At 41.1% G+C, this 144,179-nt stretch overlaps 1 protein-coding gene and 1 pseudogene across 1 annotated transcript; one reads left to right on the forward strand and one right to left on the reverse strand.

Moving 5' to 3' along the window:
* Positions 1-13,384: 13,384 nt before the first annotated feature.
* LOC119815115 lies at positions 13,385-13,781 on the reverse strand (annotated as a pseudogene).
* Positions 13,782-34,157: 20,376 nt separating this feature from the next.
* Positions 34,158-108,381, forward strand: Pik3c3 (phosphatidylinositol 3-kinase catalytic subunit type 3). The gene is made up of 25 exons (XM_038331808.1): positions 34,158-34,318; positions 36,086-36,274; positions 38,753-38,896; positions 41,934-42,063; positions 53,229-53,315; positions 55,662-55,757; positions 58,415-58,486; positions 58,951-59,055; positions 59,686-59,778; positions 64,014-64,199; positions 64,551-64,705; positions 65,088-65,178; positions 67,435-67,502; positions 73,328-73,433; positions 74,830-74,946; positions 77,415-77,546; positions 79,123-79,251; positions 79,817-79,886; positions 82,441-82,505; positions 84,053-84,137; positions 85,116-85,190; positions 94,019-94,187; positions 96,573-96,663; positions 102,835-102,960; positions 107,958-108,381. The coding sequence occupies exons 1-25, from the start codon at positions 34,251-34,253 to the stop codon at positions 107,970-107,972; spliced, it is 2,664 nt and encodes an 887-aa protein (XP_038187736.1). The 5' UTR covers positions 34,158-34,250; the 3' UTR covers positions 107,973-108,381.
* The last annotated feature ends 35,798 nt before the right edge of the window (positions 108,382-144,179 follow it).

Here is a 144,179-nt window from a genome sequence, read left to right on the forward strand (position 1 = left end):
TTTTATGCATAAAATATCCCGTAAGCGACAACACAGTTTCTAGAACAGTATGGCAGTTTAAACTAGTTGAGATTCCTCCTCAACATGCAGAGACTACACAACAGAAATTCTGAATGCTTACAGGAAGCCTTCAGATGTAGTCACTGACACTATCTACGGAGACACAGACCCACTCTCCTGAGTTAGTTGACATAATTCACTCTCCAAGATACACTTTCAAATTATAGACTGAATGACTCATCACTGAGAATAACGAACAGCTATAAAACAAAACCCCAAGAGTTGGTTAAGAAACCCCAATTACCTTAATGTACTTAAAAATGGAAAACTTGAAATATTTCTGAAATAAATTGAAAAATTGCTAAGTCAGTGGGAACAGCACAATAAATGTGGAGAAAATAAGGAGAGAGAGAGAGACAGACAGAGAGAGAGAGAGAGAGAGAGAGAGAGAACTTAAAAGACACAAAGGTCTTGAGGAAAGTGATCTTAACAAATTAGCATTGAAAAATAACTACTTTTTTTAAAGAAGAATGTAACTGTAAGAACATCAACCTCTTTCAATCTTGGTTTTTCTATCATTAAGGTAAAAGTTATGTACCGGCGGGTACCGGCGGTACCTGCGGTCGGAGGGGTTAGGAAATAACCAAAATAGTCCTTTTATAATAAATCAGTTTTAATAAAAGGGGAAATAAGGGAACTTACAGAACCAAGGGTCCAGCGGAGCAGAAGGTAACGCGGGGGATAGCAAACGGGGCTCCTTCCAGCGACCCAATCCTATTTAAGGGTATCCTACTCCCCTGGGGCAGCCACGCCTCTGAACGCAGGGATTGGGCCAGCTGCCCCAACAAAGTTATCTGTCAAAGCCTGGTGATGCAAATCTATTGTATGAGAAGCTGAGGCAGGAGGACCTCGGAATTCAAGGCCTGCATGGGCTACAGATCATAATCCAGGTCTGCCTGGGAGTTTGAGAGACCTTCTCTCAAAATACAAGGGAAAAGAAAAAAGAGTTGGGGGTCTAACTCCGTGAAGGGCTTCATCCTAGGATGCACAAGACCAGTCCGAGCTCATGCCTCACTATCACAAATTCATTAATTATAAGAAGGAAGTTGGGACTCTGGTTGTACTTGTTATCCAAACATCAATAACTGAGTTCAAAATCTCATTACTCGTGTAAAAAGTCATGGCTATAAGGCCCTATAATCCCAGAACTGAGGAGGCAGAAGAATCCCTGAAGCTTTCTGGCTATCTAGTCTAGCTGAATAAGTGAGCCCAAAATTCAGTAAGAAAGCCTGTCTCACACAACAAGATGGAGATCGGATTGAGGAACATATCCAATGATGACTCCATGTGTATGCATGGACCTTGTAAACATACCAATATTACACGAACATGTACAGTCATATATACCACATACAAAAATAAATAAATGTTAAATATCATATTTACTGAACATCCTTCACCCAAAAGTCTGAAATTCAAAAATCAGAAACTTTCTGAGCATCAACATGATGCCACACGTAGACAGTTCTACCCATGATCTCAGTTGACAATGGCAATTAGAATGAAAACACACTACAAATATAAGGCATCACCTGAAGCCTATGTATAGAGGTGGGTTCTGTACTCAAGCATAGATACCATGCCCAAGAAACCTGATATATATGCACAAATACTCCAAAATTAAAGAGAAAACTGAAAGCTCAAACACCTCTACTCCCAAGCTCCATGTCTGAAAGTTTCTCATGAAAATTAGAATAACAGGCACAAAGTAACTGCTTGTTGCAGCTGGAGTGAAGGCGGCCATGGGGGCAGCAGAAGCTACAATGGCAACAGCAGGAAAAGATGGCCCCTTAGAGAGTCATATTTAACAAATTTAAATAAGAATTAGAAATTTTGTGCTATAAGGAAAACCCCACACTACTCAGCAATGTATTGTTTTAAACGTGGTAGCATGGAGGGAGGCAAACGTTCACGTTTCAAAGTCTTGCTGGTGATCAGGCACATGAGAATTGAATACAAAGATTATGTTACCTATCTACCGGAATGGTGGAAATGAAGAAGTCAACAAAAGCAATGCTAGCGTGGTTGTTAGAAACAAGGGTCATGTGAAGATCTTTGGGGAGCAGTTTTTAATATCAGCGAAAGAAGACGGATGCCATAGTTGCTTTCCAGATACATGTTGTCAGCAGAAATACTGCCACCTGTAAACATGAGGACACACATGCAATAGTGCTTATAAAAGGAAACATCTTAAATCTCTCTCTAAAAAACAGATACGTGAAAGAATGTGTTCACATGGATTATAATAGAACAGCCAAATGAACAACACAAAACTACATGAATCTAATTGAGTAAATCTTAAAACAATAATGTTCAAATAAGAAAGTGTAGTGCTTTGTTGTAGTGGTGCTGCAAAAACTCAAAAATACAGAAAAATACATATTAAAATTGAGATGATAGTTTGCTCAGGAACAGAATCAGGCAGAAGTACACAGATCCTGATACCTGATCCGCTTCAAACAAAGTTGAGGCAATTATGGCAGAGAAACATACAGCCAGGGTCTCTTAAACCCACAGCTTCGGACACAGGAAACCCCAAGAAACACATCTGGTAGCGAAGACTCTAAAGTTTAGAGTCATCATCTGCTCAAAGATTTGCCTGAGGCGCCAAAACACCAAGCTCCCTTCACCACAGTGATTCTGAAAGACTATGTTTGGCAAATCTATAGTGCTAGCACATGCCAAGTAACTAGTCTCCATGATGTAGGAAGAAGTCATCTCAAGGAAGGAATATTACAAAGTGGCCAGCACCAAGACCGTGTGGCACTGGCATTAGAATGACCATGCATGTCAAAGCAATAGTCTGGGATTCTAGAAATCCACGTTGGTTCTTATGGTTACCTGATTCCCAACCAAGGTGCCAGCACATTCTGAGAAGAGTAATATTTTCAACAAATGATACTGGGACACCTTGATATTATCAGGCAAAGAAACGATGTTGAATTGATATCTCACCCAAAGGAAAGTGTAACTCAAAATAGACTGCAGACCAGAGTTGGAGCTAGAAATGAATCTCCTAGAGAATGAATTTATTCTGGGAGTAAAATTTTTGTAGCCTTGAACCAGGCAACATTTTCTTAGACACGCCACTAGTGTCAGAGAAAAGGGAGAAATAAAATAAATTTCATCAAAATTTAAAACCTGTGTTCCAACAGACACCATCAAGAAAGGGAAATGGCAACACTTGGAATCAGAGAAAAAACATTTGCAAATCATGTCTTTTGATTCAAGAATACATCAATGGTGGTTAAACTCTGCATTTAAAAACCATTTTGAAAATCAGGGAAGTGAGTAGACATTTCTTTATATAAAAATATAGTGTGATTCATATACAAGTAGCAAAGGAACATATAAAAGGACACTCAATTTTATTAGTCTCCATGGAAATGAAAAACTAATGTCCCAGCTACTACTATGTCTACAAAGAAAACACCAAATTGTGTCAAATGGGGCAGTCTGGAACCTCATATGGGGTCCAGGAACACAAAGCAGTACAGCTTTTTTTTGAAATATCAATAAGTGATTCTCAAAAAGTGAAGCATCCTTCACCATGTGTTCTAGTCTCCTCCCTATTGCTGTGAGAAGCACTCTGATGACAACAAAAGTCACGTAAGAAAGGGAAGGTTAAGAAGTCGGGAGGCAGATGCAGGTGGATGTCTGTGAGTTCAAGGCCAACCTGGTCTACAAGAGCTAGTTCCAGGATAGGCTCCAAAGCTACAGAGAAACCCTGTCTCAAGAAAAAAAAAATGGAAAAAGGAAAAAAAGGGAATTAGCTGGGCAATGGTGGCACATGCCCCTAGTCGCAGTACTTGGAAAGTGGAGGCAGGTGGATCTCTGTGAGTTCAAGGCCACAGAATGAGTACCAGGACAGGTTCTAAAGCTACATGGTTAAACCCTGTCTCAAAAAAAGAAAAAGAAAGAAAGAAAGAAGGAAAGAAAAAAAGAAAGAAGAGAGAAAGAGAGAGAGAGAGAAAGAAAGAAAGAAAAAAGAAAGAAGGAAGGAAGGAAGAAAGAAAGAGGGAGGGAGGGAAGGAAGGAGAGAAGAGAGAGAGAGATACGAAGAAAAAAGAAAGAAAGAAAAGAAAGAAGAAAGAAATGAATTAACGAAGAAGTAAGAAGCAAAAGCGAAAACAGACGGGGAGTGGAGTTTCTCTCATCGCATTCTGTCACTCTCTCTCTCCCTTCCTCTAACTTCCTCTTCCGTCCCCTCAGAAAGAGAGAGAGAGAGAGAGAGAGAGAGAGAGAGAGAGAGAGAGAGAGAGAAAGCATTTGTTTGGATTACAGTTCCAAGTTGCAGTCCATTACTGAGAGGAAATCAAGGCAGGAACTCAAGAGAGAAAAAAATGCAGGGATCCTTGCTTGCTTGCCAGCTCTCTTAGTGCTCAGTGAGCTTTCCTTATTCTAACACAATCAAAAACTCAAATAATAAAGCAGTGTCCTGCTCTGGGTTTTCCTGCATCAATCAACAATCAAGATAATAATCCCTTACAGACATATTTGCAGGACAGTCAGCTAAACAATTCTTCCACTGAGATTCTCTTCTCAGATTGTGGCCAATTGCGAATTAAAAAACTAATTGTCACCTGAGGATTGTGTAAAGGCCTGTAGTCCACATTGGTATCTGAGGGCTGCATTGCCTGGGAGGGGGCATGACATCTGAGTGGCATGCATTACCACCTGGGGCCATGATGACAGACAGGCTGGATTGCTGCTAAGGACCATATCTGGATCAGCGTCCTAGCACCCCCAATATTCACCTCATTTTATGAATTGTTGGAACTTGTGAAGGGAACAAATCTAAAGATCCCAAACAGGACAAGAGGATATCAAGAGGAGCCCCAGTGAGAGCCTGTTATTGGTGGCGTAACAGAGACAGAGTTCTCGACCCAGACTAATGGCTCGTGGCAATGAACACTTGCAAGTTAAAGATGAATGGACTAAAAGGTAGACTGTGTGACTCAATGGGCCACACTGCAGCTTCTATGACAAAATTCTCCTTTTTTTTTATTTGTTTGATTTATCTTGGTTTGGTTTTGGTTTTCCTTTTAAGTTTTGTTTCGGGAGATGGTCGCAAAAGGGCAGAGGGCAAATATGAGGGGATCAGGAGATGAGTGGGACCAGAATGTATGATGTGTAATCCACAAAGAATCAACAAAAGTTAAAAAGAATTAAAAAAAAAAACTAATCATCACATGGCATGTAAATGGTATAGTCATTTGGAAAAACAGATACGCAGTTCCCCAAAAGTTAAGTATACATTTATCATATTGCTCAGCAATTCCAGTCCTGGGAATATTCCCCAAAGAACTAGAAACACACATGCGCACTAAATCTTGCGTGCCATTGATCATAGCAGCCTGCTTTATAGCCAGTGATCAGACAACTCAAATGCCAACTGTGTTGAGTGAATAAACAAATGTAATAGGCTCAAGTGGGGATTTCATCACCAAAAGCGATTAAATACTGATACATATGGCTTTAATCAAACTGAAAATACTGTATTTATCATAGGAAGTTTGACATGAAGAATTGTTTTGAATTCGAATTCCCTTCCCACCTGAGTTGGTTAGTTTTGTCAATCCAACACTAACTAGAACTGTCTAGGAGGAAGAAACCACAACTAATTAACTCCTCCATCAGATTGTGCTGTCCACAAGACTATAGGGGCATTTTCTTGATTGGTGACTGATGTGGGAGGGGCCATCCCACTGCAGGTGGGGCCACCCTGAGCTGGTGGTCCTGAGTGCTATAAGAAACTAGGCTGAGCAAGACATGGGAAGCAAGTCAGTAAGTGGCACTCCTCCATCGCCTCTGCTCCTAGTTTCCTATCCTGAGTTCTCTTGATGATAGACTGTAATCTGCAACCCAACCCTTTGCTCTCTAATTTCAGTCATAGTGTTGTTTATCACAGCAATAGGAAGCAAGTTAGAACACCATCCAAATTTATCACTTGAAATCCTACCCCACAGTGTGATGGGTTTCTGTGGTCAGATCCCTGCAAGGTGACTGGTTCATGCTCATGAGTGAGATCAGTGCCCTTCAAAAAAGAGGACCTCAAGACTTCTGTCATTTTCACCCTGTAGAGCCACAGCATCAAACCTTGCCATTTGGTTACTTTTTTGTTGTTGTTGTTTTGCTTTGTTTTTTGTTTTGTTTTGTTTTGTTTGTTTTGTTTTCGAGACAGGGTTTCTCTGTAGGTTTAGAGTCTGTCCTGGAACTAGCTCTTGTAGACCACGCTAGCCTCGAACTCAGAGATCTGCCTGCCTCTGCCTCTGCCTGCCTCTGCCTCCCGGGTGCTGTAATTAAAGGCATGTGCCACCACCACCCAGAAAACCTTGCCATTTGAGAGAGAGGAGGCTCAGGGACCAAATTAGCTAGTGCCAGTACCTTGATCTTGGGCTTCTCTGCCTCTAGAGCAATGAGACAGTTGACTTCTCTTGTTTATAAGGTACATACGCTGTTTGCATTCTGTAGCAGCCCATAAGAACTAAGTCAGTCCATATCACGTGATTCAAAGAGTATTAAAAATCCAAAATAGATAAATCTATTTTGTAAGTAGATTTATGATTTTCAGATAACAAGGGAAGGAACAGATGAGTAACTGATACTTGGTACAGGTTTCTTTTTGAAGTAATCAAAATGCAATAATATTAAATACTACAACTCACAATAGCCATGGCATTCATACTTCCATACTGACATTTAAAGTTTTAAGGAAGAAAATTCGGGTGGCCATGTTTAGATTTTACAAAGAATAACTTAAATGCCATCATTGCTAGGACCAGGAGACTTTTCTTGGAAAACTTTAAGGAAAACACAGGCTGTTGTTTCAGGAAGTCTTCAGAGGAGGATGTGATGTAGGCAGTCTTGATGGCTTTAGACATTTTTCATCAGAGGGCTTACAATCCAGTGATGTATTTTATGACATTTCTCCCAGTTTTATTTAATAATGAACCCAAGAGTTCTATTACCAAATATTGATTTTTTTCTTCCATTCTCCTCCTAGGTTTTATGTCTAAATACAAAATATATACTCTTTCTCATGTGATTTGAGGAAAATCCTTCATGTAAATCAAAATGTGGTGATGTTATGGCCTGTCATTATAATGGAAGGAGCGAGATGCTACAAACAACAGGGAACTATTTATAGCTAAGCCTACCTGCCTTTTTCTCAGTCTTGCTTGTTAGAAACAACTTCAAAATGCACTCTTCCATGACTTTTGAGGCAAAAAAATGTGTGTATAATCACCTTCCCTTCTGAACTGGGGTCATCGTGAGGAAAAGCCACTAGCTGCTTGGGCTGCTAAGCCTTGTCCAAGGCTGCCCTGGGTTTGGGTGGCATCTGCTCACAAACTTGGCCATCCTAGGTGATAGCCTTGCAGGTGTTCTACGAGAGCCTTTCCATTCTCTTTAGGCCTTCCTCACGCATTAACTGAAAATAGTATTTTATGTCCATTTCCTCTAAAGGAGAAAAGAAAGGTTTTTTTGGAGAAATAAAATGAAGATAAAAAGTCATCGCTCTGTATTGCCATAACTCCCTCCATATCTGGGAGATGAAAGGTTCTTGAGTCCAGTTATTATTCCTCTTCTAATAGCTCCCGATTGAAGAATGGAAAAAATTCCATCATTTCTGTCCAAAGGCGTGACAGAGGAGTAGAACTGTGTACTGGCATGGACCACATGGTGACCATGGGTGTGTGATAAAGTTCCAGCATTTCAACACAGCAGACCACACTTCTCCAGCACCCTTTATTTTCATTTTTAATGATTCTCAATATCAATGCCTTTCCCTTTGGAAAAATTTGTGTGGGATTTGGTAAAGGATAAAAATGTGTACAATGTTAGCTTCTCTAAACAAAATAATTCTTTGGGAAAAAATCTGGTGGAACCAGGAATTCCATTGTGCCCTCCTAATTACACCAAGGTCAGAAAAAAAATTTTTTTTGTTTTTTGTTTTTTTTTTTTTTTAGCAAGGTCAGGAATTTAATAGATTTACTAGACACACCTGATCCCAAGGATGAAATGCCTACAATCCAGATCCAAAGCCTGAGGCCATGAAAGGCAAGAGTTCAGTTAATAAATGCAGAGAAATCAGAATGGTACAGTATAATGGGGAAAGAGTAAGACATCAGGAACTTCCCTTTTGGGAGAATTATGAGAGGAACAAGCCCACGTAGTAAGACTAAGAAACTGTAGTATTCCCAAGGTCAGACACTTGGATAAGGGTTTTCATTTTCCTGGGGACTCTGAGGAAAGTTCCTGCTTGATAAAGCAACCATTCTTTTTATCTCTAGTAAGAGGAACTGGTGCCTAGCGTCAAGGTCAGTGCTACTAGCTACTTCAACTCCTGGTCTCAAGTCAAACCCCAGATCAGAAGTCCCTTGACTCCTGTTTAATCCTCTGTGCAACTATACTGTATAAAAGGTGTAATCTTTTCTCAATTAAAGGCAACTGGCAGCCGTCCTGATTTACCCTTGGATAGTGTGACTCCTTCCCCCTCCCCACTGACTCCACACATCCTCTTTGGAACCTCAACTCCCCGCTGCTGAAGCAGGTCCCCAGCAGGGTACCAAGATTGAATATAGACATGTAGCTCTTCATAGTATAGATTTGTAGCTCTCATAACAGCCCTCTGACACGAGCCAAGCACCTTCTCCCACCTCCTCCCATCTCTCCCATGTGTTTTCACAAAGGATGACAAGGGTAGCAAAGGAGATGTTAACAGGTGTTGTGGTGGCCAGGAGCTAGAAAGAGAGTCCTTATCTCAGTCTAAGCAGTATAGGAGATAAAAGAGTGTGTTACTGGTTTCTTAGGATTTCTTAGAAATACAATTTAAATAACGTATTACCTTCTTCTGAGTGTATTTTTTGACAAACAGGATGATTCTTTTGTTCATGTCATACTTTCTGTTTTTGAACTGAAGTTGTTGGGAAAGGTTGGGCTTCTATCTTCTCTTCTAAGTAAAGAAAATATTAACCCACTGAGACAAACTTCCCCCAGTCTGGTTGTAATTTGTTGTTTTTCTTTGTTTATTTTCCCCAACAGTTCAATGATGAAGCATATCAAATAGTACTTTAGTATTGTCTGCAGCAGCGATCCACAGCCAAGAACCAGGCCAACTTCCAGGTATCCAATGGGACAGGGGGGAGGAAGGAATATATGAACATGGGAGGCCAAGATCATGATGGAGAAATCTACAAGACAGCTGAACCAAACTTGTGGAAACTCATGGACTCCAGACCAACAGCTGTGGAGCCTCCATCAGACTGAACTAGGCCCTCTGTATGTGGAAGACAGTGGTAAAACTTGGCCTACCTGAGCAGCCCCTGGCCAATAGGACTAGGATCTATCCCTGGTGCATGAGTTAGCTTATTGGAGCCCATTCCCTATGGTGGGATGCCATGCTTAACCTTAACAAAGTGGGGAGGGGCTTGGGCTTGCCCCAACTTAATGGACCAGACTTTTTTGCCTTCACACGGGAGCCCTAACCCATTGGGAGGAGTGGTTGGGGGTTAGACTAAGGAGGAAATCTGGGGTTGGGGGAATAGAGGTTGCAGGGAGAACTGTGGATGGAATGTAAAATGTTAAATAAATTTTAAAAAAGAAAAATTAAGTAGTCAAAAGCAAGTATCAACTGTTTGCTTTTCGTAAACAAACAAACCAAAAAAGACTACACATCCAGACACAATACTGGTCTATAGAGTCATTCAGACACAAGATAGACAAAATGTGTGTATTGGTAGGGAGACCATTAAAAAATGATTATATTGAACTTAAAATATATGAACCTTGGAACACATAAAATTGGTCAGCTAGTGGTTTTGTTTGTTTGGTTTTGGTTTTGGTTTTCCCAATAACAAGAGAAAATCAAAATAAAACAAATGAACAACAAATTATTCCACACAGTAACATCATGACCATTCTGGAAGATAAAGAAGAAATCTGGGGCCATCCTCAACGCATAAAAATAGATCTGGTGACTCCCATAGAAAATATCTCTTCTGGCGTCAAACTATCATTTTATACAATTCACTGAGTAATATTTTTATGCATCTAAGAGTTTTTCCTAATATATACAATTAAAAGAGAATTTTAAAATTTCAAAAAAAATTTTCTGCATCTACATGGCAAGAATTAATCGGATGGTAGAGTGCTGTTTGGCTCATATTTGGGGATATTCAGAACTGGCATTGGTCCTTAGAGCTAGTCCCAGAGTGATTATGGGGATCCCTGAAGACCCCAGTGAAACAAGAAATAGATTCCTTAGATGACTGATATGTGTTGCTATGACACAGCCTGTTGATCTTGATTAATGTGAGCGCAAATTATGGCACTTTGTGAAAAGGGTGTTTCATTTGAACAGTGTCAAGAATGGCTATTGCTTAGGAGGAAAACAGGGGAAACATTCAAGCTAGAATATGAAAATTGAGCAAAAGGAGAAACGTTTATCCTTATGAGCGAAAGTAGAGAAGTGCTAAAGTAGAGAAAGAAGAATGTGTTTAGCCACGCAGCACAAAGGTTCAGACCACAGCCATTGGACCAGAATGCCTTGTGCAGGATTTATTAATGACAAGAATGAGGCAACTGCTTATGCTAACTCAAGACAACAAGGGGAGATGTTTAAAACAACATGGAAGAAGTGGAGGTGCTTTAATACTCAAGATTGCTGAGGCTCAGAAAACACTGTGACCCAGAACTGGGGAAGGAAGTGGAGGTACAGCAAGGACTTGTTTGTGTATTTATCTTGACTTCTTTTGAGACACGCATTTCATTCCACAGAAAGGCATCTTCATCTATTTACTTTTTTCTTCAGTTCCAGCCACAGATTGGTCAATTTACATTCCAGCCCTTCATCCCAAAGAGATAGCTTCTCTTCTGGTCAGGCTTCTCCAATGCAATTAACCACAGTCCAGGAAGGTGGCTCACAGGGTACACACACATCTAAAGGGAGAGCACTCGGGAAAGCAAGGGTCCCCTAGAATGTAGATTGCCTGGTAGGCATGATGGGCTCCCAGCAGTTGTGCATTCGTAGATTGTAGATGAGTTAGAATATGATGTATTACACAAAAAGGAAAAGGTAAATACAATGACACACACACCTCTGTAGTGAAATTTATATTGACAATACTGAGCACAACAGGCCAAGGTCAACATAAGTCAGAGACAGATGATGTCAGCAGATCACCGGCAGTGAATGAGTATCCTCGTAAAAATGACATGAAAAAGTAAAGGAAACAGGAAGCAGGAAGGAAAATTCAGTTGCATCAATGGACAGTAATGGTTTCTTCCTTTTGCTGTTGCTGTTATTGCTACTATTTTCAGACTAAAAATGGTGTGGGGTGCTTATTTTTTTAACCAATACTATCCTAGGGCTCAGAATTCTCCTGCTTCAGCTTCCCAAGCGCTAGGGCTACAACACACACAACCCTAATAGACTGCTCAACTCTGTAAAATGGGTATTCAACCAACCTTCCAACTGGTTACAGTCATGTGGAATGTGCAAACAGATTATTTTAATAGTGCTATTAAAATCAGTTTCTCACATGCTAAGAATAAATACAGGTCAGCTTCATAAAAATCATAAATAAATTATTGAGACATATTAGGTAAAGAATGGAAAGTTTCCTTATCTTTAAATTTTTACAGAAGATTTTTCTGTTTCAACTTTCAAGTTATGAATAATGTATTCCCTCACTCTTTAAAGTCAGAATTTCCATTTGTTTTGTTGAAAGAGTCACCTCAGCCCCTAACATCCTTATACCCAAAGAGTCTGGAATGTTTGGGTTAAGGCTTCACCCCAGCCCCTGGCATCCATATACCCAAAGAGTCTGGAATGTTTGGATGGAAAGTTGCATTTAGGCCCCTCCCTGAGAGTTGCCTCAGTCCAGACTCCACCTTCAAGAAAGCCCACCAAATGATGACCCATCCCCAGAGATACTCAAGACCACTACCACAGGCTATTTAAACTGCCCCACCCCCAAGAGACCAAACACATAGTTTTCCCTGTCTCCCTTCCCCATCTCCATCCCTGGGGATCTGGAAGGCCACCCTGGAGCACTGGCATCCATTAAACCTGGACTTTTCCAAATTCTGTTTGATTTTATCTGATTTGGATTATTATGTCAGCAGAGAGGTTTATTGGGATGTACAAACTGTTCACCATTCACCTTGAATTTAGTGCTGCAGAGACTGAGAGTTTAAGGAGGTTTCTAGCCTGGGGAGTGAGAAGACTATTCAGCTCTCTCTGACTTCTGCGAAGACCTGGGCCAACTAACTCACACTGATGTTGGCTTATAAAATGTATTTCATAAAGCCGGGCGGTGGTGGCGCACACCTTTAATCCCAGCACTCGGGAGGCAGAGGCAGGTGGATCTCTGTGAGTTCGAGACCAGCCTGGTCTACAAGAGCTAGTTCCAGGACAGGCTCCAAAGCCACAGAGAAACCCTGTCTCGAAAAACCAAAAAAAAAAAAATGTATTTCATAAACAGGGTTTCAGGAAAGCACACCTTAGAATGCACTGTAACCCAGAAGCTAGTCGCTCTTTTAGTTCTAGTACCAATAGTCATGAGAGGAGGCGATGCTGCAGACCTACTTACGTGGGATAGGTTCAGATTTTTAATCTACATTCCTTACATCTTTCACCTACTTTAAGGACATACCAGGCCCTATCTCTCTGAATAACTAACTCTTTACTCTCTTCTCTTTAGGAAATTGTAAAGCTTTAGAAATTATCCCAGATCTCTGATACTCAAATCTTTTCAATACATTTCTTTTCGGTCAAGTAAGGCGTACTCTGTTGACCTGCCCTCAGATACAGACTCTTCTCGCTGCTTCTGAATCCATGTATTAAGCTTTCATGCCTGTTATCATGTCTTTTATTTCTAATATTTTGTTACGTTTATTTCTTTTCAATGTTTCCTTCTTTGCTGGGGTTTTCCATGTTTTTATTTATGTCAAGAGAACTCATAATCAAAGCATTTGGTGGCAGCTGCTTTGAAGTCTCTGTCAAGCTTTTATTGGTGGCAATGTTCTTCTCTGTTTTCTTTCCTCATTTAGGTTGTAGATTTCCTAGTTCTTGGTGTGAAAAGTTATGTTTAATGTGTCCTTGGTTCTGAAGACAAAGGGCTGCAACATCCTTGACCCTCAGTCTTTTTAAACAAGGAGTCCAAGTTTATGTGTAATGGAGAAATGGGGGCTGCATATGTATGCCCCACCTGATGGGCTCCTTCTCCTATCTCCCTACTTTTTCTTTCTTTTAAGCTTTTACTTTATATGTCCTCTAGGAAACTGTCTGCATGACACGGTAGATCAAGTCACCGCAGATCTACTCCTTTGGCTCTTTGCCAACGCTGACATTGGCTGGCCTTTGAGGGCCCCCTGACCTTCTTCATCCTGTTCTTGCATTCCTTTTGCTGTTTTCAAGGAGTCTTTTTCTTCTCATAAAGGCCACATCTTGCCAGTCTGTGTTTGGGCTCACTCTTCTTTGCACAATCTAGAGACTCATAGGTCATGCCAAAGCCAGTTGTTTTGCCACCACCAAAGTGGGTTCTGAATCCAAATACAAAGATGCTAACTGGTGTGGTTTTGTATATTTTTGCTAGCTTTTCCCGAATTTCTGTCTTTGGTACAATTGCCTTCCCAGGGTGACGGACATCAAGGGCCATTTATTTCCTTTGAAGAAGATGATTAGTCATGAACTTCCTGGTCTGTATTGTTACTGTGTCATTCTTGATGGCTACTGTGCCCAAGCTGCAAAGGAGGAAAAGAGCCCATCTTCCTACTTATTTTCTTAGGTTAGATCTCTTGTCCTTTGTCTTTGTTTCAAAAGATTGTTTCCAAACATATTCACACTAGTATTTTTGTCTGTTTGGTAAAGGTGAAAAAATAGGCAGCTTTCACATCCTGGACTTTTCAGTACACTGTGAAAACATGTAAGTACATGTGTTTTCACATTGAAAGTAGGGACTCAATGTTCCTAGCTCATATTTGCACCCTTAATCTCACATTTTATGTCTCACGGTTCTGTAGAGACCATGCTTTAGCTTTAAGAGCATCCATAGTTATTCCACTTAGTGGTGAATGTTTCTTGACTGATATGTCTGATTTTCCCATTGAAATGTGAATATGCAATTTTAATTTGAAATAGTAATGATACCTTAAAAACAGTGGTTCTCAACCTGTGGGTCATGACCCCTTTGGTGTTGCATATCAGATATTTGCATTATGATTCATAAGAACAGCAAAATTACTGTTATGAAGTAGCAATGAAATATTTTATGACTGAGGGTCTCCACAACATAGGAACTATATCAAAGAGTCACAGCACTATGAAGGTTGAGAACCACTGCTTTAAAATGTATTCTCCAATATGTAGTTGTTTGGGGATGGATGATCTTGTTGGTAACACTGTATTTTTATAGTACCATGAGAAAATACATACCACATAGATTCTTTAATGTTCTATGGGAAAACATTGTTGGACACAGTTTGATAAGAACACTCTTAGGGAACATGCAAATCAGTGAACCTTTTAAGTATATTTTGTGTGTTAGAACTGTATGATTTTTAAAAGGCAAAATTGTTTACATTCTAAGACATATTAACCATTCATCAATAAAAAGGGGTGCTTGAAACACCACAGAAATGAAATTCATTGTTTACACTTAAATGATTCGAAAATTAGAAGAAAGTTGATATACATAAGCCTTTATTTCCAAATTCCAGAGCAGAAAATATTTGAATAATAGAGTCTAAATATTAAATTGCCTTTTTTTCCTTTTAGGAAACACTATAACTATGACTGTAGCAGCAATTCCCTTCTGTAACCGAAATGATCTGGGCAGAGCCTGGGGTGGTTTCGAGTTTGAGTTGAGAGTATTGTATTAACACATTCCAAGCTTACTTTCTTAACTTATGACTCTGGGGCTGAAATAATGATCTATTTTTCTTCCCTTTAAAATAAATCTTTTCCCGCTTCTAACTACCAGGGGATTATTACGAAAACATTCAGAACTAACTTCACAGAACTAACACAGCCTAAAAAACCACGCATCAGCATTGTGAAAAAGACTGTATTCCCAAAGAGGTAAAAAACTCCAAACACTGTCAGCAACACAGAACTCTTTACTGTTGATTCTGGGAAGCATTAAGTTTGGAGTTCTTGCTGCTCATTTAGCAAGAATAAACTTACAAGAAAGAGGCAGGATGAACAGAAAAGGAATATAAACAGGAAAGACTCCCCTGTGCCCTGTGTTATTCTTTATCGAGCAGCCTGCCTGATTCTGAAAAGTTTGAGAGATGAAGGTAAGATGGGATGGAGGAGGTGGGGAGCAGAATGAGGTCTAGAGCAGAGACTTTAACACTGCCCAATGCCCTTTCTCCTCCACAGTGCCTTGTTCTTCCAGAGATGACCATAAATAACAGACAGCTTTAGAAAAGTGATGACCACCATTCACACACATGTCTAATCCACAAACACAAGGCAGAGAGAAAACTAACTGGGAATGGCATTGGGTTTTAAAAGCTCAAAGTCAAACCTCCTCTCTCCCACACCAAGTGGAACATTCTCCAATGAGGCCATACCTCTTCATCCTTCCTAAACAATTCCAACAAATGAGTACTAAGCATTAAATATATGAGTCTATGGGGGACATTCTCATTTAAATCAGCACAGGTAAGCCCCAGTCCACTCTGGAGAATGCCATCCCTGGAGCAGTAGGCCTGAACTGTCTAACGGTGGCACCTGGGGAAGCAGACAGAGGAAGTTAATAAGCAGCGTTCTCCCATGGCCTCTGCTTCAGTTCCTGTGTTGGCTTCATTTGATGATGATGTTAATCTATAAGCTGAGATAAACCCTTTACTTCCCAAGTTAGCTTTGGACCGAGTGTTATCACGGCACCAAAAATCAAACTACAACACAACCTAGCATCAGAAAGTGGGTATTGCTGGGATAAGTCAGAACATATGGCTCTTATGCCTTGGACTATAATGTGCGAACAAACCAGTATAGCATTCCTCCATGGTTTCTGCTTAAGGCTATGCCTTGAGTTCTTGCCTAGACTTTCCATGAAGACAGTCTGGGACCTGTAAGATGAAGTAAACCCTTGTGGTAGTTTTGGCTGTGGTGTTTACCACAGTAACTAAGGCATAAACTAGAACAATACCAAAATGAATATACAGTGCCCAACATGTATATTGCCAGTAATGTCAAACAAGACAAGTCTCTGTCTTCTTGCTTCAGATATTATATGCTAAACAAATGACTTCCCTATAGTCTTTTTTTTACCCATTTGTGACTTTTTTTTTTTGGATTTTCCCTGTTTGAAATGCCTGCCAAGTGCAGCACTTCAATGTAGTAGGTGTTTATAAGTATAAGAAGGTTGACATATGTCTTACTGAGGAAATGCTTGTGCTAGATGGCCTCCCTTCAGGCAAGAATTATAGTGCTGTTTTCTAATAGTTCAGCACTTCTTAATTGAAAACATGTATCAAACAAGTTGCCTTTAAACACAAACATGCAGATAGTGAAATTATACATTGGTTAGTGAAGACAGTGTGACCAGTGACTGGTGGAAATCTGACTCTGTATGTGCCACCGTAGTAATGCTTCTGTGTTTGATAGCTTGTTATTTATAATATTTTGTAACTCATCACTTCAGCAAATAATCAGAGTCATTTGTAAAAAGCTATGATAAGTGTAGGAAGCAATACACTGACTACAGAAGCTCTCCCTTACTATGCTGACAGGCAGATGAGAAAGGGGAAGAAAGGGTGGATGGATCATAGCTGCTAAGGATGGGTAGACATTAACTTAGGTACCTGAAAAAAACAAATGCTCTGGGTGGGGGTTGTGTTCTGGATAGAGAAAACAATGTGAATTCCTTGAGAGAAGATGGTATGATGGACTCATGACATAAAGAGGGACAATTAGTCATTTGGGATAGGTCTACAAAATACCACTTAATACCTTAAGGTCCAAGATCAAGGCCAACAAGGTTAATTCCATCAGAGAACTAAGATAAAGAATCTATTTTCCTTTGATTTGGTTTCTGGTCATTTGCCTATGACCTGTGTGTTTCTTGGCTTATGTGGTATCACTTATATGTGATAGTCTCTCTGTGGTTGACTGAGTTCAAATTCCCCCTCTTTTCTAAGGACAGCAGTCACACTGGAATTGACAGTCTGCACTTCTGTATGCTTCTTAACAATGCAAGACTGCTAATACCTTTTGTTCAAATAAGGTTACATTATGAGATGACTGGGAGCTGAGAGTTTAAAATCAAAATTTTGGAGAAAAACACAAATCAAGCCACACAAAAGAGGAAGGACAACTAATAGTGGTTGAAAGATTTGGAGCTGGGGCCTGTGTAAGAACTCTGACAAGTGTAGACTTGACTCTAAAGGCAGCATAAGGGGAAATGTGATTTAGTGGAGAACTATACTCTGCCTAGTGATACTCTCTGAGATTATATGATATTAGTTTCCTATTGATTTTTGACCTATTTTAATGTTTTACAGCTACAATTTGCAATGCCAAACAATTCTTATAAATAGATGCAATTGACTTACCAATATCACTCTTGAATTTGTATTTACACTTTGCATAAAGTTAGGACAGTTGTTGGATTCCAGTACTTTCAATGCTCAATGACCAGAAGATAATTAATACACATTCATTTCTATATATAAATAAAAGTTATTGTTTTTACCTTTTGTTGGAAAACCATCTTGCAGAGCAATGTGAAGCCTTCCATGAGTAAAAAACCAGCAAATGAAAATGTGTGTGAGTGAGTCAGGTTATACACTAGATCCTTTATTCAGAGGAAAGATGGTTCACACCACAGCAGGGGCCGTACAGATATGGGTGGCCTGCGATACTACCTGGGGCCAGGGCGTCATCCAAGCCCAGACTGCTGCCAAGGGTCATGTCTGAGTCTGTAGCACTGTTACAGTCAGGGTCCAGATTGACTCACGGGGCTCAGGTTACCCCCAAGGGCCATGAAGAAGCCTGGAGTGAACCAGCCACCTGAGTTCAGGTTGGTATTGGAGAACCAGGATGCGGCCATGTCTGAGTGGCCTGTGCTGCCACTCAATGACATGATGATGTCTGGGCCAGAGCTACAGCTGAGGGCCATATCAGGGTCTGTGAACCCACTGCATCCAGAGTCTGTACTGATGTCATGCTTCTGTTGCGACCAAAGGCCATACAGATATTAATGATCAAGGGCCAATTTAGTGTCTCAGGGTCGTGCTGCCCATGGGGGCAGTGGTGATGTCTAGTCCCAGCTGCTACTAAAGGCCATGTTGAGGTCCATGGTTCTACCACAACTGGGGGAATGACGTGAGGTCTGGGTCCTGCATTGCTAGTTATGGTCATATAGAGGTCCAGGGTTGGAATGGCAACCTGAGGCCTTGGTGGTGTCCGGCAACCACACAGCTGTCAGAACCATTCCTACTGGGTGGCCGTTCTTTCCACTTAGAGCTAGGATGTCATGGGGCCTAAGCTGCTTCCTAGGGCCATGTTTCAATCCCTAGTACTGCTGCAGCTGGGGTCTGTGTTGGTATCTGTGGTCAGTGTCATCTCAGAAGGCCTAAAGAATCATGTGAGATGAAATCAGAGGACTATACTGAGCCACTCATGCCCTTGAATGCCCTGGGAAATCTGCCCCTGCCTTTCATTTGGCCACTATAGCAAGAGAGCTGCCCCAGCACTGGGTAGAGAGGGGCATCCTTCCCACAGGCAAGGATAAACCTATCCTGAGGACATGCATGTAGGGGAGCTGACTTGCCACTTCACCAGAGGCTAGTGGCCCCAGTGGCTCGATCTGACCTGCCTGGCTAACACCCAGGCCCACAACTTGTACTTGGGTTGACTAACCCTAGTATTTATCCCATCTAGGTCCTATTGGAGTTTGTGAAGGTACTGGTCCTAAAGAGGATAACCGCAAGTTCCCCAAGACACAGAACACCCCAGAAGAGCTCCAGTGAGGACCCAGTGAGGATGGTATACCAAAATCCAGAGGCCTTGAACCAGAACAATGACTCAGTGCAATGAACAGTTGCCAGTCAAGCTGATGGGACAAAGGGTATACTATATGATACACTGAAGCCTCCAGTTCCATCAGGATGGATGAAGAGGTGATGGAGGGTTAGGAGAGAAGAAGCAGACATTTTTCTATTTCAGATGTGGGGGGTTTGTTCTGTTTTAATTTATCAGGGGTTTTTGTTGTTGTTGTTGTTCTTGCTTTTGTTTGCTTGCTTGATTACTTTGTTTTGTTTTGTTTCGGGGGGTACAAGGGGATGGAGGAGTGTGGGGGACCAGGAGGTAAACAGAATTGGGGTGCATGATATGAAACCCCTAAGGATTCAATAAAGAAGTTTTTTAAAAGAAGAAAAATGGTTTCTTTCTAGTCCATAAGGATGAAGTTTACAAGTCTCATGTTTTTGAAAATGAGAGATGGTTGAGAAAATTAGACACTATGATGAGGTAAATCTCCAAGAGTCATTTTTGTTAATATGGCATAGACAACTTTGTTGTTAATAAACTCTTTTAGTTTATGATTTGATGAAAGAGAGACCCTCTGTCATCCCACTAATTGTCTGAACTGTTTGTCCTCCCCAAATTATCTAGACACTGAGGTGAATATTGTTTTGAAGGCTGACCAAGACCCTTTGTTTATAAAATTAGTTCTGATTTAAAAATTCTCCCACCCTGTTGGGTGCTGGTGGTATACACCTTTAAACTCAGCACTCAGAAGGCAGAGGCAGACAGATCTCTGTGAGTTTGAGACCAGCCTGGTCTACAGAGTGAGTTTCAGGACAGGCCCCAAAGCTACAGAGAAACCCTGTAAAAAATAAAAAAATAAAAAATTTCCCCACCCATAACTTGTCTATTCTTCACTCTAGAAGTCTAATATAAAGCAACTCTGCCACAATTTTAGTCTGGAGTGTTCTTGCTATTCAATAATTTGAATAAAATTAATTTATTTAGTTATTAGATTCTGAAGTAGATTTCAAGTGCCTTCAGAGAGCTCTGGAAAGATATCTTGGGTTTAGTAAACAAATTCAGAGGCATTATTTCCTTTCCCCCTGTGCTACAATGACTGCTCTATTCTCCCCCCCTTTCTCATGAGAGTAATGGATTTAAGAGAGTGTAGTTGTCTGTCCCAGTATGGGCTTGACTAACCTATGCACTGAGGATGACTTCAAACTCACAGAAATACCCCTGCCTCAGTCTCCAGGTACTGGAATTAGAAGTGTGCACTCTCACATCGGGTAGTTCTCTTTAGATATATGTAGTTTTCTTCATCTTGTGGGTTTTTTTTTTCACTTGTGATTTTTACAACTGCTGGATAATTTCTGTTGTGACCCTCTACAAGAGGGTATCTCCCTGCTCAATAGCTCTGTGATAATAACAAAAGCTTCTTAGCATGTTTAATTATTTATAATTTAAGCTAAAAGTAGTTACAGCTATATAAATAAATGGAAAGAAACTGTCTGGAGGTGACATTAAGCCCAGACTGTTTTGTTCTTTGACAGCACTTGGTTGTGTAGGTGCTTCATGTGACCTGACTATGTTTTGAATGCATCTCTGAACTCATAATAGCAGCCAACTCCAGAATTTCTGGAAATTCTTTTCACTGCACAAATTAAAAGTTTTCCTGTGGAAGGAACCCCTTCTGAAGAATAATCCTTTTCACCTTGAATGAACAGTCAAATAACAACTTGAAAACTTTCCTATGGAGCTGGAAACATGGGAGGTTAACTCTTTTCTTATTTGTAGATCTCAGGCTCTAACATACATGGCCATGTGGGCATTAATACAAAGAACAAAGAAACAATAGTGGGTCTGAAGAGACTGGGTTTGGAAGAAGCAGTAAAGATGACAGTGGATCAAAGTACAAAGTACCAGGGGCCAAAGAGTACAGCAGGGAAATGGGTTCAAAGATGGTGGGAAGAGTCAACAAAAATTAAATGTGAAAATTCCATATGGAAACCTGCACTTTGGCTTTTAGAGATAAAACAAAGAAAAACCAGCCTACAATTCAAAATCCCAGAGAACCTAGACAGCAAAAAAGGACCTTAAGAGAGACATACATGATTAGAATCTAATCTACAATGGAAGTAGAGAAAGACAGGATCTCCTTAAAATTGGGAGCATGGGGATCATGGGAGAGGGTAGAAGGGGAGGGGAGAAGAAGGGAGGGGAGTGGAGAAAATATATAGCTCAATAAAAACATTTTTTAAAAAAGGAAACTTGCACTTTGTAAAACAACTAAGAACAAAGTCTTGGCAACTGCACCTGGAGGATTGGTGTTTTTCTCTAAAGACATTTAATAAAATCTTGCACAAAGACCAAAAAAGGTAAAAATAAAATGCCTTTATAAGTGAATTTTTTTCTGTTGTTTATAGATCTCTTTTCATCATCAGAAACAATCTCAGCAGAACAAGAAAGAGACCTTCCCCTTTTCCATTTTATTTGAACCAAGGATTTGCATGTTCTACAGATGAGATGATTACATCCATGAAAAGCAAATGTGTATTTCAGGTGAGTATTATACATAAGTCATAAGCTTTACCTATTCAGCGCCTGTGTGGAACACTTAGAATTCATGAGGTACACTGCTGTGTCTGTTGGTACTTCTTATTTTATTATTTGCTATTGTTACACATGCATTTGCTTTTCCAGCACACGCCCTTCAGCATAAGATATGAGCCTTGCCTTCTGGTGTTCACTAAATATCCAAAAATAGTGGCAGACATTAACACACGAAAGAAAAATGATTGATGCTAAATTGCTTATCTTTTGAGTAATGGCTTCTTGGTGGGTGACAGTGAGAATTTACAAATCCCTGTGTTTATTAATTGTTAATATTTTAAATAGTGGGCTGAATAGTAAACCAAATAACCTTAGGGCATCCCATTGGAGAAAACTGAATTAAAGTCTTGTTTTTTTCATAAGAAATACAATAAATTCAACATTTTAAAAACAATACTTTTAATTTCTATTCTTCCTTATATGAGAAGGCTGAAGTGGCCAAAAGATAGCAAGTTTGCAAGTTCAATAGGTTAAGAGGTTGAGCCCATAATTGGAGAAAGGTTTGCAAAGCAGTGAAAGAATGCACACCTACAGAATAATCCTCTGAAACACCAAATTTTATGCAGAAGGAGGCTGGCAGGGCCATTTATGTGATTTGAATCCCAGAGTGAATTCATGAAATCATCCTGTCTTTCTTCCCCTATCCTCCCAACACCCCATCAATCAGAGGGTGTATCTGCACAGAGATAGTCTTCAAAGTTGAAAAGTTGAGCTGCTTCTAAGGTGTAAATCTCTATTTCAAAAGAGAGAGACACTATTGTAATAATAATTATAGAGGAAGACATCATGAATCCAAGAAGAAGTCTAATGGGGAGGAGTTGGAGGAAGAAGGAGGAGTGGAAATAATGTAAATAGCATACAGCTTACTAGTGCATAAAATTCTCCAAAATAATTTATTAAAAATAATTAAATGGCACATCAAATAGTATGAGATAAACAATGTCTACAGGCTATGGTGTTAGAGGTTTTTGTGTGTAAGAGACTGAGAGAAAGAGAGAGAGAGAGAGAGAGAGAGAGAGAGAGAGAGAGAGAGAGAGAGCAAGAGAGAGAGGCAGGAAGGCAGGGAGGGAGGAAGACAGAGAGAGTGGCAGAGAGATAGAGAGACAGAGACCTTACTGGGGCAAGGTCATTCTCTGACATTAAGCAATCTTTCTTCTTATAGAGGAGTCCTAGGATGCAGTTCATCTTTTTTGTCCCAGGTTTTGGCACCTTGAAGGATGGCATTTTCCTGTACTTGGATTGATAACTTCTTCGTGTAAACTATCCGTCTTCAATGTCTGCAATCCCATGGAAGAACAAGAAGTAATGTATGCCAATCTTACCCCCAGCCCTTTTCTTATTGTTAATTCTGCATGTGTACACATGTGCGTACACGTGCACACGCGCACGTGCACACACACACACACACACACACACACACGCACGTGCGCACGCGCACACACACACACACCTGCCATTAGCACTCTAGTATTTTTCAAAATACGGTTAACCAACTCCAGATATTACAGTGTAGATTACAAAGAAAACTGAGGCCTAAGTGAATGAGTCCCAAATAAATGGGTCCTAAACAAATAAGAGCAGGTTTCTGGTCCTCAGGGGGAATAAGTTAGGAAAGGATGTGTCAACTCTGGTCATAGACTTGGAAAGCCATATATAACTCTGTGGACTGCAGCTTATTACCTACTTTCTTTATACAGAAACAGTGAAGAGTGTAGTTGGTGAGTGTGTCATATAAAATAAAAGCCGTTCCAGTTGGTTATGGTCACCTTTCTTTTGATTTTAAAAGGAATTAAGATATTTTCCCAATCCCCACAAAAATATAGGTCTAAGGCTATGTTCCTGCTGTGGCAGTGGAGAAGGTGGTGCCAACTTGAATGAGGATGAAGGAGATGCAGTTTTAAGGAAGAGTGAAGACCAGAATTATATCTCATCTACCTCTTGGCTTATCTCTGAATTATCAAAAGAAAAGAAACACCAGGCAGTGTATGAAAGGGTAGTTTCTATCCGGAGACAGACATGCTATGGAAAAGGAAAGATGAGGAGCTACTCAGAAATGAGGCAACGCCTCTACTTCTGATCTCACAACACAATTTTAGAAGGCTCCCCAAAGGGATGGGAGGGAAGAGATTAGCAAAGAGTCAGATCGAGGCCGGTACAACCAAGTTCACATGAGAATTCAGGTAATAATGGATGTAAGCACTGAATGAAAGAATCTCTAGAACGAAGGAGAGAGAAAGCACTCCAGAGTCTTCAATTTTAATTATGCATCACGTTGAGAATCATGAAAGCAAATACTCCTACCGTGAAGAAAGGCATGCTTGTCTGTGCTGGAGATGAGATTTGTTCAGGGAAAAAAAGGATTCAAATGAGAAATAAAACACCTGGACTTCCATGTTCTTAGAGACATCAAGTCAAACCAGGGTACAGCTGTGCAAATTTGTTTCTTTTATCATAAAATGAAACCAAAGTGTCTTTGGCTATTCACAGAACCTTGTGAGACACGGAGCCAGGTCTGACTTACTTTTGAAATTGTTACCATTTTTTTCAATGTTTGAGGGTGCTAGTTCAGAATAATATCCTTTCTCGTATATTCGGATCAAACCTTTATCTTTTCCCAATAGTGATATATTTGATTTCTCTTTTTGGTAGCTCTATAATGACAAAGTGTACAGAGAATGTGCACATCTGAACTGTTAGTGCCAGGGAGAATCAGGGCTATGTTCCTGGAAACCTTGGGCACAATACTCATAATTTGATGACTACGTTGTCTGCTAACTCATTGTTCTATTGCTGTGAAGAGACACCATGACTAACACAACACTTACAAAAGAAGGCATTTAATTGAGGGCTTATTTATTGCTTTAGAAAGTTACTCCATTATCATCATGGTGGGGAACACAGCAGCACACAGGCAAACATGGTACTGGAGAAGAAGCTGAGAGCTACATCCTTATCCTCAGGCAGCAGGCAGAGAGAGAGAGAGAGAGAGAGAGAGAGAGAGAGAGAGAGAGAGAGAGAGAGAGAGAGAGAGAGAGAGAGAGAGAGAGTTTTCTTTGGAAACCTTGAAGCCCACATCCAATAACACACTTCCTCCAACAAGGCCAAACCTACTCCAAACAAAGTCATATCCTTCTCCAATAGTGCCGTTCCCTGGTGACAAAGGATTCTAATATATGAGTCAATGGGGGGATCACTATTTTTCAAATCACCACATGGACATTGTCTACATTTCTGCATAAAACCCCTTAATTAATATATCTTATTGACTAATGAACACTGAGCTTATGATCACCAGTACTGTAGCTGCAGTCTAAAGGAAACTTAACCAACTCAGGAGTTTCTGTCTAAAGCACACCATAGCTTTGAGTTATTAAGAACCCCATAGGGAATCTTATGAAATGAAAGCTGAAAAGAGAAGATTCACAGTTTAGCCTCTGCTGAGAATATACAATCTGGCCTTCATGTTTTTCCACTCTACATTAGTGTTTGTTGTAGGATTGCAAATACATTAAATCATGTAGACAAATTTGCAGTTGTCGCATCTTTGAATAATGAAAACCAAAAGTATTTCTCCTTTGAAGAACATTATTTCTACAACAATCAGTGGTTCCTGTTTAAGAACGTATCTTCTTAATGCTCCATCCTTCCCCTAAAACCTGTCCCCTTTTCTCATTGTCTTACTTCAAGAATTAAGTCATTTGTGTAGCCCTCCTTGATCTTCAGTTACAACTGTTCCAAACTTCCAGGTATCATTGAAATCCCTGTGCTTATTAATATGAATATATTTGCATTCTCATCTTATGTAAGTGGCTGGGAGCCAAAATTAATTTATCTTTGTATTTTCCACTGCAGAACAGCATGCATATTTATTATTGCACCTGACATCTATTAACAGTTTCAGCAGATATTTATTGGGCATCTGCCACAAGCCAGACATGCTGTTGGAAAGAAAATAAACTCCAAAATAGAACCTTGCCTTGTCTGAGTGCAATTTCACAGGGTAGGAAATGAAACAACAGCAATAAAAAAGTTACAGTTGCATGTCTATAAGGTGAATATGTTCTTAGAAATGTGGTGCAAGATGAATTTTGTCATTGTGAAAACATTACAAACCAGAGTTACATAGATCTTCAGGGTATAATCTACCGCTTGGAACACTTAAATCTGACCATATATATAGTGTCCACATCTTTTAAAAAGATCTCTCTCTACCTATTTAGCTCTATGTAATCTCTCTTCATATATCTATATATCTATGTCTATTTATATATCTTTAGATATAGATAAAGAGAAATGTTTATGTACTGTTATATAGTATATTACATATTTTGTGTATGTCTATAATATAATTCCTGAGACCACAATGAACTCAACAAAGTGAAATTAAATTAAGTTCATAGAAATGATTCTCCATTGTTAGACATAAAAAACACAAGTTCTATGAGACTGCTTCTGGTACAACACACCATACTTTTTACAATGAAAATTTCTATGAGCATTATTACACTGGGATAATAATGAAAACTATAGCATAGTAAATAAGCCAATTATAGTCTTCTTTTTTCATTATGAAATACTACACACCATGCACGCTGTACTCTCATAGGTCCCCCTCCTTAGCACAGCCATCAAACATGTGCTGTGCTACAGTATTAATAAAAGCTACAGCGTTGCTGTTACTAAGACATTATCTACTCCCTTATACTCGTCCAAGACCTACCTGTGATCTCTCATTGACTGGCATACCTGTATACAGTGTGACCAGAACTAATCTTCATTACTCATTCGTTTCTTATTTTGGTAATCTGTCTACTTACTAAAGTATGTGTATAATACCGGTTATAAATAGATTTGGTTGCCAATTTGGCATACCCAATAAAGACATCATGCTTTTGAAAATCATACCACTCTAGCTTCCGAAAATTTTAGGTATTCATCAAATAAATCGTATATCCAGTACCACAATTACTATTGTTTTGTAAGAATAAGGAGACGAGAGCACTAGCTGCTCTTCCAGAGGCCATGCTTTTGTTCCCACCACCCACATAGGGTGGATCACAACCACTTGTAACTGCAACTTCCAGGGATCTATCATTCCCTTCTAACCATTGCAGCATCTTCTCCCATCCATACAAAGAAATAAAAATAGAGTAAAATCCTTCTGAAAAGAATTAATTCACTAATTTATTGAAATTACTAATAAACACATAAATGCAACTGTGTTTCAAGTGCTATCTCACCTCCTCCTTCTTTATCTTCTGGTGTGATCTGAACAAGGAGGCAATAGGGTGTTCTGATGTCTTAGTTCCAAATTACTGCTAACTACTGGCTTAACCATCACAGCTATGGATGCTGGAGACAGAATATCACCAGGGTCAGGGCGAGGGGTGGGTTGTGTTCAGGCTGAAATCTATCAATTCTCTTCTCATAACAAGAGTACCAAGTTCTTTGGCCTCTTCTGGGTTTTTATGTCTAAGAATTCTTATCTCCCTCATGAACATTCTACTCTCGTGACCCAGTTTGTCCGCCTTTGTGTCAATACTTTTTCAGCATCAGAATTTTGGAAACACAGCGTTACTTACACAAAAACTAGCAAATAGACTTGACACAAAGTCATTTTAACAGAGTTTAGAGTTTAGGATTGGGAGGGGTAGTTATCAACCAAATTTTTATAATATCTTGAAAGTTCCATGAAAAACAAACATGTGGAGGGATTGCTTGTGTTTTGGGATAGGGCTTTGAACTGTGATCTCCTCCTGAGTGCTGGTTTTACAGGATTGTGCCTCGGGTTCAGACAAAAGGAGAGTGTTTGAGTGACACCATGTGCTAGTACTGGGCAACTGATGTAGCACTAAGAGACTTTGGGTGACTCAGTCTACTCATTTAAAAATTCTCACAGAAGTTTCTTTGGTAGGAGATGGGGAGAAGCATGGAAATCATCCCAAGGTCCACAGTAGTTAAAAGGTCTGGTCTTAATGAAGTTTAGAGATTTTTGCTAAACTGAAACAAGCACCTAAAGATGACAGTCTGTGCCAGGACATAAAATATACTTTAATGCTCTATTATGAGTAGTAGGCTCTAATTTATAGTAACATAAAAAATTAAAGTGGCTTAACTTCAAATATAATTATGATTTAGCTCATAAGAAATTTGGACGCCAGAAAGTGTGGTACTATTTGGTGACTCCATTTTGTTGCCAAAGATGCAGGGACCTCATATTCTTCCCTTCTGCCAACTCTAATTTTTACCTTGTATTATCAAATAATATCTGAAAGTCTCCATATGGTCTCCAGACTTGATTTTATTGTGACATCCTTGTATGTGAGAAGGGAGGGTGAGCACAGTTGTTTACAAATTAAATTCAAGCTCTGCTAACAAAGGAAGGGGGTGCTTAAAGCTCAGCACGGGGTGAAAACTTACGTTCACATCATGTTGAGAACTTTGGAGTTGGTTCTCATCAGACATAGAAAATTACATAACAAATGAAAACAGTCAGACCTTACAGAAAAAGCACTGTGACCCACGTTCTGTATCAGCCAGTCCAAGAAACAAAACCTCAGTAACTGCCTAATTGAAATGATCATGACTATCAGCTTTCCTGGCTCCACCTGCTCTCCAGCTTCCAATTTTGGGACAGCCAGAGAAAAACAAGTATGATACCATCCAATCATAAACCATGTCCTTTTCCAGCTGGCCCACAGATTCTCCTTGCCAACAGCGTTAATTCAGGTCATGCTGAAATATTTTCATTTTCTCAGCCTTAATCCTTTACACTTCTCTCATTTCACTTGGTTTTCTAATGAACAAAATATGATGGTGGCTAAATGTTGTGTGATGTCAAGGGAACAAATTGTCTTCATAACCTCTAATAGAGGTTAGCCTTCCCTTGCTGCCACATCCTAAAGATTTTAAGAGGTCTTAATCAAAGAGGTGATATAAAGAAACTAGAAAAGAGTAGACATGAGCCAAGTAGTTAGGGAGCTTATTAGCTAATGTAACTAAAGATTTTAGAAATGCAATCCTGAACCTCACTGTTTAGTGACATGAAATGTATTTCTAATTTATATCACAGTCCATATAGGAGTCTGTTTCCCAAGCATTGATTTAGAGACTGAGGATTTTCCTACACTGTGGCTTGCCCCCTTTCAGAGCTGTACACAAATCTACATGACATCTGTGTCCAACTAGAATTTAAAACAGAGATGGAGTATGACAAATGACACTGAGGTTCGATGACCAAGACTTCAAGAGCTATACTTTTTCCTTTCTTCACTTTTCACTTCCTAGATGGAGTCTCTTGGTTATAGTCTGTCCACCAATAGAATTGAAAATTGTGTTTTTCCAGATGCTTCAAGGAAAATGATGAAACTCAGCACTTACATGGTATTGCCTTTGCCACAGAAAGCCACTGGGATAATTTGGAAAGAAACGGTGTTTCCTGGATGAAAATGAAAAGAACTTGACAGGGTCCAATATCTTGAAGTCAAGGTATGATATGTATGGTGATAATGAGTCATATTATAGTATATGATATGGTCCTAGACTTCTAGTTTATCATCACACATTACTATGTGTGATGACAAGTATGAGAAAACATTTATTTAACTGGAAGGGTTTAAGCAAGCTAAAATATTGAAAGGTACCTAGGGATAGGGAAAAGACAATGTATGATCACAAAATTCCTAGGAGATGATAACTTAATAATTAGGAGGTTTAACCATGTGGTAAGTCTGGAAAAAAAGAAAACAAGCCAAGGGTCAGGACCATGGAAAGAGTCACAGAGCCATTGAGAAAGTGCAGTCATACAGTTTATAGAGTGTAATCAGCAGAACTTGGGGATTTAGGACTCTATGCCTATAATTGCCAGCGCAGTGTAAGTTTTTTCCATGAATTCTGTGCTGCTGGAGACCTGATATAAAAACCTGTGGTCGTACTGCACTTCTCAGAGCTTGGGTTTTATCACTTCATTCTGTTCAAAGAGGAGAGGTGCTGTTAATCATTAGTCACAAATATGCAGTGTCCAGGAATGTATGTAAAACTACTTCTGCCTCTCTAAGTTTGGATGTTAGAGCTGTAGTAAGTTAGAAGGTGTGCCAGGCTGGAGCCAGAAATATAAGGCAAACTGTAATCACAATGAAGCCACGAATCAATGTAGCAGCAAAAGGGTTGTTGGTGATAATATGTTTATTGGAAATGCTTGGTTTAGTGATCAGTGAAAAATGCTCTTTATTTGTCAATTAACTAATTAAGTCAAGAGAAAAGTGAAAATTTAATAACTCTAAAATATAGAATTGGGGCCTGAGAAGATGCCTTAGTGTGTAAAGTGTTTGCTGTGCAAGGGATTCATGCAAAATTGGGCACCTGTCTGTAATCCTAGTGCTGGCGGTGGGGGGAGGGTGGAGGGAGTTGCATCCCAGGGAATCTTCAGCTACTCAACACAATGAGCTCCAGGTTCAGTGAAAAATCCTGTTTTTCAAAAAAAGAAATGCACTTAAGTATGAGTCAATATTTTCAGAATAACCAATTTTTATCCTTTCTCTTTTATAGCTAATGCAAATTATACTCTTGAATGGATTCCCCTGGGCCTTGGGGGCTCCTTCACTGAAATGACTGGTGAATATTTATTAAGCCCCTGCTTTCCCACATTGTCACTTGAAAAAAATTGTCAACATCTTGAATTAGGGTACGACTTCTAGCATTTCTTAGCACTATTGTATGTTCTACTAAGTTATTGAATTTTAAAATACTTAAGGGTATTAGGAAACTTATAAGGGAAATTTTAATTAGAGAAAAAGGATTTGTGAGGCACTCTTAATCTTACAGTATCATAATTTGTTCATGATGGAAGTCCAATAATAGACAGTTGCTTTTAAAGCTCTAATTGCATTTTTCTTAAATTACAAGCTAGAGAGAATAAATTGGATCTTAGAAATGGGAAAAAGCTAAACTGATTATCACTGTGAGTCATGAGCAATTGGAAGAAGAGATCAAAATGAACACATTTCTAAACCATTATTAAAAACTGCTATTAGAATAATTAAACATGAAATTGAAATGAAATGGAAAACAAAAACAAAATAAAAAACTGCACCTCCAAAGGAAAATTAAATGCCAGATCACATAGTCAATGGAACAGGCTATTAAACAAAGAAAGCATCCACAGCTGTAAGCTATTTTTCTACAGACAGGCAATTGTGGCTGCTTTCAGTACAAATTGTGTTGCATTATTATTAGTGTGTGTTATATTCATGAGTGAAAAGGAAAAAAATCATTCTTTTCAGAGTGAAGATGCCTGAGGCTCCCATATTCCCTATGGATGTTTCTTGCCAATTAGATGCTAATACTAAAATCCACCAATAATCTGATTTATGTGTCATCTAGAAAAGACGCTATCAGCTGGAGTTTATGGGACTCTTATCGTGCATACATGGATTACCAAGACACTCCCTAAGGGTGCCTCTGCTTTTCCTGAATTACTAATTCATTTAGTATTGTGCTGTGTTCATGATTTCTTGGGGTTCAATTACTATTTTTTTAATTGTTATAAGCTAGTGGCAGGATAGAGTTAGAGTAAAATATAAAGATACTTTGGAGCCAAGTTAAAGTCAAATAATGCCACGATAGTTGAACTACCAAATATGGCATGTAGTTCTAGATAGAAAAGAACAGATAGAAAAGTGAATTTTTCCCTGCTAATACAGTATAGACCTGCTAAATTTCAAAGAGCTAGTTCAGGAAGAAAGTTTTGGGTGCTATAGAGTTCAAATGAAAAATTCTAATTTGTTAAATTCCTATTCAAAATGTTTGTATTTAAGTCATACAGTTATTTGATAATATATATGTAATATGTATTATATATATACTTAAATTTATAAGTTAAGTTGAATTATTCCCAAATCAATTTACACTCTAGAACCAGACAATTTAATTATTTTCACATGTCAGGATTTCACAGAGTTAGAGGTGGTCCAATGGTTAAAAGCATTTGTTGCTCTTTCTAGAGGACCTGAGTTCAGCTCCCAGATGCGCATGGGGCCCTTCAAAACTCCAGCTGCATGGTCCAGCCTCCATAGGCACCATATACACATGACAGAACCTCACACAGACACATGCACACAGTTTCCAAAAAATTACTAATGTTTCAAAAACCTGATTTAGATCCAGTTTCACAGTGTCTGCCCAAAGTATATAAAAAACAGAGTACTTGCCACAATTTGTTTACTGTTGCAGAGCTCTGATGTTTATAAATTCCTTATTTTATTGTTGAAAGCATAATTTCTCTATGTCCTATTTTTTAAATATTTATTTATTTATTATGTATCCAATATTCTGTCTGTGTGTATGTCTGCAGGCCAGAAGAGGGCACCAGAACTCATTACAGATGGTTGTGAGCCACCATGTGGTTGCTGGGAATTGAACTCAGGACCTTTGGAAGAGCAGGCAATGCTCTTAACCACTGAGCTATCTCTCCAGCCCCTCTATTTGGTGGTAGTTACATGTAGACACAACTCAAATTTGTGTTTGTTTGTTTAAATAGTCAACTACATAGGATAGTCATCATGATCTTTGTTAATATACATGTGGTCTTCATTTCACCAAAGACTAACTTAAATTTTACATTGGGAACGATACCATGCGTTTACCATTTTCACTCTTCTAATCTGAACAGCCTCATTCCACTCGAAATTTCTTTCATCTTTTTTTATCTGACCACTCAAAATTCTAAATAACTTGTATTTGTGATTATTTTGGTGTTACTGTTTTAAAATGTGGTACCTAGAAATAAAGATACATGGCCAGCAAGAAGACTCAGTTGGTAAAGGCATTTTCTACTAGTACTGACAACTTGAGTTCTGATCCCCAGAACCCAGAAGCAGAAGGAGAAAACCAGCTTCCCAAAGAGTGGTCTTCTTGCCTCCATTCCACTTGGTGTGCTTGCACCAGCACTGCTTCTGACACAACACATATGGGTGCAGTGCATGTATTCGTGATGTGTGTGTGTGTGTGTGTGTGTGTGTGTGTGTAAAATTTGAGAAACATCCAGAAGAGGTAGACTTTTTGATGGACTCTGTAGAAATAAATAGGAGTTATTAAAATCAGTAGTGTATTATGTTATGCCCAGAACTGCGAAGCTCCCCCCAAACCAACAAGGAGATCCAGTCCCTTATGTCAAAGCAAAGAGCCTTTACTCTACAGAAGTTTGCAAACTTGGACTCTCCATGTGTCCAATGTATTGGAATGATCTGAGAGCCCCAAGCTCAGTTAGAGTTGGGCTTTTATAATAGTAAAAGTCGGGGTAAGGGATTTCTAAGTTTCAGGACCCCAGATTGACTAACGTTTGTCTAGGGGTATCCTGGTGAATGTGTGCTGGCAGGTAAACCTATCTACAAGAGTTGGAATGTTAGCAATTACCTTTGAATGGTCTGTTCCTGGGTGGTGCCTGGGTAATCTCAGTTTGTGGTCCTTCCTGCAACCAGATATTGCCTAAGGGTAAACTACGGAGACTCAGGCCTCCATTTTAAGCTTACCATGGTTGGGTCCTACATATTATATCCAGAGGGTACAGAAAACAGAAGCATCTAGCAAATTATTTCAAAAAAAATTTTTGTTTGTTTTTTGTTTTGTTTTGTTTTGTTTTGGTTGTTTTTGTTTTTCGAGACAGGGTTTCTCTGTAGCTTTTGGAGCCTGTCCTGGAACTCGCTCTTGTAGACCAGGCTGGCTACAAACTCACAGAGAACCGCCAGCCTCTGCCTCCCAAGTGTTGGGATTAAAGGCGTGCGCCACCACCGCCCGGCCCTTAAAAGAATTTTTAAATATAATTGTAAACAAAGACTAAAGTGTTAGGAATGTGTTAAATATTACAAGAATAAGTTACAGAAAGGCAGAAGGTTCAGAAACTCGGTTCCAACTATTATTGGCGGTTTCTATGCTATAGCTGTAGAATTTGGTCCTGAACTGCTAATTAGATCAGAATATAGCCAATAAAAAGCACTGAAGCACAAATATTGAGACTGTCAAAATGAAACCCAGATGTTTTCGGCCTTTGTATAGTCCTTTTGATTGTCTTTACCACACACACACACACACACACACACACACACACACACACAAAACAAACAAAAACTCAACTAAGCAAACAAAATAACCTATGGCTGGAAACAGCCAATTAATAATTAAATCTTTTTTTAATGGAAACTGGAATGTAAATTAATCAAAATACTTTTGTGCATCTTCTCTGGTTCTATTTGGTTTGAACCAGGTGAATGTTAATACATTATTTTTGAGCCGAATATCTCTTCTGACTCAAGAAAAAAGTTTTGTCAAAACAGGAAGACTGGTATGTAACCAAATAAACCACGCTTCCTGGCCTCCCACTTGCCCTTAAGCAAGATGGCAGGATCCTCTTGCACATGCGTACTGCAGCCCGTCGCGGGCTTCTTCCGTCGCTTGTATTGCGTTGGGGACAGGGATTGCTAGGCTACGGGCGGAGGGGCGGGACAGGAAGTCTCCGTGTTTTGAGGCACCGGCGGCTTCTTTCTGGAGTCTTTCGCGTCCCTGGCTGTCTCTGCGGCTTCTGCTCTCCGTGCTGGCCATGGGGGAGGCAGAGAAGTTCCACTACATCTACAGCTGTGACCTGGACATCAACGTGCAGCTGAAGATGTGAGAGCCCCGGGGGAGTGAGGGCGGTGAGGGGCGGGCAGCAGCTCGGGAGAGGGGCTGGTCCTAGGAGGAAATCTGCAGTAACCGGCGTAACCCCAGAGGGGCCCGGAGCAGTTTGCTTTTTCAGCTTTAGAGGGAGTACTGCAATCTATTTTTACGCAGGAAGAAATCAAACCGTAGGAAACAACTCTCCTCACCTAAGAAAGAGGGAGAAGATTTTTCCTTTAGAGCAGGGCTGAAAGGTGGAATGGGGCATTCGGAAGTCTTGAAGATGGGATAACTGAGAGTGTGGGTGCAGTTCTAACTACACGCGAGTTGACAGAGACAGAGATCGAACCTTTGGACAGTTTGCATTTTTAAAGGCAGAGACGTTGAAAGGGAGTCGAGTCTTTAAATAAAATCTTGACGCAGCAGTTTTAAAATACAGGTCAAAGAGCGTGACACCTTGAAGTGAGAACCCTGCTGGGAAACAAGAGTCCCCAGAGAAGTTCAGCACAGTAGAAACATTTGGATAAGTAGGGAAGCTCAGCTTTCCGGGCAAGAGCAGTTTTGCTGTGTAGCTTATATCTTGTCAGATCTTTGCCCTGTGCCATTTCTTGAGGACAGGTAGAGACATGTGAGATCTGTGCCTGGTGAGAGCCTTCTTGAGGGTGAAGACTGCAGATTCCTGCGTGGAGAGAACAAATCGAACATGCTGTTCTCTACCTCTTTCGTTCGTATCTCCTACGCGTCAATTATTAGGCTTATTGGAGACGTCTGTCTAAGAGATAGAGCGGCCATGTCAGTTTCTCTTACTATGGGAAGACGATTGGCTTTGGACTCTGCTCTGGCTCTTTTCTCAGCTATTAACTTTTCCATCTTGGGTAATGAGTATGATCTCTGAGTTTCTACTTCTTCATTTATAAAACGAGAATGTGATTTTAAAGGCACACATCAGTTTCCTAGTGAGGTGACTAATGTAATAATGATATTCAAGACATGCTTCTGCTTCCTTAACAGTGTGTGTCCATGTGTAGCGTATCCACTATGGCTTACAACACCGAGTTTTTTTTATAGTATGAAGTGGTGAAATAGTATGAGGACATAGTATGGAAAAGAGAATAAAAATAATACCCAGGTAAAACTAAGTTTGAAGACAGATTCTCGCTACGTGTCTGACTGACCTAGACCACACTATGTAGATCTGCCTGCCTCTGCCTCCTGAGTGCTGGAATTAAAAGTACACACTAGCATATGTGGGCTTAACAGTTTCTTGCAATAGAGCCTTGTGCATCTTTTCTTATCTTTCTAGTATCTATGCCTATACATTAAATGTTTGCTTAAAGGGTGGGGTAAATAAGTTGTCAATTTGAAATCAGTAAAGTTTTGTTTTGCTTGTTTGGTTTTTGAGACAGGGTTTCTCTGTGTAGTCCTGGCTGTCCCTGAACTCCCTTTGTAGTCCAGGCTGGCCTTGATCTCAGAGATATCCCTTTCTGCCCCCAGGTGCTAGAATCAGTGAAATTAATATAAGGCCTGGGTCAAGAGTAGGTGACAGGGTTTAAAATGAAGCCCGAAGAATCGAAATTTTTTTCATGAAGTTAGAATACGCCTAGCAATGTTAGGATTTTCAGAGTTCTTTACCATTTATAAAAGTGATGTTACATTAGAAATAGGAAGTTGTCATTAGATGGTTTATAGTTATTTTAGCAGACATACACTTCTTATCTTTTTATATGCCCCTGCATACTTTAAATCTGCACATCTGCAACAATCTGTTTGTGCTTCCAGAGGAAGTTTGGAAGGGAAGAGAGAGCAGAAGAGTTACAAAGCTGTCCTCGAAGATCCGATGCTAAAGTTCTCTGGGCTCTACCAAGAGACGTGCTCCGACCTGTATGTGACTTGTCAAGTTTTTGCTGAAGGGAAGCCTCTGGCCTTACCAGTCAGAACATCCTACAAGGCATTTAGTACAAGATGGAAGTAAGTTGTTCTCTTTGCTGTTGCTCTTCTTTTCCTTTGCCATGTGAAAGATTGTATACTGTTCTTCTGTAGCCTTAATAATGTTCTAAGTAGAGGCAGTTTAGCAGGGATTACCAAGGAGTTTCTTAACTGTATACCTGTGAAACTATTAATATTAGTTAGACTGTTGAGCATGTACTACACATGTAAAGATTGTTGTGTTGATGTGTAGCTACTTCATGGTTGTATTTATATGTTGACATTTTGGAAAGTAAGCATTTTACTATTTTCCAACATGAACCAGAACACAGCCATGACTGGACTCTGTGTTGTTCCGTGGCCTTTGATGCAAATGCTTTAGATAGTTTGAAATGACTCACCTGTTGTTTAGATCTTTAAAAGTAGATTTATAGTAGATTTATAGGTAAGATTTATAGTCTTTTTTGTTTTCCAAATTAAACTCTAGTTTACTCATGTATTTACATGTTTTATTAGCAATACATTGTTGGCATGGAGGGCCAGTATATGATAACACAAAACTCTATTTTTCCGAATAGTATTGTGGATCTTTAATCTCCTGATGCTTATTATCTCATAGACTTTGCGGGGGCATTTCTAGTGTTCAGTCAGTTTTATTCTGCAGTCATGTGGAATGACAGATGCATAGGTAGGTAGTTGGTACTTTTTAAAAATGTGTGTGTAAAGGGTTTTGCCTGTATGTGTGTATTTATACCATGAAAAGGGTGTTCAGTCCCCTGGAGCTGGAGTTACAGATCACTGTGAGCTACCACATGGGTACTGGGAACTGAACCCAGATCATCTGAAAGCCACAATGAGTATTCTTGACTACAGAGTTGTCTCTCCAGCCCCAAGTGTGTGCCCATGGTAGTTATCTATGCTCAGAATGTCACGGAACACACGGCATGACCACATGCACAGTCACATGGCTCTGTTGCTGTACCGGAACCTGGGAAAGGCTTTCAGAGAGAGGAAGGCTTGAACATTGCTGGTCAGACTACATCCAAATCAAATATTTCAGTAGTGTAAATTCTCCAGTGTTCAAATATGTATAAATATTTATATCCACACAACACAGACATATTTAATAAATTTTATTCTGGAAAATTTCAACTATATAAAAATATAGAAAATAATATGCCCAGGCAAGGTGATGCATATCTTTAATCCCAGCACTCAGGAGGCTCTAGCAGATAGATCTCTAGCAGATGGATCTCTGTGAATTTGAGGCTAGTCTGACTCAAAAAACAAGACACAAGAACAGAAACATTATTATAATACCATAGTACCATCATTACATCTAAAACAATGGACCAGAATTCTGCAATTTAAAATATATTTAAATGTAGAATGTCATCTTTGGTTAATACTACTTTTTTCCTTTTTCTTTTGTTATGGAAAAATTTTGTTCTCTATTCCTCACACTGCCCAAAAGAACTTAGAACAAAACTAACTTTCCCTCCTCTCATTTGCTAATGCTTTCATTCATTGTTTTGTTATTATATGTTTGCAAGGTTGTAAAATTAAAAAAAATCATAGATCAGTAAAAGATCTAAAACAACTGTAGAAAATAGATTGAGAAAATATTTGGCGTATGTAATAAGAGAGTTGACATTTACAAAAATAGACTGAAATTGGGGAAAAACAGATTTTATGAAGTCTGCTATTAGTATTTGAAAGGTGAATTTTTTGCACAACCCACCAAAACGGAAACGGCTGATTAAAAATTCAGCAAGAGGATTTGGGTTCAACCTGAAGACTGGAAAAGCAAACCAGCTCTTATCTTGACTTTAATCTGAAATGGTGATCTTTAGGAATCTTAGAATGAGACTGTGTCTGAGGGCTGTCTCCTCCTGTTTTAAAATCCTCTCTTGGACTGGGATTAAAGGCGTGTACCACTGCCGCCCAGCTTTCTGTTAGATTTTTTTGGGGGGGGTGGGGTGGGTATCACTTTATTGTGTGGGCTGGACTCAAACAAACTCGGTAATCTCTCTAGACTGGCCTTGAACTAACAGTCCTGCCTCGTGCTAAAATCTGAGACAGTAGGCGTCTGTCACAGTGCTCAGCTTGAGTGTCCTGATTAAATGTCTTGATGTACTTACTTACTTTTGATATGCTATATTCAAAATTCCTGTGTTTATATTTGAACAGGCAAAATTGAGGTGATTTCAATTATTCACATTATTTTTTTAAGCGTATAAACCTAATCTTTTTGGAGCTTTCTCCTCTGAGTGAACCATTTTTTTTTTTTTTTTTTTTTTTGGTTTTTCGAGACAGGGTTTCTCTGTAGCTTTGAAGCCTATCCTGGAACTAGCTCTTGTAGACCAGGCTGGTCTCGAACTCACAGAGATCCGCCTGCCTCTGCCTCCCGAGTGCTGGGATTAAAGGCGTGCGCCACCACCGCCCGGCTGAGTGAACCATTTTTTATGGGCTAATTTGAAAGCAAGATACATATTTATTCTGTTGACTTTGTTTCCGTAGTTGGAACGAATGGCTGAAACTCCCTGTGAAATACCCTGACTTGCCCAGGAATGCCCAGGTGGCCTTGACTATATGGGATGTGTATGGACCAGGAAAAGCTGTGCCAGTGGGAGGAACAACCGTGTCACTCTTTGGAAAATATGGGTAAGCCTCCTGCCCCCTAGTCCACAAAGGGCTGTTCTTTTCTTTCCTAGACAACTTTGTTTACGCAGTCTGGTTTCCTCTGTGAAAACCAGTTAGGTTTTCCGAGAGAGGGTCTGAAAGGCATTTCCTACAGGGTGCGCTGTATTCGTTATTCTTCTCACTGCTTTATCTGGGACACAGTTCCCGACAGAAGCAACCCGAGGGTTCCCAAGTTCAAGGGCTCAGTGCATCATGGGTGGGGAAGGAGTGGCTGCAGGAGTGTGAGGCAGCTGGTCCCATTGCATCTGCTGTCAGAAACAAAGAGATGAAAGCTGAGGATCAGTTTACTTTCCCTCTGGCCATGTAGTCTGGGATGGCAGCTCGTAGAATGTTGCTGCCTACATTGGGGTGGGTCACCTGAATTAACCCAATCTAGACACAGCCTCACAGGCATGCCCCCAGATTTGTCTCTTAGGAGGTTCTATACCCTACATATTTGTCAATCAGAAGTAACCATCCCAGCAGCTAAATGAATCAAGACAAAATTTGTACTGCTCTACTGTTAAGTGAATGCGAGGATCATTTCTATTAGACTAAAGTCACTGTGAGTGAGAGCTTCGGGTCCAGCTCTGGAAACTGAAGATTTCGTGCCTTTCAGTGAAAAGTCCTAGGGACTTTGACTGTCTGGCTGTTGCCATATGCCTTAGTTTTGGTCCTTCTTAAAGTTTAAAAATAAATGTTAATTTAGACACCAATCAATAACAATTATCTTAAAAGGTTTCTTGACAATTTTCTGTAAATTACTTTAATGCTGTCTTTTATCCATTTTTAAAATATAGTGGTTCACACATCCTTTTTTGGTGATGTTGTTGAGACAGGTGCCACCCATCCAGAGGAAGTGGAGCATGTGCCTGAAAGGCAAATTAAATCGTAAAGTTCTCCATAAAGCTAGTGGTAATAACTGGGAGTTCAATTGGTTCGCTTGCCATGAGCTAAGATTACCTCTTAGGAAACCTGTTCATGCTGTTTGTCCATGCCCGGTGCCACAGCTGTGCGAGTTTTGAGCTTTACTGCTTTGGGCCATAGTTCTCTCGGATGTTTCTTTGGCAATAAAATGTCTTCAGTGGCCTCTTCCTCCAAAGGACCCTAGTATGCACTTAGTAGAGTGGCCCTTGAAGCTTCCAATGGAAGGTGGCACAGTGACTGCCAACTGGTGCTCTGCCAACATCTGTTTTGTCTGTGCGAGTCAGCGAGGGAGAACTTCTTAGTGAATGCTAATAAATAATTAAAGACTGATCTTGTGCAGTAGTTCCACCAAAACCAACTACCTATAACTTGAGCATCTAACTTCAGAGACTTCTAAGTAGCTTCAGAGCAGATTGGTTATTACTTGGATTGGTAGAAGCACAGGCAAACTGTAGGCGATGTGCAGGTGTGTGTGAATTCTGCGGTTCCAGCAGTGGCTGCTACAGTGGCATGGCCCTGCCAGCTCGAGCCACATGACAGCTGGTACTGGGCCTCCAGTGGAGCTGAAGAAGGGCCTGCTGTGCTGGTCCCATTGCGTTCGTTTGGCTTGATTTCCCAAGTGGATGTAAGGCTGTGTGCATCCTCTGCCTCACCACCAGGAGGTTGGGGGTGGGAACAGTGTAATTTTAGACAAGTTTCCATTAGTGTCCAAAGAGAGTGGTGTGATCTCTTCATTACCAGCATTTAGCACTCCCCTTGCCAACACCCCATTTTAAACTCTTTTCTAGATCTGTCCCAAGGTGCCTAAATCATTTAGTAAACCAGCTTTCTTCCTGAAAAATGTGGCTTTTTGTTTCTAGTTAAATTCAGCCAGAGTATTTGCTGAGGAGTGGAGCAGTAGAGAGCAGGAAGGGCTGCCCTGTGCTTTCTGAAGGTGTATGTGAGGGCTCCCCTTCCCCCTTTTACTAGTGCTTTAGATACTTCACTGCAGCCAGTTCCTCAGGGCCTGCTTCAAGGTTGTGCTGCGTTTTGTTTCCTTTCGGACAAGTTCTCATTAGATTGGTCTGTGTTACTCTAGAATCTGTGATCCCCCTGCTTCGGCTATCTGATCTGTTTGAGATGAAAAGAGAAAGAAATTTAACGGTATAAGAGGCTGTGTTTATGTGTTTTTGTAATAACAAGAAAATCTGTAACACGACATTTTTATTAATGAGGAGATATATACCAAGGAATGAACATTATTTATTTATGGTCACAGCCATGCAAGCCATAGATGGCACAGTTGTTATCAAACCCAGGCAGGCTTACAGAAAAAATATGTCATTTAGTTTCATTTCCATCCTGTAAATGTGATGTTGTTCTATTGGCTGGAAAGTTGGTGTCTGCTCTTCTAAGATGTCTGCTGAGGTGCTTGTTGAGTGCTGTCCTCCAAGCGTGGCTGACACCATTTTCCTCATAGCAACTGCAAATACTTCCAGAGAGGGATCCCTGTTGATTGGCCATGTTGACTTGCCACTTCGTAGGAGGAGGGTGTAGAGAGAGTCATGGGACCCTCACCTGGGATTCACACTGTCCTCTCATGCATCTTCCAGCCATTTATTTGTATGCATTTCTGTCCTGACTGTGTGGCCTCACTGTATCAGGGGTCTTATATAGACTGTGGAAGGCTGACTGAAGCGGCCTGCATTGGTGTGACCATGGGGAGGTCTGTTCTGGGGTGTGACAGGCCTGTGCCTAGCTGCCTTATGGTCACTTAAGTTCCTGTAAGTAACTGCTCACTTATGCTCTGGATTTTACCTTGGTTTGCCACTGGAGCCATATAAGAAAGGTGCACTTTTGCTCGAGTCTGCTCAGGAATGAGTTCCCTCCACACGGGTAACATATGCATTGGATTTCGGTCATTTCTATATACGTCTCCCATTTCTGATTATCTAAGGGAGAAAGAGTAGCTTGAGGAGAGATTTGTGGTTTTTAGTAGCTTAGCTCAGTGCTGCACAAACCATGGGGGCCTTGAGCCGGACAAGCTTGACTCACATTTCTTTATGATGAGCTGCCTCGGTTTACTTCTACTCTGAACTCTTTTTCCCTACAGCATGTTTCGCCAAGGAATGCATGACTTGAAGGTGTGGCCTAACGTGGAGGCAGATGGCTCTGAACCCACAAGAACTCCTGGCAGAACGAGTAGCACGCTCTCTGAAGATCAGATGAGCCGCCTCGCTAAGGTACATGGGCTTCTGAGACGAGGCGAACTCTGACTGGTGTGGATTCGTGTGCCTTTTTATTGTGAATCCTGTCAGTTGTCATCTTGGTTTAAAGTAAATGTTAGTAACAGTTTTGAAGTATGAACCTTCACTCTTGAAAGGCGTATGCTCCATATCCTTGTGTGAATCCTCCTTGCTGTGTGATGTGAGGACATTTTCACCTCTAAAAGCTCTGAGTACTCAGCAGTCACCCCTTCTTCCATCCTCCCTGTACTTCCTCATGGCTGCTGGTCCACTTTCTGTCTGTGGACATCTGCAAGCGTGAAATCGCGTGCTGTATGGCCGTTTATCTAGACGGGCATGGGATTTGGAAGTGCAGGTCTCCCGTATCTTCTTCATCATGTCTTTTCTGCATTGCTGTTTGAGGTGAAAAGAGTGGCAGAGCTCCCTACTAAATGTGCTTCCTGGAATAGTCTTCAGCCCCTTTCTTTCTCCAGATGAGTAAAGATGCATTTCAGCTGCTCCTTTCCAGGTCCCCCATGTTCTTCCTGGGGGTGTAGGACAGTTCACAAGCCTCTCTATGGTCTGTCCTTTTCATTAAGAGTTTATCAGCAGCGAACTTGGATTTGGTTACTTTCTGTGATTTACACATAGATATTTTATTAGAATCATTGCATATGTACTCTGTGGGCTACTAAAATTTGAAAGATTCGTTTTTTAAGGGTCACAAGAACAGATTCCGTCTGGCTACCACAGGACACTGGGACTGTGAAGTGAAGACTACCCATTAAGTAGCCCGTGAAAACATGGGATTAGGTAATTACTAAGCAAGCATTATCAACTCTGACCTACAATAATGATTAACTATGGAGTGAAATTCTAACTACAATATGATTAACTATCTAAGTCTGTTTTTTAAACAGTCCTTTTATAATAATTTTAATGGAATAAATCTCTCTAATGATTTAGACTGTTTTATAAATCTGTCTAGTTTGCCTTTGAGGAAAAATGTATATGAGAAAAAGAAATCTTGTATAGTGCTCAGGTTAGGTCTCAATTTTTTGGTTTTTTCTTTTTTTTTTCTTTTTTTTTTTTTTTTTGGTTTTTCGAGACAGGGTTTCTCTGCAGCTTTTTTAGAGCCTGTCCTGGAACTAGCTCTTGTAGACCAGGCTGGCCTCGAACTCACAGAGATCCGCCTGCCTCTGCCTCCCGAGTGCTGGGATTAAAGGCGTGCGCCACCACCGCCCGGCTAATTTTTTGGTTTTTTAAGACAGGATTTCTCTGTAGCTTTGGAGCCTATCCTGGCACTAGCTCTGTAGACCAACCTGGCCTCCAACTCACAGAGATCCACCTGCCCCTGTGTCACAAGTGCTGGGTTTAAAGGCGTGCATCACCACTGCCAGGCTCCTTCCTTCCTTCCTTCCTTCCTTCCTTCCTTCCTTCCTTCCTTCCTTCCTTTATTTTTTTAAAATAATTTGGATATCCTAGACTTTTAACAGGGAATAGAAAAAAAAAGTATATATTAAAATATGCAGCACCCTACATATTGCTCATTTTCCTCTTTTCCATCTTTAAACTTTTATAGTTAATGCTTGCTTCTGTTTCAACTGATTTGTGAACATAGTAAGAGATCAGACTGCAGGGCTGTCTGTTGACTTTCCCAGTCTGGCTCAGCTTGGTAATGATGGGCCATTGTGTACACTGTTCCTTCATCCCTATTTTTCAGCTTGTCATACTGTACGAGTTTTGATAGGAGGCATGTCCTCCAGGGGCTTTGACTGTGACCCCTGGGCTCCGGTGTCTGATTTATATTGAGCCTGTGTCTTTGGACGTGAAAGGTTAGTGCAGAAGCTCGCTTCCCCACTCCCTCATTTAGCAGCTCTGCATGATGCCTTTGTCGTGTGCTTTCCTTTCTGACAGCTTGATTAAGAGGAGGCAAAGAAAGTACAAGCAGATGAAAAACGTTTTGTGGTCTGTGTGGGGATATTGGGGAGGGTGGGGAACTCTGCACGCCAGCAGTGAAGAGGGGAACCGTGGACTTCACAGAGCCACATCTGGTCACTGGGTCGGGGTCTGGATCTCAGGCTTACTGCAGCAGGAGCCAGGGGACAACAGAAACAGGACAAACAAGCTACCCTGCTGTATGTTGACTACATGGGGTTGCAGGTTATGGGGGGCGTACTCTTTTTCTTAGGTGCTGTCTGTAATTAACTGTAGGACTGCACTGCACATGCTGTTCCCATCATTAACATGGTAATTTGTAAAAACTGAATGGAAGGCACTGCCTTCAATCCAGCTGCTCAATTATAATCTAAATCATTAAGAGAAAATACAATAGAAGAATGATAGCTCAAAGTGTGAACTGTCTAACAAGCGAAAAGACTTAATGAAGTATAGCTATTTCGTTCAAAGAATACACACATTCTTAAGGATAGCATAGACACTGAGAAGAACCCGTTGTACTTTTAGGGAGTTAGTCCTAACGGGGAAAAAGTTGAGACTTGACAGCATGCAGTATTGAGTGTACCGCAGATACTCTGCCTTGAAGTAGTGATGCCCTGTTCACATATTTTGACTGTGGTAGTGGATTTTAATCCCAACGAGCAAGCACAGCTTCTGCTTTTAAAAATGCTTATCTTACAGAGAAAGAGAATTATTGACTAATTAGAGTTCATAGAGAAACTCATTACTCTACAAATGGGAAAAACACACTCCTGGCCGTTAACATTTGGGTTGGGTGAAAGCGTCTCATCTTGCTTCATTTATCCCTTTAGATGTTTTTAAAGTGACAATAATGTAAAAAAAATAGAGTTATGATAATTACTGTTGTGATTTTAGTGAGAATGGCTCCCATAGTCTCATGTGTTTGAATACTTGGTCCCCAGTTGGTGGAACAGTTTGGGAAGGAATAGGAAGTGTGCGGCCTTATTGGAGGAGGTGTGTCTGTCATTGAGGCAGGTTTAGAGATCTCACACCATTCCTAGTTAGCTCTGTTTAACTCCTTGCAGATCAGAATGGAAGCTCTCAGCTATTCTGCAGCTGTGGCTTTGCTCCACCATCACGCGCTCCAATCCTCTGAAACTGTAAGCCCTCTGTTAAGTGCTCTCTTGTCTAAGTTGCCTTGTTCATTGTGTTTGAGGACAGCAAGGAAAAATAACTAAGGCAATTGCTGAGATTATTCAAGGCTGTCAGGCTTGTTCAGTGGTGCCAGTAACATTACGGAAAATATTTTGTATGAAGTTCATAAAAAATGATTTTTGTTCTAGATAACACACCTTTTATAAACAGCTTATTTGATTGGATTACTGATCGCCACTGTTCAGTGTTAACAGCCAGGGCTTGGGGGATTTTGTCACTTTTTTCCTCATTTTGCTGAGTGGCATCTTTTCGATAATTCATTGCTTTGCTCACAGTTCTCCAATATTGTTAAAGCCTTTAGACTTGTCTTAAAACTAGTGGCCCTGAGTAGACGCTGTTGATGCCAGTGTGATATTGAGCCCTAAAACGTTATTGATTGATGTTTTGAGACATCAATTCTCTGTCTTTACAGCTATAGTTTCTGCCCGAGGGGAAAAAAGTAACATGCTTTTAAAACTAGATTAATCTGTGAGAAGTTTAACTAAATGGAACGTTTATATGTCAAATACTAGTCTTCCTGAATAATGAGATTTATGAGGAATGTTTAAAAGTAAAATTGAAGAATTGTGGACGAGACTTCATTAATCAAAACGACAGAAAAACTTAGATGGAACTTCTTTGCTAGTGAAGAATTAAATATATATGCCTAGGTGGACTCTGACATGCACGTGTGTGCTCTCACAGTTCCTTCGAGTGTTAGTTGTTCAGACAAAGTTCATGTATGGCTGTAGTATGTCTTAATTGCAAATTATTTCATAGTTTAAGTTGGATTTTGATATATATGTATGTGTGTGTGTGCATATATATATATATATGAAACTCATTATTTTTGTTGATTTCAGAGATACATCTTTAGATAGTAGAAATCTGTAAAACAGCTTTAGTTTGTCTGTCTGATTGTCTGCCTTGTCTGCCGCTGACACTTTTCATACATTAGGACAAGAAATAAAATTTTTTGTCAGTATTTATTTATGTCCATTTGTTCCCGTCTTAAGAAAAGTGTTAGACCAGGAACAGTGGAACATGACTTTAATACCAGCACTTGGGAGACAGAGGCAGGCAGACAGATCTGTGAGTTCGAGGCCAACCTAGTCTATTTAGTAAGTTCTGGGTTAGCCAGAGCTACATGGTGAGACCCTGTTTCAATCAAAGAAACAGACAAAAACAAAAAGGAAAAGAGGAAAAAAAGAAAGGTACTAGAGATGAAAGAGTAAAGTAATTACTTGAGGGAGTGTAGAGTACAGTAGCAGAAATTCGCAACACTCCTGGCATGGTTATGCTAAAAAGTCCTGTGGTGAACAACAGCGGGGCCTGGCCAGCATGGCTGCATGTACACAGGTTCTGGGGATTTGAAGGTTTCATTGTCTGCTGAAAAACAAATTAGCTTTATTCATTTCTTAAGTGTCCGAGAAAAGAGGCAAAACAAAACAGATGCGTGCTTTTAATTACCTGTGGGGCTATGTGAACAGTTTTTTTAAAAAATATTTTTTTATTGAGCTCTACATTTTTCTCTCCCCTCCCCCCTTCAACCCTCTCCCATGGTCCCCATTCTCCCAATTTACTCAGGAGATCTTGTCTTTTTTTACTTCCCATGTATGTCTCTTAGTGTCCTCATTGATGTCTAGGTTTTCTGGGATTATGATTTATAGGCTGGTTTCTTTGCTTTCTGTTTAAAAACCACTTATGAATGAGTACATACATGGGTCTGGGTTACCTCACTCAAAATGATGTTTTCTAGCTCCGTCCATTTGCCTGCAAATTTCAAGATTTTTTTTTTTTTTGCTGTATAATACTCCATTGTGTAAATGTACCATATTTTCCTTATTTGTTCTTCGGTTGAGGGTCATTTAGGTTGTTTCCAGATTCTGGCTATGACAAACAATGCTGCTATGGACATAGTTGAGCACATGTCCTTGTGGCACGCTTGAGCCTCCTTTGGATATATACTCAAAAGTGGTATTATTGGGTCTTGAGGAAGGTTGTTTCTGAGAAATCGCCACACTGACATCCAAAGGGGTTGTACCAGCTTGCATTCCCACCAGCAATGCAGAAGTGTTCCCTTTACCCCACAACTTCTCCAACATAAGTTGTCATTGTTTTTGATCTTGGCCATTCTTTCAGGTGTAAGATGGAATCTCAGAGTTGTTTTGATTTGCATTTCTCTGATGACTAAGGATATTGGACATTTCCTTAAATGTCTTTCAGCCATTTTAGATTCCCTGTTGAGCGTTCTCTGTTTAGTTCTGTACTCCCATTTTTTTTTTTTATTGGATTGTTTGTTCTTTTGATGACCAATTTCTTGAGTTCTTTGTATATTTCGGAAATCAGTCCTCTGTCTGATGTGGGGTTAGTAAAGATCTTTTCCCATTCTGTAGGCTGTCGTTTTGTCTTGTTGACTGTGTCCTTTGCTTTACAGAAGCTTTTCAGTTTCAGGAAGTCCCATTTATTAGTTGTTTCTCTCAGTGTCTGTGCTGTTTGGGTTATATTTAGGAAGTAGTCTAGTGTGCCAATGAGTTCAAGTGTACTTCCCACTTTTTCTTCCATGAGGTTCAGTGTGGCTGGTTTTATGTTGAGGTCTTTTATCTATTTGGACTTGATTTTGTCCGTTTTGATAGATATGGATCTGTTTTCATTCTTCTGCATGTTGATATCCAGTTATGCCCACACCATATTGAACGAATAAATATTCGTTCTTTTTTCCATTTGATATTTTTGCTTTTTTGTCAAAAATTAGGTGTTCAAAAGTGTGTGGATTAATATCTGGATCTTCGATTCAGTTCCATTGGTCCTCCTGTCTGTTTATATGCGAATACCTGGCTGTTTTCAGTACTGTAGCTCTGTAGTAGAGTTTGAAGTCAGGGATTGTGATGCCTCCAGAAATTCTTTTATGTACGGGATTGTTTTGGCTATCCTGGGTTTTTTTGCTTTTCCATATGAAGTTGAGTACTGTTCTTTTGAATCTGTGAAGAATTTTACTGGGATTTTGATGGGCATTGCATTGAATCTGTAGATTGCTTTTGGTAAGATTGCCATTTTTACTATGTTAATTCTGCCTACCCAAGAGCATGGGAGATATTTCCACTTTCTGGTATCTTCAATGCTTGAGATTTTCCCTTCCATCTCTTGTAGTCTACTGTTTATGTTTGTGTTTGTTGTTCCTGATCATTTTTTTCATGATTTCTGTTTCTATAATTCCCTCTGCTTGTGTTTTCTTTATAGTCTCTATTTCAGTTTTTAAGTCTTGAATAGTTAGTTTCTTTCTTATGTTTGATTGCCTTTTCTTGGTTTTCTTTAAAGTATTTGCTGATGGCTTCCAATTTTTTGTTTCTTTTCCTCCATTACTTTGAGGGACTTTCTCATTTCCTCTTTAAGAGTTTCAAACATTCTCCTGAAGTTATTTTTTAGGTCTTTTTCTTCTGCTTCATCTATATTTGGTTGTTCAAGTCTTGCTATTGTAGGATCTTTAGGTTTTACTGGTGTCGTGTTGCTCTTTGTGGTGTTGTGTGTGTTCTTACTTTGTCTATCATCTTTTCCTCTAATAGGTGTGGTTGGGGCTGTCTGACTCTGGTGATCAGTCTTCTAGGTGCCAATGGATCCAAGGCTCAGATGGTTGTTCCTCATGGTACAGTCAGTGCCACTGTTCTAGTTACCCCATTTTTCACTCTGTGTTCCTGGAGGTTGCTCAGCACTCATTGGGGTTTGCTTTGCTCCCATGGAGTTTGCTGTCTCAGGGCTGCCCTGATCTAGGTTGCCAGCTCAGACCTGTTTTCTGTAAATGTCCCTGGTGTGAATCTGCTCCTGCAGAGGTCCTTATCTTAGAATTGGTCCTGCAAAGGTCTGGCTCTGATTTACTCCCTCAGAGGTCCCATATTCCATTGCGTCCAGACTCACAGAGGACCTGGCTCAGGCCTACTCCCTCAAAAGTACCAGATTCATGCCTGACTCACAGCTATCTCTGTCTCTGGCCCACTTGCTCAGCAGTTGCTCCCCTGTACTTGCTTCTGTGGAGTTTGCTGTCTCAGGTCTGCTCCAGCCTGAATCCACATATGCCCCTGGTCTGGATCTGCGCCTGCTTCTGTGGAGTTCACCATCCCAGGCCTGCTCTGGCCCAGTTTGCTGGCTCATGTGAACAGTTTTGGATAGGGGATTTGGCAAGCTAGTGAAAAAATGAACACTTTAGACCAGAGTGGAAAGAAAGCAGGTTTATATAGGATAGAGCAAAGTGTAGCAATTATGGTGGTGTCTGAAGTACCGTCTAACTGTGGCGGTGGGTTTTGTGGCTTCCATTTTCACGTAGATCTTACATTATAACCAACCCCTGCAGTTTTCAGGCATGTAATTGTCACTCTGCAAATGGGGGCAGTTCCGGTTGGGACATGCTCTCTGGTGGTTGGCGTGAGCCACGATGCATGAGTTTCATTGTCAGGCACTTTCTGTTACATGTTTGAGGGCAACTGTGTGACTTGGCTAAGGCCAGCTTTGTTTGATCACGCCATTCTGCTGTTCTGTTTGGTTTGATTTGTCCTCTAGCTTCCAATTGAATGTTTCTATTACTTTATTTCTATGATTTTTTTTATTTCCTTCTTCTACTTCTAAGCTAGAACAGGTGCTGGGCAGGATCAAAATTAACAGATTTTTATTCTCCATCCTGGTTATCATCCTCCTACATAAATCCTCGCACTCCATGTTAGTGAGCGATAAGTGCTGGCTCTGCCAGGTTCATGGCTTTAGCACTTGAGGTGCTCACAGCAGGCTGGGCCAACCAGGGAGCTCCTCTGTCTCCAGGGGCTGCTGTTTGTCGGGCCCCTACCTGCTGCTCCTGCTCTGGATGCTGTGTGGCAAGCTGGGCTGCTGTGTCCCTGTCCTTTGTACTTTATCCACACCCACTGGTCTGTGAGATTGTCCTTCATCATGACATTGTCCATGATATCTGATAATATGGAAATAGGAATCCAAGAAATTTCCTGGCCATGTTCCTTTTGGTTCTAGTTGATTCTTTTATTTAAATGGCCTTGACAATGCCTGTCTAGCTCTGCACGAAGTTAGGGCATAATAATTATCCCATTATTTGGAGGATACTGACCTTCTGCATCTCTATATGGCTCTTGTGAATTCTTTAGAATCCTCTGTACCTGACAAAGAGTGGCACTTGCTGACTCTTCCTAGAATGGTTACCTAGCAAGGATGATTTCTTCACAAGCATTTTTAATAGATCGGATTTCTCACCCTGCTGCTTAGCAGGGTACAGATCTTGTTGGAAAGATGTAGGTCGCTGACATTTCAGACTCAGAATGAAATGGAGCTTATCCCAGCCACACACACAAGTTGTCTCCACTCACCTGTGTTGACAGAAGTCGCCTTTGATCCTCAGCTTCGGTAGAAGTAGAGGGAACTAGAAACTGCTGTAGACTGGAGGGCTACTCCTCTTTGCTATGTTGTTATCAGCAACAACAAGAGATGAAATAACGGCTCTGGGGAGCTGATTTCATTGTGCATAATGATTATAGTTGTGCAAATTCCACACATGTAAATACATATTAATATTTAATTATTTATAATTATTATTTCATGTGCCGTGAGCTAAAAATAAAAGCCGTGATTGCCTGAAGATGTAGAAGAGACCTCGGTAGCTGAAGTGTGTTATTTGTTGTATTGAACTTGGGTGAATTATCTAGAAGAGTTTTCTACCTAGTCCACCATTCCTACCATGGTGCGCAGCCTTCAGAGAAGTCGTTCTGGATGCCCCAGCTCCAGCTCCAGCTCCATGTTTCTAAGGAGGATAGCTTCTTCAGGAATGCTGGGAAATAATGAAGTAATTGCTGTGGGCCTCTAGCTGGGCATGCTTTATACTGGTAGGTCAATAGGGCAGATTCCTGGGAGATGTTTTCAGTGGCAACTGTTCGGTTCTGCAGAACTTCTGTAGCTAATATAAATTGAGAAATACCTAGAATTTCTTTAAATGTCAAGGTGCACATTCTCTCTCTCTCTCTCTTTCTCCTCTCTCTCTCTCTCTCTCTCACACACACACACACACACAATTCACATCTAGATTTAGTCTATGAGAAAAACACAGTATTTATCTGAGTCTGTCATATTTCTTGTAAGATAATGATCTTTGTCCAGTTCCATTGTTTTCTCTCAGGTGTGGTTTCATTTTTATGGCTAAATAAAATTTCTGTGCGTGTATGTGTTCCACATTTCTTTATCCATCTTTGATGAACTTCTAGACTGGTTCCATTTCTTTATAAACATGAGTAGTAGTTACTAAGATCTGTATGTCAATTTACATTTAGAGATTACTATGCGGGAAAAGGTACTATTTACTATTCATAAAAAGTTATTTCCTAAGTCGTTCTTTCCTTTTACAATGTACCTTAAATCTTTTTAAAAAGGTTTTATTATAAATGTGTGAATGTTTGCCTGCTTATACATAAGTGCACCACTTGTGGGCCTCCTGCTCAGAGACCAGAAGAGGGCACTGGAATCCTTGGAACTATAGTGATAGCCAGTACGTGGGTGCTGGGAGCTGAACCCTGGTCTTCAGCAATAGCTGGAAATGTTCTTCACCTCTGAGTCGTCGCTCTAGCCCTAGAGCTTCAGACCTTTTACATAAGGTTGTCACTTTTTCTTTCTGAAATGCTGTGAACTCATAGTTGTGACAGTGTCAGGGAAGATGAAGAATACTAGTGGTTCTGGCTCTCAGTTCTGGGTGAGGTAATAGTTAATGGTAGAGTTTGACGTCTTTATGGGAATACGGCCGTGTCTTGGACAGTGAAGAGGAAATCGATGAACCAAGAGAAGTGGTGATAAATAAAGGTTTTGATTCCCATCATTCCTTCATTCTATGAATTTGTTGAGAAAGAGTTTTGATCTATAAGTAAAGCTGATGTTTAAAATTTACAGAGTCCATGTCAAAGCCAGTTCTAATCTCAGGACCGTGTAGCTTGTCTTGACTTCTCTATGAACCTGAAGCCACTGTGATATAATTTATGAAACTTGGCAAGACAGTGTGTAAGACCTCAGGCCACTCAGACATCAGCGATGTTAGATTTTAAATCCTTTGTTGCTGTATCCTAAAATAAAGACACACATGTGCGTATGCACATAAATCTTAGAGTAATGATTTGTTGGGCCCCGAGAATTGCCTTTCTGTGTATAACTCATTTTTTCAGAATGTTACATTACAAATGAGAAGAATAGGGAAAAGATGTTTTATTCTCCTTTAGAGGATCTTTTATTGTGATTTTATGTATGATAATAAAATATAAGAGCTATGGAACATCTAGATAACATTCAGGAAGGGCTGTGTTCTTCTCTTGCTTACTAACCGTGGTAAGATTGCAGGCTTGATTTTAAAAACTTCTTTTTAATTTTTTTTCCATTTTTAGAAAATGGTTTGTCTCTTGCCTAGTTTTTTACATATCTGATATTGTATGTGGTTTTGATACATATATTTGAGTATTATATGTATTTATTTTAAGAAGACCATGATTGATGTAAGAATTTGTGTCTAGAGAATGGAAGTGCTTTGTATGTGGGAATCTGAGGAGTAGATGTGGAATCTGGTGCTCTGATGTGTACATTTACACACATAAACTCTAATGTGTAGGGGTGTTTCATGCATGTAATCTGATGTATGGAACACTTTGTATGTGGAATTGAATATGTAGAAAGGCTTCTTAGTGCAGGCTCAGGATTAGGTATTTAGAGCCCAAAGTGTTTTGAATTTTGGATCATTTAAGAATTTGAAGTATTTGTACAACTTGATAAGATTATCTTCAGTGTTGATTCCAAATAGGACAGAATTCACTTACTGTAATCTATATTATATTGTCTTAATAGGGTAAGAATCATTTTTAATACACTGTGTTTAGTGAACAATCCTTTGAGGCTCATGTGGAGTTTTCCACTGTGGCCTCCTAAAATGCTTTGGGTTTCATGGTGTTATAGATTATTGATTTTCAAGTCAGGGTTGAGTGATCAGTTGCTACCCTTCACTTCCGTTTTGTCTGTCTCTGTTGAGAGTAATTCTGTCTTACTTTTTGCAGCTGACCAAGGCTCATCGGCAAGGACACATGGTCAAGGTGGATTGGTTGGACAGATTAACATTTAGAGAGATAGAAATGATTAATGAGGTGAGTTGTCTTCTTTCCTATGTCAGAAAATATTCTGTAGATTACTAAGTTAATTTTTTTTAAGTATTTGTATTTGCTAGACAGCTGGCTAATAAGTCAACCCTTACTTCCTAGCTGTGAGTTTTTCTTAAAGTTAGTATAACTTGGACCATTAGCAGGGACTCGCTGGCATGTGTGAAGGCTCCGTGCCTCGTGTGTGTTCTCACTCCTGTTGTTCATGTCCTGCCATTGCTTGTGAGTACTGCAGCAGTATTGTCCCCTCCCTCAAGTTACCAAGTGACATCCAGCACACACCTGATTCATTGACTACTTACTGGATGTTGGCCCCTCAGTAAGACTCCATTTTCTTGACCTTGTGTATCGGGCCATTGTAAATATCTAATTAAAAGATGACTTCAGGGGCTGGAGAGATGGCGCAGTGGTTAAGAGCACCGCCTGCTCTTCCAAAGGTCCTGAGTTCGATTCCCAGCAACCACATGGTGGCTCACAGCCATCTGTGGTGAGATCTGGCACCCTCCTCTGGCGTGCGGGCATACATGGAAGCAGAATGTTGTGTGCATAATAAATAAATAAATAAATCTTTAAAAAAAAAGATGACTTCAGTGAGTCTTTTAAAAAGTTATATTCAAAAGAATTGAGCCTGGCGGTGGTTGTGCACGCCTTTAATCCCAGCACTCATGAGGCAGAGGTAGGCAGATCTCTTTGAGTTTGAGTTTGAGACTTGCCTGGTCTACAAGAGGTAGTTCCTAGTTCCCAGACAGCTAGGACTGTTACACAAAGAAACTCTGTCTCGAAAAATAAAAAAAAATAATAAAGTAATATTATATATATTTGTTTTAAGAATACCATGTTTGATGTAAGAATTCATGTCTAGAGAATGGAAACAACTTTATGAACACATTCCAAGAGGAGAATATCCCTGATCATGATAATGACAACTGTGATGTACACATTACATGACTTGTCTCTAAGGATTCTCAGCAGTGGAGAAGGAAAGAGAGAAAGATGGTAGAGATCAAGTGTGAAGAACCACTGTTCTTGTTTTTTTTTTTTTTTGTTTTGTGGTTTGTTTTTGTTTTTCAAGACAGGGTTTCTCTGTAGCTTTGGAGCCTGTCCTGGAACTAGCTCTTGTAGACCAGGCTGGTCTCGAACTCACAGAGATCCACCTGCCTTTGCCTCCTAAGTGCTGGGATTAAAGTTGTATGCCACCACTGCCCAGCACCCACTGTTATTGTTTTAAATGAATCTTGGAGCTCTTAACATTTATATTAATTGTAACTTTTAGATCTTTTAAAAATGAATTCATATGTTCTCAACAGAAACTACTAGAAAATTTTATACTTTTAATTATAGTTCCATTAAAATAAATAGTTCATTCAAAACATGTATGTTTTCTTCCATATCGGCTCTTTGTGTGTGGAAATGTAGCATTGGGCTGTGTCCCCCTTCCTTTCTGCTTTCTACCAGACAGTACACTGCACTTGATGGAGATGAACAATTTCAGTGATAATAGCATTGTGCCTGCTTATATCAGTGCACCGTGTGTGTGGTGGAGACCAGCAGAGTATCATCGCCTCATTTACAGGTGCTGGGAGTTGAACACGGGTCCTTTGGCAGAGCAGTTGGTTCTCTTAACCCCAGAACCATCTCTCCTCTAAGTAACCTGTTTATACATTGTCATTTTATGTGCTGGCTCTAGAGACACCAGTGAAAGTATTTTGGAAAGATTAGTCAAATCATTTTAGTTTATGTTTTTGAAAATGTATATATAAATATATATGTACATGCACACACATATATACAGAGAACGAATCTACTTTTGTTCATGTTAAGAGAAGTAAATATCCCCCAGTACACATACAGTGTTGATAAAGTTATTAATGACAGGTTATCTTATGAACATTCAGAAATTGTGAAAATTTGATAAAAATCAGTTAAGTTCTCTTTGGTTAAAAAAAAAAAAACAAGGTTATTTTTCTGTGTACTTAATAATTGCTGAAGTAGGTTGATTATGTAGTTTGAGGTGAAATTGCTGAAAGTTGTTACAAGCAAAAATTGTCATCTTTATTTTTGAAATAAAATAGTTCTGAAAATGCCCTCAGGTTTTGAAATCATGAAATCCACAGTGCCAGTTTAACCCGGAGTTTTATGGAGTTTGGGTGTCGCCTGCCGAGTGCATACTCTCCTGAAGAAAACAGTGATTTTCATGGGCTGTTGCATGTGGATAGCAGCAAACGTTGTATTTTAAGTAGTAGCTGATTGATTTTATATGTTGCTCAATTGTGCTGAAAACTCATCTTAAGAAAGGTTGAAAATGGTCATTTCTGTCTGTATTTTCTTTTTTAGAGTGAGAAACGCAGCTCTAATTTCATGTACTTGATGGTTGAGTTTCGCTGTGTCAAGTGTGATGATAAGGAGTATGGCATTGTTTACTATGAGAAGGTATTTCCCTTGGAATTTTTGAGCTTCCTAGCATCAAGGGCTGGGTACAGATGGCAGCTCTCCTGCTGAGGCGCAGTGTTTGGTTGCAGGAGAGCAATCAATAGCTTTCAGCCGCATCTGATTCTGCACAAACAGTCATATCACATAGTTGCAACCCATTTCGTGCATGCCGTCCTGGGTCACAAAATTCAATAAGTATGCAAGTGATTCAAGCATTCTGATTAATTGTGCTGCAAGTTGGTAGGTAGGACACATTAGTTACAGCTGTCCATTTGCACAATAAAGTAGGACATTGTAGTTTCCTTGGCAAGACATTGAAAGTTCTGATGCCAGTTATTTAACCTGTATCTAATTTGGTAGAACTATATATGCTTATGAAAGTCTTCATTGACATGATTAGTTTATTCACAGTTAGGAGACAGTGTTTCTATTAGAGTGAATAAGAGTTGTGTGTTGTTCATGGTTACTCATTAGGGAAGAATTAGCCTCGTGTTCGGGATGTAGCTATTTCAAATTATTCGCTTTAAATTCACGTTGAAATGCTTACATATGTAAACGAATACTTATAGACATATGTTTAGTTATATAGGTAAGTTTATACTTACCTATATTTTACTATAATATATACTTACCTATATATTTATATATATATAAATGTATACATATATACTTGTATGTATAGTATACTTATATCTTTGTATGTATAATTAAGGGAAGTTTCTTTCATTATTATGGAAATAGTGTTTAAGTCAATTAAATGAGAACGAAATTTTTATATGTGACAGATGAACACTTGTAACACACAATACATTTTATTCATGCGTCTTTGTTCGTTAGAAGTAGTAAATTACATTTGCATGTTAACATCACTTATTGATGCTGCCTCCAGTGACTTATACCCTTTGAAGATGGTTGCTTGAAAGATTTTCATAAGAAAGAATCTGTTTTTGCATTGCTAGTTTATCATTACTTTGTGATCGTTCTCCAGTTAATGTCTTACTTATATGTTTTTCTCACTGGTAAAACACTGGGATAATTTAACTGATTTCAGCCTTTTATATATGAGGAAGACTGGGAAGGGTGGGGATGAAGGGGTTTTAATATTATATATTAGTTTATTAGACAACCCGTCTCTCTGAGTGTGGCCAACAGCGGGGGCTGACTGAGAAGCAAAGGACAATGGCTCTGGGCTCTGATTGTTCTTCATGGACGGGCTCTGTGGGAGCCTTCTCAGCTAGGTCGATCACCTTCCTGGACCTGGGGGGAGTTGGGAGGACCTTGGTCTTAGCATAGAGTGGGGAACCCTGATGGCTCCTTGGCCTTGAGAGGGAGGGAGGGGAGGTATGGGTGGAGGGGAGGGGAGGGAAGGGGGAGAAGGAGGGGAGAGAAGGGGGAGAAGGAGGGGAGGGAGCGGGGAGGAGGAGGGAAGGAGATGGAAATTTTTAAATATAAAAAAAAAAATAAAAGTATAAAAAAAAAAAAAGAATAAACCAAAAAAAAAAAAAAAAAAAAAAAGAAAGGACAAGGTTATTGAGCAAAATTTTTACCAGTGTGTTTTAAATTTACTTTCTGTTTTGTGCTCTAAATGTTTATTAAAGCCATACTGCTGCTCGGATGGGGCTTCTGTGTGAAGAACCTGCTTATTGGGTGATACCTTCAAATACTGTGAGCGATCTTTTGAAAGGCAGCTTAGACAATAGATGGAATAATGACAGGATAGAAATAGGTAGTTGCTCCTGAATTAATGTCTGTCTGCCCATCCTGTCATATTCCCACTCAGAGTAAGGATTGCGGGGCCAGTGCATCACAGTCTAATGGAAGCAGACGTTCTTGTCACCTGTCTCCGGAGACAGATAGCCTTAGTGAAGATTACCTGTCACAGTTGGGCTGATAAATGTGTTTTCTGGTGTTGTGACCGTGAACAAGCCTGTTAAACAACAGCTTTGGGAATTTGTTGTTTCCTATAAGACTCAATTACTGAAGTGAAGTTGTCGAAGTAAACTTCTTTAGTCCCACCCCCACCCGATTCCCTTGCATATATGTAAAACTGAGATTGCACTAACCTCTGGAAATAGCAAAACGTAATGCGAGGTACACAGTCCCAAGGGAATAAATTTTTACAATAATTAGCCTATTGCAGTATGTTTGCTAGAGACATGTATTATGCTGAATTCAGTTTAAAACAAAAGCTCATTCCTCAAGAATGGTGACACCAGCATGAGAAGACAGCTTTAATTCTTGACGTATGTCAAGAGTTAGTGCTGTGCTCTTGTCCCTGCGATGGCTTGTATTGTCCCCTGAGATGCTGTGTGCTGCTGTCTCTGATTGTCCAGAAATGTGATCAATGCTTGAGTTCTTGAAAAAGACCTGGTGATGACACCAGGATGTTTTCTTGTCCATAGCTATAATAAACCAAACAACAATTTGTTTCCAGATTTCAAATCTTTCTTACTGTAATAATTTTTTCTTTTGATTTGTCAAAATGTTTTATTAGTGATAGAGATTTAAAAATGGAATTTAAAGAAAATAAGAGTTATAAATGGAACAGTGATGTTTTAAAAATAGACTTTAAATATAAGCATTTTATAATATCATGTCCACTTATCACTTGGGTGAAATCTCTCCTTTTTGTCTTTTAACCCTGCACTATATTCTAGGATGGTGATGAGTCGTCTCCAATTTTAACAAGTTTTGAGTTAGTAAAAGTTCCTGATCCTCAAATGTCTATGGTAAGCTGTTGTGCAAAGCTTTTAGGAATGTATTTTTCTCTAGAATAAGCACAACTTAGACTCATGTATTGTATTTTAAAATAGTAATACACATAATTCAACTATCCAGACATGATCTGTAGTAAGTACACTTCAGCTATTTGAATTGAAATTCATGGGGTACTTATAAGAAACAATTGCATCCTAAAAGTAAGGTCTGCTTGATGCAGGATGGGGCAAGTACTTTATTTAAACTACTAAGAGCTAGTGGGTGGGGTTGTTGAGTAAGGGTTGCATGGTCCCAGTTTGCTTTTTCTGTGATAAACACAGGAACAGTAGCAACTTGAGGAAGAAAGAATTTTATTTGGCTATAGCTGGACTTCATAACATGGCTTTAAGAAAGCTATTTGCTATTTCTGACATCTGACACTTGTCTTTTGTAAGGTTTACATACTCTAAATATAATGTATCTAAATAATTTACAGGAGAATTTAGTGGAAAGCAAACACCACAAGCTTGCCCGAAGTTTAAGAAGTGGACCATCTGACCACGATCTCAAACCCAATGCTGCCACAAGAGATCAGCTGAATGTAAGAAATTTTACAGACTGTATAAAAACAGCTAAATGCACATTTTCTTATAGCCCCATTACACATGATTTCGGAGTTGGATGAATTATGTGACCTCACGAATCCAACAGTTTCGTGTTGTCTGCAGAACGTTGTTCTTGTTTGTTGTTGCTGTTGTAGTTGTTGTTGCTTCGCAGGCGTTTTCTTTCTTTAAGCTATTCAGGGCTTTCAGTAATTCTGTCACTGTAGAGACAAACTAGAAAACTGTAAACATTCTCAGATGTTAGTGTTCTTTGAAATGATCCCTGGGGTGTTCCTTAAGCTAAGCTCACAGGATTATGTGTTAATTTGACATGAGGTGGATTCATTTTGTTTCTACCGATTTTATGGCAGAGGGCATTGCCACTTTGCCCTCCTTCCTATCTGGTTGGGGTAATAAACTCTGAAATCAGATGTTAACGTGGAGCACGGTTGTCTCGTCTTTGCTGTCTGGATCGGTGCCGCAGCACATTCCTGTCTTAGTTGACTCTGCGGGCCTTCTCCCGGCTTGCATAATATCTATGTTACAGAAATATTAAGCAAATGAAAAATTAAATGAAATAGAAATATGTATTAAGTGCAGTAAATGTTGTTCTTTATCTTTTGTTTTAGATTATTGTGAGTTATCCACCAACCAAGCAGCTCACATATGAAGAACAAGATCTTGTTTGGAAATTTAGATATTATCTTACTAATCAAGAAAAAGTAAGTATGTTGTATTAAATTTACCTCTAGACGTTTTTACTAATGATCAAGGGAAAATAAAAACACTAAAAATGCAGCTGTCATCAAGCAAACATGCTAGCCAGTAGTATACTTCCTACACAGTGTTTAAAAACATAGTAAAAGGCATATACCCCGAGACCCATATTCCCGTGTATATGCTCCTAGAAAAGCATACACACAGAGGCCCATACTCCTGTGTATCAAATCCTAGAAAAGCATACACACCGAGGCCCATACTCCTGTGTATCAAATCCTAGAAAAGTGTATACACTGGTCTACTTGCTTCCATCTGTTTTTCTAAGGTAAAGGTAAAAATGAAGTTAGTCATCACCTAAGATCCTTTGATGGTTTGGGAAACACTTTGTGGATGAGCCTTATCCTTTCTATGAAAACAGGCAGAGGATTATGTTGCTGTAGCTTTGAGGGCCTGTTCTTCCTCCTCAGTAGCGAGTGGCTTGTGATTCTGAATTCTTTAGAGCTTGAGTTAGTCCACCATGCTATGCTAAGTGAAGAGTCAGTCATGTGGTCACAAAAACATGGCTTCAGTGCTGCAGTCATGCATAGATCAGCTTCTCAGAGCAGAATTTCCCTCTACAGAAAGGCTTGTAAGGTAAACCCTTCCTTTTGTCTTAGAAGTCACTGCCCACTGAATCCAGCCACTCGTAGATGCACACAAAAGAACTCAGTGCTGGCGCGATGTAAGATGTGTGGCACATGTCATCTTATTTCCAGAGCTGCAGATGGAGCCTCAGTTCTCAGACTTGAAGGGTCTTAGATCACTGCATAGAGTAAACAATATTTTTAATGTTCAGGAGGGGCTGTTGAGCAAACCAATGTAAGTGGCAGGAGTAGTCACCACACAGCAGCCTGTGGATCCTTTAATAAAATAGCTGTGTAGAGTGTGCATGTCCCTGTGCCACAGACCTGACTAGCACCTAGACATTCTTTCAGTCTGCTTCTCCCATTGGCATGGAGTTGGTGGGCACCTGGGCTTCAGGAGAGTCAATCCTAACCTCGAGAGGGCTCTAGGAACATTTGGTGGAAATTAGTTACTAGGAAATGACACTTTTTACTGTTTTCATTGAATTTGTTCTTTTCTAAATGACCTGTCTAAAGAGTGTTGGATGAAAATCTTACAGTCCTTACTTCATTTGCTACTAAAAATTTTACAGTAATAACCACTTGGATAAGACCATTAATGTTTATGAAATATACTTAAATTTTTGACTTACATTGAAAAAGAAATGACTCATTCTTTAGAGTCCAAAATGTAAATTTTTAATTTTCAAAAAAAATGTTAATTAATAATAAATGTGGCCGTTGATATTGCTCAGTGGGTACAGGTGCTTGACCTAAGTTTAATCCCCAGGGTCCACATGGTGGAAAGAGAGAACCAACTCAGTTATCCTCTGATCTAAACACACACACACACACACACACACACACACACACACAAACACACACAAATGTAATTTAAAGAAGTTATTAATTACTTGTCCTTTGATTTTTATCTAGGGAAAGAGCAATAGGGAGGTCCCGTCTCAATGAGAGAGCAAAGATGTACTTGTTTATTAGAAGGCAGTAGCTAACGCAGTAACATCAGGGCAGAAGTTATTTCTGTGTTGGTATTAAACCAGAGCAGAAGTGGATTTACTTAGATGTATTTATTATCTTCCTGTGGCCTAGCTGACTTAATGTATCATCTGCTTCCACACATTAAAACTGTCTTAGACAAAAAACATTGACATCTAATTGAAGTGGAATAGTGAGAGACTGCTTTAGGAAACAAGGTAATTGCTGTAATAAAGTTTGAAGGACAGTGCCTGCTTGCTGTGGGCTGAGGAAGATACCATGTTTGAGTGGACTTGGTTGGCGCTGGTTTTCTGTTTTCATTGTAAGCAGGTGGTCAGGTTCAGGCAGGAACAGTGGCGTGAAACAGCCTGGCTTTCCACCTGGGAATTGGATTTCACTGCCGCCTGGGCAGTGTGGTTTAGCGTGTGGGGCTTTAGGGAAGATGATCTCAGGTCCATTGGAGCAGAGCTGGCGATGAAAAGGAAACATGACTAGGAGATGTAGGAAACTCAAGTGCTTAGTGATGGAGCAGCGTTGGGCTGGAGAGAGGTGGGAGACGAGTGCTCAGAATCAACTCATTTTCAGCCCCCCGTGTGTATGTGCATGTGCTCTTGTGTTTTTAAGTGACTGTGTTGGAACGGCAGCAAAGTAGGATTTTATAGTGGTTGTGTGGCAGTTCAAGCATGAAGTATGTGAGGCAGATGCTCGAAGGCAGCCGACTATGAGAGCTGTAGGTCAGACCGCAGGGCTTCAAAACCAGAGGAGAGTTAAGCAAACATGTTGTCGGCTATACAGAATCTGTTAGCAAGTGTTGAGAGAAGCATTGTTACTAGGCTCAGCACGAAGTCACTAGTGATGACTGATGGAAAATTGCCACCGAGTATTGCTCTAAACGTTTTGTTGGATAAACCTTCATAGAGGAGAACTGATAAATGGGAGGAAGTTATAATACAGAGGGCATTTTGGTTGCGTGCGATAGGTTTTTTGTTTTGTTTTTGATTCATTATAGGATTAGTATATATATATATTACATATATATAATACATATGTATGTATATATTAGTTCTCTGTAAATGTTATGACTGTTTCGGAAATTGGTCATTAGAATAGCATAACTATTGTCTGTACCTCTTCCTAGCAGGGGTGTCATAGGGTCAAGTTCTGATAATGTATGCTCAGGTCACTTACCACCTTTGAACTTGGAAGAGTTTGTTGGAAACAATGAGTAGAGAAGCTGTTAGCCTTTCAGACTTCAGCTGTTGTGCGGCATCATGAGAACCAGACAGGGGAAATGCAGGAAGAACTTTATTTAGCGAGCAGTGTCACTGATTGTGGTGGTGCATGCCAGCAGGGTTTGCTGAAGGAGGTGGAGGCAGGAGGATCACGGATTTGAGGCCAGCTTGGGCTAGAAGAACAGTGTTGGAGATTAGGGAGGATTTCACTAAGTACAGAATGACAATGTGTGCTTGGTAAGGCCTCTCAGTTTGGAATCTAGAGTCTGATTAACTAATTTTAGTTTTTAAATTTATTGAGGTTATGTGTGATTTAAGGAGCGAGCTAATAATGATCTATCTTCATACTGCTATTGCCGTGTGTGTGTGTGTGGCTGGGGAGTTGAGTGTGCATGTATCCTCAAAGTCAGGTGTCTCTTCCTCCTTGATCTCTCTCCAAGTTATTTTTTGACACAGGGTCTCGGTGAACCTGGAGTTTACCAATTGTCTAGAGTGACTGGCCCTTGAATTCCAGGGACCTTTCTGTCATCACCTCCTATACTAACTCTCTCATGCTTCTGGAGCTGGCACTTTTGGGAAAATTGTAGAGTTTTGTTGGAACAGGATTTTAAAGTATTAGAGCTTTCTTTCTTTAATCTGTAGATGTAGTAACAAAATTAACAGAGCTGTGTGTTCTGCCAGCAGTGTTTTCGGGAGACCTGGCCATTGGGTTTTCCTTAAGGACAGCAGAGCATGCCTTTCTGAAGTGAGCATGCGTTTATTGTACAATCAAAAATGACACCTGCAGGGCAGCCATGTGCACACTTGGGGACGTGGCATAGCCAAAGAAATAAGCTTCTAAGAAGATTCAGCCGCCTGCCACACAGACTGGTTCCGTACCTAGCTGTCTTGGTGTTTGGATTTTAGTGTTTTGTTTTAATTGCATGTCTCTTTAAAGAGTTGCTTCTCAGAGAGACATCCTGGTTTCTGTTTCATCTTCATTTGAAATTATGCAGCAAAACCAAGGAACCCACCTTGATCAGATACTGAGTGAAGCCTGTTGTGGAACTGTCGCCTTGACTTATGGAGTTTCTTGTGAGATGCTGTTGATGTTTTAAAGCTAAGATTGTTGCCAGCCTTGATAAAGTTCATTCATTTTGCCTCAACTATTCCCTTGCCTTGAGGCCTCCAATATTTTTAAACATCAAAAGGAAATTTAAAAACTTACAGTGCTCTGCAGTGTTTTTATTCTGGAAACTATAAAGTTACAGGGAAGATGTTTTCTGCCCTGTGTCCTGCAGCGCTGCTCAAGGACCAGGTCCTTTCTGTTGTACAGATCCCCCTGGCAGAGCCACATATACCTCTCTCTGCCTTCACCTTTCACCTGGCAATGGGATATGATTCCTAAATGTCCAATCTTTCTGGTTCTAGGCTTTGACAAAGTTCTTGAAGTGTGTTAATTGGGACCTACCCCAGGAGGCCAAGCAGGCACTGGAGCTTCTGGGGAAGTGGAAGCCTATGGACGTAGAGGATTCCTTGGAGCTGCTCTCCTCGCATTACACCAACCCAACAGTGAGGCGGTATGCTGTGGCCCGCTTGCGGCAGGCTGATGATGAGGTGCGTGACATTCACTGTACCCTTTCTTGACTGTCTGACGTGCGTACTTGAGAGAGAGAGAATTTCTAAGGGAAAAATATATACAGATATAATAGGTTTCCATAAGTATATAAAGTATTTCTGCAAGGACCGGTGTGAGCGGAAAACTGAGTTCCAGGTCTGTTACGTGATGGACCCCTCTCCCCCAGTGCTTTCCGCTAACACCAGAGCTTGTAACTGACGTGCCAGTGGCAACAAACGGAAGACATAAAAGTGCAAGTCAAGTTTTTTTTTCCAGCTGCTAGAAATAAGTGAGTCTATAGTGCGCTTTCACCTTCTAATGCCAATCTCTTTTCATTCATTTGTCTCTAGGATTTGCTGATGTACCTACTGCAGCTGGTCCAAGCTCTGAAATACGAAAACTTTGATGACATAAAGAATGGTTTGGAGCCTACGAAGAAGGATAGCCAGGGTTCGGGGTCAGAAAGTCTGTCAAGTTCTGGAATCAGTTCTGCAGACGTAGATAGGTATGGCTCTTCAGGGAAGATTATTTTTACATGTGACACTTTGTCCCTTTTCACTTTATTCCTGCTCTCTTATTTATATTGTTGTCTCCTTTCCTGTCTCCCCTCTTGCACCAAACAGACTCTTGCTTTTCTAACTAAAACTCACCAAGTGAACTCAAGAATGCATACGCACAGATTCCTAGAGACCATTCTTGCCTTCTAGTCAGAAGAACTGAGTTAAAGTCACACGTCGGCCTCCTCGCTGTGCAGCCTTACAGTTCCACACTCGTTTATATGTTGCTTTCTCCTCTGAAGAGTTCCAAAACAGTAGCAGCCCCTTGCTTGAGATAAAATGATTACGTAGGGTTTTGCATCTCACTTATCCCTTCTGTCCCATTTTCAGCTCCCAAATTCTAAGCAGCCCTCTTCCTCCGGTGTCCTCCCCTCCTCCTGCATCAAAATCCAAAGAAGTTTCAGATGGGGAAAATCTAGAGGTGAGTAAACAGCTTTCCAAAATTATGGTGCAGGAGGAGGTTCTGTCTGTCGATGTTCTGTGTTGCTCTTTAAGACCTTGGTTTGATTAATAAACTAACCATTGTAACTTCGTTCAATAACTGGCTTTATGGTACATGTTGTGACCTTCCCCCTCATGTAATATGCTGGATATTACTTGGTTCATTTTAGTGGTGCTCTGAACATATACATAGGTTTATATGTAATATGAAAATAAACTAATTCAAATATTTTATCAGGAAGACTCAGGATGTTCTTTTTCATATATTAATGAATGTTAATGCAATTGTCAGTATTTGTAATTGTAATTCATACCATAGAGATGTATGATTCTGTAGAATTATACACTAAGCAGATGTTTTTAATTTATATAGACAGGTGAACTCAGTGTTGAAGGGAAACAGAAGCAGCTCTCCTAGACTAGTAGTTATCTGAAAAACTACACCAGCTCTTGTGTGTATGTTGAGTAACCGTGGGGGCCAGGCCAGAGTGAGGACATTTGCATGGAAAAGAGGAGGTCTCAGGGAGAAGCAGGTGTCACTGGTGTCGGAGCTGCAGGTCAACACAGGGATTTTCTTTAGAAGCAGTTGAAATAATTGAGGTGAACATCTTGGGACCCTTATGCTGGGATTGCTGTGATGTGTGACGTGATGAGGCGAATGTTGTGTTCAGATTTTCACCCGACTTACTACCTAGCGTACAAATTGTAGCTTAAACAGTTTTATCTATTACTAACATTTTTTTCTTATGACTGACGAACCAACATTTTGGGGACTGACTGCTACTCGCAGTGTTCATGTAATTCAAACCATCATAGAGCAGTGGGATCCTTTTGAGTGGTGGCCACCCCTCTTTCTCAGCCTCAGAAAAGTTACAGTATACAAGCCACCAGCACCTTCTGTTGGTACTCACCGAGGTTGGTCATACCTCTTTTTCCTGTATCATAGACTGAGATATGCAGTCTCTCCTTCTGCACACCTGAGCCATGTCTTCTGGCCTTCCTCCTTGTTTCTTTCTTCTCCAAGAAAGTCATCAGTTTATGTGATCAGCTAAATGTAAAAAATGGTAAAACCTGAGTTTTCTGAGATCTTGGCTAGTAGATGGCAAGTCCAGCCCTGCAAGGGGGGCGGGGTGGAGTCAGTGACAGGAACTGGCAGCAGCCAAGCCACAGTCACCAGCAGAGAGCAGTGAATTAATACGGACATCTTTGTGCTTACCTGCCTCCTTCCTCTTTCAGTTCAGGATCCCGTGCCCAGGAAGATGCCACCCACAGTGGATGGGAGTTCCTTCCTCATTTAATATAACCCAAGATAATCCCCCGCAGACGTGCCTTCAGCCTGAACTAGAAAAATCCTCATTTAGACTCTTTCCACATGATTTTATGTCAAGTTGACAATTATGTCCATCACAGAGAATGAAAGTTCCCTGTGAGAAGGGGGGATTGTGAGGGTTCCTGTTGTTTGTTTTATGCATGCTTGTGGGTATTTCCTTGAAATATTTTTAGTCTCTTTGTTAACTAAATGCATCTAACAAAGGAACCTCTTTATTGAATCCAGAAATCTGGAAATGACTGTCAGTTCTATCTTTCTCATTTCCTCTTCATCAGAAACCTCTTAGTTATGTTTCAAACATTTCTTACCTTGCTTTACTTGGCATGTTCACTTTCTAATCTATTCTTAAAACATCCTAACTGACCTCAGGTCTGTACTTTTCAGACATTCGAACTAACTAAATGTCAATCAGCCTGTCACACGCTCCTGTTAAAATCTTTTCTTGGGTATGGATATCCTCTGCTTTTCATACTCAGTTCACACTCTATATTGTACCCAACAGCTGTTGAATAATTTGGCCATTGCTTATCTCTTAAATTTGTTATTTTACTGATCACTGTAATTGAGCTTCATGCCAAGCATAGGTCCTTTTTATGCACTGTCATCTTGGGTTGGCCTAGATGTGATGGTTTTACCATTGTCTTTTCAGATCCATTGAAACTATTTCCATGACTGCTTTTTCATTGTCTTTATTGACAATGATTACCAAATATATTAACCAGGAGAACAAGGAACTCCATGACCTCTTATCTATTGTCTTGGCTTGTGGTCAGGTTGGAGTGAGTAGATTGTAGGATGGGTGGGAAAGATAGACGGCTGGATGAAAATCTTTACCATAACTTAGGAGCTCTCATTTTCCTTCAGTCAGGAACAGATGGTGATATGTGTTTCTTTTAACTTTTTCAGCAAGATCTATGTACCTTCTTGATATCAAGAGCCTGTAAGAACTCAACACTGGCTAATTATTTATACTGGTACGTGAAAATAATTTTATTTACTTTGCATCACTCCTTTGAACTACTTTCCTCATGCTGTAAACCCAGAAAACTTAGAATAAAGGTTCTCACCAAATGTTCTGTGCTTGTGGCGCTCATCGCCGTCACAGCTGTGCTCATGGAAGTCAGTGCCGCCATATTCTCTTGGGCTAATCTTCAGAACTATGTTATAAATGCCTCTGGTGACTCCTTCCCCAGTTTGGTCTGTTCTTTTTCTTGTTGTTGTTATTTCAGTAGTATGTAATGTTTTATAACTTTTTAGGAGTGTATTTTTACAATATTTACCAAACAATTGGAATCCTACAAAAATGGCAATTGAAATTAAAAATTATATTCTCTCATTTTCAAGATGAAGAGGCTGAAGCAGAAGGATGCTCTAACTGAGCTTGGCAGGTACTGGTTAGGATAGATTGTTAGCCATTTGCAGAGGATCTCGGGGACTGTTTTCCATTCTTCCCTGAGTAGGTAAAGAGTAGCTATCATGGTTTGCATGAAGACAATGTAAAACAAGGGTACAGAGAGGTGACTTCCTGTACCAAAGTTAGTGTGAAGTGTGGCTCCCTCTCTTTCTAGAATCTTAATGTAGACGCCATATTGATAAGTACATTGAAACAGTGGGAAAATATCATGGGTTTAAATGATGACAAATGAGTCCTGTCCACTTTTGCAGAGGATCTTAGGGTGAGCCGGACTGGAAAGTTAGGTTTTTAACGATAGAAATGATTTCCGATTCAATTCTCTACTTAATTTATGGCCTTAATTTAAATAACACAAGTTAATACGTGTTCATTCTGAAAACTTGTCATTTTTTAGTAATCATAAGACAGTTTCCTTTTCTTGGAGAAATTTAAATGCCATCTTACTTCAGATTGGCTTGAAAACCCAGTTGTATGGGTTGAATCAAGATTCAGCTCATTTTCCCTTTCTCAGATAGGAAGAGAAACAGAGCGCTTGTAAAAAAATCACAGTTCCTGGCCTGCATAAGCAATATTGTCTAAGCCTTTATGGTTTTCTCTGCCACAAAGAAGGACTAATACCAGTGATTTTTATGACATGAGTAATTTTCTCCAATGGGACCTATGAGTTTTCCTTTTGCCCATTGACTGAACTACTGGAAAGCCAAGCATCTCCAGGTGTCTACTTCAGCAGTTGAATGTATTATTCATAAAAATATATTCCCTTCATACTTAATGTTAGGATGCCCTTGAAAATACATTACAGAACATTTGGACTAGTTTTAATTACCACTTTTCCATTTAAGAGTTTACTTAGAAATTCTCATCTTGCCAAATCGCTATTTTGATTTAATAGAAACCTACAGTTAATGTTCCTTGCATTCCTATCTGAATGCTTTAGTGTGCTTCTGTTCACACTATTACAAAAAAACATTTCCTTGTGAAAAGCTAGGTAAATATTTAAAAAAGAAAAGACAAAAGAATTTACAGGGAACTTAAAACATGGACAGCCCCACATTGCACTCTTAAGAGCATTGCATCTGACTCAGACCCCATGTGGGTTTCTCTTTTCTGTCTCTAATTCAATGAACGATTCTTTTTTGGAGAAGTAACAGCTCTCCATATAACACTCTACACACTATGACTGCAGGCCAGAAGAGGGCTCCAGATTTCATTACAGATGGTTGTGAGCCATCATGTGCTTGCTGGGAATTGAACTCAGGACCTCTGGAAGAACAATCAGTGAGTGCTCTTAACCTCTGAGCCATCTCTCCAGCCCTCACTCTACACATTATGTATTTAGAAATATTCATTGGTGAGAAAAACGACTGATAGTGAAGCCTGACTTTGGCAGACACTGCTGTTTTATGTGTGTAGGATAGTTACATGAGAAATAATTTCAAAGTTTTCTGAAGTGATCAAGCTTCCCCTGAATGTGAACCAAGTGTGAAAATTTAGAACCTCTCACCAAGCTTCTTCTATCCTAACAGGTGAATAAAAATTTCCAGTTTTGCTGATGTCCTCTTTTCTTCTGAACACTCGGGGTTTCTTTGCTGTTTTTCTTTGTTTTCCAGTGGTTTCAATAGGATTCCTGCTGTAGCTAAATCCTTGAGGGGCTAGTAACTGTGCGGATGGCCCCTTTAAAATGAGTAGCATCACATTTTAATCCACAGAGGGCAGTTCTGTCTGTAGTCTGTAAAATGTTGGCATCAGAATCTATAAATCCTTACAGGTTTTTATTTTTATAGTCACTGCAGTATGTGGAAAGGAAGGTAAACTTTCAACGCTGTGACATGTTTTCTACAGCTTCTAAGACCTTTGAAAGTAATGAAAGTTAGTTACTCCACAAAATGAAATTGTCGGGGAAGAGTGAGCGTGCTGGTGCCATCTTACGTTGAGTGCCTGGCCAGATTGTCACTTTCCCCTTTAGATGGCAGCGAACTGTGAAATTCGAGGCCGGGTGTTGTGTCCTCGTCTGTCTGTGGAGATGATGCTCGTTTGCACTTCAGATGACTCATTTTTTTTTTAGCAGAGCGTTGACTTGAAGCCCTAGAAAGGTGTTTAATTATGGAGATCATGCACCTTCAGTTTCTGGAAACGCTGTAGCCGTTTCCACAGCAGTTAGCAGGTAGTGAATATGGTGGTGAGGCCTGCAGACATGGGCATGCTTGTTTGTGGATGAGTTTGCTACTTAGGTGCATGGGAAAAGAAACGATAACAGTGGTGGGGCCATGAGTTTAGGCAGCCAGGCTTAAGTTTGGTGAGATCACAGTGATGATTTTGGAGTCTGAAAATACTCTTCTTCTCTTCTGACATTCTTATCTCCAGTCCTCAGGTGACCACACATTCTAAAATACCATAACAAAATATATGAGCTTATATCGTTTGGGTCCTGGCCGAATCCTCTACAACAGAGCCATCCTCTAAACTGTCTTTCTTGATAAACGATCCTCAGAGCTGTTCATCTGCCCTCTGAGCATCTGAGATGTGGGCAGTATGAAGTACTGAAGTTTAAATCTAATCTCATTTATTGTTGTTGTTCTCATTGTTTCTTGAACAAAATCTTGTTTCATAGTCTGTACTGGCCTAGAAGTCAAGTTGCGCCTGCCTCAGCCCCCAAGTGATGGGAACGTAAGCATGCATTATAATACTGGGCCAGATGGAATTAATTATAATCTAAAGAGTCTTGTGTTTGATGATGTAGATTTTCTATAAAGCACCGCTAGTCCTTGCTGCTTTTATTAATTTGAAGTTTACAAACTACAACTCTTGTAGAGGAAGATGTAGTATGATTTCAGGTCATGCTTCAACTCCTTGCAGCACTGTTCTAGAAATGCCAGACCTCAAGATTGTCTGCTGTTGTGGTGTAGCTTAGCTCTGAGAAGGGAGAGAGGACAGCTCTTACCTTCTTTAAAACAGTTGTCCGTCTGTGAGATTGTGTCAGCCGTCTCGGAGAGCGTTAGAGGTATGGCATTTCCACCAATGCCTTCACAACCTAGGAAGTGTGGAGCAATGACAAACAAGGAGCTATTGTCAGGACAAGTTGTCTAAAAGAGTTCACTTACAAAGTAAATCCAGAAGCAAGGTGCGTAGACTTCGTGAGAGAGACAGGATACAGTGGTGACAGAACAGAGGCTGAGAACATGGGGAGACAGGGAAGGAAGGTGTTTATGGCAGATGGCCATATGTGTTAAATCACAGAGTTGGTGCTTAGCAGCCCCAGAGGAGACTAACCTGTCTGGAAGGTGATGGGCTGACACCACAAGCTCAGGGAAGCATAATCTGTTTTAAAAGGGAAAGCTGACGCTTCTGCTGTTGGAGGTGGGGCATCAGGATGTTGTTTTAAAGAAAATTTGAAGGTGGTTGAGTTAAGGAATAAGAATTTTCTTGTTCGAGTTGAAGAAGTGTGCTGTTAATTTGGAATTCAGGGTGGGGCTGGCTGGCTGGGGCAGAGGCATCATAAACATTTAGTGGAAGCAGCAGACTGCATTGAGTACCTGAGCACAGGCATGTTAGGGGTAGGTAGAGGAGCACAAGCTAAAGAAGCCTTTCAGGACATTGAATCATCACTGCCCACAGGCAGCACAGGCCTTAGCCTGGCCTTGCGTTCCCTTGATTTGGCTGTGTTACACCTTACCTACCCCCTTTTACTCATGTCACTGAGACATGTCTCCTGATTGGCTTTTGAGAAAACTGTTTTTGTTAATTTTATTTACTACTTGAAAAAAATCATCTCAAATCATAGGGGATTTATTGATAGGATGTTCAGTAGTTTTAAAAAAAGATTCCAGTTTGGTAAGTTTATTTTATATATTTTATTTAAAAATGTTGCAGTATCTTTGTTTATAGCTCTGGTGCTTGAAAAAAAACACTGGATGAATATGAAACCAAATCATATAATAAGGTGGAAATTATACCTTACATGGGTCTGCAGGGGTGTGGTAGAGAACAAGACACATGAGCTCTCTAGCCTTAGGCTGTTGGCCCTCTAAATGGCTGAATACATTCTTCTAGTATCAGTGTAACGGATAACAGTGTATGTCTGGACTTGATATTTGGCCTATGTTACCAGTTGAAGAACTTGTAAGTTCCTTGTGGTTTTGAAGTTGGAGTAGAATTGAGTAAACTTAGCAGAATAGAAAGAGTTCTGCCTGGGCTGTAGAGAGATGCTTACAGGTCAGTGTGTGTGCTGTTCAAGCATAAGTTTGGAGACCAAATACGCATAGAAAGCCAGGTGAGTGGAGGACACTTGGCCTTTTCTGGGGGTGACAGAGACCAATGCCCAGAGTTCAGCAGCTGGTTGGCCTCACAGATTTGTGAGCTCCAGGTTCAGTGAGAAATCCTCTCTTGAGGAAAACAGTCTGCCCCTGACCTCCATAGGTAGGAACACAAGATGTACATGTATACACATACACACACAGGATGGAGGAAGAATGAATATAAATATATGGACTCTTACTTGGAAGGTATGTCCTAAATCAACCAAATGTACCATCCTGAGAAATTTATATATATAGTCTCCCAGTTTTGAGTCTTGAGCTCATGTAACCCATGCCAGTACTAATAACTCTGCTTCCCAAATGATAGAATTAGACTTGCTCCACCATCCCCCACTCTCCACAGGTCACTGTGGACAAGGCTCACAGGATGATCTGAGTGGTTGTTTATCATGGCCTACCAAAAGTGATTTAAAGCTGCTTTACAATTTAGCATTGTTATTTAAACTAGGTATAAGAACTATTAAGTGTCATAGGGCTCTGTGTTTTTACTTCCTGCACCTATGTTATATATATTTTAGGAAAATTTAGGAAAGCAAGTTTTGTTAACTATGTAAAGCAACTTTATTATAGAAAAGTTCTAGATTTTATAGAGTTTTTGAGAAATAGTGAAATTGGAGAGAGAAAAATCAATTTGAACTTTCAGTCATCTTGCAAAATTATGTCAGAGAGAAAGATAGCTCCAGGAGTTTCAGAGTAAGAATACCTTTTGCTGTGTCCGGTATGAGATGGGGAAGTAATGTGTTTATTGTACAGTTACTTGGTGGATGTTAAACTTCACTGACAGAGGAATGCGTTAGTAGTTTTCCAGGTATTTTATAGCATAGTGGAGCGTGTTTCCACGGCATCACATAGGAAACAAGAGGCATAGCCCAGAGTGATGCTAGCCCTGTTGGTTGATGGCTGCTTATATTGTTGCTTAGTGTTCACTTCTAAAGGATGGAGACAAAAAACTTCTTTTCCATACTTAACTCTTACAACCGTGGTTTAATCTATTTAATGAAATAATACAAATATTTACTCGATGCATCTTTCATTTCTCATCATGCGAGCATCTTAAATGTGTTTGAAGGTATGTGATAGTGGAGTGTGAAGACCAGGACACGCAGCAGAGGGATCCCAAGACCCATGAGATGTACCTGAACGTCATGAGGAGATTCAGCCAAGCCTTGCTGAAGGTACTCAGGAGCTGCAGCGGGGCTGGCCAGATCTGGCTCACAGTGATCTTGTGAGCTGAGAAAAACATAAACATAAAAGAGGTTGCTGGGGAGAGGGCTCAGTGGTTAAGAACACTGGCTGTTCTTCCAGAGGACCTTTCAGCATCACAGAGCGGCTCTAAACCACCCTCAACCCAGTTCTAGGAGGTCTGACACTCTACCCTCTTCTGCCCTCTTTGGGCACCAGGCATGCCTGCTGTGCACAGATTTACATACAGGCAGAATACCTAGACAAATAAAATGAAAATAAATAAACATATTTTTTAAATAAAGGAGATTAATATTTGTGGTATATGAAAATTATTTGAAATCCCAAGTTCACTGATTATAAATAAATTGCTGAAACATGGTTATTCATTTTCTAGTGTGTGGGGGCTGCTCTGGTTTGAAATGCATGGTCAGTCATTGGATAGGAAACTGGACAAAACTAATATTTACTCTGACCCTTACAGGGTTTTGATTTTTATTAAATAAACCTTACATGGACAAAACAATGAGTAATTCCCTGCTCTTTTAATTTTACATTTCTGTCCTCTTTTCTCGTCTAAACTCAGTAGATAGTTTGCCTCATAATATGGGACCATTTTTTTTTGCTGCTTTTGCTTCTTTAAAGCAGTGTCCAGGTCAGGCCAGCAGAGGGTGCAAGGGGAAAGAAAAGCAGCTGACATGGTCCTTTGCAGCTCTGCTGCTGAGATGGATCCTGGCATCTTCTGTTTCCTGTCTCACATTCTTGAAAAGCTACCTACAGCTTATAGACTAGCTTGGGTACAGCTCTCGGAGTGGCATCAGGCTCACCAAGAGGTGAGCCTCCACCTCACCTCATCATTGCCTTGCTCTCTCTCTCTGAGCCTGAACATCCCGTGTGTTTTAAATGATGATATTTTCACAGCTGCACTTCCCAGGTAGCTTGGAAAGGTAAATGGGAAAATGCATTATATATTATTTTATGGACTGGGGATTACTATGTGGTGACATCTGTTTTTTAAGACATTTTGCTCAACAAACATTTGTTCCATTTGGGTATTTCTCTTTTTTGAAGAGAATTCTTAAAATTTTTTTTTTGGAATCAGACTCTTTATTAACTCCGTAATTAGAAGCATTTTGGGGTGAATAAATCCTGTCCTGTCACACAGTCATTTATATTATGCATTGACTGATGATTGTTCAGGACCCAGGTAATTTTCTGCCCTAGCCAGTTGGTGCTGCTTGCCCTAGACAGCAGGTTTCTCATTATTTCTCAGTCAGAATAACTAGTCTGTGTCAGTCTTGCTTTGTTCTGAAGTTTGCAGCTTTAGAAAAGGAAGGGAATGGTCCCCCTGTGGAGGTAGAGCTGATTTTCCTCGTTTTGCCCACTCAGGGTGACAAGTCGGTCCGAGTCATGCGCTCCCTGCTGGCGGCACAGCAGACCTTTGTGGACCGGCTGGTGCACCTGATGAAGGCCGTGCAGCGGGAGAGTGGAAATCGCAAGAAAAAGGTAAGCCACGGGGTCGCTTCCTGTTGATGGCTAAGAGTGGCTTCACATCCTGAAATCCTGAGTTGTGACTCTGGTCTTGTTGGCTTGACATATTGTACAAACTTACATTGTTTGCTTCCTGTTAGAAACAGTTTCTTACTTACTGTGTAACCTAGACAAGCCTTGAATTCATCCTGCTGCCTTAGCCTCCTGAGTGCTAATTTAAAGACATTAGCCACTATGCCTGGCCTTATAGTAACTTCTTATGGGTAATTATAGTCCCAGAAGCCCAAAGCACTGATGATATTCGGGTCCTGTTTTGTAGGTTATCATATGTTAATGTGACGTGGTGGCTATCGTAGGTTAATATGGCCTAACTGTAAGGAACGGCAGGCATATATGATTAAGGGATCTTTTAGTTAAGTGTGGCACAACTAGTAAGTTTTGGAACTATTTATCTCCAAGCATAATTTCATCTGTACTGCATTACAGTCTCTCATCTTAGAACCTTAGCTGTTTGGAGACTAAGATCATTTATGTGAACGTTTTGAGAAAACAAAGGACAAGAGCAGCTTGCAGAGCCAGTGCCACCTTTCTGTCTGCTCTGGCTAGCGGAAGAATCATAGGCCATGATCAAATAGAGAAATCCCCAGTGCCGTTTGCCCACCACCATAGGCCATGCCTGTCCCCACGGTGAGAAGCAATTACTAGCGTATCCCCAGCAGTGGCCATGTCCACAGCTGGGACCTTTGATCTCGGCAGCAGCATTGCTTAGTCTGATGCAACAGTGAGGAGCAAAACCCGAGGAAGTAGTAAAGTGACGGCAAGCTTTGGATTCCGTGTGAGCAATCTGCCATCCATTTTGTGAAGGAGTATTATTCATGACCTTTTCCGAGATACCTAAATAGATCTCTGCCAGTTAAGAATTGGTTTTAACTTCAGAGGCCTTAGAGTATTACTACTGAAGGGAAGTAATTTTGTGCTTGGTTGTCTTTAAATACTGTTCTTTGACCAGCTAGTTCTTGCTGATTCTAGAACTTCTACCTCTTATGCATGAATCATACATGAGATACTTTCTAGCTCTGGAGACGTAAGTCAGGTTTTCTCTCCTTAAAGCATGGCTTGCCTATTTAAAGACTACAAGAGCCAGTTGACTTCAGAGAAAATGGATTGCTCTGAAGCTGGGTAGGTGAGCTTTAGTGGCTGTCAGCCAACTCGGATTGCTCAGATTCTGAGGTCTGTGTTCTTTCCAGTGTGTCTGTGAGCTCATGTAACTGAGAAGCAGGGGAGTCGGTAGCAGTTTGCTCCAAATTAATTAATTATTCTTCTTAAAGGTAAAAAGATGCGCTGGGGTAGCATAATGTAATACTTGACTAATATTTGGTCATGCTAAATTAAGCTTCAAATGAAACTGCACTTCTCTGTGGTTTCGTAAATCCTTCAGACAAGGAAATGCGCATTCCTGGTTCTCCCTCAGCTGCAGTAAGAAAGTGCATCCCCTGCCACTGTTGAAGAATAGCTTTTCTCCAGGAGGTGCTTCCTGAAGGCATGCTGCTGCTCCTGCTAGCAAGGGGGTTGTGTATAAGAGACGGTTTTCTGCGTATATGCCCTATGCTTCATACTTGAGTGAAATACATATATACGTATTCATGTGTTTCTATATACTTGAATGTTGCTAAGAGAAATAAAATTATATCACTTCCTACTTCCCTTTCCTCCCTAAATCCCTCCCACTTACCCTCTCTTGAATCCTCTCATGCCTCCCCTTGAGTTGATAGCTGCTTTTTCTTTGATTGTTATGTGTACACACACACACACACACACACACTACACACACTACACACACATATGTGATGATGGTAACATGGTTCCTAAGTGTTGCATCTGGGTAGGACTGTTTGATTGCTTCTCTCCCTCGGCAGCTTACATAGTTTTTTCCTGAAACATTAAAGCCAGACCTGAGGAAAGAGGCTCTCGGGTCAGATCCACCTCAAGGCGAGTATGTGTCCTGAGTGTGTGATACCTCCAGCAATAGGGCAAAGAACACTAAGGCTGACTAAACCTCTTTTATACTTACCTAAAGTTATATACAATATATAATATTGAAAGTATAAGATGTGTATGCCCATATTTATATACATACTCATACACATGTGTGTGTATGTCTTGAAATTAAGTAACTTGGCCTGACAGTGCTCTCTACAAGAACCATAGATTTAATTAAAAAAAACAAAAAAACAAAAAAAACAACTCCAGTACCAGGAATGAGAAACTGCCTGTGAAAGGGAAGGCTGTCTAAGTGACTCCCAAAACAATATGGTTTGTCAGTGTAGCCACTGGTTGCTTCTTGCCTTGAGGGAAGGCCTTTGTTGCTGCTAATTTTCAGCTACTTTTATGTGCTTTGCAAATAATATTAATAGAGCCAGTTTTAGGTCTGTATTATGTGCTTCTGGACTAATCTTTCATTACTCCTTTCTAATTTGTTCTAGAATGAGAGACTTCAAGCGCTGCTTGGAGATAATGAAAAAATGAATTTGTCGGATGTGGAGTTGATCCCATTGCCGTTAGAGCCACAGGTGAAAATAAGAGGAATCATCCCAGAGACAGCTACCCTGTTCAAGGTAAGTCTGACAGGTCATCCCTGTGCATGACTGGACCCCATGGTTAAGAATGCAGCAGAATCGCCACCTTGGAAAATGAAAACATTTCAGGGAGAAACCGCGTTTCTCTTTGTAAATGTTAGATTAACAGCTGCTGTTTCATTATTGTTTATTCGTATGTTTTATTATTCACATTATTGTGTCTTTGTTTTATTTTTGGATGTATTTTATTTACGTGAGTGTTATGCCTGCATGTATGTCTGTGTGTACTGCCTGCGTATCTGGTGCCCTCAGGTCAGAAGAGAATTTTAGATCCTCTGGAAGTCGAGCTACACATGGCTGTGAGCCACCACGTGTATCCTAGGGATAGAACCTGGGTCTTCTGCAAATGCTACAAGTGTTCTTAACTACTGAGCTGTTTTTCTGGCCCATTACTGTATTTTAAGATCTTTTTTTGTTTCAATTAGAGAGACATTTCTATGAAAATATGTCATTTTTTTCCTCTGGAACCTTATTTTTTTAATATTTACTTTGAAAAGTAGTCAATCACAGTTATTATATTTCATTTAGGGTATTTTTAAAAGGCAAATTTCAAGGCTTACATTATATATTTAAAGTTTGTAAGTTAAAGTGGCTAGATAGCAGGCCCATTTACCATTTTTTTTAAATAGCACAGTACTCATTCCTGTATATTTATGTTTCTTTGGTTACATTTTTAAGTAGCAGTCGCCTTTGTTCTAAGCAGTATGCCAAGTGTTCTTTTCACTGGCTCCTGACTGTACAGGTAGAAAGCTAACCAGGCATCCAGGATAATCTGGGGATCTTTGGGCAAAGGTTTGTGGTTCTAGGAGCACACAGCCTTAGGCTTCACCGGTGCCCTTTCATATCAGGTGAGGAAGAGCTTCTCGAACCTGGGAGAAGAGACCGTCTAAGGCAGAACAGGGGCCTTGAGTGCTGTGTCAGAACCCTGTCCCTCGCTCACAGTTGCTCAGAGCTTCAGCGTACAACATAGCCATACTGGCAGCCTCTGTTGTTTTAAAGTACTCTTAAAAGTTTTTGTTTTGTTTCTTTCTTTCCTATAATGAGATCTGATGCTCTCTTCTGGCCTGCAGGCAGAACACTGTACACATTTAAAAAAAAAAGTAGCATTCTTGACTTTGATGCTGCACATTTTTGAATGGCATTCTTTTACATTATTGCTCCAGTAGGTCTCTGACACCTAAACAATGAGGTGAACATCTATGCAGAGCCAACTCTATATCTGGCCCTAGAAGTGTCAGGCTTAGGCCCCGCGGTTTCCTACTGTCTTAGTAGATGGGTAACCGTTGTTTACAGAGGAGGAACAGTCTGAAGAGTCTGTTTGGGTCACTCTGCTGCTGTCTGGTTACATTCCTGTCCGTTCTGATCTAATTAAAAAACTGATCTTTCCACCACATAGTCTCCTGTCTGTTGCCTTGCGTGTTTCCCACAGCCAGTTCATTTCTTAAGGCCTTGTGCCCCTGTGCGCATAGCGGAGCATTAGCATTTCCTTCTGCACGGAGTCAATCTTCGTTCATTAATCTCCACCCAGTGTTCAGGCGGTGTCTTTCCGTTGCAGAGCGCACTTATGCCTGCACAGCTGTTCTTTAAGACAGAAGACGGAGGCAAATACCCGGTTATCTTCAAGCATGGCGACGACTTGCGTCAAGACCAGCTGATCCTGCAGATCATCTCCTTGATGGACAAGGTGAGCATGGAGTCCACTGGTGGGGACGGTGCCTCATTTGTCGTGTGCGCAGACACAGAGGAATTTGTGTCATTTCTTTCTAGTGCTACACAGCTCGGCAGTCTCCACTTTATCTTGAACAAGCTTATCTTCGTCACTTTAGAGTAGCTCTCATGACAAGTGGGAAGGCACGTGCAGTGGGTTTTTCCAAAGTTCTCACAGTTTCAGACTTAGCCGTCTAATGAGCTAGATCCTTGCCAAGTGCCATCCTAGTCTCTGACCTTTAGCGAACCACCGACCCTCTTTTTCTTTGCTTCTTCTGCCTTCTGTGTCACTTTGTGTCCTGGAAGGTCAGCACGAAGCATTAGGAAGAACAGTGATGTTTATTGACCGCGTATGGCATATTCAAATTAGGTGAAAATGTGTCTCATTACCCAAACAAATTAGTTCATTTTGACACTGAGAGTCAGGCATCGCCCCTAAGATTTCCGGTCATGTCTTCATTGCGTGACTGTGCTGTGCTGTGCCCACGAACCTGCTTCCAGTCTTTACGTTCACTTACTGTGTTTTATCTTTCAATCAAAAGCTGCTACGGAAGGAGAATCTGGATCTGAAGTTGACACCTTATAAGGTCTTAGCCACTAGTACCAAACATGGTGAGTTCATTCTACATCACGGTCACTTTCTTCAGTTTCCGGTCAGTACACTTTTCCTTTTTAAACTGAAAATCCTTAAGAAGGTTAGAGAGTGACTTCAGCGCTCTGAAGCCATGTTGGACTGCCTTCCCATCTTCTTCTCTTCTCCCCTCCTCCTCCTCCTTTCTTCCTCTTCCCCCTTTCTCTGTGTTCTTCTCCTCTTTGTTTTTATGCTCGCATCCACCTCTTTCATTTCCTCCTTCTCTCCCTCCATTTTCCACCTCTTCCCTTCCCTACGTCTCCTCCTGGTTTTACTTTTCACTGGAACAGCACATCTCCCTGCCCTCCGACTGGCTGCAGTTCACAGATTTTCCTCTGTCTGACTGATGGTCCTTTTGAGAGTTCCTGTGGCCCAGAAAGGCCTTGAAGCACACTTGGCTTGCATGTCACTCAACAAGTGCCTGCTGCGTGTTACAGTGTGTCCATGTGTGTGCAGACGTGCACCTTTGTGCGTACATAGTCTCTGCGATGCTGGACAGTTTGAGCCCGGCTGTTGCTCGTTGTAGATTCTGTAGATCAGCACTCCTACTGTTTCAGCACGCCATTTCTGCTCCCACGTCTGGTTGGTGATGTCAACCTCTTTTCTTTTTCTCTTCAGAGCAATCTTCCGGAAAGTACTGTTGTGCTTTTTTGTGCCTCTTCAGCTTTTCTGCACAAGTTTATTTTTAGCTTTATGTGCTCTCGGGATAAAGACAGAGGAGGCTACCTGACTGAGCGGTGACTTGCTGGCAGGCCCTGTGTCTGGCCGTCTCTTTGTCACTGCCCCTTTCTCAGTCTTTGTGGTGGACTCCTCGGGTGACTCTGCTCCTTCTGTCTCAGGGCTTTAAGGTGTCGTGATCAGTATCTGACGATTCATTTCCTATAAAGCATCACCTGTTAAAGCTCTGCTTCTTAAAAACATGGCACTGGCGCCTGGAGGCTTTTTTGTTTTTAATTTTTTTTCTTTATTTTTGAGAATTTCATACATATACATAAAGAAATAAAACCCTATAAATACCCCTCATTTCACCTTCCTACTCCTTCTAAGCCCCCCTAACACACCAACCGGTTAAGACATCTGTGTTTTGGTTTGGTTTGGTTTTTGTTTCAATAACTCACTAAGTCTGGTTAGTGCCGCTCATGTGTGGATGGCTGTGGACCATCCAGCGGAGCATGGGAACCGTACCTGTGGCCACATCTTCAAAAAGAAAAGATTTTCCCCTCTCAGCAACTAACTATCCACTGCTAATAGTTCCTCAGGTGAGGAGCAGGGCTTAGAGGTCATCCTCATCTCTGCCTACATTTTAGCTGACCCTGTGCAGGTATCTGCAGCTGCTATGCGTTCTTGATTGCGCTAGCTGTATCGCGTCCAGAAGAGAGCATGCCACAGCACTTCTCTCCGCCTTCGGCGTTGTCCACTGAGCCTTGGTAGGGACTTTAGTCTCTTATTCTCAGCACTTGGACTTATTCCACATCTCTCCACTGCTGCCTACACTAACCACGGTTGAGAGCAGCCAGGCCTTGGGATATAGACACAAATATTTAGAAAGCAAATTTGACAGTGTGACCATTTAGACAATAGCGATAACAGGTTCTACTTTGTCTTTCCCAGCTTTTGACAGAATTACAGTACCAGGCATTAAATTCCTTCCTGCTGTGCCTGGTGGCTTTTCATTCTTGTGTAACTCACATCGCCCTCCTTGACTTTCATGGCGCCCTTTCATTTATGATATTTATTCCAGAAAATTTAAGCTTTAAAATATATGTATAGTTAGGGATAAGCATCTTTTCCCCCCCACATATGACATAGTTTATACTACATGATAGAAAATCAATAAATGCTTGTTGAAGTGAATGGATATAGGCTTTTTTCTTTTTCTCTCTTCCATAATTTGTACTCTGCAGGGATTACCCTTTGTCCACCAGTTGTTAGAATGTCAGGGCCACCAAATCCAGGTCAGAAATGCTGTTCCCTCGCTTAGGTTTTTCACGTTTGTTGTTTAATGATCTTGTACCAGGTTGGCTGGCTCTCTTTCTACTCTCACCACTTGGCAAAACCTAAGGAGTGTGTGCGTCTTCTCTCTGGAGTGAGAGGACAGGACTTCACATTTCTCAGACTGAGTTTCACATTGCTACGGCTGTTTTAAAGTTATGGAAGGATGCTAAGTTTAAGTTAATATAGTCTATTACTTTGTGTTCTTCATGTTAACTGATAGAAATTCACCTAGGAAAAATGTACAGACAAATCAAACTAATTAAAAGAAGTTGCCCAGTAGTTCTGTGACCAGCATAAAGTTAGCATGGTGTCCACCGTCCTTGCTCTGGGAACAGAATAGAATGTCCACTAAGTGGGAAGCTGTGCCCAACAGAGCCTTAGCTTCCTCTGGTTAACCAACCCATATGGAATGAACACGGTGTGTCAGACCTTCCTGATGGATGGGAGCCTGAGGTACCCAGTGTGATGCTTATTGCAGTGTCCCAGGTCTTCCTGGTGGGCCGGGAGTGTGTTTACTGCTATGTGTCTCTTTCCATGTAGGCTTCATGCAGTTCATCCAGTCAGTTCCTGTTGCTGAAGTACTTGACACAGAGGGAAGCATTCAGGTAATGACATCCATATGAAATACAGCTGATGCTGAAGGACTCTGTTAGTCTCCTTTTCTACTCTTGTTTTCTGCATCTTTGTTCTCTACAGAAGTAAGAAGTCTTGGTAGTTGAAGGCTACATTGTTAGTCATTTCAGTGCTCAAGTTTTTAAACTGTGTGTGGCACCTAACTGGGGCTCAGTATCTATAAACAGATAAAATAAAGCTCACCACCCCCACTATAAACCATACAAACTAAAGCTTAGAGCTGCATTCTGATCCAAAACATGGGAATACTCTAATTTATTTAGCCATTAATTGATGAACATTTTTAGTTATTTCCAGTTTTTGTTCTTAAAGCAGGTCTATACCAAAATTTTACCTTAAATATCATTTCTATGGTTGTGCCCATATCATGGCAAAATTTTAATTTGGGGGAATTTTTTTCTTCTTTCTTTTTTCTCTCCCTCCACCCCAACTATCTTAGTCTTGCAAGAAGTTACACTTATTTTATCCCTTTAGAAGAGGTAGCTTCAATATCATTTTGTGCCATTTTTCCATCTGATCCTGTTGTGAGCTCTTTTACAAGCACTAGTCACGGCACAGGAGTGTGCCTTGTTTGGCTGTGGCTCCCTCAGCCATCAGATTGTCCAGGGGTGTTCATGTCACCTGTTGATAAAGGAGTAGATTATGTATGCTGCCTTTGACAGGCTTCTCACGTGCAGATTTCCTCTGATGATTCGATCCATGGCTGCTGTGTGTAGACCGCTTAGCAGCCATGTGCCTTTTCTAATTTCAGATTCAACTGAATTTAAGAGTTATTTTCACCTTTTCTGTCTCCACCCCGGCTTACACAGTAGCACCCATTAGGAAGGCCTGGCACACCCCCATGATGAGATTTTAGCTTTCGGAACCTCAGTGTAGCTTTCCTTTGCGTATTCTGGCTTGAATGCAAGGTTGAGCATTTGAAAATTTACCTGCTTGTCCTGCTGTGAAGTACTCCTTAATCCTCCTCCTTCTGTTGAGTATTCCATAGTCCTCCTTCCACCTGCTCCATGGTCCTCCTGTGGAGTGCTCTGTAGTCCTCCTCCGACATGCTCCTTAGTCCTCCTGTGGAGGCTCCCCAGTCCTCCTGTGGAGGGCCCCTTAGTCCTCCTGTGGAGGGCTCCTTACTCCTATGAAGAGCTCCTTCACATCGCCGTGTTCTTGTTTGTGTTTTGTATGAGATGATCAGTGTGTAGGAATCCCTCATAGACTCCAGATCCAGATCCTTCGTCAGGTTCATGAGGTGTAACGAGAAGCCTGTGGCTTTAGTGTGCTGTGGAATTTCCACTTTGTGTTTCAGGCTCCCACTGTGAAAGGCGGGCCCACCTGTTCATGTGCGGGAAGTAACCCAAAGGTCTCGAGGCTCTTGCAGCAGCTTGGTCTACCGGACGCTGCCATTGCTGTTTCCACAGCCTCAGACTGCCCTCTGACTCCGTGTTACACGAGATGCTTGGCGATGTATTTTTAACGCCTAACATGTTCAAGGTGCTCAGTTTGTAACTTGCGTTCACTTCCTTTTCAGAACTTTTTTAGGAAGTATGCTCCGAGCGAGACTGGACCAAATGGCATCAGTGCCGAGGTCATGGACACTTATGTCAAAAGCTGTGGTAGGTGTTTCAGGCTGCAGGGTTTTCAAAGATGCACGAATGAAGAAAAGCCAGCCATACTGATGATGCTGTATTGGTTCATAATTACAGCATGCTATGATCGAAATGTCTTGTAAGAAAACAAGTAAAAGGTATAAGGTGGTAAAAGAAATGCTTAGAATTTTGAAATGCTGGAGGTGACAAAGTATGGGCGCTATTAATCGTCATATGTTAAGACTTCCCCCTCTCATTCTGCCACTTGGCCATTGTGGAGCTTTGTAATTCCCACTGAAGTCTCCATGTTTTGGGTCATTATCATTAAGTAAAGTATGGGGAACAACTCAGTGAGAAATAATTATTTTTATTGACGCTGAGCAGAACTAACAGTTGTGTTTGGAGAGCGACTCTCATGGCCTCTGAAGTTGTCTGCTCCTGGAAGGAAGCTAGGCCATGTTGTCATTTCCTGTCATCTGTGCCAGTCACCATTCAGCTTATCGTCGTAAGAGCTCATCCTCATTTCAAGGAGGGAGTAAAAAGATGATAGCGGTGCTGGAGTGTTGGGTAAATAGACTAGTTAAAGATTATTATATATATACATACATATCATATATATATATAGATAGATAGATAGATATAGATATAGACAGTTTACCTTATATGTATTTACTTAGTCACCTTTAGCATATCTGTTTCAAATGAGACTGCTAAATGAATACTTCAAAGTTCACAAAGCTTAATTTAGCTTCTGAGACAAACAAAACAAAAACCTGATGATTTGACAAAAATTCTTCAAGATTGGCTGTTGCAAATACTAATTTCTCTAGTGTTCAGGATAATAACTAACAAAGCCAGGGCCAGGGAGCCACAGCTTTCTTAGTCAGTGGGGAAATTGGAGACGCTAAAACCACATATAAACTAAAGAAGTGCAGATTACTCTTAGGGTCGGAGTGTGTGACCTGCCTGCTGACTTTGTCTTTCCCAACTTCTGCTGTCTTCCAGCTGGCTACTGTGTGATTACGTACATTCTTGGAGTTGGCGATCGGCACCTGGATAACCTTCTGTTAACAAAAACAGGTAACAAATCAGAACCATTAGAAGACACATTTTAAGTCATACACCTTTAATCCCAGCACTCAGGAGGCAGAGGCAGACGATTTCTGTAAGTTTGAGGCCAGCCTAGTGTACATAGTGAGTTCCAGGACAGCCAGAAACCCTGTCTCAAAAAACAGAAAACAAAAAAGAGGGAGAGAAAGAGAAAAGAAAATGCATTTTGTATGTGGTGATTTTTCCTTTATCCTAGAATCAACTTATTAACAAAATAATAGCAGGGGGGAGTAGGAGGAGGAACTGTGGTTGGTATGTAACATGAATAAAAAATCAAATTTTTAATGCATTTCTTCATTTCTATATATGTATGTGGTTGCACGTGTGCCCTGGTGTATGTATGGATGTCAGAGGACAGCTGTCAGAAACCAGTTCTCTCTGCCCACCATGTTGGTGCAGGAGATCTAGCTGAAGTCATGGGCCCATGTGGAAAGTTCCTTTAGCTGTTGAGCCATCTTAGTGGCTCTAGATTCTTCTTAAGTCCCTTAAGAGGGGTACACGTTAGCAGGGAGCCAGTGAGTGAAGCCTCCAGCCCCATCCTGCATGCCATGCCTATGTGGAGAGCGATGTGTGTGGGCTCCACTCTCTCCCTGAGCATGCCTAGACATGTTGTTCCTTCTCCTCACCCGTAGCTTTCCTCGGTTTAGCAGCTGTCTCCTGGTTTTCTTTTTCCCTGGAGCCCATGTCTTTCTTGGCCTCATCTCACCCTCACCCGTCACCCTTGTTTGTGAGTCTCTTCTCAGCTCCGGGACCCATCAGTGACATGCCAGTTCTGCATTTTCAGTGTCCCTCCTTGAAGCCACCAACATAAAGTCTCCCAAGCTCGTCTTCTGTCTGCATGTCACATCACTCCTGTTTCCCCTTTCTGGAATGTTCTTTGCTCGGATCTTTGCAGGGCAGACTTTGGCTATTGTCTGAGATGAATTAGGATGCTCTTAGCAATCCTGTTTTGGGTATCAGCATGGCACTCTGTACTCATTGCTTTGTTCGGTCTTCTTTATGCTGACTGCCGGTGTTTATTTACTCCAGCAGGTATTTTTTAAGAACCTGCTAGAGCCGGGCTCTTACTGACTGCTCATCAATCATCGCCCAGTCAGGGTGCAGGGCCTGTGCGAGCAGGAGCCTTGTCTGTCATTTAACACGGTGCCCTGTGCCTCTAGAGCTGCAGGCAGCGCTTTGCTAAGGGAACAGGAAGGTGGGGTTGGAGTAATGGGGAGCTAATCATCTCTGCTCTTCTGTGTAGTCCTTTCTCTGAACAAATAATTCAAGTGTCTGTAGCTTTCTGGAGAAACTAGGTTTTCAAATTACTGATTAAAGCCATTTTTCTCATATGCAGATGGTTTTCTGTGTTTTTGCATTTCTCTCATGGTATCCAGAATTTAATGGAATAGTTGAGTGCCATCTGACCACTTGCTAATATTCTAACCCTGTTAACTCACATACTGTAATAGAATTTCTATATTCATTTTGAATTATCGTATGTGAAATTTATTTGATTGAATTTGTGTATGAGATGCCGTGTTCCCGTTTTGACCACTCTGAAGTAGCCAAGACCAAAGGACTCTTTGGTAGGCACAGAGGTTTTGGGTTACTTTAACACGTTAGCAAAAGATATTTATAAATTCTCATGACATTTTTTAGACCATTCTCATTTTGAAGACGTTCTCTTGTGTCTCTTCTTTAGCTCCTTCCAGAACTACAGTGGTTCCCACCACTCCTGGCTTGAGCTGGTCTGCAGCCATCCACACTGCAAAGTAGCTGCCTTACCAACACCGCAGCTCATGCTGCTTGTCTCTCTGGGGTTTATGTCTCCTTTGGTTTGTTTTGTTTTACTGATTTTCTTTCTTTCTTTCTTTCTTTCTTTCTTTCTTTCTTTCTTTCTTTCTTCCTTTCTTCCTTTCTTTCTTTCTTATCTCTTGATTTTCATTTTTTGTTATTGTTGGTTTTTTTCTTTTCCTTTTTTTTCCTTTTTTTGCAGAGGTGAGAGAAACAAGAAGTTAGGTGGGTAGGAAGCTAAAGAAGGGAGAGAAAAGAATATGATCGAAATGTACTGTATGAAAGAGAATTTTTGAAAAGACATGAAACTCCTAGAAGAAAACTCAAAGAAAAATTAAAAAAAAAAAAACCTTGAAATGAAATAGAATAGCATTTTTTCCACCTAGTGTTGTAGAAATCAGACTGAATTTTTAGTTGTAAGCTTGCATTAGTTTCCACCAGAGGGCGCTTCAAGTTTCCCTTTAGATAACAAACTTCCATTAAATGTTCGTGCATGAAGAACATTCTTTCTTTCTCAAAAGCAAGGTATTTTGTTTTTTTGTTGTTTTGTTTTTTTCTGTTTCTTCTGGGGGGTGGGGCTGTGGGTTTCAAGACCGGATTTGGCATTGGAGCTTTCTCTGGAACTAGCTCTTGTAGACCAAGTTGACCTCGAACTCATAGAGGTCCTCTTGCCTCTCCCTCCCAAGTGCTGAGATTAAATGCGTGTGCACAAACCAACTAGGGTTGTTTGTTTGTTTGTTTAAATTCATCTGCCCCTAATTCATTTAGTTATATCTTACAGTAAGTATATAAGTCTTCTTTACTTTACCGGGGAGCTTCATTAATTAAACAATACATATAGGCAAGCATAAGTCTAGCTGGGTGTGGAAACTCCTAGCACTGGGAAGACTGAGGCAGGCAATCCATCACTATAAGGCAAGGCTAGCCTGTCTGATGTAGAGTAAGTTCCAGGCCAGCCTGCTCACAGTGAGAGCCTGTCTAAAAACATTAAAGAAATTTATTTAAATAATATTTAAAAAAAAAATACCGGAGAAATTTTTTCAAAATTCTCAGTTGAGGGGACATATGGTAATGTTTCAAGGCAGTTTCAAGTTATGTTATATATAGTGTGATAGCTGAGCCTCAACAAAGTGAGTTCTGACTGTTGGTTCACTGCAGGAAGTATTTTTTCCATTCTTTTATTTTTAAAACGCCATAAACATGAGTCTTAGACAGTATTAGAAGTCGAGAACTTCGGATTCTCTTATGTAGCTGCCATATCTCAACAGCTGATACGGAATGCCTGTCTGCTCTGTTCTCATTGCTTTGATGGTGGCGGCTCTGCAGAGTAGGCAGAGGTGTCCTATTATCTCTGTGAAGGCCCTGAGGTGGGGTGTAAGGCTTCAGATTCAGCTCTCTGGTGTCCCAGGGAATATAGACGAACTGGGAAAGGACCAGCGAGGGACTCGGGGCACGTGTGAAATAAGGTGTTTCTGTAAATATGGATAATTAGAAGTGTGTTTAAAGGTAGTGTTCTGAAACGTAAGCATGACTTTCAATTACAGATTTCTCTAATTTTTCATTTCTTTTTTTGAGTACCTTTAGCTTATTGGGTATTTCCTTAGTCGAACAGCAGAGGGCACTGTATATCCATCATAAAATTGAAGGCTTTTATCAGAAGGCCTGTTAGTCAGTTAATGAGGTTTTTCTTTTTTAAGGAATTTGATGTTTTACTTGTTACTGAATTGTTAGGCCAGCCTGGAGAAAGCAGGAAGGTACAGATTTAAACTGGCATGAGATTGAAAAGGGGATTTTTGTTATTCAGGGTTGTCGTCTGAGGATGAAACCATAGCTTAGTCGGCCATGGGTCATAGAGAACTTGTTTTAGTTACTGGTCTATTGCTGTGGTAAAACACCATGACCCAAGCCACTTTTATAAATGAAAACATTTAATTTGGAGCTCGTGTTAGTTTCAGAGGGTTAGTCTGTGACCATTTGGCAGGGGTGTGGTGGCAGGCAGGCAAGCAAACTGGCCTGACACTGGAGCTAAGTAAGAGCTTATATCCTGATCTGCAGGCAGCATGTATAGAGACTGGGGCTGGCATGAGCTTTTGAACTTCAAAACATTCCTCTTTCAGCAAGACCGCACCTCCTAGTCATTCCCAAACAGTTCCAGTAACTGGGGACCAAACATTCAAACATGAGCTTATGGGGGGATTCTCATTACACCACCACAGGAATCAAATGAAATGAAGCTTGAATTTATCATAACTCTTTTAATAAAAAAAAGAATTATTTTTTATTTTTATTTCTGGAGATTTGAGGGGAGGTATGTGTTGCTTATGATACTAACATAAAAATGAACCCTGGATGCTAGCATTTTTGGTTAAAAGGGAACGGACTTGTAGGTCCTAAAACAGCCCACCCACTCCTGAATCCAATAGTGTCTTTGTCTGTCTGTCTTAGATCTTCAGAGTGACCTGCTTCGGGGCTTCTGACAAAGCTCAGTTTAACATTGGTCACTGCTGACCTAAAGGGACAGTTTTTCAGAATATCTCCTGTCCTTAACTTCCTTATTATGCTTTATAGTTTTGTGTGTAATTAACTTTGCTAGAAATTCTGAGGAAAAAAATGACTTAACAGTGAAGGCATCTATCTCTAAAGTAAAGTTCCGATGCTACTTACACCGTCTGTCTCCTTTCGTGGACACAGTAAGGCTAGAACCCTTGTTCTGCTTATTGTGTGAGGCTGACGGATGTGGCGTGGTCCAGGGATGATGGCTCCGTCAACACTGTGCTCTTCCCTCGAGGGTGAACTACCGACTGACTGAGATAAGGATGTCTGTTTTGGCTCATACAGTTAGTTGGACTCCTAGTTTTAGAGATAAGAAAACGTCTAATATATTTAACAGTTCCTTTTAGCTGCTGCTTTTTGAATGATGCTTTAGCAAGAGTTTGGCTCTCAAGTGGAATGAAGGCCCCATGGTTGTGGTGGTTTGAATAGGCGTGGCCCCATAGATTCAAGTGTTTGATTGCCTGGCCCATAGGGAGTGGCACTGTTAGGAGGTGTGGCCTTGTTGGAGGAAGTGTGTCACTGTTGGGGCAGGCTTTGAGGTTCTATATGTTGTTGTTTGTTTTTGTTACGATTAATTACCCCTTGGCTTTTTTGGCTCTTTAGGGGGCCCACCACATAGCTCCAAAATAAATCACACATGGGGTCTTATTCTTTCTTATAAATGCCTGGCCTTAGCTTGGCCTGTTTCTAGCCAGCATTTCTTATTTTAAATTATCCCGTCTACCTTTTGCCTCTGGGCTTTCCCTTTTCTTCTGTAATGGTACTTTCACTCTAACTTTGTGACTGACTAGGTGGCTGACCCTTTCTTTTCTCACTCCTTGATCTCTCTTGCTCTCTGATTTCTCCTTCTATTTATTTTCTCTGCCTGCCAGGCTTGCCTGAATTGACCATCGAGTATTTTAGACAGGCAAAGTAACACAACAGAGTTAAACAAATGCAACATAAAAAATACAACACTGTAAACAAATGTTAACACATCTTAAAATAATATTCTACAACACCTATCTACTTAAGCCACACCTAATGTCCTACAGCATCTCCTGCTGCCTGTGGATCAAGATGTAAACTCTTAGCTCCTTCTCCAGCACCATATCTGCTTGCATACAGCCATGGTTCTTGCCATGATAATAATGAACTAAACGTCTGAAATTGTAAGCCAGCCTCAATTAAATGTTTTCCTTTATAAGAGTTGCTGTGGTCATCCTGTCTCTTCACAGCAATAGAAACTTTAACAAAGGCAATGATATACAACACAAACCTGATAATGACTTCCTATATGAATAGGTTTTCATAACTATAAAATGAAAACGGATTTATTGATTTAATAAATACTATAAACTAGTAAAATTTAATCTGATGACATTTATGTGTCAATGCATATAGCATTAAAACTACATACCATTCACAGTATGAGGTTTGGGTGTGAATTTGGACTGTCGTGCCCCTGTGAAGATGCTTAGGTATATGCCACGTGAACTATAGACCCACCATCTGTTCTGGATGCCACCGAATGATTTAGAAGTGCAGATTGTCTCTGACTGTATGTTAGTGATACAGTCATTAAAATCTTCATTTTGAATGTTTATTTGTGTGATTGCCTCGTGGGCAGAAATGAGGGGCCACAGCTCCCGGCCATCTGTGTGACCCTGGGAATAAAGAGCTGGCCCTCTATAGCATTCTGTGGTTGCCATGGCGTGGGGTTTGGAAGTTTGGGTTCAGTGCATTAATTTATTTTATGTCCCATATTTTCATTTCATGGAGTGTTTGCAGAGATGTAATCAGCATCACAATTGAAGAAGCATCTGGATAGCCAGCCATTCTGTCATTATCATTAGCTGGAAACATTTAGAATGGCTATGCTGTCCGGAAAAAAAGAAAAAAAAATGAACTCAGAAATGAAAGGATGCCAAAGTAGTAAGCTCTGCCATGGCATTCAGATGCCCTCTGTTGTCTGTTTAAAACAAGATCAAGAAAGGGAAGAAGGAAGTTAAAACTTCCTACTTGCTCTCCAGCCACTAGAAGAACGTCCCCTGTTTCAGCACGTTACACGTTGTCTGGGCTGTAGCTAGAATGAAGGTCCTTGGCTTAATAGATGCAGAGCAGACACATGGAGACTTCCTGGTGCTAGGAACTGCCTGGATTCGGGATAGTAACAATAGAGTATGACTTCTAATGACTCCTACTGGCTCATTATAGGTTGAGTAGGGGAGAAAGGTGAGTGGGCATGTTTTAGTGTGGTCTTTAGTGTGGTAGTGATTGCTTAGGGAACGTGTGCTCTTCTGTAGGCTTCAGGAGCCCCGAGAGCTGATGCAGAGTGTGCCCCTTCGCTGATGATGATCGGAGGTCTCAGTCTGTAGCTCCTTGTCTTTGTTTCAGTTGCACCATCCACACCAGAAGTAGCCATAAGAAACAAGCCCAGTTCCTACATGATTTAACCACTTCTTTATTTAGAAAAGGTTAGGGTAGTGACCGAATAGAAGAGAAGCTGACTTTTATGTGCAGCTGTTTCACTGTGAGTCTTTAGGCAGTTAGGATAAACATCCATTCGCCCATGGCCTGCTGCCTGTGCTGGCAGATCCATTTCCCAGACTTGGTGTTTGCAGCTAAGCTGTTGAGCACACGTTCCCTCCCCTGAAAATGTCCAACTTAACCATTTAGTTCCTTCTTCTGATAAAGATGTCTAAAAGTTGTGGAAAAGTAGGTGGCTTCTCTGTTGAATTGTACCAATTCCTGTCATCAGTGAGTCTCAGGTACAGTGAATTCTGGATGCTCAGACATCTTCAAAGCGGTCGTTATTAACATTTTACTGTCATTTGTTTGCTTGTGTATTTAGTTAGTTAGTTATTTGGGTGGGCTGCATGTGGAGGTCAGCGAACAGATTGCTAGAGCCTGCTCTCCCCTTCCTCTGGATGGGCCCTGGGATGAACTCAAATCACCAGCCTGTCAGCAGGCGCCTGTTCCTGCTGATTGTCTTGCCAGCCTCAAGATTTATTTTTGAGAAACAGAGTTTTAATTTTTACATGTTATTTAAGTATTTAAAATAAATACTTATTAACTACGTTAGGAGACCTGATTATTGGATGGTAAACAACTTAATTTTGAATAAATGTTATATTTTTAATTGTTTCCCCCTTAGAACCAGTTAAGACGTTAAGACGTTAATCATCCCCCCTTAATGGTTTTTGTTTGGTTGGTTTTTTTGACCTTATGCCGTGTGTGTGTGTGTGTGTGTGTGTGTGTGTGTGTGTGTGTGTGTGTGTGTGTGAGAGAGAGAGAGAGAAAGAGAGAGAGAGAGAGAGAGAGAGAATGGCAACTGGCTTTTGGAGCATTTACTGTGTGCCAGGTACCGTGTTACAATATTCTCATTTGATTCTGCATCTCAGGTAATCATTATTATGATTTACACAGTGACACTAGGATGGGTCTCTGCAACATTGCATGGAGATGGGAATTTCTTTAGTGCTTTGGTTGATTATGCTCCCTATTGGGCCCCACCTCTTCCAGTATAGTCTCTGTGCCAGTCACTGACGCATGTCGCCCGGGGACACAGTGACTGCTAGCACTCAGGAATAGCAGTGAACAGGAAGGCATAGCCAACATCTTAACCAGGAGTCAGTGTGTGGAAAATTGATTGGCACAGTGTTGCTTGTGCTCATGAATGGTAAATTCAGCCCTCAAGGCTGGTACCCTTGATGGGAAAAATAAGGTGGATTATAAATTTCCATGTGAAACAGGACAGTTAGGTTGCCCTAGAGAGGAATTTATTTAGCTTTTATTTCTCTCCCCCTCCCCCTCTCCCCGCCCAAGACAGGGTTTCTCTAGCTTTGGAGCCTGTCCTGGAACTAGCTGACCATGAACTCAAAGAGATCTACCTGTCTCTGCCTCCGGAATGCTCTTGTTAGACATAAATGCAGTGTTCGGATTCCCTGTCTACAGCTTGTCCATATATATATATATATATATATATATATATATATATATATATACACACATACATATATATATATATATATATATATATATATATATATATATATAAATTTGAAGGATTTTTTTTTGAAAGTCATAATTTCGTAACAGTCGGGATTTCATTTTAGGAGTACTAAGATCAAAGAAGTGGCTGTCTGCCTCATAAAGAGCAGTTCATTTGGCTTAAGGAACAAGAGATTCTCTGCTGATGCCGAAACTGATTCCTCTCTGAGTTGGCCAGATGTTTGCTCCTTGATTCTGCAATTCTGTATACAAGATAAAAATTTTAAATTAATATTAATTGGGATGGTTTTAGGCTTGCTTTTTTTTCATTTCCAAGAATTGAACTACATTGTATTCTGAAGGGCATGTTTGAAGGTATAGAATAATTTAATGAATTAATCTTTTTCAGAGGGCACTTTTGCAAATTGAATAAAGTATTTCCTTCCTCGTTTGTAAAGACGCTTGTGGAAATGACCAAGTTTCTTGTTCACATCCAGGCAAACTCTTCCACATAGATTTTGGGTATATCTTGGGCCGAGATCCAAAGCCTCTTCCTCCTCCAATGAAGCTGAATAAAGAGATGGTGGAAGGAATGGGTGGCACGCAGAGTGAGCAGTACCAAGAGTTCCGAAAGCAGTGTTACACTGCCTTTCTCCACCTGCGAAGGTGAGGACTTTGTGTCTCAGAACACTAGGATGAGTTGTAGAAATGTGTTTACTGCCCAACCTTTCTCTGAAAGACATAACGGCATTTCTCAATATTTGCTACATATAGTGATAAACCCAGCATCCAAGGATACCTTGCTTTCCTACTAATTATCCCATCTGTAACCTACCAGTTGAGAAGCTGGCATTTGTGAGACGAGGCTACCAGGAGGCGTTTTACCCGTCCTTTCTCCCTGGAGGTGGTGGCAAGCAGCGTAGCAGCCCTGCCTCAGGTCCACTCTTAGTCAGCCGTTTTCCTCTAATGCTTTCTCCACCTCAGTTTTGGATGCTGTTCAAGATAATTGACAGGTTTCATTTTTTTGTCTCTTCAGTGAATCATTCTACTTTGAACAAGGTTTATTTTACTTTGTCTTCTCCAATGTCACTCTGTGCTTCTTTCATCATGGTTTGATTAAAAAGACTGGATGACTTAAGTTACCAGGAAAAAGAAAAAGTCATGTACTTGAATATGAACAAAGTTCTGACAATCAGAAGTGACAGGATCACTGGCTTCTTAAGTATTATCCACCTAACTATGCAAAAGAAAATTTCCGAGTCCATCAGAAATCTTAGCGTAAGGTATGCCTGCAGTCCATCCCAGGGTGGGTCAAGGTGGTTTGGCCAACCTACAGGGTCTGTGCTGTAACCTCACCAGGTTAATATGCCATGTACAAAGAGCAGCAGTTGTGTTTTTGATTTGTAAGTATTTATTTCTCCTTATTCTGTTTACTAGAGCAGCTAATACTAATCTAATACAGTAAGAGCATTGAGAATAGACTTCCCTGCTTTGGACCCTGCTATAGCCTTTAGTGCTTTGTAATTCAGAACAATGTTAGCTGTAGGATTTTGGTAGATGTTTCAACTGTGTCTAACCCACACAGGGCCATCTGTACGGTTTTGTCCACAGACTGGCACTCCTGGGAGGTTCTGTCGACTTTGAAGAGGAGAGGTCCTTAGGTGATTAGTGCTGTGCCAGGGGGCCCTGGGGAAGGGGCCAGGCAAGAGGTTGCAGATTGATAGCTGGAGTCGTGCCCAAGGATGTCTGTCTCACTGAAAGCAGAAGGGAAACAGCGTGTTTTATGAACTGCTGGTGGAACATTGATAGATTGTTGTAAGGAGGCCACTTGTTGGTTCCCGGCCGCTTAGCCCTGAAATAATCACACAGAAACTGTATTAATTAAGTCACTGTTTGGCCCATTAGCTCTAGCTTCTTATTGGCTGACTCTTATATATTAATTTAACCCATTTCTGTTAATCTGTATATTGCTACGTGGCTGTGGCTTACCACCTAAAGTTCCCAGCGTCTGTGTCCAGTGGCTCATGGCTTCTCTTTCCTTCTACAGTAGAAGGTAGAGTGAGAAAATAGAAGCAAATTATTAATGTCGAGTTGAGGTTTTCATTCCTTACTGCAAACAACATCACAGAGTGACTGAATAGCCAATATGAGTGAATATTGATGTGGGGTGTCCTGTATAAGTGTTGCTTTATTGGTTGATGAATAAAGCTGTTTTGGCTTCACAAAGTAAAGCCAAGCAGAAAATCTGAACAGAGATATATAGAGAGTGTAGGTGGAGTTGGGGAAATGCCATGCAGCTGCTGAAGGAGAGATCACAAGAACCTTACCGATAGGCCACAGCCTCGTGGTGATACATAGATAAATAGAAGTAGCTTAATTTAAGATATAAGAGCTAGCTAGGAATATGCCTAAGCTATTGGCCAAGCGCTGTTGTAATTAATAAAGTTTCTATGTGATTATTTGGGTCTGGGCTGCTGGGAAACGAACGAGCAGTCTCCATTTAAATACACACGATGTCTGAGGGAAAAGCTGGGGTCTTCATATTACAATTTCTGGGTCTCATACCATGGAATATTAACTTTTAGAATTTCCATCTAATAATGACATTACCCTTTTTCAGAAAATATTTTTATAAATAAGAACAAAGAGGAATACACTGTCATTTCAACTAGAGTTCTGTAACATTGAAGATATGTCTTTTTAAATGACAAGCATATGCTTTCTTATGACTAACTAGGTTGTCATTTAGCTGTGGCTAAATAAGTGGAAGGGAAGTAATATTATCCCATGAGTCACTCAGGAGCAACTCCATGGAGTCCAACCGTAGCTCCAGGAAGTGCAGTGACTGTTGTGTGTGTACTCACACTGTGTCTTCCTTAAGGGTCGAGCTGTAGCTCCAGGAACTGTGACTGTTGTGTGTACTGTCTCTTCCTTGGGATTAGTAGGAATCCACACGACTGCAGTTGCCAACACTTTTGGAAGTGTTCTTGATAAGGCAAAGAAACCTAAAATTCTCACTCACTGGTTTCATTTTCTCTCTTGTTCTTATAGGTATTCAAATCTGATTTTGAACTTGTTCTCCTTGATGGTTGATGCAAACATCCCAGATATTGCTCTTGAACCAGATAAAACTGTAAAAAAGGTAGTTTTGTGCTTCTTTTTGTATATAATGCAATCTGCATTTCATAGTAAAAATGGGTAAAGACTTTAACAATGCATGCCCTCTCTTTATTCCAGCCCGTAGCTTATTAACAGAATCTAAGGAAGAGTCCTATGTGTTCTTTTATTCATGTTTCAGACACAGCAGTCTCAAGTCTTCTCTGGCACAACTGTTCAGTTCCATCTGTCCTCATCTCTGTACCCATAGCATGAGTCTAGAGAGACAGCTAGCTCACTGAGAACTGCTCTTCATCCTCAGATGGGTAACTCCCAACATTGCCAACAAGATGCCTGACTTGGTCGCAGGTGGACCGTGCTATGGCTCACATATCATTTAGATGTCTCCTCTGTCGTCTTCCCTTCTGTCCCCTCTGTTTTGGATATTGCTATGTCACTGTAGAGTACTGCCATTTGTTTTCTTTCTAAGCAGCCTATAGAGATAACTAGTGGAAGTTGCTACATGCAAGCAGTCAGTCAGCTGAGCAGGAATGGGAGAAAAGGCAGTGGGTTTGGATAGTTCCTTTTAATCTACTCCTCGGAGCTGCTTCTGATGAGAGCAGATGGAAGAAAGATTTATGTATCCGAAGGTAAAAGATAATGATGCAGATCGGTATTCATCCTCAGAGAAGATTGTGAAGCGCTTTTAACTTGTAGAAGTATAAAATCTCTGAAAGACAGTAGCATTTTCCAAGATAGAGCTGCCCCGGCTTTAAAACTGGTGACTTCACACCAGCAGATCTATGTCTAGCTCAGCAGCCTTTGGGAAATTAAGTTCAGCAGTGATTATACAGGAAAGAGACCAGTTCTTTCCTCAGGTTTAGCAGGCTAGGAGAAGTATCTGAGTGGAGGTATTTTCTTTAGTCTTCAAGACAGTGGTATCTGCCTAGTAAGCCATGCCATAGCCTGTGTTTTCTTTAGCCATTTATGCTGGGTGTAGACAGTATTCTCTTTGCCTGCTAAGCTGTGTCACAGACAGTGGTATCTGCCTAGTAAGCCATGCCATAGGCACTGGTTTCTTTGGCCAGTTCTTGTCTTCATGCATCCTCTGTTGCACCACTGCCTATTTCAGGAAGTCACATGACTCTCTTACCAGCTGTCCTTAAAGCACTGTTTCAAAGTACAAAGCAATTCCTTTGTGAAAAATGATCCAGAAAGCAAATTTGTTAGATACCTTTTTAGACTAGTAATTCCTACCACTTTATTTCAGTTACATAGAACTTTAAAGGGCATTTTGCCATATTTTTTGAAACTGTATTTCATAACAGATGTCTTTACTTTCTGATCCTTTATCAAAATGTGAAGTATCCAGCTAAATATAGACTTAGCACTGTCATAACAGTGCTTGAAATTTGTGTTGTAGTTGATTGAAATTTGTCTCATATTAGTTGAATTACTTCTTTCCAAAGAAGTAGACTTTGTACTTTGGTGAGGTAATAATGGTTGCCACTTTTACTTCATCGTGTTGCTGACTGGACAACACACGAGTGTGTATGAGGCTGTTTGTTCACAGCAGTGCAGGTCGGATTGCCTGATGGGCCCTAGCATTTCCTGTGTTTGGCTTCATAAAGTAACAAGCTTTATAATTCTTTGGGAAATGATTTCTTGCACGTAACAATTTTGTTACCTCAAATTCATCTGTTTGAACACGAAATTGTCCTAAAATCTGAATTGCTGTTAGCAGGCTCAACCCCTAAACATGGGCCTTGGCCTTTAATCCCACAGCAGCAATAAGAAGGTCTCTGGCACGGGCCTTCAAGAATTCGCTGATCTTTATCTAAGGTAAATCCCAAGACCCTAAGTTCATAAAGCCTGGCAAAAACTGGCAGACAAGAATGCTGCCTAGAACAGGGAACATAAAATAGGTTTAGTTATGTTTCCTTAGGCTGTTCTACACCTTCATCAGACTCCATGAAATAAACAGAGTTCCCCCTCTTCCATTGGGTCTTCACTTTCTGAAGGAGAACTCTAATGTTAGCAAAATATTCCTGTTACAGATAAAGGTGTGTACCTTTCTGCTATATAAACATTATATGTGACAGATAATTGTGTGTGACGGGGGATATGCTCGGAGGCCACCACCTTGAAGCTTGTGCTGGGGAATATGCCCTCCCTGCAGGTCAGGAGCTAGTGTGCCATCGCCAGCTGTGCACATGAGAGGTTGCCTTGTAGAGTTGGTCAGAGTGTCGAGCAGAGCTCGGTTATATAATAAGTTCACTCAAAACTGTCATAATTCAGCCGGGCCGTGGTGGCGCACGCCTTTAATCCCAGCACTCGGGAGGCAGAGGCAGGCGGATCTCTGTGAGTTTGAGGCCAGCCTGGTCTACAAGAGCTAGTTCCAGGACAGGCTCTAAAAAAGCTGCAGAGAAACCCTGTCTCGAAAAACCAAAAAAAAAAAAAAAAAAAAAAAAAAAAAAAAACTGTCATAATTCTTTTAAACCCAGAACGAAGATGTTAGATAGTTTAATCAATAAAACTACATTTTGATAAGATTAATTTTTGTTGTTAATATGACCAGAGCTTAGTGAATTAAATAATCCAGCCCTGAGCAAATCGATCCCATTAGCTTATTATGTAAGTATAATATGTGTTTTTATAAATATTAAAATGCATGTGTAAAGTACCGAAATCATATGAAAATAAACACTTTTGGGTTGGCAAGATAGTTCAGTAGGTAAAGGTTCTCATTGCCAAGACAGTTGACCTGAATTTGATTCCGAAACCTATATGGTAGAGGGCAGAAATTGTTCCCTGAAAGTTATCTTCTGACTTCCACACACACACACACACACACACACACACAGCACACAGTGCTAAGTAATCAATAAGCAGATGAGCACACATACACATGGGAAGCTGCTTTCCTGTTCACCTCCCCATTCCCTGCAGTGTCTGAGCTGCCGCTCGTCTGTGAAGTCGTGCCTCCTGGTGTTTGCAGGATAGATGTCAGTAGAATCCATTTCCCTGTGCACAGAGACTAGTAAGAGGGACAGACGGAAAGTGGAACAAAGTGAATGAATAAAAGTTCCAACTGGTTAGGTAATGGTGGATGATAAAGGTGAGGGAAGGGAGTCGGGGTGGCATCTTGAGAGTTGGCAGTGACCTTGGTGACTTTAGCTGTAGCCAAAAACGGCCCCACTGGGAAAGATAGAAACTTTATGAGACAATTTGGAGGAGACATTTTGTGAACCTGCAGCAAGACATAAGACCTCTGGCTATGGACGAGTACAGCCCCCGGAACAGAATGCATGCTCCCTAACAGTCCCTAGCTTTGTGGCTAGGGATGGCGAGTTGAAAAGGTGATCTAGGAATTTCCAATCTGCCTGGCTTGTTAAAATGTATAGCTATCTTCAGAGGGTTGGTGGGGGAGGGCACTAGAGTAAAAATGTTTAATGGATCCACATATAAACATGACCACTTAACAGCCAGGGCCTTGTCGTTCCTGTTCCCTTTGTTTCAGTAATTAAAAGGAAACCTCTAAACTTTGATGCCAAGTTTATTCAGTAATTTAAGGCACTCTTTTCTATTGGAGAGTTTAATGGAGACATTCTTTCTTTAAATTGATTTCCTACTAAACTTTAAAACAAAGAAATTATATGTATTATAAATAGTTGACTGTATTTTAGGTAACCTGTAAAATTAAATTGCCCATGATTCCTGCTGGATTGCCCATGTGCTTGTTAGATCAGCCTGTAGACGGCATGGTTTCTCATGTAGAGACATGAGACTCTGGTTTGCTTCATCTGCAGCTGCATGCCTTGTTTACAGTGTCCAGTGGTGGGTCCCCTATAGCCATGCGTGGGTGGGGAATTTGGTTTTCCTCTGTTTTTTAAAGTTACTCTTTTAAATCCTCTTCTATTTTACACTAAGGAATTTTGGTTTTGTATTTTAATACAGCACAAATAAATGATCTCCAGAAGAAAATGATAAGTCAGAACTTTTCCTTTCGTCTGGATGGATCAGATTTGGTCCTTTGTTGTCATTATTTCTATGATGATATTATGAAGAAGCTGCTACGGGAAAACAGTCTCTCTTCTTTGTTGTTTAATTTTGAGATAGGATTCTCTGTAGTGGAGGCTAGCCTTCAAGTCATAGTTCTTCTGCCTTCATCTCCCAGAGTCACATCCAACTTAATCTAGCTTTCTCAATGGGAAGAATTTAATGGGGAAAGTCTACATTTTATTTAATTGAAAGCTGTTTCTATATGAGAGATACTGAGCACTAAATTATTTTTATTCACATGTCTTTCTCTGTTAACTTGTGTAAAATTGAACTCTCAAAATTGCTTAACTTAAAAAAATACCCAATTTAAACAAAACCACTATGCTTCATAGTAAAAAAATGTGTTTCAGGGCTTTATTGGAGGAATTATCCTGCGAACTTAAGAATTGTTAAGATGTATATATATGATTGAATATAGTCAACTTAGGCTGTATAATCGTTGAATGGTGCAGAAACTTTAGGCCAATCTATGGACTTTATTTTATTAAATTCACATTTAATAAATTTTCTTTGTAAATAGAAAATGAAATTGGATTGTTAACGGGAACAGGGAAAATTATTATACCGTCGTTCAGAGATGGGAGTTTGTATAGGCTGGGAGGTGTAGAACGGTTTGCTGTTGCTGGGTGCTTCGCTTGGAAAGGGGTGTGTGTGTATTACATGCAAATGAAGGCACTAGGCTGCCAAGTGCATTACAATGAGGGTGTGAGTGCATAGGTCAGAAACAAGCAGAGACTTCAAGTGAAACTATCTCCTATGCTTTCCCTGCCTGAGACTGTTGTGTCTGAAGGCTAGGACTTTCCAATGTTAGTGTCACCAGGATATGTGGCCCTTTGGTGACTGGGGTGTCCATGCGGCATATAACTGAGCCTGTTTTGGCTCATTTATGCTTTTAGATCATTTGAGCATCTGGTTGTGGTAATGTAGACACCTCAAAATATGATTACCCACTGTGAGAATGTTGTTGCTGGCTAAGTGACCCTTAAAGAGACCTTTTTTGTTTCTTGACAATATAGCAGTTGAAACGGGGCTACTTTGGCACAAAATTGCAAGTGGATCTTCAAGCTCAGGCAATTTGGGCATTCCCCAAATGGGGAACTACTCCGACTGTTTGGATGTCTTTAGATGTTCTGATGCCTGTACTGAGTGTTAGAGTACCCTGTTTCACAACAGTGACCAAGAGTGCAGGTGGCACTTGTAAGGCAGGGTATGAATAAGTGGTACTGCGTTTCCAGCAGCATACATAAGCAGCGTGCCTGTGTAACTCTGAGAGGCAAATAGCAGGGGATAAAACTTTGAGCTTATGGCTTTTTGCTTCAAGGCAATTCCAGATTGTAAATATAAGTAAGTAAAATTGAGCCAAGTGGTCAACAGTGCTTAGTGTTTGATGGAACCGCAGTCCATTTAGCTGCCTACCTACTAGGATAAATCTTTACATCAGCACAACAGAACCTACCGTACCATCCAGAATGCGTGTGTTGATGTCTCTGTTAATAGATAAATGTGATACGAAGCCAGTGAACACAAAGGCAGTGAGGGGAAGCATATTGAGATGATGCATGTTCCATGGATCCCCGGGAAAGCTGAGCTGGAAGTGTGGCCCCTCAGGCAAAGTGCCAACTTACACAGCCACAATAGCAAGTTGAGTGTCGTGCCAGTGTACGGAAGTTATGTAGGCTGAAGAGAAGAGGCTTCAGCGTGATGAATTAGCAGACTCTGAGGAAGGTAGAGGGCAATGACTGGTGGTTTCGCACACATCAGGAAATAGTAATAATTGACCACTTGCATGTAAGCCTTACTAAAGAAAATGCATCATATCTGGTACAGAACGTTCTTGTGAACTATGACCATCAAGGTATGGGTGGGTCAGGAGTTGTTAATATGATCTCACCTTGTTTTGTCTATTTCTGTCACTCAGTAACTCTTGAGCTGAAAGGCTCAAGTATAAAGTGCATTTGGAGCTAAAGTAATGGCATTTCCGTCCTTAGAAGGAAGCCAATGTCTGTAATTGGAAGTGATACAGATACATTCAGAGCTCTTTATTGGCATAACTCTTGGCATCTTGATAATGTCTGTCAGTTTGATCCTGTCACTGTAGAGCATATTTCCTGACTTGTTCCATTCACAGGTTGATGTTGTCTGCGGTTCCCTCTAGGTTCAGGATAAGTTCCGTTTGGACCTTTCAGATGAGGAGGCTGTGCATTACATGCAGAGTCTGATTGACGAGAGCGTCCATGCGCTGTTTGCTGCGGTGGTGGAGCAGATCCATAAGTTTGCCCAGGTAAGTTCCCAAGGGCTGTGTGCCCGTCTCACCCTTGCCAGGTACTAAGGAATCATCAGAGATGCTCCTTGCTGGCTGACATCATTATCCTTCCTGGTTGTGTTTCTGTATCAAGCCTTAATGGCATCTTAGCAGTGGGTGAAGGGAACATCTTGAGATGATATTATTCCTACATAGAGGAGCATTGTAGACCCCTTCACCAAGTCTTTGTCCCATGTAGTCTGTTACAGCTCCCCTTTGAGACTCCGAGGCTTGGCATGTGGACTTAGACACTGTGGGGTTTTGGTAAATGCTGCAGTATAAGGAAAGGAGTCTAGAATCCAGGGAAAGCAGTCTACACCCATCACCGAAACAGATCAGTATTCATGTTAGCAGTATCTATCTGCATGGCAGCCCTGAATGATGGCCTTCAGATTTGAAATGTTCCTTGTATGAATTTCATAATGAAGATGATTATGAAAATGGCTGTCAACAAAGGCAGGCAGGCGCCTTCTCTTGTGAAGTTTTTCTTACTTCACTGAATCTCTGTTCTTGGCTCTCAAGTTCAAGGTCTTTGTGCAGATCCATCCTGCAGTATCTAGTATGTCACCAAGCCCTTTCTGTTCCTGTCGCTTCCTGAAGAGTGTTTTAATGTAGGTTTTCCTGGTTTGATAATATCTTGAATAGTAACAACTTTTGGGGTTTTTGCCTTTTTTGTTGTTTTTTGTTTGTTTGTTTATTTGTTTTAGAGACAGGGTTTCTCTGTGTAACAACTCTGGCTGGCTGTCCTGGAACTCACTCTGTAGACCAGGCTGGCCTCAACTCAAACTCACAGAGATTCTCCTGTTTCTGCCTCCCAAATGCTGGGGTTAAAGGTGTGCACTACCACTACTCAGCTAACAGTTTGGTGGTTTTTTTTTAAACTTTCCTCTGTATTTAAGTCTGTTTCTATTCATTCTTACATTTATTCTAAATTTTCTGGCCAGATATGTCCTGGCGTATGTGAAGATTGCGTATGTTCTCTTCTGTGTTAGATTTATGCACATATTCAGGATACCTGGTGCAGGGGAAAAGCCGGCAGTGATCTGATAATAACATCTATTTTGTTCCAGTTGTTTGAAAGTTGCTGTTTTTGCTTTTAAGCATCAGCAGCAGTATCAAATGTAATAATATAAATACTTGATTATTTCCTGAACTTGAGTCCATCAGACAATGAACTTGATGAACTTTGCATGTTGGTCTTAACAAAATTCTCGGATGAAGCCAGCTTAGGTAGAAGGGCCAATGTCAACTGTTGTCCATCCAGAAGAGAAAATCACCTGTGCGAGCATTATTAGTATTATTGTATCTTAGACCTAGACATGTGCTACCACGTTGAGTTCTTTGAACAAATAAGTAGAAAATAAAATATACACTAATTTTTGAGCACATCAGTAAATATCCTAAGTAATAAACATTTCCACAAAAGCCCTTTATGAGTTTATTATTTTCTTCTGTGACTATTCGGTGTCCTTTGTTCTTCAGCTGAGTATAGAAGTGGGAATCGCGGTAACTGTACTGTGGAGGCCTTGCGGTTCCTCTTGCAATAAGTAGCAGAGATTTTTCTGTTGTGTTTTGATTTTACTGTGTGACTTGGCATAGTGGTCCCTCCAGAGTCCGTACTCTTTCCTCGTGGTCTGTGATTTTGAAGTTTCCTTGTCTATATATTGGCCAGTAGAACCCAGTTCTGCTGACTGTATTATTCACGTTTCCCATAAAGTGTGAAGTCATGTAGCTGTGGCTGTTCTTAACTAGCCACATCCTAAGCCACGACACTGGCGTCCTTCGGGATACCCAGTGCAGACTCCTTAGGTGTAGTTCCCACTGTCTTGCCTCTTTGTGTATAATAGCCCATCTGTTTGGAACACGAGTTATCGGCCTACCTTCTTTTCTTTTCTAGATACAAAATATCTTTAAAAGAAAAGAGTAGGTGCTGTTCAGAGAACCATTATGTAGTCCTTTCTTCAGCACTAGGCTAGAAGAATAGCAGTGTACAATTTCTCATGGAACAAAACAAAATACTGGGTTCTGCTACCAATGAAATTCTTCACTAAAATCCCATTTTTTTATTTAGAATTTTTCTGAAGAGCCAGATGATTCCCTAAGCAGTGTTTAAATAACATACCAAAAGGTCTACTCGTCATGTGACAGCCTGTGTCCCACATATGTTCCTAATGCATTTGGCTTATATGAGGAATAAACAGACAGCAGTCATAACTGCTGAGAAACAGTAATAAGGGAGGCAGCACCACCTACTAGACACCTGCCTGTGCCAGCACCCATGTCAGCTCACTGCATTACCTCACGTGGTTGTCTTGGCTGTGACATACGTTCACTGTCTGGAAAATTGAGGCCAATTGGTACCGTGGTCCAGGTCTATACCTGTCACTAAAGGGTTTTTGTGGCTATGCACTCAAGATTCACTTTGTCAGCCTTTATTATGAGTAGAGTTTGTTATGAATAGGGTTATCTTTATTATTACTTACTTACTTACTTGTAAATAAAAAAGAAATATTTTCATCTTTCCCCCCTAATTTTCTGGCCATCAAAAGTAAAAATAATCTGTTTGACATGAATTTGCATGCCTTTAATTCAGGCACTTGGGAGGCAGAAACAAGTAGGTCTTTGTGAATGCAAAGCCACTTAGTCTGTATATCTGACTATACCAGGACAGCCAGCACCACATAGAGACTCTGTCTCAAGAATAAAATAAAATAAAAATAAATTAAAAAATTTTAAACTGCTCAAAAGCTACCAAAACATGTGTCACACATAAAGGAGCTTCCTGGAATAGTTAATCAGAAATAAGTTCTATGAATGTGGAACAGCACTAATTGGCCTATTGGGCAAAGCCATCCTGAGCGTCTCTGGCTCATGCTGTTCTGCTGAGTGTAGTCAGCCCTGCCGCTCGGCTGCCAGTCACTTGCTACATGGCCGAGGCATTGAGGTCTTCCATCTGCTTTATTATCATGATGGCAGCCCCTGCCTGCCCGATGGGTGCCAGCTAAAATGCCCTGAATATTAATTTTCTGTCATACAGATTCCATTTACCTGTATTCAAAAGTTTTTTAAACACTTCCCATGTGATCCCAGGGGAAAGTCTGTCCATCCCTGTTTGCCTCCTCAACTGAGACCAGCTTCTACTCACCGTTTTCTTCCCCAGACTTGTACCACCTTAAGCTCTTTTAATTTTATTTTTGAGATTATAGTATTACATTTACCTCTTCCTTTTCCTCCCACCAAACTGTCCCATACCCCCCCCCCCCCACTCTCCTTGGAATTCATGGCCTCTTTTTTCATTAACTGTTATGGTATATATTGTATATACATACATTACTAAACACAACCTGCTGAGTCTGTATAGTGTTAGTTGTATGTATTTTTCAGAGCTGACCATTTGGTGGTGGACAGCCAGTTTGCAGGCCCTTCCCTGGAGATTTCCCAGCGTCTCTCCATTGAATATGGTTCTTTGTGTAGGCTGAGGCCTGGTAGGCTTTTCCCTGTCGAGGCTGTCATGTTCATTGGTGCCATCTTGTTCAGCTCATGTTCGGGCAGTCATGTTGGTGAAACTTTATGGGTATGGCTTCTGATATTTCTAGGAAACACAATCTCAAAGCAACTCCCTGATCCTCTGGCTCTTAGAACCTTCCGTCTTCTGCATGTTTCCAGAGCCTCAGGTGTGGGATCACTTAGGTCCTTCTTAAAATGCTTCTTCAGGGCCATAGGGAGAGAAACGTTTGGAACCAGCTCTCATATTTAGTATTCCTAATCTTTTTTTCTTTTCTTTTTTTTTTTTAATCGACAAACACGTTTGAAGTGTTTTAAAAAATCATTTGAGACCATCTGTTCAGTTACGGGATTTTTCTCACACACACATAAAAACATACGTAAACATGCATGGGAATTTGATTTCAGAAGTGCTTTCAGGATCTTAGACTGTTAGCATGTCAGTATGGGTTTTTTACAGTTTGCCTTTTACCAGCCTTTTCAATATTTTTCATGTGAAAGCTTTGATAAAAACCTTGTAGGTTTCACGACAGTCCCTCTCCAGAGTATCACCCTGATCTCAGCCTTCGCTGTGCTGGGAGCGTGCTTCCTGTTGGTTAGAGGACTCTTGAGTTGGAGTTAGTTCCACTGTTTGGTCCTAACCATCTGCTTAATTACCCGTAGAGCCCACCCTGGTTCTTGCCACCTATCCAGATAATGTATGTTGTTCTGTGTGTATCGGGACCATACTTCAGAGTTCATTTCTCTGATAGAACCCTTAATGAAAATACTTATATTGCTTCTGAAAATGCAAGTTATTTCTTTCATTAGCATAAAATAAGCACTTTACCATGTTCTTACTCAGACTCGTCCTCTAAGTTGTATCACATTGAATCTAGGCCGAATGCTAGCAGTGCCGCAGTCACACAAGCATCTGCACACTGTAACACCTGACAGGAAGACTTCTCTGTCACTTCCTGGGAGATGCAGTTCTTAGGCACTAAAGGCATGATGGGTATGGATGGTACTGGATGCGTCCATCTTGGACTCAGCTGTGTGCTGGCTTTGTTCTTTCAGGACTGCGTTAGGTTTGGTTTTCCAACCAAGACAGAATGCACTTGCATTCTGAGAAAAAATGGCAGGAATTCAGTTGTCTCAATAGCGTGGTACTGAGAGCTAGGCATGCTATTGGGAGCGTGATGTAGGATGGGTTTGCCTTCCAATGCTGGTTGGATTTGTTTTTTTCTCTCTCCCACATAATAATTTGTTGTCTTAATCTTGTGCTCACAGTGAATCAACAACTCCTTCACCAGACATTCTCTCACATAAACTATTTCTCTCCAAGCCTTCAGAATCCCATACATGGACAGTTCCATCCTGACCCTCATTCAGGACATTTAGAAAATTGATTAAGTCACTTTTATTAATTATTGTTTAATTTTTTCTCATAAACAGTGAACTAAATTGTTTTTGTTTGTTTTTAATTTTAATAGTACTGGAGAAAATGAAAGTGGATTTGGTCCTTCTTGATCCTTGGCTCAGTAAGAAAATATGAGAAGCCGCTGCTGTGCATGCTAAAGACATCAGAGGAGTGAACAGGGAAGAGACGGTCTCCAGAAGTTACATCGTGGCCAAGTTTTGTCTCCTTGGATGCCACTGCTTAAATCTTGGCATAGAGAGTTTGTTTAAAGGTACTGTGTATTGAGCAGGCCATCGCAGCTCACATCTGTAATTCCAGAACTACAGAGGATGAGGCAGGAAGATTTGCTGCAAATTTGAAGCCATCCTCAGCTACATAATGACTTCTGGGTCTGCTAAAAAATCACTGTGTATATTTGTCTTATAATGTATAAAGATAAGAAGAGAATTATGTATATGTTTTAAAATTATGAAATAGTAAAGCATTTAGCCCCTGAATCTGAAGTGCCCTGTTTTCCTTCTCATGCATGTGGATCTGGTTTTCAGTTATGAAAATGGTTTCTCACTTCTCTTTTCCCTGCTCTTTTCCTCCCTGCCTCCATTTTTGTTTCTTAGTTTCTGTATAATTTACATAATTCTTTGCTTTTACATTTTCTCCAAGTTTTATACATAATGATACATTCTTTTTACAGTTGAATAATTGTGATTTTTTTGGTCAGGTTTTATCTGTACAGGACCAGCTTTCGTGGTAAATAGCTTCAGCATGGAGAAGTTCATGGACTCCTCTTGTGTGCTGTTGCACAGGAGACTACAAACATGTAACTGAGTGGGCATGATCTGATACTGAGCTCTGCCTGTAGTCAGCATTTTGGAGTTTACTCTCAGATAAATTATATCAGCTCCCTAATCCTTGCAAACTCAACGTTGTATAGATAGAAACGTGTGGCAAACAGGACTCAGGAAATGTTTTAGATTAGCTAAAACATTTAATGTCGCGATTAGCTGGCACTGGCCTGTAACCTCCTTTGTAGCATGGGCTGCTCTCAGGCTTTCTGTCTGTATGGCTTTTCTGTTGCTGTGATCAAATAGCGGAAGGTAGGAAAGGTGTATTTTAGCTCACACTGCAGGGCACAGGCCGTCGTGGTGGGGAGTCAGCGCAGCTAGAGCTGCAGCAGGAGCTGGTGAGAGCTGACGCTGCATCTGCAGTCAGCAGCAAGCAGCGAATGCACCTGCTGGTGCTCAGCAGGCCTGCTCCACTTCATGCAGTCCTGAGTTGAAATCACATCTCTGCCTCTCTTGAAGCTTGAGATCTAGAGCTTCATAGAAAATTGACTCGATCGGAACAGCTGAAGGGCACCACCGCACTAAGCCATTCAGAGGATGAAGACTTTAGAGGAAAACTCACCGTTGAGTAAAGAGGGGCTGGTGATCCAGTGATCTGTTCAGTTATTCAGTCTTGAATGTCCTGAGCAGAGAAATGGGGGGGTGGGGGAGTAAAGAAAAAGTTACCCTTGTGGAGGGCTTCAAAAAATCAACACAGGCCACATGGGGCAATGTCACCACCAGGTTCAGATTGGACTTGGCCTGTCAGATATTCCTGGACTTTCTGTAGAAAATTCAATAGTGAATGCAGGGGAGACACTTGATAAGGCAAGCAGGGGGTGGGGAAGGGGATGTATGCTAAGGTCCTTTCAGAAAAAGTCAAATTTCTGGCTAAACTGCACTAATTTTTAACAATTGAAATTCCAGGAGAATGAAAATCAGCTATTAGAAGATCACCTATATTTTCTTGGTGAGATAGTTTGATAACATGGCAAGAAAGCTTGATACTGATTAACTTGAAATTTCTGGGTTTGTTTGTATGCAAGGTGTGGAGCAAACATTAGAGTTCAAAAAGCATGTTGGTTTGTTCCCATGTCCTTAGTTGGATTGAAGTAATTTTGATAGGACCCTCCAATAATATATGCAAACGGTATTTGAACTATTACCTAAGATCCATGCTAACAAGTGTATTTGGGGGTTAGAGGAAAGTCTTTGCTGCTAGAACTAGAATGATATTCCTAAAGCAACAGAGTGACTTATTAGCCTGTAAAGCAGTTGGGTTTTTCAGTTTGCAAAATCAGTTACTAGTCTTTAAAAATTTCTATCAAGGTGACAGTTACTATTTTGCTTCTTATAGTTTTTTAATGTGACAGTAATTTATAATTAAACTGTTACATGAGATATTTATAACTGCAGTATTAATATAATGCCCTTAAAAATTTGTGTAAGGTACATAGCACATTTCCCTCAGGGTATACCCCTCTTATATTTCATTGAAATGTTTGTTTGTATTGTTTTTCCATAGTTTTATTCTTTGAGAATTTCACATGTATACAATATGTTTTGATTATGTTCACTCTCCCCTCCAGCTCCTCTGGATCACCCTCCCCCCTTTATTTTTTATGTATTTCTGAGTCTTATGTATGCATGGGTGTTTGGCTATCCACTGGAGAAAGGGCAACCTACAATGGCCATAACCCAAAAGAAAATGACTTTCCCGTCTGAAACACCCACAAGTTTCCAATAGCTCCTCAGCTTGTGAGCCCCCACCACAGTCTTTGATAGAATTTTGGCCGGCAGGTCCTGTATAGACAGTTGCAGCTACTGAGAACAGCCATGTGAGCAACAGCCATGTCATGCCAGGAAGCTAGCCCTCTGTCTCATACTCCAGCTCTTAACCTTTCCACTTCTTCCAAAATGTGTTCTGAGCCTTTGGAGGCAGTGATACAGATGTCCCATTTAGGAGCAAGGACCCATTCACTTGTTCTCATCACTTTGGCCCATTGAATGTGCACTGACTGTCAGGTAAGTTTCCCTGATTGTGGTGAGGCCGAAAGTCCATACCTAAGGGTGTAAACGACCATTTCATAGAATCGCCATGGACCCCACCTCCACCACCAGGATCTCCAGAGCCTTGGGCTTTTTACCAGGTAGACAACAGGAAAGCGATCATTTATTTAGACCAATTACTATAGAGTCCTAGATAGTTGTGATGGTACAGCCACTAATGCGAGGTGTAGGCCAAGTGCAGGAGGGAAATCCTGTGGATGAGAAAGTACCATGCCAAAAGGAAGAGTAATTCTCCTGTTGTAAGGAAAAGCTTATGGGCAAGTCTTTCTTCGGGGTTGTGTAAGTGAAGATGAGATACAAGGAGTATGTGGAAGAATGAAAACTCCTGGAATGACCAAAAATGTTTCCTTGTTCAATACTGTGTCAGCCCCCACCAAATTCAGATGGTTTATGAATTTTGCCTTCTGTCCAATTTCACCCAATGATAGATAGGATAGCAGCTATGGTCATGGGCCCAGCATATCCTGTTTGCTATCACATACACAGTTCCTTTTAGCAATGACACATTCTTTCTTTCCCCTTTCTAATGAGACACACACTCATGCAGACACCCACGGGTAGGTGCAGACACCACACACACACACACACACACACACACACACACACACACACACAGCTCATGGTGGCTAAAGGGAGAGGACCTGACCCTGGGCTTCGTGGGCATTTTAACAGTGGAGCGCACAGCCTCCCGGACCTTTCCCTTCCCTGGTACTTTTCCTACAGTTTATACAGATCGTCCCTTTCCATATTCTAATTAATTGGGAATACTTATGATTGCTAAAAATAACTACTAACTGAATCCATCGCATGAGTAAAGCTTTCCCACTGACGATTTAGGACTTAACCTTTGCTATATCATTGAGATTTTAAGTTTTAAAAACTCATAAGCACCTGGGAGAGGAAAAGAGGCCATTTGAACCCCTAATTTATAAATGTTCTGAAGGATTGTCCTCGTCTTCCCAATTACACCAGACAAAAGTACACTTCAGGCTCAAGCTAATTGGTTCTCCATCACTTCTGTCTGAAAGGCTAATGTAATTGTCTATACCCAGCAGGGAACGGGAGCCAGATCAGGAAGGAAGGCCTCTAAATAAAACCAAAGGATCCTGGTGAACAGCCCCCTGAGTATTCAGTGCGACCTTAGCTGTGTTAGCTCAATCACATCAGAAGCCCTTTCCACTGTAATCGCTCCGTCTGAGGCAATTAAAGTAAGAAGGTGAAGAACACGAAGCAATGCAACAGAAGGCGATGGTGATGCCTGAGTGACATCAGCTTAGCACAATGGTTCTCAACCTGTGGGGCGCGACCCCCATAGGGGTCCAGTCTCATATTTATATTAAAATTCGTAACAGTAGAAAGATTACGGTTGTGGAATAGCAGCCAAAGTACTCTTGGTTGGGGCCATCACAGCATGAGGAACTCTATTAAAGGGTCGCAGCAATAGGAAGGTGAGGACAACAGACTTCGACTCTGGGAGAACTTAGAGAAGTTCTGAGGACCCTGGGGTGGAAATGATTTGGTCAAGTAGATTCAGTGGGCAGAACGTGTCTCTTCGGCAGGACTTCCTATTATAGGTAATTGATGTCCCAGTGGCCAGATTTCTAAGTTAAGAGTCTTTAAGCATTTTTCTTTCTGCTCCAAATTTGTGTATAATCTTTTGTTCCCCTTTTTAATAAAAATTTCTTTAATGGCATTTGTTCTGGGTAAAATGTAGTTTTAATCCGCTTGTCCAACAACCAATGCATTTATAAAACTAAGCATGGGATAGGCAATGTGTGAAGATTGCTTAATCCCTATTATTAATTTTGTTATTTTGGGATTATAATTCATTTTCAACACTTTTCCATTCCGTTTTCTCACTCTAAAGTTTCCAATAGACTGCACCCTCCTCTCCTTCAAATTCATGACCTCTTTTTTCCTTAATTGTTATTGAATACATATGTGTGTGTGTGTGTGTGTGTGTGTGTGTGTATATATATATATACATATGTATATATTTATATATATATATATACACATATATATTCCTAGGTCAAACCTGCTCAGTTTATATAATGTTACTCATATGTGAGTTTTCAGGGCTGATTTTGGCACTGGAGAGTCAGCCCCTCAGCGTGCTTCTCCTCAGGGAGGATCACCTCTGCTGCTCTCAGCTTTCCTCATTTTCCTGTCATTCTTTGCACAGGGTTGAGGTCTAGTGGGCAGTCCCCCCAAAACAGTGTATGTCCAAAGAGAAGGAGCTAAGCAAATATGCAGCAATGTGGATTCAAAGGCGTGAGCATCCTGGAAGATCTTCATTTTAATTTTCTTGTTTATATCTTCTTACACTTTGGCTGTCCTCCCTCAAATATAATCTAATTTTTGTAACAAGAAACTAGTAGCAGGATAATCTTAAGCATGGAAAAAAATCAGTATTAGAAAACTGAATAGGAGCACAAGGGCTAGATTAGCAGAGACACCAAGACATCTTCCAGGAAGCCATAGTGGACCCAGTGGGATGCTGGGATTAGAGCGGTTGGGAGATGGAGCATCTGTCAGCAGGGCTTTGTGGTAGGACTGTTTTCAGATCATTAGTCTTTTAAATGGCATGATGAATATTTTGAAAGGAAATTTTAGTGAGGATGTACCAGCAAATAGCTACGCCTTGGGTGAAGAACATGACAGCAAACTTAGATTTATGTATTTATTTTTACATCCATATATGTATATATTTTTTCAGATACAGTCAGTCGATTTTTAAATATCAGTGACTGTTTGAGCTCTCCATGTGCAGATGAAGGGTTGCGTGCTCAGGCAGAGGAAGAGAGACTGATTTACATTAAGAGCAAGTGCTAAACTGAAGAAAGTGTTACTACTAATGGTGTCACCTTCTTGACTTTGAGCAAAATTTGAAACACCAGTGTCCAAGACTTTGGGAGACTACGAAAAGCAGAAGTGGCGAACAAGGGGAAGGGCAACCAGGGATTATTCGTTAGGAATCGAAATACCAACTGTGTGTCGCGAGGAGCTTGAAAAATTAGCTGGGCTGCTGGAGAGGAACATCTGTCGGAATGTGATGGATGGAAGAGATCAAAACGCCAGAGTTAGCAGAGGTTTTTGAATCTAAATAAGCTGCTTAATATTGCTGAGCAGAAAAATAAATCTAGGTAAGTACTTTAAGCTTGCTCCTTAGAAGGTTGAAACAAAAGAGAAAAGATGAAAAGCAGTGACCTTCTGTGGCCTGAATCTGGGCAAGGTCAGCAGTCGTTGGAAGAGCTGGAGAGTGTCCACAGTTTCACACATGTATCTGTGTATGTGTGTATGCATGTCTGTGTGTACGTGTGTGTGCTGATCTTTATATTCTCTTATTCCTCTTTCCCTACCAAACCTGTTCTGCCCTACAAGCCCCCACTCCCTGCCACTTCCATTTCTTTCCTTTTTATTTCCGCTGTTTACCAGTAAGGTCCCGGTCATGGGATTCAGACCAGGTTTACAGTACAAAGCATGAATTCCGTCTTGTGCCGCCAGCCTAAAACCCAGTGAGAAAGCAGTTACCCCTTTATCAATTACTCCACTATTTCACCTGTGAGAGCCTCTTGCCCCGCATCTACTTTAGCACAGTTTCCACAGCTGGGTAAAGACTATTGCTAACATTCTCCCCCACGAAGCCTGAATGGTACCTTCCCCACTGTGAAAGCTAATCAGCAGGGAAGATATTTCCAGATCAGTAGAAGCTTGATTTCTCTGTCTTGGAACAGAGGTCTGTGGTGTCTTCAGCTACAGGGCCTTCACATCTGATTCTGGTTGGCAAGCAAAAGCAATGGCCATAGCCTGTATTTATGGAGGATCTTTGGCCTCCTTAACCAATGACTCAGGGAAATCTGACACCTGGTACCAGGATTTCTGTTTAATAGACTAGGGTTTCCTGGAGCACCATTATCTAGCATATTTCTGATCATGCGTTTTTAAATCCTACTTTTTAGTTACTTCCTAAAGTAGGTTTCCACAGGTAGGACTTTTTCATGCAATAATCATTGCAGTTTTCTCTTACCTCCTCCTCTCCCACTCCCAACCCCAGTAAAACTTTCCACCCCAAGTATTCCCTCCTACTTTCATGTTACATGTATCCTCTGCCTCACCCCAGTATCCTCTGCCCCATCCCAGTATCCCTATGCCACACTCCAGTATCCCTATGCCACACCCCAGTATCCTCTGCCCCACCCCAGTATCCCTATGCCACACTCCAGTATCCCTATGCCACACCCCAGTATTCTCTGCCCCACCCCAGTATCCCTATGCCACACCCCAGTATCCTCTGCCCCACCCCAGTATCCTCTGCCCCACCCCAGTATCCCTATGCCACACCCCAAAATCCCTATGCCCCACCCCAATATTCCTATGTGCCCTATCTATCTTCTTGCCTCTACAGAAGTCTTACAACTTAGAATAATGCTGGTTTTGTTTGTTTGTTATTTGTGTACCTCTTTTTTAGAGGAAAGCTTGGCCCCATAGGGCAATTGCTTAGTGATAGTGGTAGAGCCTAGGCTGACTGAAGCCCCGAGTTCCATTCCCACCCAGCACAAGATAGCCGGGAGGGGAGTGAAGCTAAACTCTGAAATCATGGACTCCATTGTTAATATCCTTGAGAGCATGGCCTGATGAGGACCAACTCTGCTGGCATATTTACAACTTTGGGGGGATCTAGACCTCAATGCCTCCCGCTACTGGTGCCTCCTCATTTTCTATTGCCTCCACATTATGTCTGTCGGGGGTGTTGAACCTTCTGATGCTGTGGCATGACATCATCGCAAGTGTGGTAGGGCCCATTCACAGACATCCACACTGTTCAGACTCAACATGTCCTCTCCAGAGGTCTTGCTTGAGCTCTTTTTTTCCCCTGGCCATGCCCACCTGCATCTGGTTCAGCTGGAGAAGCTCTGGCCAAACCTCTGGAGACTGAAATTCACTTTAAGCTGCTGTGCATGGGCGTGATCTTGAGGCTTCTCTCAGTTCGAATTGTTGCTGTCTGTCGGGATTCATTCTGAAGACCCCGGGAGTGAACTCGTGTCTGTTTCTTCACCCAGTAGATCAGAACTGCACTGCGGTCTCAGGTCACCATTCCGTCATCACTGGGCATTGGGAGGTCACCCTGTGTAGCTTCCTATTAACACTCCTGTATCTTCTACTCTGCTCTTCATAGCTAGAAAGGCAGCTCTGGATTGTGGTGTACACACGCACATGCCACATGTAAAACCCCCCCCCACATACACAAACACACGCCATTGGAACACCTCACGTGGCTACTGATATTTGAACATGAAATGTCTCTCATATGCATGTGTGTTTAAACATTGGGCCCCTAATTGGCAGTACTGCTTCAGGTAGCTATGGAGAGAGGTTGGGTTTTGCTGTCGGAAATAAGTCACTAATGGATCTGCTTTGAGATTTGAGATTTCTAGTCTAGCTGTGTTTCCTGTCTCTTTTCTCCTTCCTGTGACACGAGCAAGCATATAGCCTTTGCCAGCCATGACAGAAGCTCCCTTTCACTGCCTCCCCTGCCGTCATGGACTTTCTTCCTCAACCCACGAGCCGAAATGGACCTCTCCCCCACAGGTTATTACTTGCCCGCTATTTGAATACAGTTAAGGAAATGTAGCTATATGACCTTAAATCAAACCATCTAGAGAGGCTGAGTAATTCTGTCAGGAAAAAATCTGTTGAAGAGAGCCAGGTGTGGTGGAACACACCTGTAATCCCCAGCAATCAGAGGTGGGGAAAAGAGGATCAGATGTTCAAGGTCATTTTCTACCACATAGCAAATCCAGGGCAGCCTGGGATGTATGAAAGCCTCTGTAGAAAAAAGATAGAAAAAAATCTGTTGGGACCGAGCCTAACTGCTCTAAACAGCCGAGAACTGATTGTTCATAGATAGGATAGTTTCCTGTGGTGCTCTAGTTTCACCCCCACTGTTTCATGGGCTGGAACCTCGCTTTTTGAAAATGCTTGCTTCCCACACTGATTCTCAGTTTCGGGAAGATCTTACCTTAACCTCTGTTTTTATTTTTATTTTTTTATTTTTATTTTTTTATTGAGCTGGCTAATGGAGGTACAGTACATTTATGGTTCACATTCTGCCAAGTCCTTCTCCCTCACTCATTCCAGAGATCATGGGTCACCCTCAGCAGATAAGTAGTATTAAGTTCCTCTCACACACAGGCTTCTGCCTTGGAGCAAAGGTAGGCAGAACATGAACCAAGTTCCTCATAGAACCCTGCCGTTACATTCTGCACCCCAGCAATTAGTCAGGATCCCTGTCCTTGACCATCTGCTACCTCTGGTCATACCAACCCTTCAGAAAAAATATTTCATGGGTAATTTTTCAGAAATTATACGCGAAAAGAGAATGAGCAGCTAAATTCTGGAGTAATAGGGAAAGGGAACTGGAAAAAGAGAGATGGCTCCATGGGAGATGAGGAACTTAACAGACCTCCAAAGCCCAGTGGCCCTCAGTGGGAAAGGCTTGTAATCTGATGGGAAGGGACTTTGGTTACCTGAGTTCAGAAGCTCTGCCCACCTTTCCGAAGACCACTTACACACCTTCTCATAGCTGTAATTTCTGTGACTCCTTCAAGATGTATAACAACTTCCTAGCAATTCGCTAAGGGAGAGAAACTAGCGGCCACCTATTTAGTACCTACTTCATTCCACAAAAGAATTTCTGGTAACACAGAAAAGAGAGACAGAGATAGAGAAGGAATGATCCAGGCAGGGTAGGCATAATGTGCTGACTAGAAAGCGAGAGGAGACTAAAGTCTAATAAAATGATGAAAGCTAAGTGCAGGGCGCTCTGCATCCATCAGTCCCAAGAGGACTGAGTATTTGCCTGAAGTAAAGCCAAACTGGAAAAGTTTCGTATTAATCCAGGCCTGGATCTTAGACGAGCTGAACAGGACATTTTGAGCATCGATTAGTGAGATTACACTGGCCGACCTAGCGAGAGCTTTCTGAGCATCCTTGGTTGTGTAGGGGTCTCCGTTCTTCCAGTTCCACACACATGGGCACCAGTTCAGTGGGATTGTGGGAAGGAAGATGACAGTCCCCTGAGTGACTTGTGGAGTCATGCTGCCTCCTCACTCTATGACTCTGGGCTCTCCTTCTAAGGCAGTTTCTTCCAAATTTAAACATTTCCTCAAGGAAGCAGGGATTGGGTAAGTGGGCAGTTTATGAGCCTCAGGAAGTAAACAAACTTCACACGTCTAGATTTAGCTCTGAAAACAGGATAAGCATGCATGCTAATTTAAACAGCCATAGAAACACTATTAGCATAAGTTCTAGAAATCACAGCTTTAGTCAATACGAAATTGATTTAATCCCTTCTCTAAGCAATGATTGCACTCTAATAACCATTTTTAGTATTTTTGTATACAACGAAATCCATTTTTCATGTTTACCCTAATTCTACATTTAACTGAATATTTCATAGAAATTTCAGGTGCCTAGGAGCCGGTCTCTTCTGCACTCTGTGTAAATAGGGAAAGGGAGAAGGAATGGAATGGGGAAAAGTTTAATTCCAGCTCTGCAGGTCTCTGCTCTGTGATTTGGGACCTGTCACCTTGTTCTCTCAACTACAGTGTTGAGCAGACAAAATTGGGCATGACCAAAAGGGAGGCTTTGTTTGTCCCCATTGTTTCTTCTATTCTTGCCCTCTGGTTAATTTCTCTGCCATCCTTCAATGACAACATGATATAGCTTTCTGGTTTTCATGTTTAAGTACTAACACCACATTGTAAGCACCAGCTCCCTTCATGTTAAGACCTACTTGCAGGCGCACCTGGAGACCGAGTTCCAGCCCCACCTGGAGTCACAGTGTCTCTATGCCACAGAGCTGCCTGCCTGGCGGAGAGGGTGCACAGTCAGTCAAGGGAAAGGTAGGCGCGAGCATTGCATCTGACTTCTCTCTACACAATCTAAAAGTTGCAAAGCTGGAGAAAGGGTGAGAGATTTGCTGACACTGAATGATCCTGCTGTGAGTTTGCCTGCAGAGGTTTTTTGGAAGTTAGTTCTTTCTCTTATAGGTGTTCCAGTGGGCTTTGCCCCTACCAATGAATCCTTTTACTCTGCACCCTTGCCCCAGGCCTCTGCTTGGCAACCCTCACCACAGATTCTTTTTGCTGGAGCTGGTCAGCCTTCCCTGCATGAGATTTGACCTGTCTCTGGACTGGTTCTCTTGTGCTCGCATTCTCTCTATGTCTCCGTGTCTCTGTCTTTCTATGTGCCTGTCTCTGTCTCTCTATGTCTCTCTGTCTCTGTCTCTCTGTGTGTCTCTCTGTGTGTGTCTCTCTCTCCCTGTCTTTCTCTCTTTCTTGCTCCCCATTCTCTATCTCCATCTCTCTCAGTCTTTTTTTCTCTCTGCCTCTGTCCCTCTGTCTTTGTCTCTCTCTGTCCCTCTGTCTCTGTTTCTGTCTATATCTCTATCTTGGTCTGTGTTTCTCTCTCTCATCCAGGAGAAGATGATTTGCCCCAACAGAAGTGACTGTCTTGTACTGTCTCTAAAGTCTCACACGATTCATGGCCCCCAGGTTTCCCAGTCAGGAGTCTGTCGACCACTGCCTTGCTCTGTGGGATCCAGAGTTTCCTCTGTAGTCCTTTCTGTGGGGCAGGGCAGACCCCAGGAGATGCTGTACCTGAGGAAATTCTGTGTAAGAAACACAAGATGGCTAAGAATCTCTGCTTGCCTTCAATTCTGAGCAAATATTATTGAATTAATTATTCCCCATTTCCTCCAAATAGCTATAGTTGTTTTTTAAATTAAAAATACATGTATGCATGCTTTGTGTATATGCCTGGTTCTATTTGCATGTCTGAAAGAGGGTGTGTGATCTCTCGGAACTGGAATTATAGATCATTGTGAGTCACCATGTGGATGCTGGGAGTTTATCTCTCGTCCTCTACGTGAGATGTCTGTACTCTTAACTATCTTTCCAGTCCCTAGCTGTAGTTTTCCAAACAGAGAACCGCAGAGCCCTCTCAATATCTATACAAGGATAGTGGAGCTTGGTACATGGCGGCATGTGACTTCTGTCACACACAGTCATGCAGCTGACCACCCTGATCTGTAGTCCTAGAGAATGGACATAGTGATGCTGGGCAGTGGAGAGACAGAGAAGATGTCGGATGCTGAGTGCAGCCTTCTGCTTTTCAGTTTCACTACCTGATGGAATGTGGCTGAGGGAAGGCAGCAGAGCTGCGGTCTTTGCACTGGATTTCCGCAAGAGGGAACACTGAAAGGTTGGATGGGGCCATCCTGAAACCATATGTTTGGTCAAACTGAAAGAAATAGCTGATGGACCACACTACCTTGCTGGATAGTGGCAGTAATTGCTACTTTGTTCAACACAGCTGGTGAGCTTCTAAAGTCCATGTGTAAATGGTTTGGCCGAGATTGCAAATGGAATTTGAAGATCAATAGGAATGAAAACATCGAATCATTTGCCCACAGATTATATCTGCTTGTCAACATGTAGGCTGTTGTCCATTTCAGACATGTGTCTGTGTTCCTAGTGTGTGGCCAACTCTGACAGTGCCTGCTGGGAAAGGCTCCATGAAACTGGACAGATCCTGACGTTCCTAGTCACATACTGGGGCTCACTCTCCTTATTCAACAAAAGCTCTGCCATATTTTAGGGACTCATACTTCTCTAGGTTTTATAAAGCTTTCTCAGCCAGAGGTAAACCCACCAGCACAATTGCCCACATCTGCCTACCTTGCTCGTTCTTCCCACTCATGTGCAGGATCGACTCATCAGAGCTCTTCTGGGCTCCCTATGGTCTGCTTCAGAGTCTTTGTGACCCACTCGGCTATGTCTTCTATTCTTTATTGCTACATGTAAACCCCATAACACTGTCCCTGCTGTAATTGAGCCACATTGAGCCATTGATGTCTTGTCACATACTCTGGAATTACACCCTTTAATTTAGCATCATTGATGTCACAAATCCTGGAGCCCAGGGCCTCATCAGATGGACCAGACATATCATACACCAGCTCTCTGAGCCTTTGACCCTGATCAGCCTTTCTTTTATTTTTGTTCTCTTTTGGTACTGTACAGCAGTGTGGAGAATAGCCTCAGGAGGGGAAGAGAGGAAATGAGGAGGAAAGAGGAAGTCAGTGCTTGCAGAAATAAGAACAAAGAACTATAAACCTAGACATACTCCATAGTTAGCCTGCCTTTGGAAACTGAGGGCTGAGCTATGTGTCAACTGCCAGAGGAGGCATCTGGTACAGTCTAGACCACATAAGAGCTACCTGGCCAGCCCCTTGTGTCAAACCCACTCTAAACAGCCATGCTACTGACATGCCTCCATCTTCTGATTTCACTGGCCTTCTTGTGTTTCCTGAAGTTGGAGATTAGAATTATAATTTGCTAATAGCAGGTCAAATTGGCTTTCAGAAAGCATTGCTCTAAACTTTACCTCCTCATTTAAAACTGCCACAATGCATCGGACTATTTCCTTTAATAATCACAGACGAGTCTGTGCACTGCCTTCTGAGTCTTACAACCCAACTACCTATCTGGGCAACAAAAGGAATAGCTGATAATATCTGGGGTTGGGTAGTAGACAGTAGCTGTGGGCAACTGGTGAAAGAAAGGTCAGTTGTGGCTGATCAAATCTTGATTAGGATTATTTTATTGTTTTAAATTTTAGTTGTATTTTGCCAAATGGTGATAGTACACATCTTTAATTCCAGTACTTGGGAGGCAGAGGCAGGCAGATCTCTGTGAATCTCAGGCCAGCCTGGTCTACAGAGCTAGTTCTAGGACAGCTGTGGCTGCTACACAGAAAAACTGTGTCTGGAAAAACAAACAAACCAAAAAAACCAAAAAAAATTTAGTTAATACATCCAATGGTATGTGCCTTAATTACATTCCCAAGATTAATCTGGTAATCTTTTTGTTTTTAAGACTCAAGTCTTTGTATTGGAACTCCCTATTATATTTAAGTTTGGTTTGTACATGAATGTAAGTTGGGGTTATGAGAGTATGAATAATATATGCAGTTTATGACCATCTGTGGAGCTGAAAATAAAATGGATTGTGTGTGTGTGTGTGAGAGAGAGAGAGAGAGAGAGAGAGACAGAGACAGAGACAGAGAGACAGAGAGAGACAGAGAGACAGAGATAGAGAGATGGTCTGGCGTGTGTGTGTGTGTGTGTGTGTGTGTGTGTGTGTGTGTGTGTGTGGAGGAGGAGGAGGAGGAGGAGGAGGAAGAGGTAGAGGAGGAGAGAGAAAGGGAGAAGTCTTTGTATTTGCATCCTGTACTGAGAATTTAGTTTCAAGTGAAAATTGGTGTTTTTGTCTGGCTTGTCAACATTATAGATGATACTGTATATTTATAAACATATTTGCATATCTTTTATCAGATGAATGTTCTTGGTTGATTTAGTATTCCTGATATTCCTCAGAAAATAAACTGATATTTTAGAGTAAGATGAGAGCTGAGGGAGTTTGGCTCATTGCTAGTTCTGGGTTCTCCTGACCTTAGGGTTGTGACCTTTAGAGCTGGTATTCCACATAGTCAAATGAGTGAGGAGGAAGCTGCTTTTTCTTCTTTTTTTCCATCATACGCATTTGGATGTCTACAGTGTCCCCAAATTATCCTGTGCTCTGTTATATCTTTTAAGATGCCAATCTCCTGTCTATTTTAAATGGACCTCATTAAGGACCTCAAAGATGCAAATTTAAAAGTGGAGAATTCTTCTAGAGTCTTTGTAGTAAAAGAAATTTGGTAAAGTGTTTTTCTATATTTTCTCATTTTTTCCTCCTTCTCCCTTTCAGTCTTTCCTTTCCTCCCTCACCTGGTCCCCTTTCTCTTCCTCCTTCCATATTCTCTCTGCTTCACCCTGTCTCTTCCCTCTTTCTCTTGTCCTCAAGCTGAGGATGAATCCAGGATCTCACATGTTATAGGAAAGATATTGACCGTGGCTTTGTTTCTAAATCACAAAACTCCATCTCCTGGGGAGAATAGATTTCACTGCACATAGTGTAAAGAAAGTGAGCCGATGTCCAGAGAAGAAATTGAGAAGATTCGTTTCATCTCCCTTGAAATACTTCTCTGCTAAGATCTGTACCCCATTTTTAATTGGGTTGTTTGTTTTCTTGATGTCCAGATTTTTTTTAGTTCTTTATATATTTTGGATATTATCTCTCTATCAGATGTGTAGTTGATAGAACATCTTTTCCCATTCTGTAACCTGCCACTTTGTACAAACGATGGTGTCCTTTGCAATACAGAAGCTTTTCAATTTCATGAGTTCATATTTTTAATTGTTGATCTCAGTGCGTATACTATTGGTTTCTGATCAGAAAGTCTTCTCCTGGACCAATAAGTTCAAGGGTATTCCCCTCACTTTCTCTTCTTTTAGCTCAGTGTGTCTGGCCTCCTGTTGATGTCTTTGATTAATTGGGAATTGAACTTGTGATGGGTGATAGATATGTATCTATTTGTATTCTTCTGCATGCATCCATCCAGAATTACAAGCACCATTTTTTAAAGATGCTGTCTTTCCCCCTTAGTGTGTATTTTTTGCTTCTCTATATAAAAAAATCAGATATCCATAGGTATATGGATTTATGTCTGTGCCTTCAACTTGATTTCATTGATCAATATGTCTGTTTCTGTGCCAATACCATGCAGCTTTTATTAACATTTCAACACTGTAGAATTTGAGGTCGGGGATGACGACACCCTACTGTAGCACTTTTATTGACCGAGATTGTTTTAGTTGTCCTGGAATTTTACTGTTTCTGTGCAAAGCTGAAAAACTGTCCTTCCAAAAATTCTGTAAAGAACTAATGCCTGCACTTAAGTCTAAGTATATGCTATCCTTTTCGTAATTACAAGCTCCCACTTTGTTTCATCCTGACTCATTCTGAACTTTTCTTCTACGGCAGAAGATCCCATCTGCACCTGGGCAGAGGTCTCTGCAAAGAATTCTGGTAAAGAGCAGCCATCCCGAGCTGCACTGCCTGCTGCCTCTGACGCCTTCGTTTTCCTTCCTAGGAAACTGGCAGGATTTTATAATTTTAAAGATTCCCACTTCCTGACTATTCCAAGTACTTTCACTATATTACTGGTATTTTAGAGCAAACCCCAGGCTTCAGCACCCCAAAAGACTAGGCTGAGCCACCCATCACAATATGTCAGTCAAGGAGAAGTGCCACAGTGGGAGGGAAAGAGAGAACATTTAAACAACTGGGAAGAACAGGTAAAGATATTCATGACCCTGAGACCCTCTCCAGACTACTGAGCAAAGGAACTAGAAAAGGGGGCTCCAAGAGGTATCCTTAAAGCAGTCCAATCTTGGTCAAAGTGTGGTCTGGTTGGTGATTATCTCAGTCTGGTTTCTGCAAGGTGATCAAAGTGGGGTCAGGGGACTAATTGGCTTCCCACAGGATGCTCACGTCTGCTCCAGTCTTCCCCACCCTGTTCTCATCTGTGAGACGATCAATCAGATGAGGGTCAGTTATTCCCCAAATGGGAGGTGACTTCAAGTTTCAGACAGGAGTTTATCGGTGTGCCATCATTCTCCAAGGTGGTGGGTAGGGTGGGTAGGCGATAGTCCTTGATTGGTTAACATGCCTCTCTGGTCAAGCAGGAAACTGAAGGGACGTGGAGCAGGAGATGTTAACCTTTCACCTGTGTTTCGTTACTGTGTTGGTCAAAGTCAGCAGTCGGCACTCTTCAGCAAAGGTACTTTGTATGCACCTGACGTTAAGTGAGCACTCAAGTGGATGCTGGTCATGACACAAAGCCACAGGACGTTCTAGACAAACCCTGGGCACTCCCTTGATCTGCGCCACTCAGTTCTTCCAGGGCAGTGTCTAACAGGCTGCAAACTCATGACTTTGGTTACAGCACCCACAAGAGACAGTTATCCACGCCCTTACCGGCCACTGGAAAAGTATAGTCCCTGACTCCACTTATTGCAGCTCTTTGTGTGTTTGTGGAGATATTAATGTGTGTGTAATGTTCATATGTATGGCGTGTGTGTGTGTGTGTGTATGAGAGAGAGAGAGAGAGAGAGAGAGAGAGAGAGAGAGAGAGAGAGAGAGAGAGAGAGAGAGAGAGAGAGAGAGAGTTTGGAGGTTAGAGAATGCTGGGGGTCTTCCCAATTGCTCTCTACCTTACATTTTTGAGACAGAGTCTCTCATTGCCTCTGAAACTCACTCATTTGGGTAGGCTATCTTGCCAGTGGACTCCATGGCTCTACCCGTCTACCTCCTCAGCACTGAGACCAACACACTTCTACACCTGGCTCTTTACACAGGACTTGAGGATTCAAACTTAGGTTCTTATGCTTGAGCAGCCATTTGATTGAACTCCCATACCCCAATTTCCTGTAGCCATCTCCCTCCATTTTACAGATGGAGAAACTGTAGCTCATGTGCCGGTGAACTTGACCAGAATCACATGGTCGATTGGTGGGCTTGGGTGACAGAAAGGTCGGAGTCTTTCTAATCTCAGCTGACAAAGAAAGTATTAAGTCTCAAATCCTCAGACAAATGGCTGAAGTGTCTACTTAACATACCAGTGGACCTGGTCACCAGGTTCTCCCAGGCTCCCTCAGTCCCTACCTGTTACGGGGTATATATAGCTGGTATACCCTGTCTTCTATCTCAACTCTTCAAGCCAAGGGGCTGGGTTGCCCTTTCCCCGGAGGCTCTTCGCTATATAATCTAGACATATTGACTAGCCATCCTTTTGTACCTTTGTCCTCTTGACTGCTGCATTTGGTTCCCTTTTGTCTCCTCTCCCTTCCCATCCCCCCCTTCCTGCATGGTCCAGCTCAGTCTGGTCTCGTACACTCTGAACTCTCCCAGATGTCTCTGCCTCTGGCTATGCTTTCCCTTTTATCGACAGCAAACTTCCTCCTCCACCACACCTAGGAGCAGTCAAGTCCTTTTCTTTCTGTCTTTCTTCAGAAAAAAAAGCAAAATGTATCACGGATGCAGCTTTTTCTCTGTAAAACATGATCCCCAGAGAGTGGGTGTTTGGGTACAGAAGGAGTGGGGAACAGAGGAGCAGCGACAGAAGCCCTGGGATAATACCTTCCCGCTTTTATGGTCATCATTTAGGCTGCTAGATATACAGAGGGTGCTTGGGGAGGCTATAAAATAATTAATAGTGCATGAGAGGAACATTTATATTTCAATTGTCTACATTTAAGAAGCACTTTGCATTTCTGTTCAAGGCTTCTAATCGTGGTCCTGAATATGAATGAAAGAGGAGCAGACAGATGAGGCCCAGAGGCAGAAAGGCAATTAGAGGGCCCCCCCGGACAGGAGAGACAAACCAGTTCCCCAGTCACTGTGGAAACCAAGCGTGACCCCCCCCCCCCATGTCTGGTTTTATCTGGTTTCTCGCGGAGAATGGAAGCCTCCACAGAGACTTGAGGATGGCCTCAGAACTCTGCTTACTTCCTCTCCTAATTGGCCTGTGTGGGCCTCATGAAATAAAGGCTGTTGGGCTCCTGCTAGACACTTCACAAACTTTCCAATGCTCTAATTAGGTTTGCACGCGCCACCATACTAAGAGAGTTACCCAATTGCTTTCAGTCAAATGTATCTCTGTGCACAGGGTCTTGAAACTTCTGCTTTTTCTAAGAACAACACTAATTTGCATCTTTGAAGTGCAGCTTTGACCAATAGCGATGCCCCAGGCTTTGTGTGACATCACTTGATTAAGCTCAGCAACTTAAATGGTAGAATCCTCCTCACTACTACAGAGGCTACTAGCTGACTTGAGTTAGGTCTGGAAAAGCTGCTCAGCTGACAAATCAGAGTAGATGCAGCGTTTCTCCACTAGATGGCAGTGCACACTAAGCCAGAGCAGGAGCATGGCTGTCAGGCCAACTGCCCCCAGGTCCTGTATTGCAGGCCAGAAGCCAGGTACAGAGACTGCCTTCTCCTTGTACCCCAGTTGTGTGCACTGAGAGTTTCTAGGACATGGCATCATCTGTTAGCCATAGTTTAGTCTGGGAACAGAGGGTAGGATCTGGCCTTCCTGGGACAAGCCTTTGTGTTTTAAGTGGGTGATCCGTATTTTTGAGGCAACACAGCTTCTGATGATTGGATTCTTTAAAAAGACCTTTGATGTGTATGATTAAAGAGGATATAGAAATAAGAAATGTGGCTTCCTGGGCAAAATATTCTCTTATAGAAACAAGGCTATGCACCAAAAATAATACTTGATCAGAAAGTCATGCCACTTGGGTAAGGTTTTGATAACAAGAATAAAAACTCAGAAGACAGCAGTATTACTTTGGGGTTTTGTTCTCTCAGATTTGCATCCAGGAGAAACAGTATGATTGCATGCAGTATTCTGCTTTCTCTGGGGCCAGTTAGTATGTTCTCTATCTCTAATTCAAAATATTGATTATTTTCATTCCATTCTATTCTCAGATGCCCTACAGCCATGGTAGGCGGAGGGTTTAAATTTTAATTTGTATGCTTATATGGGGAATTATAGGAATGTATATTCCTATAGGCGTGTGCACGTGGCAGCCAGAGGTCAACATCAGGTGTCTTCTCCCATTGCTCTCCACCATATTTTGAGCGTAGAGTTCTCACTAATATGGAACTTACGTACTCAGCCTGGCTCCCTGATTCAGTGGGACCAGGGATCCTCTCCTCTCTGTTTTCCCAGGACTGCACGAGCTACCAGGCCTGTTTTTTTCCTTTGGTTCTGGGGATCCAACTCAGGTCTCCTTGCTTATGAGACAAGCACTTTCATAACTGAGCCTTTTCCCATCACTGAGAAACACAGACATCAGTTGTAAGCTGTGAAGCCTACTGAACCGCTTCCTCTTTACTCGGGATAATACCCATAATAAATGCCTTACAGTAATGTATTATGCTTACAAAAATCAATGCAAGAGGAATCCTGATGCGCATTAACTAAAGGTCAGAGTTTAAGTGTGACTTCAATGTTTGCTTGGTTTTATGAGTTCTAATTAATACACAGTTACATGTATTCGCCATCTTTGTGCCATGCAGATTGCCTTCCCTGCCCTAATTTCTTAACAATGCCGCAAAAACATTCTGCATTTCCTCTGAGAACGAAGCAGCAACCTTTAACCATATTGACCTCTCCTCTGCTAACACCTCTATGCTTTGTCTTATTCAGACTTTCACGTAGTTGGAATAATAGACTATTTAGTCCTTTTACATCAGATGACTTCATTGACAATAGGCTTTAATATTTTTCATGTCTTTTCATAGATAGTAGCTCTTTTCAGAATTGATGACTTGTGTACGGTTGCATGGATGTGCTTCTGTTTCTTTATTCTTCCACCTATGGGAGGATAACTCGGTTGCTACCAGTTTTTAGCAACTCTGAATAAAGTAGCTATAACCATTTATGTGCAAGTGTTAAAGTGAACATAAGTTTCCAACTCATTTTGAAAGTGGATTGCCAAATTGTATGCTATCAGTATGTGCTGCTTTGCCAGAAAACTGCTGAACTGTGTTCCAAAGTGTCTGTGCCTTGGATTCTCCTTAGTAATGACAGCTCTTGTTGCTACACATCCTCACCAGCGCTCGGTGTTGCCAGGGCTGAGCAGTGGCCACCCTCATGAGAAGAATACATAGTATCTATCCTCTCTCTCTCTCTCTCTCTCTCTCTCTCTCTCTCTCTCTCTCTCTCTCTCTCTCTCTCTCTCTCTCTCTCTCCTACCTATCTAGCTAATCTATCTATCATCTATCCATTGTTACTACTGGTTAATGGCTAAGTGACTTTCTAATGCTGAGGATAGAACCTAGGTCCTTGTAAATACTAGGCAAGTGTTCAAATTCTGATCTGTATCCTCAGGTCCCCTCCCCTTTTTCACAATTAACTTTGAGACAGGGTCTCCTTACGTTGTGCAGGCTAACCTTGGACTCAACTCTGAAATCCAAGCAGGTTTTGAATATAAGATCTTTCTGCCTCATCCTCCAGACTAGCTGGCATCACGGGCCTGACTCCATTGTTCTAAATGTCAACTCACGAATGACATATATGTACGAGCTGAAATCCTTCCATTTGATTTTTGGCTGCCTGTACATCCTCCTTCTTGGTTCCTAGGGTATCTTTACAAATCTCAAATCTTTCATTCATTTTTCAAGTTGAGATGCCTGTTTTCTTAGTGGTAAGATAATGTCTCCTAGTAGCTAAGTCTTTTTGCAAGTATTTCCCCAGTCTTTGCTTGTCTTTGAGGGGCTTGCTTCTTAGGAGCTATCTTCTAGCTAACAAGAAAAGTTGATTTCTTACCTTCCTTCTTATAGCTTTGTGTATGTGGGCATGTATGAGTGTGCGCGTGTGTAGTATGTATGGTTTATGGTATGTGCTATGTGTGGTGTGTGTCTGTTTGTGTATGTATATGTGTGTGATGTGGGGGATGGATACTAATGTGTATGTGGTGTGTATGTGTTCCTATATGATATGTGTATGTGATGTGTGTGATGTGTTTATGATGTATGGTCTCTGTGTGTATGGTGCTTATGTTGTGATGGGTCATGTGTATGTGTGCATGTGTTTGTGTTGTATGGTCTCTGTGTGTGGAGTGTTGCGATTTTGTGATTATGTGCGTGGTGTGATACGATATTTGTGGTGTATGTGTGTTTGTGTGTGTGTGGTGATTTTGTTTGTGGTATATATGTATTTGTGTGTTTGTGTGTGTATGTGTGTTTTATGTGGTGTGTATGTATATGGTGTGTGTATATGTATAGTGTGTATGTATGAGTATGGTGTGTGTGTATCTATGTGTAAAGGCCAGAGGTCAATGATGGGTGTTTTCCTTTACTTATCTTTTGAGACCAGGTCTCTCTGAACCTGATTTCACTGTTTTGGAGAGACTGGGTGGTCAGAGTCCCCTGACCTGTTGTCTTTATCCCTAACATATAGTGCTGGGGTTACAGACACCAGTTCCATGCTTGACCTCTTCCCATGGATGCTAGGGCATCAAGGTCAGCCCTTCATGCTTGCTCTGTGATTGTGTTCCCACAAAGCCGTCTTCCTAGGCTCCTATGGCTTCCTGGTATCTCAGGAGTCTGGACTTGAAGGTAAATAAGACACTTTATTTCTAATGCTGCTTCCGATTTCAGTGTCTATGACTCTTGCTGGTGACTGCAGATTCTCAGCATGCTAGTACATTGGACACTGAGTTTCAGCATGGAAACAGAGTTTCTGTATAAAAACTGAAATTCTACGTGTGGAGCCTGAGATGGTGTATGGGGAACCTTAGATTCTGTGTCCAGAACTTGATATTCTGTGTGTAAAAGCTGGTTTCTGTGTAGAAACTGAATTTCAGTGTGGAGGCTGTCACTGGGGACCTTTATGACTCTTCACGTAAACCAATTACGGAACTGGAGAGCTCAGTCTTCCTTGTATTGGGTTCCATTCAGTCTCAAAATATTGACAATTCTATCTGCCAAAAGAGAGTTAGTTTTTAGAACACTACACAGAAAACTATCATACCTAGACAATGAAATGGAACCTGTATTAGTGAGGCTGAAAAGGGGAGTTCCAAGGATACCCAGAAATCTAAAGTTGGGAGGGTTTTCTGCGAGTCAGCCTGGAGGATGATAATATTAGCATCCAGTCATGACATTTTAGAAAGAAAAAAACAAGGCTCTTTGCCCATCATACCAGTGAATCTGGGATTGCACATTACAAGGAATTTTGGGATTGAGCAAGACTACACTTCAAAGTTAAAAGACAAGAGGCAGCATCCAGGAAAACGGAGATCCACCATGTATTCAGATGTCCTTGGCCTTGGCGCGCTGAAGGGTTCTCCAGGATCTCTATGGAGCTGACTTCCGTGCCAACTTGCTATTTTCTCTTTGTCTGGGGTCACCCCCAATGCCCTGACCCCCTCCATCATACACACACACACACACACACACACACACACACACACACACGCTGATTCTTTTTTTTTCTTTTTTTTTTCTTCTCATGGTTTATTTTTTTTTATATTTAAAAATTTCCATCTCCTTCCCTCCTCCTCCCCCCTCCCTCCCCTCCTCCTCCCCCTTCCCTCCCCTCCTTCTTCCCCTTCCCTCCCCTCCCCTCCACCCATACCTCCCCTCCCTCCCTCTCAAGGCCAAGGAGCCATCAGGGTTCCCCACTCTATGCTAAGACCAAGGTCCTCCCAACTCCCCCCAGGTCCAGGAAGGTGATCGACCAAGCTGAGAAGGCTCCCACAGAGCCCGTCCATGAAGAACAATCAGAGCCCAGAGCCATTGTCCTTTGCTTCTCAGTCAGCCCCCGCTGTTGGCTGATTCTTGCATCTGCTTCCCTCTTCTGGCCACTCCCACCCATCCTCGATTCTCAGTAGAAAGGTTTTATTTTGTGGATGCCAATGCCATTTTCATATTGTCTGTGGGAGGAGTTGCACATGTATTTGCATATCTGTTTTCCAGCCCAGGAGGTATTTAATACCTTTTACCTTTCTTAGCCTGCTTCTTTCCTTCCTTTTCTACACATTTCTTCCCTATACTAGGCCAGCCAATAGCAGTTGTTTGTCGGGGCTTCTGCCCTACCTCTTAAAATATATAGAAACTCCCTTTCCAGACAGTTCTTTAACAACATTTTGCAGACATTATGAGTATTGGTTATTAAAATTTCAACCAACTATCTCTTCTTTTGGTGAAGTTTGCAATCTGTCAACAAAAGTTCAAACTTTCTTTTCTTCATTACCAACTCTACACCTTCTTTGGCTTTTGTAAATTTTCAAAATTGCTTTTTTTATTTTACTTACACTAGTGTGGAATTATCTATGTGCTTTTGCCTTTAGATGTAACCATTACGTTTTAAGTATGCATACTTAATTTAAGGCAGGCTAAAAATAGTGTTTTCTTTGAATGGTCCTAGAGATTGAAAACAGGGCATTTACTTGTTAGGCAAACACTACCCTGAGCAACTTCCATACCCCAAGTGGTGTCATTTCCAAAAGTCTCACTCCATTCTAGCCATCACTGTCTTTTCTTTTTCAAAGCTAGATATATATTTATACCCTCAAGCTACTGTTTTGTTTGTTGTTTCCTGGATTCTCCTTCTTCCTCCAGAGTTTGATTTGCCCCTTGTGTTTCTTTCATGAAGTCATTTATTCAGGGTTTGCAGGTAGCTTGCCCGTGGAGGTTTGTATTTCTGAGAATGTTTTGTTCTGTGCTTCGACTTCTTTCAGAATATGTCCTGCTAGTTGTTTCCTATTCCTCTGGGGATATTGGTTTTTCTCTTCTAGACTTTATTATTATTTATATAAATATGTGAGACCAATCAAGTTATCATTTTTACATACCTTTTTCCTTGATAAGTGTTGGAATTTTTCTTTTTCTGTCTTAGACTTTGTAGCTTATTAATATGTCTAGTAATTTTATGTGTCTTGATTAGAACACATTATGCTTATTAAATATCGGAACTTTGATCTTTCATTGGCTTATAGGTTGATCCCTCCCTTTATGCTTATATTGTGTTTCCTTTGTCATCCTTACTTTATGGTCCTAAGATTAAAGGTAACTCCATTAATTTCAAGCCTTATTTCTTTTCTAATATAGGTGATTGCTGCTACAAATTTCTATGTACCCCTTTCACCATAATCTCATAAAAATTTACATGTTTTTGCATTTTTATTCAGCTCAGAATAGTTTTAATTTTCCTTCAAATTCTTGTTTAATTCATAGCGCATTTAGTATTATTCTCTGTCTGCATGTGAGACATGGAGAACTATTTCCTTCACCTTGCTGCTCTCTGTGGGCTCCGTGTGTCATTGTTAGTTTCAGTTGTCAACATGACACAGACCTAGAGTCAACCAGGAAGAGAGAATCTCAACTCAAGAATTGCCTTGATCACACTGGCCTGCTGTCATTTCTGTGGGACATTATTTTAATTGCTAATTGATATAGAAGATCCCAGTCTTCTAAGGGACGTCCCATCCCTAGGCAGGTGGGCTTAGGCTGCACAAGAAAGTTAGAGGACCCAACTAGAGGAAGTAAGCAGTGTTCCTTTCCTTTAGTTCCTGCCTCCAGGTTCCTGTCCTTGACTTCCCTCAATGATGGACTATCACCTCTAAGTCAAATATACCCTATCCTCTCCTGAATTGCTTTTGGTTGGTGTTTTATCACCGCAACAGTTAAACAAACTATGGTACCATGCCTCTGGTTGCCATGGTCACCATGCCTCTGCTTGTCATAGTTTCTTTGACTCTGGCTTTCATGGTCTCTATTTTTCCAACTTCCATAGTTTTCATACCTCTGGCTTCTATGGTTTCCATTTTATCTGGATTCCATGGTTTTCTTACCTCTTACATGCCTCTGGCTTCCATGTTCTCCTTGATTCTGACTTCCAAAGTCTCTATTCCTCTGACTTCTCTGATCGCCATGCCTCTGGTTTCTATGTTCTCCTTGCCTCTGGCTTCTATTGCCCCCATTCTTTTGGTGTCTGAGGTCTCCATTCTTCTGGCTTCTATTGTCTCCATTCTTCTGGATTCTGTGGTCTTCATTCTTCTGGCTTCTGTCATCTTCTTTTATCTGGTTTCCATGGTCTTCATACTTCTGGCTTCCATGGTCTCCTTGCCTATGGATACTGTGGTCTAGATGCCTTTGGTATCCATGCAAGCAGTTGTTTGAGTGACGTTAGCCCCCATAAGCTCATATATTTGAATGCTTGGTTACTTGGGAGTAGAACAGTTTAAGAAGGATTAGGAGGTATGACCTCGGGGGAGTAGGTGTAGACTTGTTGAAAGAAGAATGTCACTGGGAATGAGCTTTGAGATTTCAAAAGCCCATGATAGGCCCAGTGTTTCCCATTCTGCTTGCTGCCTGTGGATATGGAAGTAAAGCTCTCGGGTACTGCTCCAGTGCCATGCCTGTCGGCTTCTCACCAAGATAATAATAAGGAGCTAAAACTCTGAAACTGAAAGCAAGCTCCCGAAAAAATGGCTTCTTCTATAAGAGTTACCTTGATCATGGTGTCTCTTCACAGCAATAGACAGTAACTAAGAAAATGGCCCTGGTTTCCATGGCCTTCATGTCTCTGACTTCCATGAACTCCATGGCTCTGAATTCGATGATTTCTATTACTCTGCCTTCCAGGGTCTCCATGCTTCTGGCTTCCATGGTCTCTATACCCCTGGCTTGCATGGTCTCCTTGCCCCTGGCTTCCATGGTCTCTCTGCCTCTGGCTTCCATGATCTCCATGCCCCTAGCATCCATGATCTCCCTGCCTCCTGGCTTTCTTGATTCTCATGGCTGGCTTCCTTGGTCCTTGGTATCCTGGCTTTCAAGACTTTCATGCTTCTGACGTCCATGATCTCTCTGCCTCCAGCTTCCAAAATCTTTGTGACTCTGGCAATTGTTTTTTCTATATCTCTGACTTCAGTCAATATGCCCCTGCCTCGATGATCCATCTCCCATTAGCTTTCTTTATGTCCATGCCTTTGAATTGCTTTCCATGCTACTAACTTGTCCTATAGTCATCTGGCTTGGTCTCCATGTCTCTAACATCTATGGTCTCCATTCCTCTGCCTTCCATGGTGTCCAAGCCTCTGTTTTCCATGGTCTCTTTGCCTCTGCCTTCCATCATCTCTATGCCTTTGGCTTCCGTGATCTCCATGCCCCTGGATTCCATGATATCCATGCCTCTGGCTTCCATGCTCTTCATGATTCTGGTTCTATGGTCTCCTTGCATCTTTCTTTTTTTATAAGATCTCTTTTTAACATTAGTTTATTTTTCTGTCCTTCTGATATAATGTTATGTGAGAATTTAAATGAGTAGTGTTGTGTCGATACAACAGAATATGATTTACTGTAGGAAGAAATGAAACACTAATATATGCTACAGTATTCAGAAGAGACCTCGATAATATTAACAAAGAATCCAGACACCAAAAGCTATCACAAAGCATATGAGTCCATTCCTCTGATATACATGGAAAAGGCAAATCTACAGGGAAATAAAGGCTTCCAAGTATTGATTTAAGGGGAAGTGGGAAGTTACTGCCTAATTGATAAAGGCTTTGATTTTACAATGATGAAAATGTTTCTGAAGAGACAGAAGTAATAACTGCACAGTATTATGAATGTACTAAATAACAATGAATTATTCACTTTAAGATAGCTAATTTCATGTAATGCAGATTTTACAACCTGAACTTGGTCAAGGAAAATCTAAAGAGGAGTTTCTAGTCCCTAAGAGTGTCCAGTGGAAGGATCACCATATTCTAGGCTGAGGAATGGGAAGCAGATAAATACTTTTATGAAGGCTGTGTATGAAAATAAAGAGAAAGCAGGCTGAACAGGCTACATGACATCTATGTTGACTTTCTGGAACACTTTTAATTAATGCTTTCAGCAAATTAAGGCTTTGGGTAGGAAGAGATTTGAGAGAGGTGAATTCTGCTATACATCGAGTTTCTGAACCCCTGCTATATACATGCTAATGTGATAATAATTTAAAGACTACAACCAAAGGAGAACAAACATCTGAGAAAGTGATATTTTAAAATGTTGACTAAAAGGGAATAAGAATGTCTGAATCTGAAGTAATACACATTGAATATTTTTTTAAATTATGATAAAAATTAAGATAGGTGGTAAATGCATGACAAGGCCAGCAAGAACTATCCCTCTGCCCAAAGGATAGCTCTGTGCCTGTGAGTGTGTATGCAGGAACATGTATCCTTCAGGAAATACCGTGAGTGAGTACTTGCCAAGGAGTCAAGCAGCCCGAAGTAGGACCATTCCAAAGCTGGAGCCCTAGAGCCCCCAATTTTATTATACGGTTTCTGGGATATGTCTGTTATGTGTTCTTAGACAACTGTCTTTCCAAACAATTAAGTTCCCTGTATCCCCATCTCGGATGCTGCACAAGGAAGTAAATAAGAAAGGGAGGCAGCAGTTGGGGGAGAGGGGGGCTTCCAGGTTATTTATTACTTTAATAAATCGGTGCTCCTCCCAGCCCGCCTCAGACTCTTGCTTCTGTCAAGCTCTGAGGACAAACGATCACTTAATTGTAGAGTTTGTGGGCCGAGGTGGGCTCCAAGCACAGCAGTTTATTGTGCAAGAAAGGCTGTTAGCTGGATGAGATGATAGTGCCCTGGCCAATAAGTCATTAAGCAGAAATTAAAAGCAGAAAACTTCTGAGCGCCTTCCCTCTAACTTGTGTTAACCTCTTCAAAGCTGAATGGGATACGGCTAGAACTAAGGGTAAGGTGCAGGCCACAGGAGCAGCTTTTGTCCAGGGAAGGGCTTAGAGTTAGCACCACGATACTTCCTGCTGTGCGAGGGTCCGTCCTGAGCTGCCCAGTCCCTACAGCATGGTCACACCTGGAGAAGGAGACCTTAGGCTGTCCTCACAAATCACCTCCTTGGAGGTATATCACTGTAACATACCAAACATGTTATTATTACCACATAAGACACTAGACCACTCTGATCCCAGCTGCTGTTTCAATGGGAGAAGAAATGTAATCTTAGGAAATCTATCTCAGTGTCTAGCTGAGTATTCCTTCAGGGAGCATGGTAGTCTCTTCTCTTTTCTTTTTCTTTTTTAATTTTTCAAGACAAGATTTTTATGTGTAGTAGTCCTGGCTGTCCTGGCACTCGCTCTGTAGACCAGGCTGGCCTCAAACTCACAGAGATCCACCTGCCTCTGCATCCCAAGTGCTGGTATTAAAGGTGTGCACCACCACTGTCCAGCATCATCCCTAGGAACAGAAAAACAGTATTTTTTTTGCAGTTAAAGGTTAGAATACCCTCCAGAAGTTTGAATAGTAGCAATTGATGATCCCATGTAGCAATATGAGAGAGACTCGGGGTCAGCAATAAAAGGGAGTGGCGAGTCTCACCTCGCTTTTACTTCTATTAACTTTGCACTTCATTCTGCATAGGCACAAATTCCCTCTATGTGAAACTCCCTTTCTGAAGTGTCAGTCACTCACCATAAGCCATGACAAGAATATGCTTATTTTGACTCTTCCTAGAGAGGCACCACATTAAAATAACTCTCATTAGACTGTATTGTTGTGATTTTCCTATTTGAGGCCTGGGGAGGTGGCTCAGTTGGTAAAGTGTTTGCCTTCCCAGAAGGAAGATCTGATGTTGTTCCCCCAAACCTGTATACATATGTACATACATACACACACACACACACACACACACACACACACACATATATATGTATATATTCATATTTGGTCCTGGCATATTGATGTGCTTGTAATCCCAGCACTGGGAAGGCAGGGACACTGGCCAGAAAGCTTAGCCTACTCAGTGAGCTCCATGTCAGTGAGACACCCTGTCTCACATAAAATAAAATAGTGGTCAACACCTTAAAACACATCTGAGATTGTCCTGTGGTCTGTACATGTGTGTATGCACACACACACACACACACACACACAACTGCATAATATACACACAATAATTTTCTTGTTTGATTATTAGCTCACACCTAACATCAATTTACATTTAAGTTCATATAAAATGGGCTCTTAGAACAGCACACACAGTGCTACACACACACGAGACTCTGCATGGAAAATGAAAACTTAAAATGTTTATAAAGCAGGTTAGACAAAGAGTGGCATCGAGGAAAAGAAACCACAATGAATGGAAGTTATTTTACAAAGAAGCTAGAAGGTATTTTACAAGGTCTTGTTTCATGCAAATCTTTCCCAGCCTTTGGTCCTCTCTTTGATGGTAAGAATCCTTTTTCTCTTGGCCAAGATGAGTGGTAACCTCGCTTACCTGCTGTTTTTTTTCACGTGCCATTTAGTTCAAAATATCCCTTATGCCCAAGTGATCTATTCCGGGTTAGCATGCTCCTCCCCTCTTGAGGGACATGTATTTACTGATACTGTATGTTCCAGGATTGTTTCATGACTTTAAAAGTCTCCCATGCTCACATTTCATGCTTTTCTTTCCCCAGCCACTGATAATCACAGGTCTTTGGGCATCTCCATGGCTTTGCCTTTTCTAACATTCCATACAGTTGGACTCACATGGTATTAATCTGTTTGGTGTGGCTTCTTTCATTTAGCAATATGCATGGACAGCATTTCCCTGTATCTTTGTGGCTTACTTGTTAATTTCTTTAGTTCTGACTGCATTCCGTTGTCCATTTTGGCCTTTCTGACTGTGAAAAATAACTGTTGTTCAAGACCTCAGTTTATGACATTCTGTTATATTAAAAACTGACATGTTCAGTTGGAGCGTGTCAAATTGACAGGACCTATAATCACCCAGGGGATAAATCTCTGGGCCTGTGCATGAGAGACTTTCTAGATTGGTTACGTGGGAAGTGGGAAGACCTAAATGTCAGTGGTACCATCCCACTGGGTAAGAACCCAGACTTAAGAAGGAGGAAGCAGGCTTAGCAATAATATTCATCTGACTGCAGGTGCCCTGTGATCAGCGCTTGTGTGCCTGCTGCCATGACTTTCGTAGTTGACCTCAAACTGTGAGAGAAAAGAAGTCTCTCCTTTTAAAAGTCACATTTGTCAGGCATTTCCTCCCAGAAACACGATCCAGAGAAGTTTTCAGGAAACTCCCAAACTGTTCCAAAGCAACTGTCATGTTGGCGTTCAACCAGCAGTGAACAGGAACTTTTATGGCCTGACATCTTCTGAATTCCATGCTGCCTGGGCTCTGGATTCCAGATTAACCATTCCAATAGCTTGGTTAGAGAACTGTGTTTTCACCTGTCTCTTTCAGTGTTTCTTCTTCTGAGATTTTTTCCTTCTTCCACTTCGTTGAATCACAAACTCATTTCCGATGGTTTTTTCCTTGTCAGTTTCCTTTCTCCACATCCCCCTCGTTTTTTGTCTCTTTCCTGATAGTTTGTTTATTCATGACACCAAATCTGTCTCCTCTTTCTTGCATTTCTTTACCTTGACTTACCTTTCCCCCATTTCTTCTATTCATCATGAAATTGAAGAGTAAGATAGGTTTGAATATAGTTTTGTGCAATTGGATATATCAGTTAGCTATTTATTAAAAAACAGCATGTGTTGACCATTTTATATTTCTCCTAGGGAAGCAGCACCTAATAAATCAAGCTCCTTCTTGTATACAGCTCATGATTTATTTTTTTCCTATGGCATCAGTAAATCTCAGAAAGGATTTCTTTCTGACTGCTCACTCCACTATTAGTCTGTTTGAAACCCACAAGGATTTTAGTAAATGGAAAAAATTGATTCCTAACGTACTTCTGATCCTATCTATTGTTCAGATCAGAGCATAATCTTATTTTCTCATATGTGATCCGTAGGTGAGGGTATTGTTTTTCTCACACTACACTTGAGTGGAATGTTGAATAATGACATTGATACCCTAGCTCTTTAATTTTAATGATGTCTGTCTAATATTCCTCTCACCTTATGTTCTATTATTGTTTAGGAAAATTACCCAAAACCTGGAACTGTAATAGTCTGATCTCGTGTGTCTTTCCAGTGTCACACTAAAGTATCCCATAAGAAACCCACCAACTACCATCTCCCACTCTAGATAACTTCCTTAAGTTTATGATTTATTTTAGTTTTAGATTAAGCTCTGTAAAGTTGGTAGTCGAGTTGTCTGTTTCTGGTATATTGCAAATGATTTTTGTTAAATAAAACAGACAAAGCTCAAATAGAAGTTTGGCTGCTCTGGGAGACACTGATCAATTTCAATACAAACTGAAAATATGTCCTCCCCTCTCCACTTCCCCATGAATTCATGACCCCCTTGCTTCCTAGGTGCTGAAATCACAGATATGCATCCTCATGCTCAGCTATGAAGCTTTATACTTTGATTTCACTTATGTGTGTCAGCTTCTCAATTCCTTTTCCAAATCAACTTTGTCACCCTGCTGATTCTTTCATTAAAGAGGTAAAATACGTGTGGATGCATGTTTCCACTCATATAGGCTTCACTTCTTGAAAAGCACCTCGTTCCTTCAAGTTTAGCCCAAGGGACTTGTGGGAGTTCCTCTTGTCCCATCTACACCTCATCTTGCCTTTCAGGGCTTGTATAATTGATTTAAATGAGTGAATATCTCTCTGTATTCTAAAAAGATGTATTATTTTTATAGAAAGAATCCACATCTCATACTTTTAAATAAATTCGTACCTGTCTGTGACACGAAGGCAGCCTTCTTAAGCACTTATTAGACTGAATTTGTCTCTGTTCCCTTCAGCATGAGGCTGCTAACAATAGCTTCACTGGGAGAAAGCTTTCATGGCCACGGAGGATTAGTTATTGCTGGTCTCCACTTGTGTCCCATGAGAGTATTCACTGGTTAGTGCTTCTGCTTATCACTGCCTACTTCTGGTCCCATTTGGGAGCTTTGTTGGGGGTCTCTCAGTCACAGAGCATGCTTGAGGCTCTGTCTTTGATCTCAGTGACATGTGACCCAGGTTCTGCCTTGGAGTAGTGGGTTAAAAGTCACAGCATTTCTTTCCCATGTATAAATGTATCCACAATAAACTAAGTACTGCTTGGGGATCAAATAAAATTTATGCCCTTCTTTTTGTTTTCATATATTGAAATTAATATGTCTTACTGTAGATTCCAAGCAGATGGGAAAAGGTCAAGGTTTCTTTGTTGCTAAGTATGTTTCCATGGCTACAGCATGGTAACATCTCTTGTTTGGCTGCTGGTAGCTCATTAGAGGAAGGATGAACTCTGCATTGATGGTTCAACGTGGTTGATTTCTGCTTACTTAACTTTTCATCTTCATATGAGAACCATGGTGATAGTTTGAAACACAGACCTGATGACTGTAGGTAAAAATTAGCTTAATTGAAACAACAGAAGGCATATCAGATAATCTCTGAGGAAAATGAAACAATGACCAGAAAATCCATGTCTATGCTCTGCTGGATTCAGGGGTTCACTGCTCTTGATGGCACCTGCCAATTTTCTTTACCTCCTTCCTTGGTATTTGGCTTTTGTGTCCAGGGAGTACCACAAAGCCTCTTCACTTTTGGTTAGGAGAATTTCCATATCCCCATGCCTGTAACACTTTTCACATGATTTTTCTCTTAAGAACCACATTCCGAAGATCATTCTGGGATTGTAAAGCCCTAGAAGGCTGTCTAGTAATTCTACCCTGATTCATATGGAGGATACTAAGGCTCAGAGAAGACACAGGACAATTCTAAGGCCACTGTTGGTAGTAGATCAACAGTCTCATGCTGCAACAGAGAACATGTACCCGTGAATACCTTGTAGCAGGCAGTATTAAGACTAAAATTTATAAATCCATCCTCTGTAAGTGATCTATGGTAAATATGCTTAAAACACATGTACAACAACTGAGGTTTAATTCAAGCAGGATACAAATGATTTTATGGGCCTCAAATATTTCAGGGAGTCGGAACATTTGGGATTTTGGAAGTCAGAACTGTGTCAGGCATTTTGTCTCGATTCGAGAAGAGATCAGTCAATGGCTAATGATTTGGGGGCAACGGTCAAGTTCTCAAGAAGAAAAGATGACAAACCATGCTTTTAGAGACCTCGTATAAAACAGACTTCATTTTCTTCATCTATCGCCAGGTGGAGGTTCTATGGTGATATGCAAGAAATTCATCATTATGGCTATAGGAACTGGCCTTTTCAGGCTCCCTCTCCTCAGCTGCCCAAGGAACTAACTGGGGGCATCTCCCTGGAAACCTGGGAACCCCTCTAGGGTCAAGTCTCTTGACAACCCTCAGGTGGCTCCCTAAATTAAGATATATGCTTCCCTGCTCCCATATCCACCCTTCCTGTATCCCAAGCATCCCATTCCTCCGAGCTCCCCCCATTCTCCCCTTCACACTTTTCTCTCCCCATCTTCCCTTGGCCGCGTCTCGCCCAACCCTCAAGTTCCCAATTTTTGCCTGGCGATTGTGTCTACTTCCAATATCCAGGAAGATTACTATATCTTTTTTGGGGGGTTCACCTTCTTATTATCTTCTCAAGGATCCCAAATTATAGGCTCGATGTCCTTTAATTATGGCTAGAAACTGATTATGAGTGAGTACATCCCATGTTCATCTTTTTGGGTCTGGGTTACCTCACTCAGAATAGTGTTTTCTATTTCCATCCATTTGCCTGCAAAATTCAAGATGTCATTGTTTTTTACCGCTGAGTAGTATTCTAGCATGTATATATTTCCACAGTTTCTTCATCCATTCTTCCACTGAAGGGCATCTAGGTTGTTTCCAGGATCTGGCTATTACAAATAATGCTGCTATGAACATAGATGAGAAAATTGGAGCACCGGACTGAGCTCCCAAGGTCCTGATGAGGAGCAGAAGGAGAGAGAACATGAGAAAGAAAGTCAGGACCGTGAGGGAACCTCCATCTGGTGATAGATGGAGAAAATGACTGAGCCCCACATTGGAGCACTGGACTGAGCTCCCAAGGTCCTGATGAGGAGCAGAAGGAGAGAGAACATGAGAAAGAAAGTCAGGAATGTGAGGGGTGCGTTCACTCATGGAGACAGTGGGACAGAACTAATGGGAGATCACCAACCCCAGTTGGAATGGGACTGATGGATCATGCGACCAAACCCGTCTCTCTGAATGTGGCCAACAGTGGGGGCTGACTGAGAAGCAAAGGACAATGGCGCTGGACTCTGATTCTTCTGCATGGACGGGCTCTGTGGGAGCCTTCTCAGCTTGGTTGATCACCTTCCTGGACCTGGGGGGATTTGGAAGGACCTTGGTCTTAACATAGAGTAGGGAACCCTGATGGCTCCTTGGCATGGAGAGGGAGGGAGGGGAGGTATGGGTGGAGGGGAGGGGAAGGAAGGGGGAAGAGGAGGGGAGGGAAGGGGGAGGAGGAGGGGAGGAGATGGAAATTTTTAAATATAAAAAAATAAACCATGAAAAAAAAATAAAGTGCAGTATATAGGGAAACCATGTGGTTTATGAACCAAACAAAAAAAAAATAAAACAGACTTCATTTCATATCCATGTTTTAGCTATAGTGAGCACACAGACACCCATGCCAATGAGATTTGAAGGCAATAACAATTCAGGAATAATAATTCTAGATCTTACTGCCACTAGACCTGTAGATATACTGCTCATTTCAGTAAAGAATGAATAATAGATTTCACAGTTATTTGTCTGCATTTTCAGCTAGCAGAGCTAGCTCAGTGACATGATTAGAGAGCGCTGTGCCTGAAGAGTCGAGGAATTTTACTTTTTCCTGTAAAAAATAGAATAGGCCAAGAACTAGGAGCCTTTGCTATCTCTCAAGAGCACAGGTCACTCTGTTTCGTTTTTTTCTGTATCATGAAAGTCCTAGTTAGATTTAGCTGTCTGCCAAGTAGACATGATGTAGAGTTCATCTGAGAGAAAAATCTCTATTGAGGAATTATCTAGATCCAAGTGGCCTGTGGACATGTCTGTGGGTGATTGTCTTGATTATTAATTTGTGTAGAATGGTCAGACCCACTAGGTGATACCATCTCTAGGCCGATCTTGGGTTGTATATGAAAGTTAGATAAGCATGAGCCTGTGAGCCACTTTGTGAGCAAGTGTTCCTCCATGGTTTCTGCCTTGAGTTCTGGCATGTACTTCCCGCAGTAATGCACCATGACCTGGAACCATCTCTTCCTCTCTTAACTTGCTTTGGCTAATTGTGGTTTTCATAGCAACAAAAAAGGAAACTAGGGTATGGAAGCAGGACTACTTTAGTTGCAGGAATGTGGCTCTTGATGTACCTCCAGCAGTGATGCTTCAGAAAGATCCTCTGCCTTGTCTGGGCTACAGCATCCTTGCTCTGATTTGTGGTGAACTTACTGATCAGACTTCCAGGGCATTACAGTCCTAATGATAATCTTCAGACAGTGTAGGATGCATCCGCAGAAGAATCTCAGGGCGTTGCCTCTTGTCTAACAATATTGGAGACTGGATAATGTACAAAGAACTAAAATTATTCTTCCCAGTTGTGGAAGCTGGAAAGTCCAAGATTAAGAGGCAAGTTGTTTCCTTCAGAAGCAAACTTTGTTTCTCTCTTTTCTAAAGCTGCACCCTTAGAAGGCAGAAGTGACAGAGAAGCAAACAGTGACTTAGTTAGGTCCTACCAGGCCTTTTATAAGATGCTAATATATTTACTGACTCAATGCCTACACATTTCATATGTACTTAACATGTATTATGTAGATGCTATGATATATGATTGATACAGTACACTTAATTTATTGATTTGATTGATTGCTTTCCAGGAGGCCCTACCTTTTAACACTACCACAGTGCACATTCAATTTGAAAGTGAGTTTTGTGAGGGACACACATTCAAGTGATAGAAATTGTTTGGAATAGGGATTTGAAAATAAAACGATCCAGTCTTTTGTTACCTTCAACTGAATAATAAAGAACTACCCTCCATCTGACTGGTGAGAAAAGCAGTTCC

The sequence above is a fragment of the Arvicola amphibius genome, chromosome 5 (assembly GCF_903992535.2).
Source record: "Arvicola amphibius chromosome 5, mArvAmp1.2, whole genome shotgun sequence".
Classification (NCBI taxonomy): Eukaryota; Metazoa; Chordata; class Mammalia; order Rodentia; family Cricetidae; genus Arvicola; species Arvicola amphibius.

What these genes read in the sequence shown, in the direction of transcription:
- Pik3c3 (XM_038331808.1), top strand. Translation starts at nt 34,251, where the DNA reads ATGGGGGAGGCAGAGAAGTTCCACTACATCTACAGCTGTGACCTGGAC. An exon ending in TCAGCCAAGCCTTGCTGAAG is followed by an intron (nt 73,434 to 74,829) that starts GTACTCAGGAGC and finishes TTGCCCACTCAG; the next exon opens with GGTGACAAGTCGGTCCGAGT. An exon ending in TCATCTCCTTGATGGACAAG is followed by an intron (nt 79,252 to 79,816) that starts GTGAGCATGGAG and finishes TTCAATCAAAAG; the next exon opens with CTGCTACGGAAGGAGAATCT.